Genomic DNA, 120,367 nt, shown 5'->3' with positions numbered 1-120,367 from the left:
AATTTGTTTTGAAGTGATACATTGTCACTGTATTCAGAAATATTTGTAAAACAATTGTTACTTTTTGAGAAAAATGTATATTTTATGATTGTATGTAATTTGTGTTTTTGTTACCTGTTCTTTCTGCATGCATTTAATCCTAAAATTTCTTGAAATATCCAGGGAGGGAAACCCCATCCCGTTTAGGATTCAGCGTTGAGCCGTAGTGGACACAAGGTCAACAACTGTCCATCATCAAGGTCAGAATCTTGCACTTGTTTTGCAGCCCCTTACGTCTGTGACGTATTTTGCTTTTGATATCAATGATCCTGTTGAATCATTGTGCCAGGGGAGATCCCACAAGTCACACATGCATGGCTCATTCTGGTGTAACATCACCTTGCACTGGCGGCGGATCTGAAAGGTCGTGACCTGCTGAGATGGATTCATAGACTCCTGTTGTAATACCGCAGACCTCCGGAGCATCTCTGTCTGGTGTGTTCGCCAGGACTCACATGCGTCAGAGGTTTATAACCTTTAAAGGTACCGTATTTTCATAATGTACTCCGCTTTGTTTCACATCAGCTGTATTGTTAAGACATCACCTAAAATGTAAAGACATTTCTGTCCGGCTGTAGGAGGGAGGTGAATGGTACATTTTGCTTAATACTATGTTGGCCTACTGTATCTTGGTAACCACTGTTTCACACCACACTCTGTGCTGTGCTGTACGGAGCTCCTGCAGCTTCCTCCACAACCAATTCACACTTCTGAAGTGAAAAATAGAAATGACAACCCGCCGTCACACTCCTTAGCTGTTGTTCCTCTGACGTTCCCTCTGTCGTGCACATTATTCTGATATATAAGGAACATTTATTCAGTTTTACACTCCATGGTGTGAGGAGCACTTATTTACATTTCCCTTTTCCTTCCTGTCAGAAATGCAATAATGTAAATTTATTCACTATCTGTTCATGAGCCCTTATTGATTCTTTCCAAATGAGAGTGAAGAGAGAGGACAGACTGACAGAGAGGCAGTGTAAGTTTATTTGTATCAGACTGTTCAACAAAAAGGACATGAAAAGCCACAAAAATAGGATTTAACTAATAAAAATACAACTAAGAAACACAGAGAAAGGAGTGTTGAAGGCAGAGTTCCATCATGAAAAGTCATGAAATATTACTATCACATTTTCCAGGCCTGGAGAAGTCATGGAATTAGTAAAAATCATTATCAAAGTTCATGTAGCTCATGTAATCTTGCGTGGATAACTCTCCACGTTTAATAACATAATAGCAGATTTATTTTCTGTAGCTGTTGATGTAAAATAGCTCTAAACATTTTATTTACCATCACGACGTTCTTCATTTTCCCCGCACGATATCCCTGAGGGTACGCCAGCTGTCTGAAATTATGTTTGAAGACAGTCAGAAACTGTCATGTTATAAAAACACCGGGCAAGTTTAGCCAGAAACAAATGCTATGGGTCCTTGAAAAGTTTTCTAATTTTGTAAATGAAAATATTTGAGAATCCCGTGAAGGTGAACAAAATAAACCTCGGCCAGTATGTCGTCATCACGTAACGTGCACCTGAATGACACGTTTTGTCATAGCTATCACGTAATGATCTTAGTGCTCCAGCTGAAAGAAAGACTTCTGATATGAAGTAAATATGTATAAAAGTGATGTATTGATGTTGCTTTATGTGCTATAGAAACTCACTTCTGTGTACAAAATAAGATTATTTATACACAGGTGGTGACATTATTGCATTTACTGAAAAATGGACTTTCACTCAAAAGAGGTTGACTCATTTTGACAAAAAGAAATGAAAATACTGATAAATGAAATCAGATGAAATGTTTTTGGCAGTTAAGGCCTCACTAATTCCAATTTAAGACTAATAAATGAGTTTTTAAGGCCTGGTATTTATTGAATTCAAGACTTTTTAAGGACCTGCAGACATCCTGTGTTAGAATCCATTTTATAACTAAGATACAGTTTTTGTACCCTGAATATCAAGTTATAACCCCCCCCCCCCCAATATTATCTGCATTTGGTGTTTTTCTGATCCTGAATGTGAACTGCCCTGACCTCAAAGTCAGTTGGTCAAAAACGCTGGTGCCAACACGTCAGTGATCCTGGTGCGATACTGACAGCACACCTCATCCCTCTGTGCCTGGGCCTGCCAGCAGAGAACAGATCTGTTGCTAAGGCTGCCAGACACTAACAACCCCGCACGCTATCTGTCGCCAAGTCAGCTGACAGATGATGAGGATCAGGAAGACCTGAGCCTCATATCGGTCCCGCCAAATTCTCAGAACTCATTTCAGACAGGTTTCAATTTCCTCCCATCTGCCTTTCTTCTATCTTGTCTCGTGTGTGATGTGTGCGTAGAAGTGAAAGCTGTAAAAGAAGCGGTGGACAATTCATCCCATAAAATATGAGACCCTGAAACTAAAGCAGCTAAATGGAATTCAGCCATCATTTATGTGAGTACTTCTCCTGCTGTGACGTCAAAATGTCCTCTGGCCAACTGAAGCTTATTTAGAGACATCAGCCCAGTTTCCAGGACAAAAATGCAGGCATTGCACATTTCTGCAAACCAGAGATATGTTAAATTTATACCTTTCATAAGTGTCACATCAACGTTTCGAAAGTGGTGCAGTTCCGATTACGTGTATATGTTTATCATCAGGAGGAGGAGGAGGAGGAGGAGGAGGAGGAGGAGGGCGTGATTGATGGCATGAGGCTGAAGTGAGACTGCTGACGTGCAGCGGATCACTGTTTGGGAGCAGTTACATTTCTGGCCGTGTGTGGGTGACAAAAACAGGTATTTTTAATGATATGTCGGGACATTTCCAGACATGATTGTGTCAACCAAACTGTGTATGTCAAGTCAAAACATTATCTTTTCTAACCCCATCCAAGTGCTTTTTGTGCACACCCCGACCAAAGTGCTTGTCACAACATTAAATTGAAAAGTGAAACGTAAAGTTTATACATATCCGCTAAATGTGGAACATACAAATTTAAAGGTGTACTACGCAGGATTTTCGGTTACTGTTTATAAAACACGCTCAGCAGGGAAGATGATCATGCCGTGTGTCTTTTGGATGCTCGCTGCAGTCGGTCTGGCACCAGGGCTCTGCCTTTTTATAAAGCCGCAACCTCACCTGGGCGCTGTGGGGGTACACGCCCCGAAAATGTCCCGTACACGGAAAATATAGGCGAGGTCAGAGTCTCTGCAGGATTATACACCACCACACACATGTAGTGGGTGATGATAGAGAGGGATTAACTTCTGTATGAGCCCAGTCCTTTTTTTTTTAATAGTATATCTTTAACACATGAAACATGCAAATGTATCATATCCATGGTTTGCAGAAATATACAAAGCCAATGTTTTTTCTGGCCACTGGGTTTGGACAAATTAGTTTTGTTGCATTTCAGTTTCTAAGTTTTGGTCAGTAAGATGGCTAGTTAGTCTAACTAGCTGTAACCGAGGCGGCTTATGACCTTCAAAGATTATGCTATACACCGTTCACATGCATTTAAACCTTTGAAAGCCGAGCGAATTGGTTTGATTTCTTTTTTAAAACATGGCTGAATGGGCACAGAGCAACTTGGTAAGAGATGTCCTACAATTTGTAATAAATTAGGAAAAAGTGACAAGGAAGTGACCTGAAAATGAGTTTTAACAAAGAAGGAGAGACATCATTAGAAGTTAATAATGATTTTAAAAATTGGGGGGAAAAAATCTAAAAAGTATATATATTTATTATTATTATTATTATTATTATTATTATTGTTATTATTATTATTATTAACTATTTTAACTATAAATGTGTTTATTTTTGTTGTTTTATTTTTAAGCATATACTGTAGCAGCCACTGACGCATCACAGGCATTTTGTTTACGCAGGCAGAAGTTCAAGTTTAATTTCCATGCAGAATTATTGCGGTTTTCCTTGATTTATTTATCCAAAAAAACAAGCAAACACAGGAACAAAGAAATCATGTCTCCCTTTGCCTCTCGTGCTCCAGTAAAAAAACATTTTGCCCACCCAGGTGCCTGCTGGTCCTACTTGCCTACGTATCTTTATAACCATGGGTGCTGCATATTTCCCACTTCACTACAAAACAAAAACTAAAGATGCTAGAACAAAACAACAATAACAATAATTAAACTCAACAAATAACTAGCAAACTAGCAAAAACTTTAATAATGTAAACAGCTAGAATAATCAAAAAACACATACTGACAAATAGCTCTAAGGGTTACTTTTTAAAACCTTTTTTTCTTTTTTCTGAATTCCTTTTCTTGTAACTTGTAAATTCCAACTTTGTTTTTGAAAGAAATCAAGACAATTTTCTAAGATTTCAAAGGGTCAAGAGGAAATTAACTTTGTCCCACTGTAGCTATAGTTTTTTTTTTTCCAAAATGTTTTACTGTTTTTATCAAATTGTAGCAGCTGATGTAGAGCCTGAAAGCCAGGTCGATAACTGTTTTACCCATCATCCCTTTTAACAATAAAATGGCCAGTTAAGAGCAATTGTTGACTTTTTCAAAAAGTCAGTATATCAACAGAGAATTCAGAACCACGTTTCATCTAAACCTTTAGTGTGAGTATTGATTACACTTTGATTTTAATTTGTGAAATATAACAAATATGACGTTCTTCGATCGTCCCTTGAAATCTGTTGATGTGTTTTGGTTTGTAAGTTTTGTTTTTTAACGATGACACTTCCTCTTCTCGCCCGTATCGTATTTCCTTCACTGCAAAATCCACCCCTCACTCATTGGCATCCCCTCTTCCCTCCACGATCACACAGTAAACACCGTGTCTTTCAGCCGTCCACTTGCCCCGCTGCCCTCTGGCATCAGAGTACGCAGTACAGTAATGGACAGATAATACTAGCTCTCATAATCAAGCTCCTTATCATAAAAACGGGGCGTAAAACTGTCCTGGTTTTTACAGTCAACAAGTTAATTTGTTGTCTAACAGGTGCTTATTAACTGCGGTGGGAGGAGGAGGAGGAGGAGGAGGGGGGCGCCCTGTGAACAGACTGGCTCTGTCCTTGCACTTCATGGTGGTCCATCTGCCACGCAGGCCTGACAGGCTGACTGACTCTCTCTCTCTCCGCGGCTCCAAAGTCATCTCCATATCCGTCTGTTTTATCGGCCTGTCAGATGATAAGTGTGTCCGTCATCTGTCCGCTCGTCTCACGGCCTGTCACAGTGATTCTGCTCTGTGTTAAAGTTCCTATATAAACATGTTTCTGTCCCAAAGCCTGAGCTGGAGCCTGGGAGCGCTGGTGACGGATGAGTTGCAGGCCGCAAAAGCAGAGAGCGGTGGTTTTTATGGGCGTTTTTTGCTCTGGAAAAATCTCAGTTAGTTAAATCTCAACCTCGAACCTTGGATTATTTTTTTTAAAAATTCGTTTTTATCAAGTCTATAAGCCACTTTACTTATCCTTATCAAAAGGCTTTCCCATAATTTCTCATTTAAGGTGTTTGTTTCAGTTTGGTCGTATCTAATTCTTAACCAGTAAGTTACATTGTACCCTTTTTTTCCAACATTACATTTAATGATAATAAACTTATTTATAGATCATCTTTTAAAAACAAAGGTGCAAAGTGCTTTACAACAAAAACAACAATGTACACTACTCTATTTCAGATAAAATTCACCCATTGTTTTTTTTCTTAGTTTTTTATTTACAGATTTTAATTATATATTGTTCTTGCAATGGACAATTGGTCATGCTTGCATGGTTATTCAAGCACTAACAGTGTATTTTGATTTTACAATTTTATGTGTAAAGCACTTTGTAAAATTGGTTTTATTATTATTATGATTATTATTATTGGTATTGACTCCTGACCGTGACTTAATTATCTTCTCATACATAAGACATATGGTAAAAATAATTTTTAAAAAACTGAGTGGTGAGTTGGCATATTAAAGGCTACTTTAGCATGAAAACGCAGATTATAATTTATTTATTTATTTATTTATATTTATTATTGTGCTTCAGTGCATATAATTATACCAAAACAAAACATGAAAACCTAGGAAATGCACTAATGCAACATTATGTTAAAAAAAACAAAAAAAGAGAGATGTGTCATTCAAATAACTAAAATTTCTGTTCCCTGTGAGTGCAGCTGAGGAGGTCATTTCTAAAAGTTATGTAAAGTTCAGTTGATTAAAGGGTGTGTGTCTTTTTTTATCACCACCTATTAAACTCACAACAAGATTCTGGTATTGAACTAACCTAGGTCCTCTGTAGGTGAGGTAATCCCTCACTCACTCACTCACTCACTCGCTTACTTACAGTCACTCACTTGTTCATTTTTACAAGGTGCTATGTTCTCGTAGGCTCTTTTTAACCTTTTTTAACGATGTCTCTGTGCTATTCATGTATCTCAGTCATAGACTGTATATAAAGATGTATCTTTATATACAGTCTATGGTCTTGGACTGTGGCAGTGAGCCAGCATGAACAAAACCAGGGCCCTGAAACTGAAGCAGCTGAATGGAATTCAGCCATAATGAATTTTATTAACTACACTTCAATTGATAATTAATTTTATTTTTTTATATAGAAGGGCCTCTTACTGTTGCAGCTTGCTTGCTGACTTGAGTCTGAGAGAGTTTGATCGGAGGAGGGAAAGGTTAGTCCAGCTGACAGGTGACCTTCACTAAAGTCATGCTGTGTTCAACCATGGATGTATTACAGAGACGTTGGTAACGACGCTGAAGATAGCTTTCGATTCGTCGGCTTTTTGCACCTTGTCTCAACTTCAAATAGTGAAACCTTTATTTTTGAAAATGCAAAAAAAGTGCATTTCCCTGTATTTTTCACAAATACAATAAAAGTTTTACAAATCTGAAATCGTGTTTTTAATCATCTTTAGCCTCTCTGGGATAATCTAGTGCAGATTTGACCGGTTTAAATATAGTGGGTTTTGAGCTGCACCTGGTTCAGTGTGGTCTACGTGTGAAAATTGCTATGAAATCTCCCTTTCCTGCATTTTTCATAAATAGATTACGGTTTTACAAATGTAAAAGTGGGTTCCAAAAATACTGAGGCTTGCTGAGTATGAGCTGCCCAAAGCCGAGACTCGCTGATTTAACGATGCACATGGCCCGTCCTTACTAACTCTCCCTGAACTGCTGAATGAGTGGCTACAAATCAGAAGCTAACTTCAGCGTCGTGGTTGTTGGCAGGTCTGTGTGAGGGATACTAACAGATGACTTGACGAGATTACGCTGCCTCTGTTAACCACACTCACCTGAAATACGGCTGTCCAGGTAAGCTGGACGGTCACTACCTGACTGTTTAATTTTATCCTAGCTAGTAAGCTAAACTAGTTAGCCGGACTAAGTTAGCCATATCAGTCAGTAGCGGTTCCGGGGTGGTATGGCTAAATTAGTCAGACCAACATGAGCTAAACACTCACCCCGATAGTTACTGTTTAGGTGAGTGTTTAGCTCGTTTTACGACTCGTCTAAAATGATGCAGGCTAGTTTTGCTAGTTAGCCACACTAACCCATAATATAACTGTGCGGTTTTAAAAAGGGCTATGACTGTCCAATAATATATGCTAGCTCATAAGTTAACGCTAGCTTGTTAGCCAGTCAACAGTCAAGGCTAGTCTTATGACCTGTCCACAGTACTGGTGGCTTTTATGTTTGATATTTCGCCACACCAGCCTATAATATAACTATATGAATAAGTACTGGCTACATTCATGATTATCCTAATTATGTATATATATATATACAGGGTTCCCACTGTCATGGAAAACCTGGAAAAGTCATGGAATTTCACAATAACATTTTACAGGCCTGGAAAAGTCATGGAACTAGTAAAATCATTTGAAGTTTTGGCAAAATGGAAATTTGTTGTAAATTGAATCATATCAGTTTAACATGACTTTATCTTTTTGTGACATGTCACAAGTCAATATGCACCGACACGTGACAATGTTTTGGTTATGTTGGGATGTTTGTGATGGCCCACCAGGCATGTCAAATCATTTCTGAAGGACCGCTGGCTTTAGATGAGGGGCATGCAACTTTAAACAGCTGTATTTAGTATTTATTTTATTGCCAATATTTCGAAAAAAACATACCCTCCAAACCAGCGGGCCTGAAGATGTGGAATGTATGTTTTCTTTTAAAACTTTCTCCTTTTTAAAACATTTTGGCTATTTTTTTTATAGAAAACTATTTTTTAAATGGAGATTTTTTTCTTTTCTATTTTTCCCCAAATTTTTAAAAAAGCCATGTTGTTTTTTAAATGGCTAAAATGTCACCTTTTATCACAGTCACATATTGTAGAAACAGAAATGATTGTTTCAAATTTCAGACGTCGTTGAACACATGTTGAGGGATGCTGACATGTTGGATCAGAGTTTGAATTTTATGTTTTAGGAAAACTGGGCTAGTGAGCCAAGAAGAAAAACTATGTGGGGTCCTCGAAAAGTAATGGAAAAGTTTTGAAATTTTGTCCATGACAAGGTGTGGGAACCCTGTAAAAAGAAGCTAAGTGCTAACCTATGATATCCTAGTAATGTACCAGCTAGTGAGTTAATGCTAGCTAGTTAGCCAGGATAGCCTTACCAGCCTGTAAGTGTCTATTTTTAGTATTTAGTCTTATGACCCATTCAAAATCATGCTAGCTGCTAGGTTTGCTCATTAGCCATACTTGGCAATAATGTTACTGTCTCGATAAGTCCTGGCTAAATAAAACAAAAGAGGTGAAGTATTTAGCCTGACTTTTGACCTTCCGGGGTTAATTTAATTTATCTCTATTTTGTCATGAAGCTTAAATTCAATTATATATATGAAAATACTGTATTTCAAATGGATAAAAATACATAGTTTTTAATTAAAGAATAATATTAGTTTTGACTCCAGGGGTCCTCTCAGAGTAGTGTTTATTTAGCTGACACCAATCTGCCTGACAGGCAGACAGATATTAACCCCTGTTGGCCTGTCGTTGAGCTGCAGGGGGCCCCCGGCTCAGACTCTGTGGAACCCAAAGGTCATCAGCGGATCTGGCCCCTGATTTCACTACATGACCCATGCTGCTGGCCTGACGCAAAGTGCGATACATGCTCGGGAGATGAGTGTTGTAGTAATACTCAGTTCTGTGATTTACATGAGTTTTTAACTTTCATGACGTAATTTAACCTGAATTGTCAATCAAGGGCATCTTTGACAAAATAAACAACAGAGATGTTGTTAGTATTAGTCTTTGAGATTATTATTGTCTCATACTAAGCAGTCATTGTTGTGGTGTTTTTTTCGCTTCTCTTCTTAAAGATTCAGTCATGGCTGCTGACTGTGAGGTTCCTCGATCTTCTCTGATGATGCAACTTGAAGTTAAAAAAAGGCTGAGTGTCCTGAACGTCACAGGACATTTCCAAGGAAAGATCCATACAATACCAGGTATTTCATAACATCAAATTCAAAATCTAAAAGTAAACTGGGAATACGTTGATTAATTAAATGAACTAGAATAATCTATGTTTTTCATTCTGTAGATTAAAGGTCCAGGGTGTGCTTTATATGCTTTATACAATGTGTAATCACCCGAAAATAAGAATCAGCAGGCTTTTGTTAACTTAAAATGAGCTGTTAATATCTACATTTGGAGCGGGTCCTTGTTCATGGAGTACACCATGTTGAAATAGCATGTTGCCTGGAATAGACATACCAAATACTAGTTCTAGAAAGGGCCATTTGCATTTTCCCGTTAGCCATCATAGTTAGCAGCCACCCACAACAAGCCAAACAGCATCAGAAAAACAGTTTTTTAACATGAAACTGCTTTATTCATTGTTTTTAGCTGCTAAAAATCATCGGGTTCATTTCATTCGGTTTTTATTCTGCCAATAAATCTTACACACCGCTCATTTAATATTCTAACATATTCCCTCTTTTGGTTTATAAATAGAAGTTAACATGTAGAAGTCGTGCCATAACAACCCAGAGACATTTTCACAGTTTGGGAATGCGTTGTAAAATCTGAGTTTCTATTTCCCTTGCCTCAGAGTACCTTTTAATTCTGTAACCCTGAAAGTTGAAAATTTCAGAGAAGCCTACAGTTATGTTGCCACAGTTCAAGCTGGAGAATATTTAATTTAATATTTATTAAAGTCTTCTGAAATACTGCGATCTTTGTGAAAGTTCTTTTATAAAGACCAGATCTCTGAGTTATGGGATGGTTGACATTGTGTTAATGGTAATGCTTACAGCCAGGGTTCCACTTTAGTGATTTTATAGACGTCACATAATTAAGAAACTGAAAGCAGCCCGACACAGAGCTACTTTCTTCATTCAATGCTTTGTCTGACTGAGTCGTATTTAAGTGAGGTAATTGTGTATCTACCTCAGAATAATGTTATGACACTCTTTTCGTCCCTCACAGGAACTCCGACTTGGCTAAGCTGATGTCACTCGTTTTTGCACATCAAAGGATCACTATGGCAGTTTTAAGGTAAGTGTAAAGTTGTAAATTCACAGTTTAATTTGTACCACATAGAAGCTAGACTCTCAATTTACTTCCAAGAATCTGTTCAATCTTTTTTACAAGACTTGCCACTTAGTTATTTACATGTTAGTGTAGGGGCCGTTCAAGTCTATAAAATGTGAACGTGTTAACAAACTCTTTCCTAATCTCAGCTCTTTAAAGCTTCTCGAGTTTGGGACTTAGACAGGATCTTATGCAGGTTCCTTTGCTGGTGTTAGTGTCACTTAGGTCTATAAAACGTTAACTGTTTATAAACTCGCTTCTATTTTCGGCTGTTTTAAATGGGTTTTTTTTTTTTGCTGTACGTGCTCTGTAAAGCTAGTAGCATGATTAGTAATAGAGATTCTGCATGGGGTGGCACGGCTGTGTGTCATTGTGTAATTTTAGTTCAACAATAAAAAAATGCAACTGCTGTCAGAGGAATTTACAGGCTGTTGTTGTCAGTGATTGCATGTGCCTCATGCCTTTTTTAAGCTGGTTTTATGAGGTCATATGTTCTCTGGATCCTTGGCCAAATGCTGATAGCTGGTCATAACTTCTCTGAAGTCTGGGTTAGCCACAAGGGCACCAAGTTCTATACTGCAGATGACAAGGATTTTTTTGTGGTGATTTAGATTAAGAGACTGTGGGTTTGTCTCTGTGTCTTTCTGGCTGTAGGTATATGCATTTGCTTGGATCAGACAGTAGTGTGTAATTCAACCATGATATGAGAGAAGCGAAGCTTAAAGCAGCCTCAGGACATAAAAATCTGCAGTGATATCTGTACGCTCTTTAATGACATAGCAAGAAACCTCAGAATATTCTCGGCATGGGATTAAAGGTGAATTTTAGAGTCTGTTTACACCTGCTATTAACATGCCTCTTGAATGATCCGATCTAGGGAGATACAGAGAAAATCAAATATCACAAAATGTTCGACCAAATACCTCAAACAAACGATATGATATCCAAAATCTAATACTGTATAGCAATATGTCTCATTTCATGATATTAATATAATTTTGACCTATTGCCCAGCCCTCATCCGATCGTAGGGACAGCCTTTTAAATCTACTGTAATGATTCTTCTGTTTGACAAAAAAAAGAATAATTTAAACAAATACAATTATTTTAAAGAGCGTCAACCCAAAACCAGATAAAAACCAGTGTAAGTTAGTGTTTGTCACTGGTGCTAGCTGGTGTGCCTGTTCAAGTGTGCACACAATAAAAGCAGCTTGCTGAAATCGATACCGTCTTCTCATGCAATGACCATAACCACATTTGACCTTCAGTGTGTATGTAAGTGTGTCACATGTGTTCGTGAATGAATTTGCGAGCTTCGGCTTGTCACATACTGTTGCCCGCTCAGTTCTCAACATAGAGGTCTCAGTCTAATGAGGCTAAAGGTAGAATATTAGAATGGCTTTAATTAACAGACTAAGCCTGCTTAATGGCTTCACACATGTCAGCTTAAATCCGCTGCAAAATAAACATTCCCGTCTTCATGGGAATGCTCCGCTCCAGAGTGGCATTCTCAGCTGCACCCGCAGCATTTTCTGGAAAACTGATCGCCTGGAAAGGGAGTTGCTCTTACTTAACACAGTCTTACTTTGGCATTTGGCAAATGGTATGGATTGTTATGGTTGTCTTTGTTGCACTGAATTATTGTGTCACAAAATATAATGGTGATACTGATACAGAGAGATTGTGATACCATTACATTTTTCATCCAGAGAGATTAGCACAGAGGACAAACCATTTCCCTGTTCCCTTTATCCCCGTAAAACTAGAAACACTCTAAATACCTCTTAATTTTCTGATAATGACTGCATGCATGGTAAGATATACTGTGCAGCTTTCGAATCCACGCATACCAGTTTGGTGACACATTGTAAGCTGCAGCACAGACACACATACAAAGTACAGCCCTCTGAAGTCTGCCATGATTACTTGCCAAAATATATATAAAATTTTTTTTTTTTTTCATAAAGACATATACAATATTTCATTTATTTAAATTTGATCATGTATTTGCAGACAACAGAGCCATCATCTCCCGTCATATAAAACCCGCAGCTCTTGCTAGTAGGGCTGTACATTCCTATTTTTAGTATGTGTCAGCAGTGACAGAGAGGATGGTTGGGTGTTTTGTAGCAGACGCAAGTATTTTCTTGCATGGACATAAATCGTTTAAAAATTTGATTTCTTCAAAAGATTATTTTTTCAGTAACTTCTAGAGTTAAGTATGTCAACTGAAAACACAAAATAACAAAAGTTACATATGCACCAAGATATGATAGCAACCAAATGGCATTGTAGGTTTCTGCACGCTATATGATATGTAGTATGATAACATGATGTGTTGAAACTTGACAATTCTGTTGTTATTATGTGGTTAGGTTTAAGCAAGAAAAAAAAATTACAGATAACAATTAATTAATAATTACTGAGTAATAAATATTTTCTGTCATGATTTAAGTGCAAGAGCGTTAAAGAACAGCCACTTGTTTGCACGCTTAACTTCAGGTAGATCTGTATCTGTCAGACCTGGCTCTGAGCAGTGTGAAGCTGAGACTGGCACACGTTGTCGTCGGTTTGTTCTTTTCAAGGCCTCTTGCTGCCACTCTCAATCATCAAAATGACGTTTCATCACTCGGCTTATCAACCACAGCTGGCCACACTGAATTTGACGGATCACTTCTCAACATGTTCTCAGCTCACACGACTACACTAATGTTACCCGGTGAGGCAGCGTTGGTGAATTGTGGGAAATGCAGTTTGACAGCTCACTTTTAGAGTAGTAAGAAGGCTTTACTGATATTCAGATTGACTACAAATACCATAATTATTAGAACTAGACTGTTTTTACATTGGCGGCACATAGACAGAAACACGGAAGGACTCATTCAGACACGTTCTTTCACAGGAGTGTCACTGTGATCATTTTTGAAGGTTGGATTAGTGGCAGAAATGTCTTATGTGTGTATGTAGGCACAAGCTTTCCATTCCCGAAATTGCTGCAGCTACATATTTTTCATTTCAAAGAAGACGGTGATGTAAAGAAGGGAACTGGTTAACTAAGAGGCGCCCTTTCAGAAAATTTGGGGAGCTAACTCTTTTATTGTGGATGTGGAATTTGACGGTTTTGAAAGATTGCAGGAAATGAAACAGTTTAATTGTAATTCACTTCTGTTACTGTTACTGCCATGCTCAACACTGACTCATCCAGAAGTCCACCATTATAGAAACCACTTCATGCATTGCTACAGTGGTATCTGCTTTCTCACAGAGCCAAAAATAAGTTGGGGGATTGTTATGTAGAGTTGTCACATGAATATATGCGCGTGCTTGCAAACACGCAATGCGTAGCGAGAGTTTCCTGGTGGTTGTCAGTAAGGAATCTGTCAGATGTTTTGAATTTTGCTGTTCATCATTGAAGCAGACACTGTGAGGATGGAGAGAATGCCTCCACTCTTGGTTGATTAGGAAAGCGCCCTTTAAATTCAGGTCCTTGTGCACTGCTGGGAGAGAGGCAGCATGCTTTTGATTGCACTTGGACGAGCTTTGAGCTGATTTAACATGTTCCTCCGTAGAAGACCCTACTCTGAAATACGCAGCACTTAGATTTGAGATAGTCTGTAAACTTGTATTCAGACAGAATACAAAACTTTTTGTCTTATCATATGTGCTCAGATTTGACTGCTGGACCGTTTGTGCCGTTTATTCACCCCAGTCTGCAAATGTATTAACAGATGTTAGCTGTAAGATAGCTGTAACATATGCACCAATCCTGTGTTTGGAGCAGGGTTGGAAATAAACTTTTTTGTGCTGCTGTGGCAGGTGGATCCATAATCTACCAGCCACTCAAGAGATTGCCATGGTTTTTTGCACATTTAACCAACATTTGGCTGGTGGCTGGTGCTGATTTTCAACCCTGGTGTGGAGCATAGACTAGAAATAATGGACGTAGCTACCGTGACATCACCCACTGGTTTGTGGACTGCTGGAGTTCAGCATTTCGGCCATTTCCATCCTGGAATTTTGGTGCCAGAAGTGATCATATTTGGACGAGAGGTTGGAGCTATGGAAAAGTGAGGGGGGGGTCTGACTTAAAGACTGTAGCAACACCTTGTAAACAGCTGGTCCCTCAAGTGGCCCTGCCCTTAAATGTGAGTAAGTTTTGGCCTCAAAAAAAGGAAATTCAGTTCTTTTTCCCTCTCTCATCACAGAACATTTATGAAGTAGATTCACAAAGTCCTTGGATATTTCTAAATGTCGCGAGTACACCGCATGAACACTCGAGCTATGTGATCTAAGGCCACTTGTCACAGTGTTTGGTTCACACTTTCAACAGCTTTACACCACTTTGCTTGGTTAAAGCAAAGTAGGCAAATGTGTTTGTGTTTTGTAAAAAAAATAGATGTATATAATCAATCACTCCTTGCAATTAATTATCTTTTTAAGTTAATCATCTGTCAAATTGCTTAAAATCCTGAGCCAAACTGTCTTTTTAAAACAAATATCTAGTTTCAAAGATGTTTTTTTTTTTTTGAGACAGTGTTTTGGTTTCTGGGAATAGACAGGGCAGCTCACATTCTCAGACTGATCCTTTGGACACAGTCTGTGTTTCCAGTCACAATATTAATCCCCCTGCCAAATGATGATTTCCTATCCAACAATGAATAAATAATTTAAAAATCCAACCTGGCAACACCAAGCTAGACCCTGTCTCTTCCTTTTGAGGTTTGGTGTATTCTTCAATGATTGCTGATGTGCTCTCACTCAGTACTATTCTTCCCCTGATGGTGATTTATTACCAAACACGCCCCACCTTTTGGCTCACAGACTGGAACCGCAGACTGCCAGACCATTACAAAATGTGAATAATCTGACACGCTGTTCCAGGGGCTGGAGACCGGACCCCTCCAATGATTCAGCAGCTAAATTGATCCCGACACCTACTGAGTGACTGATTGCATTCCCAGATCCCCAGTGCATCCCTTCATTGGCCAGACTATGCGATGGTGCGTGCGTCTGTGGGTGTGTGTTTGTGTGACACTGTAGAGGTGATAATCAGTTGTGGCAGGAGGGACTTTCTTGTCCCTGTTGTTGTGCCGCGTGGAGCTGCCCCGGGCAGGGACTCCCAGTTGGTCCCTTTCAACTCACCCCCCTTCTGCCGTCCCCTGAGCCCACCTCTTCTGTTATTCCCTCTTAAACTTCACTCAGTCAAGCTCCTGATTTTCTTTGAAGAGGCTCTGATCTGATTTCCCCATCTCTGGACACTTGAGAGATGAAGGGAAAAGCTTGTAAGTTTACATTGCATAGTGTATAGGGAAAGAGAGTTGGAGAGAAGGGGCTAAAGAGCGCTTTGCTGCCTTTGCTGCTGTCGATCAGGAGTAGCTGTGTGGTAGAGCCCCTGCTGAAGTTCTCAGCAGCCACTGTTCTTCCTGCTGGCCTTTCTGTCATCTGTCCATGCACTAAGGGGAGAGAAAAACAGAGCAGGCTGGAGAGGGTTGACTCATCAGGATTTGCTGTCTTTGGACTGAGCTAGTTATTTTTGAGGGGGGTGGGGTGGGGGGGGTTAGGAGGCTAAGGGGGTTAAAGCTGCAGGTGGTGCTAGGGAGTTTGTTTTGCCATGCAGCAAGCTGGGAATCGGACAAGTAGCACTGAGAGTGTCCAGAGAGGCCATACAAAAATGCTGGGAAAAGGACAAAGTGGTGGATACCCCCCCGAGACAACCAGCGAACTCTTGCAGAGGTAAGAGAAAGTTACGACCACTGCAAACTTAGAAGGTGTGTACAGTATAAGCACATGGCTGGTGCTCACATGGCTGTATGAAAAATTCATTAGTTCCACAGGGATTTGGGTGGTGGCATTCATGAGTACACTGTAAAGTAGCTGTGCTGGTGGGAAGTAGTTCTCGAAGATAAATTATGTATGTGCTGGAATGTTCGCTCACAACAAATCTCCTGCTGTGCGTCTGGTGTGAATTATATGACTATAAAACTATAATTCAAAACTAAGTATACATACATTTTCTATGGACTATAATTTATTTTGTTATAAATTAAATGTACAGGTGTTTGTGAATAAGCAAAACCTGATTTGAGTACTCCTCCATTCAGGCGAGAGACAATTATTGCAGTGATTTCTTAAAATACTCGAAGTGTACTAAATCTTTGCAACTAACAGATGTTGCACAATTAAGAAGTTGAAGTACTTGAAAATTGTGAGTAGGTTTTAACAAACAGAAAATATCAAAATAGGCTATAAATCATGGTCGTCGCTTTACAAATAAGATTTGCAGCAGTTTGCAAACTTGAATATTATCCCACCTTTTTATCACTATTGTAACAAATGTGTCAATTAAGAGAAATAAAAAGTTATTCCCATGACTATATTTTAAAAGCTCTATAAATACAAAAATGTTGCATTTACAGATTTTTTTGAACATAAGGATTTGACAGTGTTTGTGTATTAAATTGAATTAAATGCTTGCTGCTATCTTATCTATCTTAAAATCTACTTATAAGGGAAGAAATGATATTTTCTCAATACACGTACATAAATGTATCTTTATAGCTTAGTTAAACACAGGAAACCCTATAAAAGAATGTGATTATCAGTACAAACCTTTTTGTTAGTTAAATTAAAATGATTATACATGATAAGTTTGACACTGCTTATTGCATAAATTAAACCACTAAATTTATGCAGAACATACCGTATCTTGTCTTTAAGACTTTTAGAATTTGGTGAACATTTCAAACGTGTTGATTTGAACTTGGTAAATTACGACGTAATGTCTCTAAAACAAAAATGCATCTGTTGAAGTCATTTAAGTCAGGCCTCTTTGCTGTGAAAACATGTCAAGGTCCTAAATTCAGTCTGTCAGCTTTGCTGTGAAGCGGTATCTCAGCACTGGCTGACGTTCTCGCAGCTCATCCGCAATCCATGAAAAAAATGTGCTGTGCAGCTTTGTGCATTAAGTCAGGACTGAATAGCTCTTTTTGAAAAAGAAAAAAAGTTGTCATCCACATTAGCATACAGTGATGGGGACAAGCATGTTTTTGCCTCAAAGATTGAATATCACATTGTCAGCATTTAAGGCAGTTTAGTCCCTTAAAGCCTTACTGCGTGGTATAGTCACTATGGTGGACGCAGATACTACTGGAATTGGATTTAGCAGCCAGATATTTGTCATGGAACCAGGAGTAATGATGAATAAGAGCAGATTGTGAGTGTGTATATTATGTGAATGTGATGTTATGGCAACATTTAACTAGATTACTTGCTAAGCTACAAAGTAAAAGTATACAGCGGCCCATACATGGTTTTTCAGTCTGCTGCTTATTTTAGATCATCAACTAATTAAGGATGTCCTGCCGCACGTGATATCCAGCTGGGTTTTCTACAATTTTGTGTTATCCAGTCAGATATATTTTTGTGAAATGGTCTGTTAACACAGAACTCCGTAGAATTATACACACAGGTTAAATGTTAATGGTTTTATAATAGCAGATGCTGTCTGTTTCCATTCCACATTGTGCTGTTCCACTATTGCATACACCGCAATTAATACAGCAACACTCAATTTAATTGATTAGCTTTTGTTTGCAAATACTGAAGAATTCTACCAATATAGTTAAATAAAATCAAGTTAGTTTTATTTATATAAACCAATATCACAAATTTCATATTTGCATGAAGATTTTGCCAATACATATTAGTCATTAATCAGATTGGATAATCTCAAATTCCAGAATTAAAAGATTACAATTGTAGCAAGGCTTAATGTAAACAAAGCACAAAAGTTAATGATCTTACTATGTAAAAAATTGTACATGCCAAATATTAAGCTCACTTTAACAACGGTTCCTGGCCCATCCCGCACTTTCAAACAAAACTCCCCCAAAACTTTTGAAAATGGGTGACACACTTCGTCTCTGATAATCAAAGACAGATCGCCAAACTTGGACAATCAAAGGAACGAGTGCTGGAGGTAGAAAAAGGCAATTATAGAAAACTAACAAAAAATCAAAAACAAAATGAACTGAAGGTTGTAACAATGCATAAAGAAATGCATAAATTATCTTTTCTTTAAGTCTTTATTTGTTTCAGTGTAATTATACAAACAGTGTCATTATCTATATTTATGCAACCTCAAGAGGTTTGTGAAAAAAAGCACGCTTTTATAATAGTTAGAATACACACTTAACATTGCGTTTTAAAAAAAAAAATAAATTTAAATTAACTTTTCAATCCTTTTTCAAATGCCGAATTACCCAGGTGAAAATGCAGGTTATATAAAGCCAGGTTAAAAAATAAAACCCAAATGTGACTTATTAAACTGAAATGATCTTAAAAAAGGCAATCTATGTATCTTTCATATAGAATGATGCATTGGCCGTTGCTTGAGCATGTCTGTATAAAAGCTTTGCTGGCTTTCTGGGACCGAGCATGAAACACTGTGTGATGTCTGCGGTTGATACCAGACAAAAAGCACAAACATACATAGTTGTGTTGTCACAAGTCAATCCACTGGCCTTAAAATGTTGCTCCCGTGAAAGCAAGATCTAAAAACCAGTCAGCGACAAATGGTACGATGAATAATGATGGGACTGAAAGATCTGAGTGACAAGAGTTATAGTCTTGTTTTCTTTTGGTTTGGTGATGAGTACTCTGTGATGATTTGCAGGCAAAGAGATTAGGTATTGTCTCATCATTTTCACATTAGCACTCATCCCTTCCCTGTTTTTCCTATTTCACTTTCCTCATCTTACCGCCCTGTCCCACCTGCTGGCTCTATATCACTCTGGCAGCATGTCACAGAGGGGAAAGTTGTCTAAACAAATTGTACCTTGTACCACAGTCCCTGCAGCTCTTCATTTAGCACATTGACGTGTGAAAATGCCACAGGAAAGGTAAATCCCTCTCAGTTGTGCTTTTCTGTCATTTATTTTGCTTTATTGGGGGTCACACTTTGTGTTTATGGGGTTGAGCTTTTTCTCGTGCCGCGGCTACATTTCAGGGCACAACCTGAAAGTACCAAATGTTATATTGCTGCTCCGACGTTCAAGATGGTAAAAAGAGCCGTTTTCTGTCAAGCCCTTTAAAAAATACTTCAGATGTGTTGCCTTTCATTTTTGTGGCTAGTTGTAAAAACTGCTAGACACTCCTGTGTTGTAGACCAATTTCAACAGCATTAGAACAGATGGTAAAGCCCGTACAAAAAAAAGAAAAAGAACATTTCTAAATTTTTAACCCCACCTCTCTTATTTATTTTTAAATCCATTCTAATCTACATACCCACAGCTGATTGAAAACAGTGGTGGCATTGTCACTGAATTCATGCTAAAAAGTCATTTTTTTGTGCAGTTATTTTGTTCTACAATCATAATATTTGTCAGCTGAATCTTGTACCTTTAGGTTTGTTATCATCAAAGAGATTTTTTTCTGCGTGGAGCAGGTGGTGTGGTTTTACGTGGGTTTGTTCATTGTTGTTTTGTTGTTCTGTAATTGATCTGTGATCTATCCATCTGGCCATCTATCTCTGATCTGTCTGACTCACTGTGTATGTGGTAATTTATTACAAAATATAAGAACAAATCCTTACAGGTAACCTCACTGGTGAAGTGGAAGTTTCAGTCTTATCCCACTGAAAGTAATTAACAAGAGCTAATTGGGTGAGCTTTCCCACACCTCATGTGGGTCTGCCCAAATGGCTGTCTGGACTTAGATGTGGTGACTGATTGGGGAGCTGGCTTTACAGCTCTGTGACATTGCGGGACTCCTTTGAAATCCATGGAAGTTGTTTGAACAAGGCTAATCAAAATGCTAAGCAAATGCAATATATCGGTTGTTCACAGACACTTACAACAGCAAGATTTTTTATGAGAACTGGGTTGAAAAATCATTAGGTGGATGTTTTTGATATTAACAATGTCTTGACTGCCCCATGGACTACATGCTCTCTTCTTCAGCAACAGTTGTTATCAGTACAGTTAACCGCAGAAACAGCTGATTGGTTTAGTCATGGCCTTACTTGCAGGTGCGAAAAGTTGTCTTTCCCTTTCCCTATGGATTTGTATATTTATTGTGTCACCTCCTGTAGTCTACTACCATCTCCCTCCCCCATCACCAGCAACTTAAGCATGTGTTCATTGCTGTGTTGACACGTGGCAGCAACTGTGGCTAATCTTGATGTTAAATGGCTGACAGTTGCATGGCACCGGGCAAGGACCTCTGAGACCTCATAGTTACCAGGGCCGTGCTGGCGTCCTCTCTTGTGGTGACATAAATCAAGTCCAGGTGCAAGCTTTAATGATACCATCCATGATTTCAGCCTAAATCACAGCTTGAGAAGAAGAATGTCCCATTCCCTCCAATTAAGACAGAGTGAACTTGTGGCATGAACATGAACCTCTCTGTCTTTAAAAGTCACAGTGAAGAAAGCTTAACAGTGTAACGCAGCTCTCTAACACGCTGTAGTGGTATATTTGCAGAGGGTTGCACTTCTGATTTTGATGATATCTCGCTCTTGTATCTATTGTACTTAATTTGTTCCATACCATGATTCAATTGTCAAAACTAATAATTGCATTTTTGCATACAGTATGTAGTATGTTTCTAAAAAAACCAAAAAACACCATCATACCCAAGATTTGTGAAGATACCCCTCATATGGTGAGAGAAAAAAGGTTAACTTTTAAATAGATATCCTGGTTACTGCAGCTTTAAAGGTTTTTTAGGCAATATTCAGAGCATTAATAATATATAATATGGCAGCAAACAACTTTTTGCTTTGTAAAGAATAGTTACAGTGCAGGAGTACAGGTGTCAGACCAGAATGAAATCACGCTGCCTCTGTGTGTTGTAATCTGACATCTTTGTGGGCTGTTGTGGTAAACTGGCCCGGTTGTATGTACAGTACATGTTAATGCATATGTGCATCCCACCGTCTATCTCATTGCCACTTTGCTCTGCAATCATACAATTGCTGCTAGCCATACACTTTAATGATAACTAGACGGCGGACCTAAAATGGCGCATATTTATTGGAGTTGCTTGCCTGTTGCATACACTGGAGAAGTTTTATAACTTAAGTACGCAGGCCGCTGATTATGCCCAGTAGTGTTCTCCCAGCTCGCCCCACCGGCAAGTTTTCGTCATAGACTGTCTTTACAGATTTTTAAATTGCTTTTCCCAGCTCCGGGAAAGTTTTTGCAAATATAAAACCTCCATGCCTCAAAAAATTTAGAATAGAAAGATTCACAATTGACCTTGTTTGCAGTTGGAGGTGTCCTGCCAATAGTTTTATTGACATCTCTTTTATAATGGTAGTTTACAGGAAAATGCTTTTTGGGTGGTAGGGGATTTTTTTGCTGCAATTCCACAAGTGGCCCCTGGGAAAAATTTGCTGCAAGGGGGAGCAGCTTTCCTGGTGGCCTGCTGATAGTGCCCACCCTCCGTCTCCTCCTGGTTAACACTCGCACAGTACAGTTACCATTGTTAAGTGCCATTTGTGGAGTTAACACCATTAGCAGCTAGCTGCTAGCTCAACCACCTCTATGTGGAGAACCGAGTCCCAGCAACTACACTCTGAATTTAGCCCTTTTAAAGTTGCTGTTACTCTTCTGTTTGGATTGCCTGGTTGGTTTTTGGTTGTTTTGCTATATTAATGCATACATCAAATAACAGTTGGAAGTTATTTTTTTTTACTGTCATACCAACCAACCATGTACATTTATCACCAAATATTAACAAGTACCCTAGATTTTTGTTTGTGGTGCTTATCCTGCAGCATACAGTATTAATATGTCCTTGTGGAAAAGGGTTTACAGGCGTTGAGTTGGTAGACTTAGCAGGGCTAAATGTCTGGAACAATGGGAGTGGACGGTGCTCAGGAGGCTTAAACGTCTTTATACACTCTAGTATCAACATTAAAAGATGGCAGTGAGGAAAGTGTGTTGTCAAATATTTCCATGGGTATATATTTACCAGTGAGATTTGCACATAACTTGGACAGGCTGGTGTGGGATGAAACAAGTTAATCCTGAAATCATCACAGTTTTGTGGTTTCATTTGTTGCCACAAATGAAGCTGTAATGTGACTGAAGGGGCAGATGGTCTTCTGATGTGATGCAGGAAAAATGTCACCCTGTACAATATTAATTAAATGAGAAGCCTTGATGTAATGTTTGTAATGTCTATCAGGAAACAAATTAATATTAGCAAGATTATAAGGAGATACAGTTACACTTCAGAATAATACAGTTTTGTCAGTATCGATTGCTTTATTATCTTTCCGTGTGAGCTTTACTTTGGCACTAAGGTCATCTGTCAGTGGAGGTGTGATATTTTCAGGTTATGAGCGTGAACATGTTTTCTTTCTATCTGCTTCTAAACTAAAAAGGGACAGTTACAGCTATGAGGACAAAGACTCAACTGTGACGTTGTGACTTGCTGGAACACCAAGCGAGAGTTGACCTTAGCTCAAACTACAGTAGACAGTCAATCAAGTCCTCAGGGATCAGCTCTTCATCACTACCTTCACAGTCCTTAATGCTTAAATATATGAGCTGGCAGAGTTTAAAGGTCTCGTTGTAAGCACAGTCTAAATTTAAATGGTTGTTCATATGAAACTAATGAAGTGCATGGCCCCTCAGGGAATACTGGGTGCAGGCAGCAAGACTCTTAAAATAAGACAAAGAGGACTAATTATTTTATGGGCAAGTTAGCGGAGATATGGTGTGTTTTTACAGAAGGCTCTCCTGTTGATCTAGTCTCAAGCAGTTATTCCTAACCTGGAACTTCCTTTTCCTGCTTCTTTTTATTTTATATTTATTTGTAAAGAGGGTCTTTTTTTATATAGGTAAATCCTATTTCCTTACCTCAAACTAAACACAACAGATCTGTTGCAGTGCAATTATAAAAATGAATGTATACAAATTTAAAGAAAGTGAAGGGCTTTTTGGTGGTTCAGCACAAGGAAGGAGTCTGTTAACTACTGTATGTAGAGGAAAACACTGGCTTTCTCAAAAGTGTTCATCTGAGTTTGTGCCTGTTCTGTTGTTCAGGTACTGTAGGTGCTAGGTAGTGTATGTGGGCTGAGGTGCGGGGGCACTGTGCTTGAATACAGCGTAAATTATTATTTGGTCCTATGAGTCATAAGTGAGTCAGACACTGTTTTAAGATATTGTCAATACTGCCATTGCTGTGCTGTTGTTTTACGTGAGTAGGAGGCCTCTGCTCCCTGCTGTCAATCACATGCTTTTGGTATTTGTTCAAGAGATAGTAAAGGGAGGAGTGAGGATAAAATGGTGCTGCTGCTTAGCTTAGCTTAGCACATATAGTTACTTTTTTTAAACTTCAGATAGTGTGCAAAAGCTAGTATTGACATTATTTGTCACTTTCCAAATCTAACCATCATAAAGAAGTTGCTATACAGCAAATGGTTGCATATAGTTGCTTCATTACTGTCTAAGCTGAGTGCCCAATGTTGACTTTTTTACGTTACGTACATGCCAAAAACACGGGACCTTGCTGAGATGACAGTGTTGAATGCTATAAAGAGCACAAGAGCAACCCACTACTTGAGCCTGGAGTCTACGTCACTGTTCAGAGCTAGTTGTTTTTCAAGCAGGGAAGTTTTCTGCTTACAAGGCGCTCTGCACCAGCTGGTGGGGCTGGTCAGTGTGGTCAGTGCCGTGCACAGACATTCTGTGGGGCTGGTGCTCAAAGGGAAAACGGGCACCCCTTCCACAAATATTTTTGTGCGCACAAAACATCTATGTATCTGCTCTCACCAGAGGGACTTTTGAGGCCTAAGATAAAGTACATTTGTGCACAGTAATGAGCAGGGGTAATGCCTGTCTAGCATACTTATTGGGTGTCTCATGATCTACACTATATGCACCTAGTGGTTGCTACACATACACATTCACTTTCTACATTTATCATTCATTTATAACAGGCAACAACAAAGAAAATAATGCTACATTGTGCACCCTTTAGTGGTCTGTAAAATACAGTGACATTCAAAATCAACAAATCTTTACACAGCATGTAAAACGTTGTTCTCTGAATAATAAATAATAAACCTAATATACCCTCCAAACTACAAAGTAAGCCCATGCTCTGTTACAATAATCAAGCTGAGGCTCATTTTTTTCTCCTCCTATTTCTGTTTTTACATATTCATGTACTAGTTAGCTTCTAAAAAAATATTTGAATACTCTAAAAGAACAGACACCTGCAGCAGCTGCAGCTTCACACTCTTCCTCTCCTCCTCTACGCTCTTTGCGCACGGCATGTTCGTGCTGTACTAGCACATTACGGTAGTCTAATTTTGTTTAAACATAATTTTGCTTCAGTATAGGAACCTTGGTGTAGGAGATATAAAAAATATTTCTGTTTTAGTTTTGGTGAGTAAAGATATTTGGAGATAGGAAAGCAATTGATATCCGTACCCACTCGAATCAGGCAGTTGGTGATCTGGTCAGAGACCAAAAGGTCAGGAGCCTGAGAACCACCTGGGGTCTGTCTGTGCACAGGCCTTAGTGTGTTCACAAATTTCGTTCCCACAGGGGGGTTGTATGGGCATGTGCAGATGACAAAATGAAAGTCACTTGGCTCTGCTTGAACCCCCATACCTACATGGATGTGGAAAGTATAATTTAGGCTTTAGCGCCTTAAATCTGCAGACTGACAGATAAACTAGAATTTAGATGCCTTTTTAATAGCTCTCGTCATGCAGCAGTATATAATGCTATGAAAAGAGCCTTTACAGCAAAAATGTTTTCTTAGTTTGATTGTGGAGGAATAAAATTAATGATCTTATATCATCCTGTGTTGAAGTTAACAGAAATGTAGACTCAGCCTGACATTCAAAAGACTTTTAACTTGAACTTTAACAGCAATGACTCGTGACTACACTTGGACTTGAGCCTGTTGGCTTGAATACTCAATATGTTACCCCGAGGCCAAAGATTTAAAAGTGTCATTTAAAAAGTTTGCCACAAATTAATTCATTTCCCTTCATTTTCTTTTTACGCCAATCATTTCCGGCAAGTAGAAACTTTGTTCCACAGATGATCAAGTTTGTTTGTACCGATCTTACAGCGTCCAATCAAGTTGTGTTTGAGAACCACGAAGAACTCATGTTTTTGTAATAAATGTCAGTTGGTAAAAATTATACCAAACATAATTTCATTCATGTACAAAAACTATGTGTCCACAACAACTTCCAACAAGCTTGTTTTTTTAACAAATACATTTAAATATAAAAAAAACATTTAATGGCTTTTGTAAATTTAATACATTATTACTCTGTTGTTAAAATGGCGTTGCATTCAATAGAGAGCATTATGACTTTTTTTAGGACTCAGAGTTTAAGATTTTGGACTTGAGTGCAGAGACTTTGTCCCACACTCCGGGAGAGAATATGTTTCAGTCATGTGTCAATCTCTAGGTGTGTATTTGAAAGGCAGTCGATGATTGGCCAGTTTGACCCGGAAGCCAATAAGATGCTATTTGATAAAAGACAGTTTGGGAAAGACTATTATTATAGATAATAGGTCAGTATTTTTGTTATTATACTGTGTTCAGACCTTAAAGAATTATACAGCATGTCTTTGTTTTGTTTTGTTTTGTTTTTTTTTTTATATTTATGTTGCACCAACCCACCAGAACAAATTCCTCGTATTGTGTTAACTATACCTGGCAATAAATCTTTTTCTGATTCTGATTCTGATTCTGAATGTCAGCCATCAGTGCAAGGTCATGACTCATTACACACAGCTCACTGAACTGCCCTTACAAGTTTGGAGAATGTACAGAAAGCCTTTTGGCCTCCAGGTTTAACAGTAGGAGAGTAGGGGTGTCTCAGTGACACATGCAGCCACTCTGCTCCGCTCCGTTAGGCCGGCACCAACAGCTGAGGCCAGGAGAGATTGTAGCACGTGTGCTCACCCCAAAGGCATTTTGCTTTTGTCCTCACGGTGACAGGGCCAGAACACAGGAAATCAAATTCACGGTAATCTGACACACAAAGGTGCAGCACGCTCTCACACACACACACACACACACACACACACACACACACACACACACATACACACACACACACACACACAGCACACATAAAATGACAGACTGACTGAGTTGTCTGAAAGATTTGTTTCCATCCATTTAAGCTCTGTACAAACATTAAGTTTTAAAGTTTACATAGACAATCCACAGTAGTGAGTAATTAATGGCTCACATTCCTACTGCTAGTTTGGGTTTGGGGCACATCTTACAAAAGTTTGGGGGACACCTTACAAAAAAGAAGTGTGTGTCCATATTGTGACTGTCTTCTGACCCCAGGATCGTTTCCATATGTAATTTGTGGGTTTGCCAACACTGTCTATTCCTTCATGCTTCCATGAATCATCCGCTCTGAGGGAACAGAGCGTCACTTTTAAACAAATCATTGAAACTATTTTTTAACAAAAGAGATTTTACAAACAGAATCTTGTCTCAAAATGATCTAACCGCAAAACTAGCTGTTACGAAAGTAGAGAGGGGTTTGGAAATGGACAGCTACTTGACGCCAGACAGCGAGACTTGTGTCTACTGGCTGCTCTGATGCTCTAAACTGTGGTTCTGAATTACTAAGATGACCAGAAGACACACTTTTATATTCTCTGACTGTGTGGAAATCTGTTTTCACATCACAGATGATGAACAAAGGAATTAAAACATGGGTTTTACAGGTAAAACGTGAGACTAATGTCAGTGTATGTAGGAGGTTTAATGTGGGGCAGCTGTTCTGCAGGTGGACTGCACTTACTAACTAGATAGGGAAGTGAATAATAATATTTTTCATATTTATAGGTATGGCATATCTCAGAAAAAAAACATCAGTAATAATGCTGAGTGTTTATAAAAACAAAATAACTAGATTAGAAAAGACATAAACCAGTAAACAAACAGCACACCAAAGACAATGCATTTTGTTTGTGGGTTTATTTTTATGTTTAATCGTGTTGGTGCTTTGTATGCATTGTGTCCGCTCTTACAAAAAATACTACAAAACTGATATTATTAATTTGTATAGAATTACCACAAAAAAACTATTAGTAGTCTGTGTTTTTTTGGAACACATATAGCAATAGTATTGCAATTGCAGTTATAATATAGTGTTTGTCTAATACCACTAAAGTGTTTCCTGTAGTATTTCTATGGTTTTCTGGGCATGATAGGAAATTATTATAGTTATACTATTAAGATTTTTATGGAATCACTATAGTGTCCATTTTTTTTTCAACACTATATAGAAAATTACCATAGCAATACTATAAAGTTGATGATAGTAGAATTATAGTAATATCAAAGTGTTTATATGTTATCACTTTTATTGTTTTACCACTCTTAACCCAGATTGAGGTCAGCAACACATTATTTTAAAGCATTTAGGAAACACTGTAATATTACCGTAAATATTTAATATTTCAGAAACACCAAAAAAAAGCGACTGTACTGTACATCATCATCATCATAGTATTACTGTGGGTATTTTCTGTAATGCATTTAAAAACACAATAACTAAAACACTGTAATATACTATAGTGATGCTGTTTAAAATAAAATAAAAATACTAGATACAGATCTAGATACATAGAAATACTGAAATGTTATTGGGCTACTAAAGCTAATTTAACAACACTTTATATTAAAAAAAAACTATTGTTCTATCATAACTGGTGAAAATGTTTTGTAACGGTGCGTTTGCTGCGTGTGTATTGCCTAGTGTATGTCTGTGGTGTGTGTGCATACTAGTGTGTGTTTGTGGGCACATATGCTCATAGAGGCAACACACTGTAAACTAATCTGGCACAAACTATTACTAACAATGAATTTGTATTAGCACATGGTAATAATCTCTGTAAAAACAGTCCCGTCTCATCTCGGTAAAGACAGGGCTCAAGAATTTATGGCATGACTGGAGACAGACGGACCGAAAACAGATACAAGACACATGACGCCAGGAGTAGATTCAGTTGCTTATAATTTAAGGATTTACTTTAATTTTGTGCTTAAGAACGGAAATTGGTTGGTTACATAAATCAAAAAGAATTAGAGCTTGAATTCTGTCACTGTCAGGGTGAGATGAGCGAGAGTGGCCCCAACGCCATCGGCAGGGCTGGCTATGTATAGGTCCCTAATAGCAGAGATGCCAGGCTCAGTCTCTCGGCCCTGAAGAGAGGGAATAGCAGGCAGGCAGAAGGGAAGCGCGGGGTGATAATTACCTCACTGTAATTGTTCATAATCACTAGATAAATGATCAGTTAGTGAAATATGATACATCTATCCTGACATCAATAGTTAGGGAGTGGCAGTGCTTTAGACCATGGAGATGTTTATGTGTTTGTTAGGCCACAAAGCTTTTAATTATCTCCCCATAGGGAAAAAGTCAGCTGGTTAATATGATGTCAAGCCAAACTCATAACTTTGTCAAGTGTTAAGATGTTTGATGTTGTGACAGTATGAAGCACTGTGTGCTAAGAACTTGGACGCAATTCCGTGACAAGGCAGCGAGCCTCCCACTCACGCTGAATTATGTGTGTGTATCATGCATCTGTTAGTTGCATGATACACACCCAGGAGTGCGACAAAGGAAATCTTCCTTCAGGTTGTGGGTTGTTTTTGGCCTTAGGTATGCAAGTCATGTGTTTGTTGTAGGCTGGCTTTTAAATCAAAGGAATATGTGACCCAAGGGTGAAGGTGATAAAACACTGGTATTTGACCGGAGTAGTATAATTTGGCCACAGGGTTAACAGTTTTATCCCCAGCAATTTGGCAACTTCTTAAAAGACAGTTTTGGCAATCTCATAAAGGTCACCAAGCCATATTTTTATCGATCCACTATCAAATCACTGTAATAGATAGACTCTGAAATATTTAACAATTCAATGAAATGTTATCTAAGCCCCTTTCAACCAGGTCCATTTCATCCATCCAAATTTGGGATTTTTAATGTCATTATATGGATACTTGTTCCACCACCTGGAGATTATTTTTTTTGTACCCACAGTTAGATTTGTTTTGCAATAGACAGCCAAGGCATCCAAACATGTCAGAAATCAACACCGACAGTAGACAGATATGATACAAGGCTCCAATATTTAATAAACCAATAAAATACAATAAATAAATGTTGCTTCTGGAACATCTGTGCAATGTTGCTACGACTTGTTCATCTGAGCGATGGCTGCCTAAACAAAGCTGATCTTGTACCCTTAGTTTTCTTACACAGTCAATGAATATTACATACATTGAAATGCATGGTTATTGGCCAGTTTAGTTGTTATATATCAGCATATCACATATTGGCAGAAAATCCAATAATGTGCATCCCAACTTTTGGCACGGTTTCTGGTAGTCTACCATTTTGCCATTTTCAGTCTGCAAAATTCAATGTGAAGAATGCAACATTGGACTCAGTAGAGTCTGGCATTTTTAGAAGTAGGTATGTGAGGAACGGGTGTCTCACATGCGCACACACGCACTGTGTACTCAGGAGTTCATACAGAGAAAGAGACAGAAACTTGGACAGATTGTTTTATTATTTTAGTATTTTTTTAAACTTTTATTACTTTACAGTTTTATTGATATTTGAATTAATTTGACACAGAATTTGATTTGGATTTTAGGTTATCTATCAATTTAGCTGATGTCTGACTGAGGTTTTCCATTAAGTACAATTGTTACTATTAAAAGTAGTTTTCATTATATAAGAATCTCCTCACTGTTTTCAGTATCTGTCTTACATGTGCAAAGCATTGGCAAACTGATTTGTTTGTTGTTTGGGTCTTAAAGCAACATTTGCAGGCTCTAAAACAAGCTTTTACGTGTTACGTCTTGCTTGTTTGACAGAGATTTGTGGGTTTGAGGCCGGCAGTTTTCCACAAGAACATAAATGTTGTTTTCAATCGAAGGGAGGCCTTTACCAGGGTTAATCCAATTCTGATCTAACTAACCACTTCTGTGTTTTCACCAAATTTTTACACTCTATGTATGAGACTCTCATAAACATGTAAAAGGCTCATCAGCTCTGTTCACCCTTCTCTAAGCTTTTGACCATATGTGGCAATGAGCGGCAGCTTGAAAAAGCCCTGTAATTTGGAGTGGTATTAATATAGAGTTTGAAATGTGATAGGGTTAGCTTTTTGACCCATTCCGATTTGTTTTTTACTACTTCAGAGGCGAAAGGGAAAGCCGAGTTGAGGCAGTAGATGGACGAGACCACTCTGTCTAATACATTCAGAAAAATGCTCTCCGGGGGGCACCAGATGAGCAGTGTATGTTATCAGAGATGCCATGTTCCCCGACGCACCCTCCCCACTGTCGTTAATCATTTATCAGCAGGTGTATTTGGAATACATAGTTCTTAACATTCAATCCGGTCAGAGGGTATTACGACAGTGATAACAGTATTACTTTTTGGAACTACCCTAGCACGTTATATTTGAAATAAAACAGTTGCTATGTTTAAATGCTAATGTCCCACTACTAATCCTTATATGACAATATTCTGAATTTGATGGGGGTTATGTAAACAGAACATTCTGTTTAGATCTGTTTAGTGGTTTTTTGTGGGTTATGTGGGTATTATTCTGGTAGCGCTATTTGGGCATGTATACAGCGCATTCGGAAAATGCGTCTCAGTTGGAGTTTTTACTGCCATTTGTGATGTATTACGTTTACTTATGGTCAGCTCTGTGTTTTGTTATGGATGTGTTGTACACAAACCCAGTTGCCAACAGTTTTTGAACACTCCAAAAAGTCCACCATCAGTGAAAAAATCCTATTTTAGTGCAAAAAAAAAAAAATCAATATTATTGTTGGAATATTGTTGTTGTTTTAGAATAAGAGTAAAAGCAGCCTATTTTGTGCATGTTAATGCACTCAGTGTTAAGGGTTAGTGTGTTACTTTCAGCCTTATGGATAATTGTGGGTGCTCACATATTGAAACATATTAGGTGAGCAGTGAGGGACTCGTAGCCCCAATTTAAGGACAATCCAGGAGGATAGTAATCAGAAAGATATAGCGGTTGGGTATAACTACTTAAATTTACTCAAGTACTTAAGTACAAACTTGGTGTACTTTTACTCAGAGTATTTTAATGAAATACATATGAATATAAAATACAGCTGAAACAATTACTTGATCAATAAGGAAATTATTTGTCAACCATTTTTCATTCAAAAACATTTCATGGTTCCAGCTTCATAATTATGAGGTTTTGCAGCTTATTATCTAGTAATTATTGTTATTAATTTGTAAATATTATAATTTAAATATTTCTGCATCAGTACTTTTAGTTTTATTACTTAAAAACATTTTTGTACCTTCATACTTTAACTGAGGTAACATTTTCAAAGCAGGCCTTTAAACTAAAAAAAAGAGTATTTTTAGATTGATTATTTATGCTTTTGCTTACTTGCAGTTAAATATGGACCCTTTTGTTCATAACTGTTCAGCTGTTGGACTGTGACCTTTGAGACTTTTGCTGACTAAGATGGGGCTAATTGCTAAGGTTGCACCAGTCCAGTGTTATAAAGACCCTGCCAGTTATTTATTTAGGTTAACATTCTACAAGTCAATCTAACATCTTTTGCAGTCAAAGTTATTACATATTACTGCTGAACTCATTTTTCATCCCATTGTTTTTCACATTCTTTTTGCACGCTGAAAACAGTGAGAATGCATGAGAAATTGAGCTCACCTTTTCATGCAGTGTGATGACATTTTTGGGGACTTTTCTGGCTTGAGTAATTTAAGTTATTACCACAGGTAAAATGTTGATGCTGTTAACAGTGTCTGTCAGTTGCTGTGATGAGTGGAGGTTTATGCAGCAGTTTGTGTCTCCTGGGTCCCTGTATAGAGTGCAAGTTTTGCAATAAAGGAGCTCTATTTTGCTGAAACACTGCAACTAAAGTTACACATTAACCTCACCGCTCTTCCCTAAAGCTATTTCGCACTTTAGAATAGATTTTACACCAGTGGGATCCTCAAAACTTTGGAACAGATTTACATTCAGGGATTAGATTTAAATGGGTTGAGCTGGATGGCGATAGGAAGAGTGACTCTCATGAGACCACACTGCCACCAGTGAGAACCACTCAATCTGTCACCAAGCCCACTTTGTATTATCTTTCGTGTAATCAAAAACCATGGAACCACGCCAAGCGCTCTGCACCATAAGTGTAAATGAATTAATGGCAGTCATTTACCAATATGTTTTCCAAAATCAAAACCGGGGTAATTTTTACAATGCATCCCCTCTGACAGTAGTTAAGGATCTTTGGGTGTCATTTCATCGACTGCTTTCACATCATAGAAATATTCCAGGGTATTTCTATTATTTGGGATATGGGAAAAGGAAATTAGAGAATGTTTTTACGTACTGTTCAATAATATAGTTATAGCTCGCGGTTACACAGAGTTGGTGAGAGATCCCTATAAAACCCACCTCAGTTGAGACTAAGACTGGTATATTTAAAACACATTCACAGTAATATTCTATAGCTTACCTGTAGTGATATATGACTCTGTGACTTAAACATTTTTATGTTTCTCTTTTGGGTTGAAGCATTTATAAGATGGCTCCACGAGAAAGCAGGCTCTGTAGTGGGAAGGCAAAGAGTATATTAATACTCTATTTTTATTCTACAGATGGCTCGCTGCTCTCTCCGGCTGTTTTTAGATGTGGATAATTACCTATTTAGATGTTCACATATCTAGCTGAAATCTTTTATACCGTTAAACCTGACTAAGGACACTGAACATCACATGATGCGCTTGCATTATATATTGTAATCATCCGCAGATTATTTCAGTGCTTTAACTTTTGATATCTTACACTTAATACACTTATGGGTGACTGTTTCAAACTAACAAACATCTGTCAGGTTGGGAATGATGTATATGTATAATGTAGAAAGCTGCTACTATTGCGGGAAATGTGTTCTGTCGTCAGTGCTGCTGCTTTATAACTAAAGTTGAGGAATTTGGCGGACAACTCGCAGCTGCATTTTTCCTGTGTGGCCCTCTATCATATGCTACCTCCCTAAACTGGCACTCATTTATGAGTGGTGATGGTGATGAGGACGGCACATTCATAAGCTTTACCGCCCACATTTAAACCACCAGTGTGTGGATCTCTTATGCTCAAACTTGTTACTCCAGTCTTCAGGCTACATCATCAAATGTATTTATTCATTTTGTTAACATAAAACATGTGCAATGATTCTACAAATGCAGTTTTAAGTGATTCAGCACAGAAACTGCACTTGGTCTTGGTTGGCTGTCAGAAACACCAGCCTAAATTCAATATTTTAGGTAAGATAAAACCCAAACCTGCCTGAGTTGACCAGTAACGTTTCTGGCAGTGAACACATGGTTTCTTTTTAAACCGTGTAGCATCACCAGATTTTTCAGTTCCAGGTGCGTTATCTGGGAGGTTTTGTCCCTCCCTGAAGCATAAATCTACCTTTAGTCTGTTGCAAGAATCTCATCTGTGATGAAGCTCAACCTCAAATCGAAGTGCCGCTGAGTGTTTCAAAGTGTGGCGCAGCAGGAGAGGGGGCATAATTTAGTATATTTTGGGTGTAGTGAGTCATAGTTTGTGGGTCTAGCGTGAGTCACTGCACTGTCTGTCAGCACAAACATTTACTCTGGAAACTAGGACAGGTCATGTATCATCATTGTGTTGATATAACAAGTTTGGAACTTAAAGTAAATCACTTTTTTTTTAGCATTGATTAAGCTCTTAAGCTTTATTAGTAATGTTGTAATAGTTCTTTCAGTTCATTGGTCATGTAGGTTAATGACACAAGAGTGAGTGAAAGCAAAATAATCCTCTTTATTTGTCATTATACTTGACTCACCGCTTTTATGCAACTCTGTCTCTTTCAGTCACACATTGTTCTTTTTCTACAATTATCACCTTTTTCTTTCATTTTCTCTTCCCACACACGAACATTTGTGTACTCATACATATAGTCACGCACACTGGGTTTGATGACAGCGTAGAGGTGAGATCACACCTATTCTTTGGCCCAACCCATGTTGGAAAAGTTTACAGAATGTAATTGCATATTTGCATTTGTTTTGCTTTGCTTTTGGTTTGAGATTTTAGTGGACAGACATTCAAAACAAATATGTCAGTCCATCCACCAACTTCAATCAGGCATGATGGACTTGTCATAAGCTCACCCACTGTAGTCTATATCCTGGACAAGTATATTAGAAACTTTGTATGGAAACAGCATCAAACAGGACTGCAAGGCCCTGTAAAGAGTGCTTTGTTTAGCTGAAGATACTGTAGGCGCTGCTCTACCCTGCCGAAACTAAGTTCACACCAGGTGCTGCAAAATAAGGCCAGGAGAATCATTAAAGATCCAAACCGTCCGGATAACTCCCTTTTCTCCCTCTTGAGATCGGGAAGAACGTGCCAGTCACCTCCACAGATCAAGCATCACTGCCACCGACTGCCACTTCACCAATAAACATATATTACATTTCCTATTCTTTTAAAATTATTTTAACTCACAACTTGAAGGAATTGGTTGGATTACATTCACTGGAATTGGACTTTTTTATTTTTAAATGTGTCAGACAAAATTAATGAATTAAATTTATCTTTGATTATGTTCAGGAGGTAGTCTTTTTAATTTGTGTCACACTAGTTTGGTAGCATTTGTCCCACCAAACCACAGAAAAATAGATAAAACCATGCTTATCATGAACATGGACATAGTTTGTGGCTCTACCTGAAATAGGAGTTTAATGAGATAATTCCTTTATACCGTCAAGACAAAGTCATTTTCTTAAACTCCCCGTTTCCAACATTGGCTCGTTGTGCTAGCTCCAGGTCAGAAACAGTGTTTCGTCAACCTCTATTCCTGGCTTCTGCTATCAGTCTCACTACCACCGCTATCAGGTAGTATCCGAGATAGATGAAGACATGTCTCCTGTGTGTGTCTGTCTGAGGCAAGCCTCCAGAAATGGAGCAAGGCTATGAAGCCAGTTTGATGAAATGGCCAAATTTTAGAATTGCAGCTTTCTGGGCCCATCTTGTAATGCCATGGCGCACAAAGGACCGTTTCCCAGAGACTTACATTGTTTTAAAGATGACTGTAAGTCAGCCGATAATTTTTTTTGGAGGTCCATCAACTTTCCAGTATGAACACGTAGTCCCTCTTTACATCATGTCCAAAAAGTAGTAAAATTCACAAACTTGACAGAGCGGTTGGATGATGGGGTTAAAGGAAATGCTAGTGCTCTTGCTGTATTCGCCCCAAGAAGATCCAGATAATTTATATCCATAAGTCAAACTTCTTTTTTTTTTTAACTTCATGCACCACTTAGCAACTTTCATAGCAATAAACAGAGCCCTGCCTCTAATGCTGTATCCAGTTCTCTTTATACAGCCGTGGTCTGGGGAGGCACGAAGAAGCCGAGAGGGTGAAACAGAAAAAGCTTTGAAGAGGAAGACAGAGACTGAGAGAGGTGCAGACTCGTATACAGACAGAAAGAGAAAATGATAGAGCGGTCCGGTCATGCCTGGCTGTTTGAGGAACAGATTACAAATCAGGCATGCTAATGGGCCCCCTAAAATACCCAGTGTGATGAAGGAAGTGGGCTAGAAGGTCTCTGTTTGTCAGCACAAGGTTAAAACCCACACCAAAGACTGATTAATCTCCTACGTGATCAATTGCACCTCAGGGAGTTGGAAGGGCATTTTAAGATAACCCTTATAAAGCTGTAATTCACTGCTAAAATGAATCTATATTACTGCCTTCCACATTTCCCTGAACTGTTTTAGATTAAAAAAAATAAATAGATAGAAAAACCTGGCACATTTTCATTCAAGATTTTCATGTGTGGGTCTGGAACAGCTCAGATACAGCTGTCAATGACTCATCAATGTGAAGATAGCGGAGGCAGTAACCTTCCTGCCTCTCTGCCGTTTGTGGATTTGCATTTCCCCTGTTGCAGATAGTATACTGAAGATAAAACTCTCTATCTCAGACGGGCTCAGCATATTGTCTTGCAATGTTGCTCATATAATAGCAAGAACAAAAATGTGAAATCCCACCGTGTCATTTTTCTTCAGATCTGACATGCTTGCCTCTTCCCCCCGCAGCTCTGGTTTCCCCAGTCTCAGAGGCTATGTGGAAACTACTCGTTAATTTTTAGCTGAGATTTGAATTGTCTGTGCATAACACAAAAGCAAGTTCTTGATACTGTATATTTACAGCCATAAAATGATTAAACAAAAGAAGAATAGTCTTTTCTATTTTCTGTTTTATGACTGTGTATTATTTCAATGACCAGGCTCCACAGAGAAATCCCTTGATGGTCATTACTCCAGGGCATAGCCAACCCATTCTGTTCACTGGCTTTGAGGGGGATTTCTCACTTACACTGGGGTTTTGCGGGAAGACTTTCTCTTTTTCCCCTCTCCCCCGTTTTGTTTACTCCTCATTTTGCTGGTTCTGCAGAGCAGCTGTTGGAAAAGTTGCTGAGTTCACTTGCTTTCATTGTTTGGGTAATTTGTACTAATGGCTATTTGAGCAGCCTGTGATGCCAGCAGCTTCCTGGGATGAGACATGTTGAGCCATATGGCCGCAGCACCCTCCCCGTCACTGTCAGACCTGTGTTGTGTCCGCTGTGTGCGTGTACGTGTGTGTGTGTGTGTGTGCGTGTACATGTGTGCGTGTGTGTGTGTGTGTGTGCGTGCATAAGGGATTGGCTGTTTTCCCCAAAATGTTTCACCCATCTGTTGTCTTCACTTTAAAGGCATTGCTTTGCCTTGTGGTGTGCCTATTGATTTATCATGCTTACATGATAGCATGAGACTGTATTTCAGCATGTCAAGACATTCGAGACAACCGTGTTAATCCATTTTCATTGTTAATTAAAGATCACTGAGCTATACTCAACACTGTTTGGGGGAAACCATTTTAACTGAATAGTTGTCAGTATCGGAATTGTAGAAGAAACAAACATTGGACATGCATAAGAAAGAAATACAACAGATTTTCAAGTTTTAGCCATTTATTTATACTATAATCCTCATGACCTCTCAGATTTTTAACTATTTATCTTAATTTGTCAAACATTCGACTTAGTTATTGGACTCAACAATAGGCCATACTGTCATTTCCCTTTCTTTGTCTTCCTTAAGACCTGTTTGCATGGTGCCTATGTAACCAAGAAACATACATAAAAATAGTAGAGAAAGTCTACTATATCTGTGATTTTCAAAGTAGATGTTCTGTGCTGATCCCTCTACATATTTTGTTGAGTTCCCCTAATAACTTCATGCAGACTAAACACTAGTTTGTAGCGATATATAGTGTATATAAAAAGCAATTTGTACAAAAACAGTTTGTTTTTGTTTTCTTGTAAAATGCATTTGCACTCTCTGCTAAATAGCTTAAAATTAGTGTTTTGACTGTAGCCATCTTCTGTACTGTTTTTTCTTCATCTCTTACAAATGTTTTTTATTTATTTACTTATTTATTTTGAATACAGACTGGACCTTATTCTTTAATGGAGAAAGCTCCACACTGAATTCCTCTTTCTGATGCTTTCAATCTATTTGCTAGTGGTGTAAAAAAAGAATTGCAAGGGGATGCTACAGGTCTTAGACTGTGGCTTTTGTAATTCTTGAACAACTTTTTTGACTGTATGTTTGCATTTGTTATGCATTTTTGTCCTTGAGAAGGCTCTCTTATTTGGTGAATAGGACAATGAGTGAACAGTAAAGCCTTCACTGATTGATGTTGCAGGACTTTTATTTGCACATCTTTTCTTTCCTCAACAGTTTCTTGAAACACAAGTCTTCTCTTGGCAATCGTGTTCAACCACCTGTTCCAGTGGTGCCTAGCTGAAACTTTTTGTACAAAACTTTAATCTTGATTTGCTTGGAAAATGCGCAGTTTTATTATTTCTCCATGAATACGCAATATTATAAAACTAGGTCAGGAAATCCTTAGGCCAGCATTAATTACTGTGCAAGTGCAATGAAGTAGTTTTAAAGATTGATGGGAGGTGAGAAAGGAGTTGAATTGCCATTGGCCAGGAAGTCAGTGAGTGGTGCAACACAACTGGGTTTGAGTGGTATTTGTAAGCCCGACGGCAGTGACAGATGGTAAAATGCACTGCTTGCTTTGGACAGAGATGGAGGAGAGTGAGAGTGAGGTAAGAAAGGAGAGAGAGGATGGTATGAAGGGAAGGAAGGAAGGAGAGAGGGAGGGGTTGTCGGTCTCATCGCTACGTCACCTTGTACACTAATATAGCTCCGATGTTGCTGACCGCTGTCGGGGAAGACTCTCGTTCGGCGCTCCGTACTGTACCCTGCAGCTGCTCAGGACTCAAACAAATCTGTAGCCTGTGGAAAATGTATTAAGTCCATTTTATATGTTTATATTTGGAACTGCAGAATTTCATAAAGCTTAATTACAGACTTTTATTGTGTCACAGGACGGCACAGCAGCCGCTAGTGAAAAAGAAATTTACTGTCTACACCCGGGCAGCAGCTATAAATAACAATTTCAGAGCAGCAGGAAAAAATGGCTGGTCAGGCTCAGTTGTCAAAGCCAACACAATCCCTCCCCCACTCCTCATATTACTTCACCTCTGAGTCTTGTGACGCTTCCTGTGCTAAACCCCCACCTGGCAAATATTTCTGTAATCCCTAAACAACATTAACATGCTGAAGAAATTCTTTACCTGAGGAATCTCCATGCTCCTGCAATTCTCCCTCCCCGGTAGTTCCCTCTCCCCAATCTTTCTCACTGACTGCAGGATTAAGGGACGTTCTTTTGTCAAACCTGTGGCTACTGTGACAGGAGCTATAGCTGCCATAAGTTTAGACTTTCCCTTCACCCTGTGCGGTCGCCATCCTTCTCTCTGCCGGCTGCGACTTTGACAAGCCAGATGGATCTCTGATGTCACTCTGTCCAAAGTCCAAGAAAGCTGTTCAGCGGCACAGTCACCTGGCCCCCCGGCTCTCAGCACCCAGTTTGACACTCAATGTCAGCGGATCCCAGGTAACTGCAGGGCTTTTCTTAGCTCTTGTCAGCACTCTCGCATCAAAAGTGACCACAGAACATCTGATAGGCCAGAAAAGAGGGACAAGTGTTGATAATCTGTCAGAAACAGTGGTGTTGGAATTTATGGTTTACATTTGAAAGCATTGCTGGTTTACTTTTAGAAAAGTGCATGGCAAGCACATTATTTAGTCCAGGTTAGAAAACAATAAATTGTGTGTTTTACACTGTTATAAAACTTTCCTTTTGAGTCTTGTTTCTTTTAAATTTTTAGAGGTTTGTCATCAAGCTCCCAGTGATGTTTTACTTATGACCAAATGCTCCAAACAGTTGTCACTCCAAAGTCCTAACGTTGGTGCGATGTCAGCAGGGCGCTAATGACTAATTGCACATTTCCTGCTCAGGGACATATTTTTTTGGAATGCTTTTAGTTTCACAGTTGGGAGGCAGCTGTCAAGTCAGGGGGCTCCTTTGACCTGTATGTTTCTCTGTGACCCCAATATCCCGTGATACGCTGCCCTAATGGTTGAAACAAGATCACCTACAGCTACCATGTGTGTGTGTGAGAGAGAAGTGCAGAAAAATGTTTCTCCCACACAGCCTCTCAGGGTTTAGTTGCATGTCTCTGGGACTAATATGTGTTTGTGTGTGACTCAGTCAGTGACTTAATGTCAGGCATGTGAACTTACTGGTTTATTTGACAGTTGGAGGCCAAGCCTGGGTACATGCGATTTCAGTTACCTCACAAGCCTCAGTTTATCTTTTGATATGGCTTCATAAAACCCCATGACTGATGCGGAGCATAAATCTGACCATTTTACAAGCATCATCAAAGAAACATGGTATGAATCAAAGTGATGCTTTCCTCATGGTGGTCATGAGGGGGCCAGACCCTTCGTCTCTGTGGCCAATATACTTCACCCATTGCTAGGGGCGCCATAAATCAGGAACCACCCCCACTTGCAACTGTGCCAAATGCGGAGCAAGCTGACCCTGCTTCCTCACCCATACCTCGCCCCATGAAACCATCTCATGGCATGATGGTGGCTATGTATTGACTATGCAGTCCGCGGCTACATGTCTGATTTGTTGAAAAGTTAAATTAAGGCTCTGGAATGTCAGTAACTGTTTATGCCATATTGGGAAGAGTAACGGTTGCATGGTCTCCTCTCGGTTTGTGTCCTTAGGTCCGTGTGCATTTGTTTGCATGTCTCTCTCTCACATTTTGCAACTTGTGTGCATATTTTTCTTCTGCAGCGAGCACTGTTTATATGTGTGTGTGTGTGTGTGTGTGTGTGTGTGTGTGTGTGTAAGGAAATGTAAGAAAATAATATCCTAAGCACTTTCATACTGTTTCAAAAGTGACGTACCAAAGTAAGATTACATCATGAATCAGAGTATGAAAATCACAGCCTGTAAATGTGAGCATTGTGACTCCCATTCCCGCAGGCTGGATACGCTGACTGCTGACTGCTGATCAAAATAAGTAGAGTGCCCTCATATGGCAGGCTGATAAATTCCTGTCACACCTCCAGGGGCCCCTTATGGCAATATGTGGCACCACCTAGTGGGCCACAGAAAAACTGTTCTGTGAGATGCCTGTGCCTTGAGTGTTTGTGTTTTTTTACCCTTCTTATAATCATGACCTCTGTCCTATCCTACCACACAGTGGCAGAAAATACATTAAAAGTAAATATTTAAAAAAATAAGTGCAGATGTTGTAGCTTTGTAGAGTGGAGGAAGAGTTGAAAGGGTTTAAGTAAAAACCAGTGACTTCTCTGCATCTGATTTCTGGCTTTCAGTTCTCTGTTTCCAGCTGCAGTTTTGGATCAAAAACTCCTTGACCCGGCGTCCACCAACACCTACTTACATTTACAGTTGCTTATCATTTCAACTCCAAAAGCTTAAAAAAAAACTGTTCGCAAGTTCAACCAAAAAACCTAACAGCACAAACTAAAAGATATCACAAGGCAAGGTAAAGCATTTTTCTGTCTGTAGCACATTTCACACCCAAAGGCAACCCAAAGTGCTTTATAGATTGCACAGGTAAAATCACAAGAAACAAATATTATAAAGAACAGGATAAATCAATGGAAAGACAAACAGACAAAAGCACAGAGAAAAACAATAAAACTGCACTGTGCAGTAGCATATAGTATTATTTACTGCACTTCTCTGTTGGATCTCAGCTCCAGTGAGATACTGCTCTCAATTTCAGAAATGTACTCTTAAAAATATATCATGGCATACATAATGATGTAGTAATTAGAATCATGCATTGTTCAGAAAAGGTCATGCATCTGAGTTGTTTTAACATCAGTATTAGTATTGAACAGACAGTGAGGATATGCCTGTGGGTAGGGCTGTGCAATTAGTCAAATTTTGATTTCAATTTCAGTTTTGCATCCCGACAATTACAAAAACAATGTAATCGAGAAAAAAAATATATTTTCCACATTCCGTTTTGCAGGTGTACCCTTATTTTGTCTTGTGCCCTGAATGCCACCTGCATGCACATTTTTGCCCCCCTTCCCTCAGCCTAAGCTCAACACTTGCAGCCAATATTACCAGCGAGGCGAGTTTTATCTGCGTGAGGAAAGATGTTTAGTGAGCAAATTAGGCAGAACAAATTCCGTTGTGTGGGAACACTTTGGATACGAGGCATCCGACATGGAGCAAAGAAGAATAAAATGCAAGATCTGCTACGTGGTTGTGTCTGCACCACATGGCAACATGTGAAATCTTTTTAATCATCTTAAGGTTAAACACAAAGTGGCCTATGACCAAATAATAAAAAATAAAAGAAGAAAAGGACAAACCCATCGACATCCACTGCAACACAGTCATCAGTTAAGGACACAAAGGCAGCTCAGTAGTGATTAAATTAAGAGATTAAAAGAAGCTCAATGGGAAAAGTATTAAAGGAAATTAAAGTTCAACTGTTTATAGAAGTTTTTATGTTCAATAATGCAACATGGTGACAAAGTCAATGAGTAATCGTGGTAAATAATCGTGATTTCAATATTGACCAAAATAATTGTGATTTTGATTTTTGCCATAATCGATCAGCCCTACCTGTGGGTATTTAAAAATACCTTAGTGAGAGCCTATCTGTATGGCAGCATAAAACCTGATTGTTGTTATCGATGTAACCCTTCCCCTCTTTCAGTGTTTAAATTGGGCAAATCAATAATATTATTAATACATTCAAAATATGCAGGTGGTATCCCCTTTGATTATCATACAGTACGTATTGTACCGGCTCAGTATAAAAAGCGGCTTGTCCTCTCTTTGCCGTCTGGGCGTGATGCTAACAGATGGAGTGACTGTAAATCTGTCAGCATGATACGTCACTTGGAGTTGAATGCTTGTGTGATTAGGTAAAGCGCTCATTTACAGCTGCTAAAAATCTACAGATGGAGTTCTGCAGAAGAAGGCAGAAACAAAATAATTTACAGAGCAGATTAATTTGTCAGCTTACATGTATTTTGGCTGCAACAGACAGTGACAAACTATATTTAGTATTTAGATGTTGTTTTCCCAACAGAAGTAAATGTCTTAAAACGAATTTTAAAAAAATCAAGAAACAGATAATGAAAGGAAAAAAGTATTTTAAAAGTTTTTTTTTAATTTTATTGTCATCTTTACACTTGAGAAGTGATACAACATAAGAGTGAAATTCTAAAAGCACCTTTCTAAAATGATCTAAAAAAAAGAGAGAAAGGGAAATGAATTAGAAATTTAACAAGTTAATTTTTTTTAAGGTAGTTTTTATTATATTTAATTGGAAATGTTTTGCTGAAAATCTATTTAACAACATAAGAAGTAGGAAATCCTTTCAATGTAAAAAAAAAAAGAAGAAAAAAAGACATGATTTATTTAATGTGCTGAAATTATTCAGGCAATGAATTTATTTGGGCAATGGATGAAAGGACGAGAATGATGCAAAAATAAGGTTTAGGAGGGCATCTCTTCTGGTTGCAGTGTGTTTTATTCTTGCCGTGCTCTTGGCAGCATCCTAATAAGAAAGCTGAAATTAGGGATGTATTATTCACAATGAATTTAATGTTTCTTTTGATTCTTTCTTAATGTGAATCATATGATATTTTAAATATTTTCCCTGTTTAAGTATACATAGTCCTTTGAACATAAGAATAATTTATAATGTGTTGTTAACTCATTCATATTGAAGAGTCAAAAGTTGGCTTTGTGTTTGCACTAATTGTAATTATTTATTCTAAAATTATGCTTAAAACTACATTATTTGTTTGAGGGTATTTGCATAATTTGTGGTATATAACACAATACATTTTTTTTATTTTGTTAAAAGTTCAAAAGAAGAATAACTAATACATTTAACGGAGGGCAGCTTCTTAATAAAAAAATTACAAGCACAGCGACATCTGACCCGCTCATATGTATTTGATAGCGATATCTAACATAGCTTGTCAGTAAAATAGATTCAAACCATTCATGTTTTACAAGTTCATACATTTTACATGAACTTTTTTCTGTAGTTGTTTGAACGTATGAAGTGCATTGCCAGAATATCTTAATGAATTTGTGCCAGTCATCTTTAAAGTGTTACATTTTTCCCTTAGCAATAGCAAATAGCATTTTTAACAAATTACAGAAGGGGCCAAAATTTCCACAGAGATACAAAATCCTCATCTTGAAGCCTTTTGTTATTAAGCTGCTCTGTGTCTGTTGATCACCAGGCAAAATGAGGAAAAAGTGAAAATCTCTGCCAGGGAAGAGTTCGCCAAAACCATTTGTGCTCACAAACTAAATGGGCTATATCTGTGAGTGGCATATTGTTTGGTGTTTTTTCCAAAGAATATGCTATTTATACAGTTTTGAGAGGAGATTTAATGCATCACATGTTACGAGAAAAGATAAATGTAGCAATCGGTCAGTAGAAATCAGACATTTTACTGTTTTCTTCTACTTTGCACTTGACTTTACATGAAGCGTCACGTAGGTCTCACAGCAGCCGCCGTAGAAGCAGCAGCTTCAGTTTTGCACAGCATTACCCCCCAAGGCCTCCTGTATAAATACTTTCCTGTGTTTTGGTCTACCCCCTTCCTCACACACACATGCTGACCACTTGTGACTTCTCATCACATTGCATCTCCCCTGCCTGTTCAGTGGTCAGTAACACAGGGAAGCACCGTCAATCACATAGAGTGAAGACCACTAGCTGTGATGTTATGCTAATGTACATGTGCTAGCATTAGTCGTCATGTTAGAGGGTCGAGACATACGTCAGTCTCAGCTGCTGGGCAGAGGTCAGGCTGCAGAGAGGCAGTGCACAGTTTAGTGTCAGAGGTGTAACTTGGACCTCCGCTGCCTGTCTTTTCAAGGTTGGTGTGTTTCTGCGAAACAAAATAGCTTTTTAGTATTGTAGCGTGTTGTATGCGGTGGTAAGTCTTGTCAGCTGTACTGTGTCCGGTATTCGCGTAGAGGCAGGATTTACAGCCTTCTAAGGAGCTGCGGTGTGTTTGGACATTGTGAAAACATTTTGTTGGACGCTTTTTTGGACTCAGCGGAGGGCTACAGGGTCGCTGGACTGAACTTGAATCCTTCCTCTAATTTGTTGCTTCCTCCAATGAGGCTCTGTGGACTGATTGGGCCCATGTGGCGTTTTGTTATGACTACGGAGCTGTGTTTGATCTTTGTGAAAGTGCGTGTGTGGGTTTTTTTAACGCTGCAAGGGCACTGTGATTTAGACCAGTGGTGCTCAGCCTCTTTCGTGTCAAGGACCACTAGATTTGAACACATCCAGTCACGGACCCCCATTTGATAAGATTTTGCTTCAAAGACCTCTATTTGAAAACATTTTGGTTGTTAGATAGGCTTAAGACCAGAATTTCATAGTTGTCAACCATAGCTGTGGTGATAACAGTGGAGGAAGTGAAACTTTTAATCAGAATAGTGACTCTTACTCACATTTGGCTCACTTCTACTGCAAATTATATAGTGACATTTTTTTAAGTGACCCCCTGGGGTCCTTGGACCCCTGGCTGAGAACCACTGACTGAGTCTTTCAAAGTGCAGTTTTCTTAAGGAGTCATAACTTACATTGCTTTTTTCAGGCCACTGGGCATACATTTGTCAAAATGTTGACCTTTCACGTTAGTTAAACTATTTTGCAATGTTTATGCATATTTATTTGGAAGTTGACTGTTTTGATGTTTCCTAAAAGCTTTCAATACGTGATAGAAAACCATCGTTTATCAATATCTATTGATGTTGATGTCAGCTGTTTATCATTTGCATTTAGACTGAATCAAATCCTAGATGATTCCTTTTTTGCAAACTTAATGACGCAGCAGTGGGTTACGTCTGTACTAAATGTTAATTGTTGCAAGTAAAGGTTCATATTTAGTTGTTAGCTTTAGTCTGTTAATTGTCGGTATTTGACGACCTGGGAATGAGACTCAGTTATCACCTGTCTTTCTCCAAGGTTACATACAGCATCTTTAATTGTCTTGTGAAAAATGTTAATACTTACAAGATGTAAACATTCTTTACTGAAACTGTCTAGTTTCATCAATAAGTTTTATATCACAAGTATTTTGTTGTTTAAATTCGAGCATTAATGAAGAAGGCACTATCACATTTTCTTGTCAGGTATTGTGCCCAAGGCTTGGTGCTGGATGAAGAAGCTTAGGCTCAGAAAGGAACACACAGGAGTTAAAAGTCATTTTAATTATCACTGCATTTTCTTGATGATATATGATCATTTGCTTAAACTGAAAATTGAATTCGAGGTGTTTTCACATCACACAGCTAATTTTCGAGTTCCAATGCAGAAGCGTATACATTATCACTTAAAAGCAGTGTAAACATTTTAACATCTCACTGTTTCTGTGGTACAGTTGTAGATACTTGTTGAAGTCTGGACAGGCAGAATTAGCAAAAACAGAAGTGGCACAGCAGAACCAGAGTGGGTAAAATAATCTAAGACAAATCAGAAAGAATAGAATTTAATTCTGGTCAAATGGGCACGTGTACATTGGTTGTTTGAAACTTAGAAAGATATATCTAAAGATAATTTGACTTGACTTTATACCTACATTGTTTCTCTCTCTCAGCCTCACTAGCTGCAGGTTAAAGCATTGTGAGCCGTGAATTTACTCTGAGCACTGCAGATGAATTACAAATGACAGTTTACACATTCACTAGAATATTGAATGTTTTTTTTTTTTTTTAGATTTAACCCCTTCTTTATGCTTTGACTACTTCATAACTTTTAAATGGTGCAACAAAAAAGAAATACCTTGAGGTGTGTAAATTTAGGATTTTAAATGACCACATGAAGCTATTCTTGAGACTGAGCTAATAAGCTCTGCTATGACATGGCTTTGACTGTGAGAGGCTGTTTTCGCCTGTCAAAGGTTCAGCACGGCAACAGTAACATTTAAAGAACAGGGGGATCATATTTGAAAATTAGAAGACAGAGACATCAAAACATAACAGGGCAACTAAAAAAAGACTCTGCACATTACTCTGGTAATTCTTCATAAAGTTGTGAGATATTTGCAAGAGTTTTCTCTTTGTGATGCAGCAGTACAAGTGTGCGTGCAGAGTTGAAAATAATGGAAACCTGCACACAAATAGACCTAGATCCAGTCTCTGATTTACTGAATTGGATATTTTCCACTAAGAGTTTCTAAAAACAAATATGTTTTTGTGTGCACCTTTTCGTGTATTTTAAATGAAGTGTCTGTGAAATGTTTCTTTTCCTCAAAACTGACTTTAGCACAAATCACAGATTTCATTCTTCAAAATTCACTTTTCTCTGTTTCTGAACGCTTAATGGCATCCATGGTCCCCCAGCATACAATAACTCAGCAGATATTCTTAAAGATAAGCCGTCTGGGTTGTTCAACAATTGACATGTCAGTAATGACATTTTTGTGTTCCTAATTGAAATGTATGGTAAAAGAGTAGACGACATATACTAAGTGATATGTGGCTACTCTTTTCTGTGCAGAGACTAAATTTTGATTTAGCAGATTTTTAGTCTGTTTGAAGAAGAGTCAGTTTTGGCCAATTTTCAGTTCACTTTATCAATTTGTCATTTACCACAAAGACAACAAATATATGTTATTCATTCATAGTTATACATAATTCATTTTTTGTGTTACTTACTATAAACATTAGAGGTTCTACATATATTATTTTCTAAGTCTCTCTGGTGCTCTCTGATGACAGATATTCTAACAGCGCATTTTAACTGCCATTCTTTATTTTATAATAAATGGATATAGTTAATATAGTGAGATGTATACAACAAAACGTTAATATGTTACTTCAAGGTCTGTAGTAGGGACATGTCCAGCTGGTGTGGCCATGCAGTCTGTTGCAAAATAAGCTCAATAAGTCACAGTTAGACACAGTGGTACCAACTTTATTCATGATTTCATTAGCAAGGCCCTCCGTCTCGCCATCCACTTTGACACTCGTATTCCCTGTCTTCATCACAAGATTGGTCTGAAGTGTCGAGCACTCTGTGCCAGTAGCCCAAGAGTCCATATTAGTCTATTAAGGACACCGTGTGTCAGGATGGCAGAGGGTAACTCTAGTATTTATAGCTTTGAGTCATAAGCTGGAATGGTGTAAGTGTATCTCTCCATCACCATGCTTGCTCACTTAAGAGTGTGTACAATCGCCAGTGAAACTTGGGACCGTCAATTGTCCGAAGTGTGTCAATTACCATAAATACACGTGTAAGACCTTGGATTGTGCTATGCAGCCTGTCGCTCAAGTTGCCCAAACTCTGAATATGTGGCTTTGTTGTTCAGCCTCTGAGGTTGCCACTTGGATTTGAATAAAGGTGTGTTTTGTAATTTTGTTATTGTGTGTATCGCAATTACATAAAACATAAACCGTGCAAGACACACATTGTTTTTTAAGTTGATAAATCGAATTTGGCGGCAGTTTTGCTTTGGGCTAGTTTTTAGTCTAAAACAGCATTGGAAAGTCTAATAATATTGGCTAATAATAACCATATTGCTTTAAAAAGTAATTGTATTTTCATTTTTCTTATTTTTGTCCAGCAAAAATCCGATTATTCATGTTATTTGAAGTTGAGTGTGTCAGACATTTGCCAGGTCTTGGAAATCAGGTAGTGAGCAGCCTGTATTTCCTGTTCCTGTCAGAGATGATCAGATACATATGGTGGTAAGCCATAATGTGTGTTGTGGATATGGAATCCATTATCAGTTATTTTAAAATGAATGTAGGATTTTGGTTCCATTAAGGTTTTAGAATTGCTCTTATATGCTGTTATTATTTGCAAAACATTACACCACATTGTAAAGCTGAGTGATAGAATTTACTTAAACTGAACAACCTTAAAACCCACGAATACATACAATACCTTAATATTATGTCTCAAGTCAGTTACGGCCTTTAGGTTTTGCACTCATCAAAACCTACATTATTTCCTTGGGTTTTCATTTTCAATCTCAGGGGTGTGATTTCAGGACCAAAATGTCCACAGTAGGACCGTTAATAGCTCAGTATAGCTTAAAGTATGAGTGATGGTTGTGATATGATGACTTTATGATGTGGCAACGTAATCACAACATCTACATAAGCCAGTATGAAGACAGACCTGGAGGTGATAATCCTCCACAAGATTCAGTTGCATAAATTCATATTTCAAAATGTCTCTTGAACTTTTTAATATTTGAACCACAACCTGTGTCATAATCCATCTCTACGCTTGTGCAGTACAAACTTTTAAGAAGAATCTATGCAAACACGATCACATATAACCATATTTCTGTGCATCCGTGTCTCTGTGGTGCAAAACTTCATGGCTAACAAATCTTGCTCTAGAACCACTTGGGATTTCACCACGTCTAATCTGACTGGTCTGTCACCTTTTAGCAGTGTTGGTAGGAGCAGTTTGCAGATAGGCCAGTGTGGTGCTTAACATAGATAATGTGATGAATAGTTGAGTAGACTAAGTTTAGACAGCATGTGAGAGCATTTATCAGAAAAGAACAGGCCAGTCACACAGGGTCACCGCACCGGTGGGTGATGTGGTTCTAAGTGGTTCTATTAGCGGCTAGTGCTGTAGGAAGCTGGTGTACATACCAGTATAGCGGGAGGAAAATAAGCGCTTGAGCAGCTAACTTCTTGATATTTGAGCCATGCTCTAAACAGCTGTTGCTCTTTTACTTCAAATACTCCCTTTATTCAAGAAACGTTAATTATGCTCTACCATGTGGTCTGTAGCCGATGTGCTGTGACCTCTCTTTAGGTGAAATCCATGATTTTCCATATGTTGTTTGCAATTCATTGGAATTATGTTTGAGCCACAGAAGATGGCAGAACTTCTAGATTTGATCAGTGTCATGTGCTAACAGCTGCCTCGCTGACTGAATGAAAATGTCCTCGACTTTTCTGGGTATCCTTTTTGAAGATATGTTTGTTATAGTGATAACATTGCACACTAAAGGTAGGAAGAGCTGTTTTATATTTCTTCAACATTTAAGTTATTTACCACTAACTAACATTCGCATTGCCTCAAATGTGATAGCTCTGGTTTGAACAGACTATAGAGAACCAGAAAGATAGCAAGAGCAACAAGACTGAGTAGATTAGCAGATTCAGCGAGTCTGTTCATTGTAAATAGTGACACAACCTAGTTGGTCCAAGGAGGCTACTGTCAACTTAATTCTATAGTCTCAAAGGAATATTTCAAAATACAAAAGGATCATTTTTATATCAATGACTTACCGGTGTTAAGATGAATTTGTAAAGAAACATTTTTCTTGCATGCCTTCAAGGTGTATGAAGAATCCAAAAACAGTGGAAATTATAGATATAGTTTTGATGATGTTTCTCCAATTCATCAAGAATTCTCTCTGTTTTGGATTTGTACACTGTTATCCAACAAACAGGCTGAGGGAGACTGATGGAGACTACAAAAAACAAACAGAATTAAAATATATAAAATATTTATTCTGCAAGCATGGCAAGTTTTAGTAATGAACATTCACTCTACTTAGCAGCTAATATACATAACCATCTTTCCTTGCTACTTTCGACAGCCATACAACTAAAGAAAACATTTGCTTAACAAAAACAAACACATTGTTAGGTTAGGGAACAACACCAGCTGTGTAATCCCTCTTGGCGCTGATTATTTCCTTCAATTTGTCCTAAACACAGCAGCACTGACAACAAGCTGATGACTGTGTCCAACTGCCTGTCCATCTGGTGGTTGATCACTTGAAAGATTTGCCTTGTTAACAGATGCTAACTTTGTGGAAGCTGAAACTTTCTGACTATAAGCCAATATCTCTTTGTAATGCCAGTGATGTTTTTTTTCTGTAGTTCTATGACTAATGAAAGTAGCTATAGTAAGGCAGCTGCTGATGGTTGCTAGCTAGCATAGTCTTATAGGAATGCCTAATGTTTTTCAACTTTTTAAAGTGGTCATAATTTTTCAGTTTTGCAACAGTATACAGTATCTGCATAAAGCATAAACACTCACCCCAGCCAAAACATCATGACATTAGCAGTCAGTAATGGTATTGGAAAGGTGTGATGAAAACAGTGTGAACTTAACTGAAGCAGAACACTGTTTTCTTTGTTTGATATTTGGATAAAATGTTTCCTCTTTTAAAGGAAACATTTGAGATTTACATATTATTCACAATTATGACCATGTATTGCTCCTCTGTGCCAGGTTTATCACCTAGTAATTGAAAACTAAAGCCCAGTCCCAATCACCCTCCACTACTTCTCTTTGTAGACATTATGAAGTCTGTTTATCTATTTCATGCTTAAAATGACACTAACTCTTTTTCTGCAATTAAACCACCCATACTTCCATACCTTATTCAAACATCAGTTATCTTGAAAAACAAAATGTCTTAAACATGAATTTCTAGGGATGCCCCAATCTGATCTCAAACATCAGATCGGGGTCAGGATTGGGAATATTTAGTTTATGATGTGATCTGATCCTTTGTTTTGTGTCAGCTGTCACACAGGTGTTTGATTTTTGTGCATAGCAACATAGAGCACACCCTAAGTCATCTATCCGCTACTCAGCTGTCTTCATTAGTCCCGTCTGTTAAGCTCCGTTTGTGTAAGAGCAGTGGCTGAGCCCCGCCCGCCACAAAAGACCACACACCTTAACCAAAAACACAATGACACTCAGCTATAGTGTACGTTGTTTCTCCGCCCTGCTCTGAGGAGAAACAGACAACGGTGCTGAGTACAACCTCACTCACTATTCGCCCCTTCATCTGCCCAAAAGATGTAGAGGTGAGGAAAAATAGCTCAAGGGGAATACAGTTCATTCAGGTAACTCAGGCTGTACCGAAGAAACAAACAGACGCACTCCCAAGACAGGTCAAAAAGATTAAAGGGACGGTTCTTCTTTTTCTTCGTTATTTGGGGAAATAAATAAATGATAATAATGATAATAACAGGCAAAGGCTATACACTGGATTGATTTTAATAACTTCTAGGACTACTTAAAGAGTGCACTGTGTAGCTGTACTATCTAGGATATTGAGTATTGGAATTTAGATTTGCTATAGGCAGATACTTAATATTAAATGATTCAGACTGGGATCATGGGCAAAAAAACCTGATAAGGACATCCCTACTAATTTCTGAGTTCCAAAATAAACATGCATCACTTCTTATACCATAATACCTCTGTTCTTGCTGGCATAATCTCTGCATTCATGTTCTTCCAGTTAACATTGGCTGGATTCATGCATCTGCATGGGGTATATCAAACTTGAGTTGCAAGAGTTGTGAGACTTGATTTTCCCTTTAAGATTCCTGAGTTTTTTGTTGTTTTTTTCCTCCATAGCATCAGTGTGGTGCCTTTGGACAGTGGCGATAAGAAGAGCCATCAGATAGGGGGCCAGCTACCAGGTGGTGTGCAGGTGGGGCCTCAGCCACAGAACCAGCAGCTCCTTCTGACCCCAGCCAGCCTCCAGCTCGCTCAGCTCCAGGCCCAGCTCACCCTCCAACGCCTGAAACTGGCTCAGGGGGGAAACACAGCCTCTGCCGCCACTGTTCTCAATCAGGTTCTTTCCAATGTCGCCATGTCCCAACCCCTGTTCAATCATCTCCGGACTTCAACAATGGTTGGGAACCCTCAGGGTTCCTTCCCCACAGGGGTGCTGGGTTTTTCCTCTTCAAATTCAGCCTTGGGGGCTTTGGTGGGCACAGGATTCAACCAAAACCCAGGGAATGTGAGACTGAACCATCCCGGTGGAGGGGGGACAGTGGGCCAACAAGCTGCGGAGTACGGTCAAAAATCAACTTACCCTTCTGATACTGACAGGCGTGTTCAGTACAACTTAGCTGGGGGGACATCTGAGGCATCAGCCACTGCTGGTGATGGACAGTACACAGTGATTAACACTCAGGCAAAAAACATGAACAATGTTGGTTTTCAGAGAGATTTCTTTGGACATGATATGCTGGGGCAACAAGCTGGGTTTACTGTCAGCGAGCAGAACATGAATGTTTATAACTCCAAGGAGCAATGGAAAGGTCCTGCTAACATGAGTCACACTGGAAAGGTTGATATGGCTTCTAATGCTGCTAATGTGTGGACAGCAGCTGGGCAGCCAATTCGGTCCAGAACTGAACTGTATAACCCCGAAGAGCCGACCCCTGACCCCAAGTTCAATCCCAGTGGTGGGGTTTCCTCTTTTGCTTCGAGTGGCACGCAGGGATTTGGGGGTTACCAGCCCCTGCATGCAAGTGAGGAAACCCTATCTTCAGGTACCAGGACTCTTCAGCCTTACCAAGTCAATGATTACCACGCTGTCACGCCCACTCAACTGCCACACCAGTGTAGCATCTGTGACAAGAAGGTCTATAACCTCAAGGTGAGTAAAGTCAAAATGTGAATTCTAATATGTAAATCTGAGGATCTGCTTGTTTTGTAAACGTAACAGTAGCTATAGACGACTGAAAACTAAATGGAATGATTCACCTGCAAGTTTTTTCAGCTCACACCTTCATTTTAAATAAAAAAATGGAAAATTGAACAAGCAGGCAATACAAACCCGATATAGTTCTATTGTAAATAAAATAAGATGTCATGTAATGCTATTAAGCTTTCCCAACCTCGCATATGTGTTATATGAGAGGGACAGAAATACGTATTTTTCCTCTTACCTGTGCTATAGAGTGCCCTGGGGATGACTTTTTTTCTGTAGGCCAGCCATAAAGCTAATGTTGTCCAGGTTCCCTCTTCAAGAAGCCTATGGGATTTTTCCACTGGATTTTGGATCATTGGAGAAAATAAGCTCTGTGGTAAACAAATACTTATAATACTTAAGTGTTTTGTTTAGCAAGATAATTTTCACAAATGAACCCCACTGTCAGGGTTTCTGAAGCCTTAACACAATTGCCAGGAGTAAGAAGCTATTAATAGGCTAGAACAAATTACACTATGATCGCTTCACCACCGATACAAGGCTGTAAAGCTGTGTTCGGGGCGGCTTGGCGTGATGCCTTTCTGTGGTCTCATTTAGCTACTTGTAAGCAATCGCCTTTTTTAAGACACATAAAAGCTTTAAATTTCACAAGTGGGGTAATTACTGACATACTTTTTTCCATAGAACAAAACATGGAAGTCTTTTCAGCTTGTGTTAACCACAGACCCTATTTAAGGCTTCTAACCAAAAAACACATTCAAAAAACCCACTGACTTTGTGAGGGGGGAACCGAAAGTGCGGAAATGCTAATGGATTTCCAGGTTTTAGAACCCATTACTGGGGTTCTCTATTTATTAGTGTAGATAGTTTTGGTATGAGGTGCTGAGTGCTGGAGAAATCAACAGGAGAGATGTCTGTCTTCTCTCCAGTATAATGAAACAAGACGGCGTTTGGATTGTGCTGCTCAAAGCGGCAAAAAAAAAGAGCAGGTGGAGCTCTCCATAACTTCTTCTTTGCTTCCGCAGCAGTTTGTCACTCATTGGGTGGATAATTGATCTGTTGATCTGTTCACAGTTGATCAGATCACATCAATGGATGACAGCAGCAGCTGTTTGTTAATGAAAGTGAAGTTTTAGACCCAGCAGAATGAACGGTTAAGTTTCACTTGCGATGCGCCTGATATTCTGCCGTGCCATCCTGCTCCAAGTGAGTTATTAATAACAACCATATATTTATATCCCAAAAGTGCTCCTAATGAACATTCCAGCTTAAAAAATCTGTTTGTGCTGGCAGATGTGTTTGTTGTGGCGACCCGCCACAATTAAATGAATGTGTTGGAAACCCTGAGCTCCTACGTGAAACTGCTTACAACAAGGTCTGTGGATCATCTTGAGTGACTGGGTCATGATTTCTGGAAAGAGACATTGCTTTTGAATTTATCAAAAGTATTTGTTGGCGCTTTGAGCACCACAAGCCAAGTGCATTCAGTTCTGTTATATTGAGAAAAGTCAGACATCACCACAGCTGATATTTTCATCACTCTGCAGCTCACACTAAAACTATATAAAAAATAAATAGCACTACAGGCGAGAGGAAAAATATGTATATTTGATTTTCGGGTTAACAGTCCCTTAATGTCCTCACTTTGGATAAGAAAATAGGTATTTTGGCTTAAAAGTAGCTGATAGCTAAATGTTTTGATCTGAGGTGCAGCCACTTACGAAGTAATCCAAGATGTTGTCTCTTTAATTGCTCCCAGCCATGAGCTTATTCAAGGGGTATGTAAGGCCGATCATTGCAGGGCGAGCGGTGAGATCCCAATGTGTCCAAACTGTCTGAGACTATGTTTGGATGATGTTTGTGTATGTGTGTGTTTTTAGGACTGGGACCAGCACGTGAAGGGAAAACTACACCTGCAGAACCGAACCTTGTACACAAACGAAAGGTGAGTTACTCACAACTCTAAAATAAATTGGACAAAGTTGAAAGTAGGTTGTCCGTTTATTACTGATTGACATTTCAAGATGATCACAAAGCTGGTGGCTTCACACTGTTTGTTATTATTACTGTTTTGTTGTTATAATAATCAGTAAAAACGTTTGCTTATTTATTATTCTTGACTATGGTTTGTCAGTTTGCCCTCTCACTTACAAACTGCGTTATATGAATTTGTTTTTCAGATTCAGCATTTTATTGCTCAGTTCAGATAACAGAGTGTTGAAAGCAATTTATTTGGCTTTTCCTCGCTCTGTATACAGCTGTCTCAGTGTTTCTATGAATATGAGCTCTGTCACAAGATATGAGTGAGCAAGGCAGGGGAGAGGCAGCTAAAATCAGCCTTCTCTGATTGTTGCAGCTCCGCAGTGGTATCAGCTGGAGCTGTTCACTACGCTGTCGGTAGGCCTTCTGATGGAAGTCTGAACCCCGGAGGAACTAACTCCATGGTCTACTCTGCTGCAAGTCAAGGTAGGATAACACGTTTGTCACCTCAAGTGCCTCTGTGTGCTCTGTGTGCTCTGTGTGCTCTGTGTGCTCTGTGTGCGTGTTAGAGCAACGTTTTTCGGATCACTGCAATATGTGAACAGAGTGATAGATGGGGGTCAGGGAGTATTTTTAGAGTTAAGTGAGGGCGCGAGGCAATATCTTTTTTAATTTGACACAGTGTATTTTGATACATTAATGTGTGCTGTTTGAATATCCAGAATTTGGCGCACCACAACACTAAGGTGAATTTTCAGTTGTTTCTGACGTTTGGTGAACAAATTAAGAAACCAAACCCACAAAGCTGATGACACGGAAACAGAATAAGTACCTGTTCTCTAACACATTGATTGTATCTGCCGAGCCTGTATCTATATTCCTTTCTGTGTCCCATGATTACTTTAAGGCAAACCTGTAGGTTGCTGCAGACAGCCTTGAGTCTTGTGTCTTACCCTTTAAGCAGCCTTAAAAATGAGATAATGAGTCAGTGAGCTGGTTTCTGGTAGATATGTAACTTTTGTTGTTTCTTCCTCTTTCAATTAAATATTCAGTGTTTAGAAAGGTTGGTGAGCAATAGCTGTAAATCACAGGTTATCTGCAGGTCCTTAAAATTGTATAATATCTCAACCTCTATTTCATAAATATGAAACCTTTAAAGTAATTGAATAGTCTTCAATTTGAATTTGTGAGATCTTTATCACCAAAAACATTTTTATCTTATTTCATTCATCCATCTTTTTCTTTTTCTTTTTTTGTCAAAATGAGTCAAGGCCTTCTAAGTGAAGGTCCACATTTCTGATGTTACAAATCTTTAAGGCTACCACAAGACCTAACACTGTATTTTCAGTTCAAACTTGTGAATCAGTTTGCAGAATGTAGATGACCTCAACTCATCCTAATAACCATGTTGCCACATGAAACCTACCTGTGCACAAAACAGCATACTGAGTACTTATCTTTATCACTACTTGCAAATGCTTGAATAAGAAAATAATCATTTGTCCAAAACTGAATCTTAAATTGTCCTATATTATCTTAAAGGTCTTAAAAAGAATTACATTTAGTTTTTTTTGTTTTTTTATATTTGTAGATTCCCTGAATGAGAAGGAAAAAGGAAAAGCTCCTGAGCTACCCGCTCAGGAGCTGTTGTAGTGAGCCAGCACAGGGCCATTGTTGAGAAATCAAGCCATATCGTTATAATTACTGCATTTTCAGCTAATTATAAGTTAAAAAAAATCTTTACTTTAGAATTCAAATGAAAAAAACATTGCTTGTATTTATACTTGTATTTATAATTTAAAACTGTCTGTTGTAAACACTAAAATACTGCCCAAAAAAGTGTAGTATACTGACATCACAGTGGAGTATCACCATACTTGCAAGATGTTATTAGCACTGAGGCATGCTTTGAGTCCCATTACTCCAGCCTAGTGTTTTCAAATTCAGTTATTATACAACAAAGAAACGAATAAAAGACGAAGAAAAACACATTTGAATGATACACTCATACACATATGATAACCATATTTGTTACATTGAGCCTTGAGGTCAACAAATGCAACTTAATCCCACACTTCGAGCTATTATGCACAACAGTGTTGGAAGAAGTATTCAGATCCTTTACTTAAGTAAAAGTTAAAGTACTTAAGTAAAAGTACTAATACTGCCCTGTGAAAATACTCTGTTATAAGTAAGTCTTGCATTGAAAATGTTGCTTAAGTAAAAGTAAGTAAGTATAATCAGGAACATGTACTTAAAGTATTTTTTTAAGATTATTTTTGGGGCATTTTCCCTTTATTCATAGGTCAGTTGAAGAGAGACAGGAAAGGTGGGAGAGAGAGGGGGGAATGACATGCAGCAAAGGGCCGCAGGCTGGACTCGAACCTGGGCTGCTGCAGAAGCCTTAGGCATATGGGGCGCGCACTCTAAAAAAAAATTAAAAAACCCAAAAAGCTTAATATTATTATTATAAAATTATTAGAAAAAACACCCTAAAACTCAAAATCTTTCAAAGAAAAGAACAGACTGAAATGTTTGGCAAAATAGTTGGTATTTAATTTTCTGTGAATCAACTGATTTGTTAATCAGTTGCAGCTTTACTTGTATAAACTGTTTGGTAATAATATAACATATAATAATATAACATAATCTGTAAAGTATCAAAAGTATCAAAAGGTGTCAGATAGATGTAGTGAAGTACCAAGTACAATATTCCTTCTGAACTATAGTGGAGAGGTATAAAGAAGCATAAAAAGAAAATACTGAAGTTAAGTAGATGAACCTCAGATTAATACTTAAGTACATCACTTGTGTGAGTGTACTTAGTTTTATTCCACCATTGGTATGCAGACCATTTTAAATTTAAATTTCAAATTGTTTCCACAGATGTGTCCTCAGGAGCCACTCCATCATACTTACCAGCTGCAGCTATGAAGACTTATCCCACGTCAGACACGGGATTTGCCTCACAGACAGAGTCAAAGGTCAGACAAATGCATGGGTTTTCTCTCAGGACTTTCAGCCCTCTGCGTACAAATCAGAATTTGTGACAGACTATAAGGAATTTTAATGATAAGGAACAGCTGTCATCCTTGACCATGAATCTGGCTACACTTTGATGTATATGTTATTTCATGGTGATTTATTAATATTTGAATATCATCTACGACTGCTTTGATAACAGACTCAGAGGGCACTGGTCAGTTTCCTTTTGTGTTCTCTTCTGCAGAGAGCGTCAGATGTATGATATGCTATAATATTCTTTGCTAGTATTTATCTTATATACTGCATTTCCTCCATGTATCCTTTAAGAATTTGTATCTCTACCGCAGCAAAAAGTGTATAAGGTGCATAATGAATGGACCCAGATCCTCTTGTTGACAGCTGCTGGGGCCCAACAGCAGGCTTTGTCTCGGCTTGACAACTCTTTTCCACTCAACTGGATAGCCGGGCAAACTGTGTCATTAAAATGTTGGCTAGAAACTGCTTGTTAAGATTTTTCACATATCCTAATTTTACAACATAATGATTATCCAGCCACTGAATGCAATTTAAGTGATAAAATGGGGATAAATAACAAAATGGCTTATTGTGGAAGATGTTGTTAAGGGGTTTTCTGGATTCTTAAATGTGTTATGTGCAAAATTATCAGCAATTTTATAGTTAATAATGTGAACTGATTCATCAGGTCAATTTAAGGATGATTTCCAGACATTTTAAAATAAGTTGCAAAAGAACTGCATCCTAATGTAAACATTTGTTAAAACAGGGCACAGATTAACAGTGTCTTGAATTATCTGCCATTCAGAATAGACACAGTTTTATGTTAACCACAGCAGCTGTCCACACAAGCTCCGCAGAGGCCCACTCTCCGACTACATCACACACACGTTCTGCAACTGCAGAGCTACCTTAAGTGTTTATTTGCACTTCAAAAAATATTAGTTTTACTCCTGTAGCCTTCATGTAATCACTGTGAATATAACTTTTGTGGACACTGATGGAGGATTTGAATGAGCTGCTGAAGTGCTGCTGCGATGATGCCTGCATGCGTGACATGCTCAAAAGAATGAGATGAAAATGAGCGGTACACCAACAGCAATTTACAGGCACGTTACAAATAAGTCCAGAGAGTTTTGTCCACATTGCATAGATGGAAGCTTATATAACAACTACTTAAACTATTCATTTTTATGAATTTCTATTTCATTGCGAGGCCACACAATCTGTAAACATGCTCAAGTGTTGGCTCTTGACTGCAGTTAAAAACAGCAGCTGCTGATAGGCATCAATCACGCGGGCAAGTCTCCTGAATGGCACAGTGCAGATCATGAGCGAGGTGAAAATTAGAACCCGCAAACCTGTGGAAAGCCATCTGCGGTGCCCAGCACACAGCTTTCAACAGTCAGCGGGCATTAGCGCGCACACAATGCAGGAGCACATTCCTGCACACAGATACACACTGCTCGCACTGTGAAGATCTGTGCGATGTATACATTATGTATTTTGGCTGCAGTTTTCTTAACTTCTTGAAACATACCACTTGTAGTGCTCAATAACGTAGTTTTTCTGAAAATTTAATTATGCTGTAAAATGTGAGACAATTTGCACTTAAGCTGATCAAAAAATGTAATAAAATCCAGTAATGTAATACGTTAGCCAGTAATGTGATAAAATGTCCTGTCTGAAATTGTGATAACATTTTTACTGATAATGTTATACCTTTCAGTTTGGACTTTTTTTAAAACTGATGATGTAATAATTTTCGCAGATAGTTTTTTCTTGGTAAGGTTATGTGTGTAAGTCAAGTCAATTATATTTATGAAGCCCATTATCACAAATCACAGTTTGCCTCAGAGGGCTTTACAGCAGACAACATCCCTCTGCAACAACTTTCTGCAACAATTAAGTTCAGGAAAAAATTAAGTTACGTCCAAAAAATACATCAGCTCTTTAATGAAGTTACAGTGTGTCACATTAGCACTTAAAAAACGTAGGATGCCTTTTTTAATGTTGCATGACTCATATTTAATTTTAATTATTATTTAAGATAATAGCAATACTATTAATAGTAGTATTAGTAATATAGTAATAATATGAGTTATTGTATTGAATACAATAAAGGTTCTGTGAATCAATTTATTAACATTTTTACGGATATTTCAGCCTGATGTATTTGATGTCTGTGGACATTTGGGGATTTTCACAGAAATGCTCAAATGAATAATAAATAAATATTATACACACTTATACAGATAAAATAGGAAACTGAAAAAGGGGGAAAATAAGCTCAATGGCATGGTAAAAAAAAAGAAAAAGTCTAGTGAAGAGTAATTTTTAAATACACAGGAGGGTTTTGGCCTTGTAAAGAACTGAGTTTAAGATCTGAGAATGGTAATAGTTGTATGGTCGACGTGGTCTGTTAGATTCTGGAGCCACATTCTTTCAATTTCATCCCTTTTCTTTAAAACTGATTTTTCTAATCCAACAAACACGCGTGACTCTGCTGATGTGTATCAGCCATTTGCCCCTTTCTTTATTGTCAGCAGAGCCATTTTAACAGGAGCCGGAAGTCAGTGATGTGAAAGTCAAATTCTTCATCGGTTGGTTATTGACAAAGGTTCGATTGTATCAGTGTGAAAATATTTATGGGCTGTGCTACATGAGCTAATGTTGGTCGCCATAAACACACACCTGTCTAAGTAGAACAGGTGGGGTTTTACTGGTTTAAAGCTGTGTGCGGAATAGAGAGCACTCACACAACCACACGCAATGTGAACCTTTTTTCATTGTATGAGATGTTTTGTGTTTATTTCTACATAAATTCGAGATAAGTAAATACATTTCAATCATATTGTTTATGTGATCAGAATATAGAGCATAATGTTTACGGAGAAGCTCAAGCACGTGCATTAACACATACATAGTGCATACCACATGCATTCTGGCGCATACACAGCAGTCCTTAGAGTCCTAAATTGGGACTGCAGTTTTCCAGCAGCCCAGTTTGAAGTAGCACAGTAGCTTCAAGTGATAAGAGAACTCAAACGGAGATAAACACTGGATTACAGCTAACTGCTGTTAGGAGTGCAGACCTTAAGACCCCCGGGTCACACCCCCAGGCTGCGGTGTAATGTTTCAGACTGGTGAGAGACTGGTAAAGCAATCTGAGGGATTGGCGTGTGAGCGTCCTGCCTAGGAACGTGGGGAGAAACTGTGAAACCAGACTGGCTATCTCCCCAAAACCTCTAACATGGATCTCGCTTTGTAAAAATAAACAGACACGTCCTTAGGAGAGATTCCTGCTAATGTCAGTCAGTGCAGCGTCAGTGAAAACAGGAAAGCAGCACTGTGTGAAATGGTTGTTATCCTTTACACCATTTGGCTCCAGATGAGTCGGTCTATAGTGCTTAGTGTTTCAGCAGAGGAACATAAGGCTGAACACACTGTAGCAGCAGGTAATGGCGTTACTTCTGTTAATAAGTGCAGATTTCAGGGGGGACGCGGTGGACATGTCCCTCTCTGTAATTAAAGCATGTGTATTTGCTCCCCAAATAAAAACATGAAAGTAGCAGAAGACTTTTTTAAAGGAAAATTTAAGACATTTGCACCATAAATCAATGCAAAGAAAGCATGAAATGGTGCATAAAAATGTGAAAGAATACAGGAAAAAAAAGGAATTAAATTTTTTTGCCAGAGGACCTCCTCAACCCAATATTTTACATATGTCTTCCAAAATGTTGAGTGTAGTGTAAGATGAAAATTGGCTGATCACTTTTAGTTAAGATTTAAGGAAAAATAAAATTAATGGAAAAATTACTGCATTTTTCCTTCTTCTTTATACTTAGTTCAGATGGATAAGTAAAAAGTAAAGTTTAGATGTCTGATAAAGCCAAATTGGTGTCAGCACGACTGCAAAGTGCACAGCATTCTCTCTTGACAATTTTATTTAAGAAGGGGCAGTGCACATTAATTAACATGAGTACTTGGGTCTACCATGTACATATGCCAGATTTATCCTTACAGGTTAATTTTCATCGTGTTTTTTTTTTTATCCTGTTTATGCAGTTTAAGATTAAAGGGACAGTGCACATTATTAAACATTTTTGTAAGTGTGCCTGTTTAGCCAACCTGGTTCATTTTTGACTGTAGTCCTTGGGCAGGTGTAATGACAACAACAAAAACAAATGAAGTACATAATAACAGGAACAGCAATACTTCTCATATAACAGAGCACAGACTTTTGTTTCTTAGAATCAAGAAAATAGTGACTGCTAGTGGTTATCCTGTTTTGTGTGGGTGATTTAAAACCTCAAAATGTGACACTGTTAAGATAAGGGGTTGTTTTTTTTTTATGTACATTTGATGTGTGTAAAACAGACCACCGCGTCCTCTGTGAAAGTGATCTGGCAGTGTGTGTAGTGCCTCCTTGTGAGTAGGCAATGGGACGGCATAACTTTGCACGCCTGCTTTGCGGTTGACAGAAAGAGCTACCGTTTAAAGCCTGAGCCAACCTTGACAGTGATATCGATGCTGCGGTCAAACTGTCTGAGCTTTCAGACACAGACGACATCTTACAGGTCAGACATTAGTGAGTGCAGCGAGCGAGTCTCTTGTTCTCTCTAATATTCCAGGGACATAAACAGCCTATTTATGGATCTGTTTATTGAGCCCAACCTGCACTGACCTTTTTGTGTTCTGATGGTGTCACGAAGCTGTTAATAGAATTATCACTCTTATCATCTGAAGCTGTTGATTTCAGCTTGCTGGCCAAAAACCATTAAATTGCGGCATAGAAATTCAATAATCTGACTCACCTAGATAATGTTTTTGTTTCGGCTTTGTACAAAAGTTGTCATTAGCCAAAAGTACCCTTCTAAATGAAAGTATGAGTCTACAGTTCATTATGTAACTGCAATCACGTGTTTTTTATGGACCATTTGTGATTAGTGCTACATGTATTTTGTTTATACAGACACACATATCTCTGATTATGTTTTAAAATGTACAGTAAAAGGACTTTGAGACTGTAAAAATGTCCTCCTATGTGTTATACATTCTACACTTCAGGGCTATCAGACCTAGTGTGAAGTGTATGTTGTCGTTGGGTTTTCCTTGAACAAATTCCCTGTAAAAACAGAGACCCTGGCCGCCAGTCTGAGGTGAAATTAGGACCCCGGTCTGTCCCGCACATGGAACTGTCTGTCAGGTCTCTCAGCCAGAGAAGCAGGAAGAGGAGGAGGGGCGCAGTAAAACTTGCAGTTGCAGCACAATGGCTGCAGAAATAAGACTCCGAGATATGACGAGCTGAATTTACAACCACTTTCCGCAATGATGTTGCGGTGTCAAACGGTATTTCCACTTGCTAGTTGGATGATGATAAAGACAGACGGATCAAATCAGTCAGTAGTACTGGCCTGTGCAATTTAAAGTTATTTATGTATGCTGGTGCTAGTCTTCCTCTACACACGCCACTGAATAACAGCATCCAGAGTTTCTATTATATTGGAGCTTGTTCTTTAGATTATCTGTGTTACCATCTTATCCGTCTGTTCTTTAAATTCTGCTGTGGACAGAGACAAAGGTTGACAAACTTTGTAGTTGGTTGTGAATCAATAGAGTGAAAAATGCAGATAAAGACATAGATGTGAGGATAAATAGTTTAGCAGAGATTTGGAAAAGATGGTAACCTCGAGTTTGGAATTTGTTGTGTCGCCATCTTGTTTTTTGGAGCCAGAAGTGATCATGTTTGGACAAGAGGCTGAGCTGTGGAGGAGCGAGGGGTGGATCTGACTTACAGACTGTGGGGACGCCTCACAGACAGCCTGTCACTCAAAGTGACCACACCTCTAATTATGCGTATCATTAAGCCTCAATAAAATGTGCAGTGTGAGTTGTATAAAAACTTATTCCCTGTACAGTTTTCATGAATGTTTACATTAACTTTAGAGACTCAAACTGCTTTTTGTTGCAGGCTGTAAACATGTTTATCTCTGCTGTACAGTTTGGCGTTTTAAAATGGCACACTGTTTTGGAGCCAGCCTCAAGTGGCCATTAGAGGAACTGCAGTTTTTGGCACTTTGCATTGGCTTAATTCTTTAGTCTCAGATGTTACCACTTGGCTCAAACATGTTTGACTCAGTCTCTCCAATGTTTCTTCTAACGTTAGTCTTCTGTAGTCAGACCTCCACACTTAGTTTTGGCAGTCTCCCAGTGCTGGAGAGCTGACATTTTATGTAGGGAAAACAATGTTAAACAAATATTTATCTTAACAGAGTATTTCTACATACTTTAAAACATATCTGCTGGGAACCTTAAATTAAAAGAGCTATGCAGGTCGCTATACTTGGCATCCTATGAGGGATTTGCATCAAGTGTGTGAAATGTCTGAAGCCAGTCAGCTGACAAGGTCTCTAAATCCAAACAAGAAAACTTTCATTATCACTGCTGCACTACTGCCAGGCAACTATTAATAGATGGAATGAGGTGGGTTGAATCAAGGAGGGAAAATGACATGACATCCCGTGTGATAGTGTTACATTGATGTTACACAGACTGGTTTCCTATAGTATGACTGACTCTGATGTGCCACACAGATTGTTAAAGTAAAAAGTATATCTTTTTTGCTGCAGAGCCCACAGTTTGCTGAGAAGATCAATATTAATTTATTCTCTATTTCATCTCCTCACATCTAATTAATAGTTAAGCTGCGTCAAAAATAAAACTCCCCAGCTGTAATAGTTATATCTTGGATATTTACCTATGTAGAAACAGAAAACGAAGTGGTTAGAGCAGTTATCCTATGCATTGCAACTGGAGTCTTTGACCACCAAAACGTTCAGTGCACAAAGGATCTCTGAAGTGTAAAGGTTTGCGCACTAAGGTTAACAACTGACAAAAAAACAGATGACTAGCCCAGTATATACTGTTGTTGGTGATAAAGGTGGTCCCATCAGTGCTCCTTCAGAAGTTCTGTTTTTCACCTCTCACTTCCACTACCTTTCTTTGTTTACGTCCATGGCCTAAACACACACGCAGAATGAAAAGCTGGAGAGTGTGAAGAGATAATCTCTAAATTTTCAAAAAGTGAACTGGATTAGAATGAAAAACTCCACCTTCAGTGTCATTGTAAGCAGGATGAAGTTATTTAGTTTCTGGTTTGGTGGAAGTTTGAATGTTTAAATACTGATAAAACCGTAGGAAGGTTTTGGACTTACCTCAACAACAGTCGTTTTCAGATGTTCAATAGAATTTTGCCTACAGTGTGTGTTTCATTTAAGACAATATTCACATGTTAATTGTTTTGATTATTTGCAGCCATTTCCACCCAGAAAGCCCACAGTTGGGCGAGTCGTTCACATCTGCAATCTCCCTGAAGGCAGCTGCACAGAGAATGATGTCATCAACCTGGGACTGCCCTTTGGCAAGGTCACCAACTACATCCTCATGCGCTCTACCCACCAGGTACAAGAACATTATCTCTGTTGATTATTTATTATTCATAGAAATCCATTAATGTTAGCACAGATATCCATTCTGAAAGATGTTGGTCCTGTGAATATATTCACTTTGAAAAAAATGTGCCAAAATGCAAATTACGAAATAATCTGTGAGCATTTTATGACTATCAACAGCTTTTCTTCTGCTGCACCTGTTATGTGATATCATGTACTTTGTCATAACTTACTGGCTGTTTAACTACCAGTACACGACAGGTCAGCTTCCCAGGTTTCAGCTATCAGAACTGAACTGCAGCATTAATATCCCCCCTATCAAATTTAAAGCATTCATACTAAAATCGTGGTGTTGGTTACAGGGACCAAAGGGACTGTTCTGCTGATTTATGATAGTAATGAAATGTGGCACCTTGAGATGATAATTTTCAAAGATTTGCTTGCATCCAGTCTGACATCTGAGATGTGAAACACATTTGTGCTTATGTCCTACAAGAAAAACCATATAACTGTCAGAAATGTTTACAGCCACGTTCTGTTCTCCCATCAGGCATTTCTGGAGATGGCCTATGTTGAAGCAGCTCAGGCCATGGTTCAATACTACCAGCTTACTCCAGCTATGATTAACAATCAGAAACTTCTCATACGGATGTCAAAGAGATACAAGGAGCTGCAACTCAAGGTAAGACTGAAGAACAAAGTAAACAGCACGGTAGAGATGTCATTTGCCAGTTATTAAACAAGAGTTTCTCTTCTCTATAGAAACCAGGTAAAGATGTCCAATCAATCATCCAAGATATCGCCTCTCAGCGGGAAAGGGATGAGATGCAAGAACTTGAACAGTAAGGCAACTTTTCGTTCTACTGTCAGTAGAAAAATGCTTGTTTTTGTGTAGCTGAGTTCTTTCAGTCATTAGCCAAGGAAAATAAAATGGAAATTTAGTGAGGTGAAAATGTCATTGATAATAACTGAAGTTGAGTCATTGTGGTATTTCGTTTTTATTGACTCACAAAATACAAACAGTAAAACAAAAGTGCAAAATTCTGACAGTTAATTAACAAACAAGCGAGCATCCATTATACATATCTAAACCAACTCTTAACTAAATGCAGTCACATCACAAAGATTGTTATTTTTCTTCAGTTTTCACTGTAATTTCATCTTACAGCACAGGTAACATGCAGTGTTAATACTGTAGGACGGCACTGACAGAAAAAGAAAACCATTATTTGTTTAAATCTGAAAAAGTGGAAATAAATACATTAATATAATAAATTAAATAAATAAAATTGTTCATGGATTTTTTATGTTTTCACCCTGTGATATTCTGACTTTTTAAAATTTATGTAAAGAATTATTTTTACCATTATATGAATCTCTGGTGAGCTTGCATCTTAAATTTGCAAGTTTGATTTGATCTGAATATATATATATATATATGGGAAGAACTGAGAAAATTCAGAGAAGAGCTGTTAAACTAATTCCAGGTCTGAGAGAGATGTCAGATGAAGGAGAGGTTGAGAAAATTACATTAACCAACTCTAGCATAAAGGAAACACAGAGGTGGCATTATTGGGATCTATGAGCTTGTTCACTGAATATATGACATTTCGGCTGAGCCTGTCCTCCTCTTTTGGAATAATAAATATGAGTTAAGAGGAAAATCCTACAAATGATTTCTAATAAGATGTTACTGGAACTAGCTTGCAGAGGATGTTGTGCAGGCTCCTTCAGTCAACCCTCTTAAAAATAAATTAGATACAAAATGTATTTTTTTTTTAATTTAATGTGTGTGTATTTGTGTAATTGTTGTTATTTTGTGGTATTTTTTGTTGTTGTATGGTTTGTTTGATATAGTTGGAGAGTCTGCGGTGGAGGATTTACATCCTATTCTATAAAATGTTGCATTCAAATTTCAATAAATAAATTTCATTAAATTAAGTACTTTTCCTGTAGCACCCATGCTTCAGATTATTCTATTGCTTTATGATTTAATTATTGTATAGGTCTAAAACCGACCTCCTCCAGTTTAACCATTTGTATTTCATTAATTCTTTTTTGAGTTGTCCAGTTATTATGATTTTTTTGTGACCATACATAATGGGAGAAAGCTCTTTTTCATTCTTTTAGTCAGTCCGTGTGTTATTTCTGATCTCAAAATTTACAACACAAACTGCAGCTTTAAAGGATTTCTTCATGTAACCTATCCGTCATCTCCCCCCACAGCTACATGCCAGAGAGAGCACGCTCACGCAGCCCTATCAGCCGCTCTCTGAGTCCTCATTCTCACAGCCCCAGTTTTACATCCTGCAGCTCAGCCCACAGCCCCCAGGGGGCACTGTGCAGGGGTCCAGAGAGAGGCAACAATGGCCTGGGCCCCCGCCGGGGCTCCTGGGATTGGTCATCACACTTAAGAAGGGGTGAGGATGAAAGGGAGAGGGATGACCTGTGGAGGAATGGGGGTAGCACGGATGACGATCGGCCTAATGGACGGGCAGCCGAGCGTCGGAAGGCTTACCAGAAACCAATAGATCATATCAGCTCGAGATCAGCAGATGAACGAGGAGGAGGAGGAGGGGGAGGAGGAGGTGAAGGGATGAGGGGCAACAGAGACTGGCACCTACGGGGCAGCCCTCAAGGCATGTGCTACAACTCTTACAGGAACATGGAGGACGACTTCTACATGAGGGAACAATTGTTCAAGTCAGACAAGCCGCCCAGACCTCCATACCAAAGGCACGACACAAAGTTAAAGAGGAGAGATGGAGGTGACTACCAAAGCAGATTGAGGCACTCTGAGTTTGAGATAACCGAGGAGCCACTTCGCAGGACACTTGATGACAAGAGGCAGGGTTCACCAGGCAGGGGCAGGAGCAAAAGGACAAGCAGGAGGCACACCAGTGCGGAAAAATATGAGAAAGAAAATACAACAGAAAATACTGTGAGTAAAGACATATATTAATTATTGATGTTGACCAAGTGATTTTAATGGCTCATCCTTCTAACTGCTCTTATTTCTTTTTTTTTTCAGGATTGCCACTCAAAAGAAAAATCTGTTTCACCTCAGCAAAGCAATGTTCAAAAAGAGGAAACTGAATGTAGTAAAGAAAAAGACACTGTAAGTGAGCACATAGATCTTTATTACACATTCACAACCTTTAGATGCTTATTGGAGCCCACAGGTTAATAGGGGTGTAAATCACCAGTTTCATAATGATTCGAGGCCTGCGATCTATTAAACAATAGAGTGGTGAAGGGATGATGTATTTTTGTAGGCCAACTAGGAAGTAAGCATCGCACTGGTTCCTTTGTCAAAAACCTTATGGGATTTTTTAATGGGATTTTCGGTTACCACCAAAAATAAGCTCTCTGACGAACACAAGTTCATGAGATTCACACGTTTTGTTCAGCATGATAATCTGCACAGATGAACACCACTTTTGTGTGTTTTGAAGCATAAATGAAATTGGCAGAAGCAAAACGCTGTTGTTAGGCTATACATGAACTACATCGTGGTTGCACGACTTAAACGTCACCGCTACAAACACTGTAAAAACATGTTAAAACAGAATCAAAAAATATTATAAACAGATAAATCTACAAGTTCAAGCACGACTCTGTAAAGCTGTGAAGGCAGATAAGTGGGTTTAATGAGTTTCTGTGTCCGGTGTGATGACGTCGAACGTCCCAGACAAACACTGTAGTCCCATTTAGCCACTTGTTAGCAACCGCCTTTTTTAAGACGAGTAAAACCTTAAAAGTTCAAGAATTGGGTTTAAGCGGACTTATTTTGTGTTGCAGAACAAAATGTATAAATACCTTTAGCCTGTGTTAACCAGAGACTTTATTTAAGTCATTTTACTAAAAACCCACTAAAAAACCCATAAACTTTAAGACGAGGGAACTGGAAGTGCTAAAAGGCTAACGGACTTCCGCATTTAAGGACTCACTACTTTAATACTCTATCATCTGCCCATTTAACACAATATGTTACAGAAGAAGCTGCCACCCCTTTAATTTTGCTTTTGTCCGTAAAAGATAAAAACAACATAAATGATTATAAATTTAACAGGTTGAGCGCAGTAAACATCAGTAAGCATCTCCTGACAGAAAAGCACGGCAGAATTTCAGACTGCATGCACGCATTTTTAGTCAAACATTGTTGAACAGAGAAGCTTTCGTTAATGTTGCCATGTTACTGGAACAAGAAGTTAGCAGAGTGAGAAACCCGTCCAGGCAGGTACAACGTTGTTAATCCCATAATGTCATAATTTACATATGACGTACGTTGTCTGTTCACACCTGATTTATTCTTGAGTGAACAGCACTATCTTAATTTCCTTTATCTTGACTGCTTGCCATCGTCTGCCTGATGCTGTTTGACGGTGACACAGAATTTCAACATAAAGGTGTATGTTGATAAACATTGTAAAGCTGCAGGTTGCTATAGTTGACGTACTGAAAGCTCTTTTCTTGTTCCATTTTCAAAGGCAAAGGAGTGGGAAAGTGGCGATAACACTGATGAAGACTGTTGGTATCCTAAGAACATGGAGGAACTGGTCACGGTAGATGAAGTGGGAGGAGAAGATGATTCCATAATTGAGCCCGACCTTCCTGAGCTGGAAGAATATGCGTCCTGCCCCAAAGAGTCTGCAGAGGAAGAAGCGACAGAGGAGAATGTACTACCACCTAGCTCCTCCTCCTTTTCGGAGGTGCAGGGGACATCCAGCAAAAAGTCTAACCAGGAAAAATTATGTGAAGATGCCGAAGACCCAACAGAAACATCTGTAAATGAGAAACCAGGGAATATTTTATCTGTAACTAGTCCTGAAGAGCAGACACTCAGTCCAGTTACACCTGAGCTGCCAGTCACTAACCTTAGTGACTTCCCCAGTGAGGAGTTCAAGGCTGCACTGGAGGAGGCGTGTATAGAGGATAAAGTAACAAAACGTGGGCCATCAGAGGAGCGAATAGAAAATCACATCCATGTATCAGAAGACAGCAAGAGCCTGGAAGCAGGACACGTCACAGAGACAATCAGTGACGAGGTTCAACAAAAGGATGGGATTCTCAAAAAAGGTACCTTTCAGAAGTGAAGCGTTATCAGCAGAACGTGTGAGAAGCAGTGTTCAGTTACATAGTTTCATAGTCTGTGTCACTAGGATGGATTTGTCAATCGATCCATAGATTGACAAATAAATAAATAAATTCCATTAACTATTATGTTAAACTATTATTCATTTAAAAAGAAATGTTTTTTATTCCAAAATTGTATTCTAAGGTTCAAAACCTTAAATGAGTTTAAGAGTTTCACACAAGCAGCAAAATGTGCAGCAAAATGGTCCGTAGTTGACACACTAGGCTTTAGTTGTTATTATTACAGCTATAAAATAGAAACATTGCTTGCAGAACTGATCGTTGCAAGCAGCTATGTATTTTTTTCCTCAAGGAAATAGTGTCAGATACTTATTTTTTTTTACAAACCTGTCCTGTAATGTCCTAAACTTTTGTCAAAAAAATATAAATGTTAAGTAAAAGTCAATGCATTGTAGTGGCCTAGTGGCAAAAAAGTGCACAGTATACTGTAATCTCTTTCATATCATGCCCCCAAGAGGCACAACTTGTAATGTTTAGTGCAGTCTGCCTTTTCTTATAATTTATTTGCCTTTTACAGAGATCGAGGCCCTGTCGCCACCTCGTGAGCAAGACAAGGCTGTCAGTGAACACAGCATCCCTTTGGGTAAGCATAAGAAGTTTTACTATCACTCTGACTCTAACTTGAGTGTTTTGAAATACACTGAAAATCTGAACGATACACACTATATGTCAGATCCTCTATGATTTAATTTATTCTGTCAGCAAATATCGGGCTATTTAGAAAAAGTTTCAACTGTAGGAATAACAATGATAAGTATCAGATTTCTCTGGCTGAATTAAACTCAGTCCCAAATGTCCTGGAGCGGGTCTATATTTATTTGTTGTCACAGAGACAAGTTCATTGAGTCTTGAGCTTGTGGTTTTAGTCCTGAAGATAAAGTGTTATTATGCACACCATTAATAAGTGCACTGACAACCTGTTGCATTAACACTGTAATTGACTGGAATTGCTTGGCCACTTGCTGACCTATTTCTGTGAGCAGGTTGTGAAACGCACCCCTGAGAGATGAGTATTTATATTATCATTAGAGCTAGAATGACACGGCCGAGCACATGGCCAGTGGTGAGCCTGCTGCATGGACACTTACATAAGCGCTGGTGCAGTGCAGCAACAATAGACCACAGCACAGGCACGTGAGCGTGGTTATTTCTGTTGTATGATGCCCCGAGAATCTATGTGTGTGTGTGTATGTGTGTGTCCAGAGCAAACTGTGTCCATTGATAGCACGGCTGAGACAAATTTACCCCTGATGAGTCATTTGGTTGTTGTTGTTGCTATTTTGTTGGTTTAACTGTCATAGCTGTGTCATTGAAACCTACCTTGGAACTCACCTGAACACCTGTGTTTTTTTTTTTTTTTGAAGGACTAAAATAACATGCAAAGTCATATAAGAGAAGAGTGTTCCTCTTTTCTCCCTCTTTAGTTTATTCAGCAAAGTAGAGAATGAAATTATGGTGTATTTATGGAAACTTTTCATGTGCAGTAGGGGTGTTGCGATATTATGGCATCTTCAATAACTATGTGTATTTAAAAATGAGATATTGATATCATATAAATAATATCGTCATGTGTAAATAATGCCCTAAACAGCAACCTAACTCATTTATGTTTCTTAATGTTCTTGCTTTTTCTATCTTTGCCAACGCCATCTGGTTGCCTTTTCACTATCCATCAGTAGGGATGGGGAAAACAGCCTAGTAACACAATATTTTGCGGCAGCAATATTGTATTAATAAATTAGATTATAAAGATACTGAAAAGTTCTAACAGTCTCTCCACCTCCCTACACTGATATTTTATTTTATTTTTTTTTAAAGATGTTTTTTGGGGCCTTTTTGCCTTTAATTGATAGGACAGCACAAGTGTGAAGGGGGGAGAGAGAGAGCGGGCGACATGTAGCAAAGGGCCGAGGCCGGAATCAAACCTGCGGCCGCTGCGGCAAGAACATGCCTTCTATCCACTGAGCCACCAGGCACCCCCTACACTTATATTTTAAATTTAATTCATTTGCCAAAAAAAAGAGAGAAAACACACAATAAACAAAAATGTAAAAAAAAAAAAAGTAAGTAAAATTATATATATATATATATATATATATATATATATATATATATATATTCTGTAGGTAATAATATTGTTATCATGAATTCTTTCAGATGCAATAATCTAGTGAAAATCGGATGTCATGCCATTTATAAGTAGTATAGGGTTGCAGCAGTATACCAGTTTCAAGGCATACCGTGGTATTGAAATGGACAATTATCACCATGACACCATGTACATTTGCTTATCTATGGTGTTAAAAAAGGGCAAAAAGGCACACTTTTTACACATATTTCCTTAAAGAAAAGGCTTAAAGTTTAAATTTTTATAAAATGTTTATTCAACCCCTAAAAAACCCTCCATTTTCATTCCTTTATGGTTCATTGTAACTGCTAATTATTAAATTATTAAATATTATTTGATAATTGTGTAATAGTGTGCACCATGAAACGGTGACATTTTCTGAAACAATAATCGCACCATGAGAAGCTCTTACCCCGCTAAGCAGTTTGCTAACTTTAAAACGTATGACTTCAGCCACTTGCCGTCAGTGTGTGAGATTCCTTACTTAACAGAGTTCAGTTTAAATTACATTTAATTCATGAGTGACATAAAACTCTTTTAAAGTCAATTAAAAAATTTTAGAAGTAGCATATATGTTTTGTCGTTGTTATTATTGTTTTTCTGCATTCTAATAGCATTCATTTAAAAAAATATGTTATTGAGAAGAATAAATGAAATTAGCCCTGTGAAGTTGTGGTTGGATAAAGAAGAGAGTTCATGTTAATTATTTAGCCTGTCAGTGACAGAAGCATAATTTAGTTTCTCTGTATCAATTTGAATAAATGACAATGCCAAACAAAAAAAAAAGCAACTAAATAAGGAAAATAAAAGAAACAGGATAATTTTTACTTCCAAAATCGGGACGCAGTGGGGAAAAAAAATCATTTAAAACTAAGAAGACAACGTATTTGCAACTAGTTTGCGTTATTGCATCAAGTACCACACTGTAAATACTCGCTCTGTGAAGCCTCATCTGTCAGGCCTTGATTTCCAAGATGGATTTCCAGTGGTCTTATTTCAGATTGTCTCTGTCTGACAGGAGTGGAGTTCATCGTGCCGAGGACCGGCTTCTACTGTAAACTCTGCGGACTGTTCTATAACAGTGAGGAGACGGCAAAGACCACTCACTGCCGCAGCACCGTACACTACAGGAACCTGCAGGTACACACTACACGCTGACACACTGCTCCTTCAGGTGATGATGGGGAAAAGCATTCCTTCGTCCCTGAATCATACGGGCGTGCTTCCCCTCGCTGAGGTGGCGATGTGCATCTGACAGTAAATGTGCTGCACTGTACTGAGGCCACTGCTGGTGTGGTCCGTAGTCAGTGTGGTCTGGTAGCAAAATTCACAAGATTACACCACCTGTTGCTGAGTTGGTGACTTATCGCTTCACATACGCTCAGCACATGTGTGTTATAACGTTCTGCGCCTTTCTCCTTATGTTCCTTTTATTTCGGAGGAGACATTTTATTTTAAATGTTAAATTAAACTGTGTTTTCTAAGCAGGGCTGCAGACAGTTAATGTACTAATAAACTCATAGTAGTAGTTTTGATAGTTGATTAACTATTTAAATTTATTATCAAGGGAAAAAACTAAAATTAGTTGAATCCAGTTTCTCAGATTTGAAGAATTATAAGATATTAAGTGTAATGTTTGTTCTCTGTACCATTTGTTGGACAAAACAGTACAAATTTAAGACTTTCTACTGACATTTTATAGATTAAACAGTTAATTGGATAAATAATCCACAGATTATTCATAACAAAAATACACAAATGCAGTCAGTCAGAAACCAGCGCGCGCACACATTACATTTAAACTTGCGACTGTATCAGGTTCCTGATTATTGCCCACTCAGCACTGAGCCGTCTTGCATGTCTCTCGTCCCTGGCAGCACAGCTGAGGCGAGCAGGAGGAGCTGAGATTCAAACATTTGATGGATTACATACCAAGAGAGAAAAAAAAAGCTGTTTTACACAGTTGTGCTGTCTGTCAGAGCTGTCTCTGTGTGCGTTTGTGTACTGGTGTTTAATAGCTTCAGATTCACTTTTGTCCTCTTTTTTCTAAACTTTCAACTTCTGTTTTACTGTACTCACCGATCTGCGTATTTCACGGTAACTTCACAGTACAGTGTATATTATGATGTCTACTGAACATGTCTGCGCGGTATTCTGGTTTTGTTTTCTGACTTGTATTTTAATTTTTTTTCGTTTGTTCGCAATAAAATCTAGATCTGAGTCTACACATATTTGATTATCATTTTTACATTATTATCAAATCAGTTCGGTCTCAGTGTAAAATCCAACACAGCATCAGCTGTAGCTTTTCACACAAGTCTTTAACTGCAGTACAAAAAGAAGAAATTTTTAAAAAAGAAGATATTTGAGTCCAGCTAAATGGATGCCTCTTACCAACATGGCTCTCTGGTGGCTGGTAATAGTTGGTAATAGCTGATTTTAAATTCATATACCCATTGTCTTAATTTTTCAAAGATACTGCTTTTATGTCCTGGCCTTTCTTCGAAAAGAAATATTTAATCTGTCAGCAGAAAAGAAGTGTAGAAAAATATAGCCAGATCATTCACAATGTATCATTTGTATATATATATATATATAAATGTTTAGTTTTTCTTTTCTTCCACTCGTCCACAGAAGTACCTGTCCCAGCTGGCGGAGGACAGTCTGTCGGGCGTATTTGCCGACCCCTCAGCTGCACAGTGACATCAGCTTGACCTCACATCTTGTGCCGCAAACAGCAAAGGAAGGATTAATGTATGTGTGCTGTTGGTGTGCGACTTATGACAACTGCAGCATGGATAATGTGACACATGAAAGCGAGAGTATGTGGAGAAATGCACTGCGTTTTGATATTTTGGGAGAAGGATGTTTGGATGTCTTGAAAGGCACTGACAGTCCGAGCCACAGACGCTCTCAATGTTGTACATACTCGAGGTGTAATGTATAGTTAAGCTACAATATTTAATTGCTCGGTTTATCAGTTTTCTTACAGTTTATTTCATTGGATTGTGTGTGATAAAATGCATTTGTTATTTTTTTGCAATGTAAATGTATTTGCAATGATTACTAAGAAGGCACATTTTTACACTTTGGGCTTACGTCAGCCTATTATCTGAGTTTAAATCAATTTTAACCTTGGTGATACATTTACATCTGCAAAATGACTTGAAATATGTGCCAAGGAATGTTTTTACTCAGTGAAAGAAAACTGAGACAAATTCTCAGGTTTGTTGTAATTGTTTTAAAGATTTTACATTGAATTTTAATTTATTTGTGGGGCTTTCAAGGCTCTTGCTGTTTCAAGTGAAAAATGTAAAAATCATGTGGATTGATAATAATGCCACTGCAAAATATATTTATTTTCTGAAGTTTTATGTTCTGAAGTTGTTGGATTGAATTAATAAGATAATCATAATTGCTGACATATGTAATGCCTTAAATACTGAAGAACTTAAACTGGACCATGTGTTTAATTTATCAAAGTTAAACATGCAATGTTTCATGTGACAGTGATTTATTCGGAGGGATTATCAAGCCACACTCTGTTTTTGTAAACTGTGAATACCACTGATCCTGTGACATCAGTGGTAGTGTTGTTTTCTTGACAAACTTTTCATATGATTTGCAAAAAAACGTGAATAAACATTTAAATTTGTTTCAACTGGTATTTTTCCCCCCAAAATGAACGTTGTAGCTAATAATATATGCTTTGTGGTATAATGATAATACAGTCATGACACATAAGGTACAATATACCACTGGCTCCCCACCTGGGGGCACCGACCCCTACCAGGGTCACCAAAGCCTTGGGTGGGGTCTTGAGACCTTCTTTATTTTATGGTTTATATTATGGTTTATACCAAAAATTAAAATAAAATAGAAATGCAGGAAACCTATCTCAGCACTTCATTAATTTCCGTGAGGAAAACGGGATGGAATTATTATTTTTAAAGTTTATGTTATTCAAAATGAAAAAATATTTAAAACTTTTAAAAAAAAAAAGTGTTTCAGTAAAACACTGAAAAAATCAAAGAGCTAACAAACCACAGCAACAACAAAAAAACAGAGAATTGCATCAAAAATACCATGAAAACTCATCTCTGATGTATTATTTACAGTGAATAATCTGCTCAAAGTGTATCCAATTCACTGGTTTTACACAAACTTCCTGCAGTTATTGCATTCTCTATTTGGGTTAATTTAACAGTTTGTCAGCTGTCCTGTGCCGTTATTGATATATATGGAAAATAATATGAAATGGCCATAAAATATGTCACATGGTCTGGGTTCATCAGTTTACTCAACGATCAAACATGCGATCCTGAAGGAGAAAGGTTGGGAACTGCTGCACTACACTATTCATCCATCCCTTTCTGCAGCACTTTGAGGGGGAGTGTTGTAAAAGAGCTCCCCCAAGTGTTGAGGCAAAAACACATCTGCTAAAGCTAAATGTGTAAATCCAAATAGACAGCAATAAAATGCAACTAAATCAAAGAGTCCAAATAGATGTGTAAAAAAAAGTTTGGATATTCTTGCTTTTTTGGACATTTAATATCGATCCTGTCAATACAATAATTACATTTTATCAAATGTACATTTTCTGTATGTATAATCTGTAATTTCCACGGTAGGTTTATAACTTGATTAAGTGAACTGTAACCTGCTGGCCTGAAGAAAAAGACACATAATATTTTCAACAGTTAAATATCATCATCATCATCATCATCACCATCACCACTAATAAACCGGAATATGATAATCTCCCAAAATAGACAGAGCTGTGCTGCAGCCCCACAGATAGGGGGCAGCACTTGATAAACCACAGACGCCACACAGAACATGCCAGAAAAAAATCCCGTGGTGCATTTTCATTGGTCCTTTGTTTAAAAACCCCACACACCCTCAGCCAATCAGAGGCGGAGAACACGGACGTACGCGCCTGCGTTGCTGGGTAGATAAAACAAAAACAACACGGTTGGTGTCAGAGTTTGAAGCTTGGACGCATCAGACGGTCAGTGATTAAATTCACCGTGAGTTATTTAATCGTCAAAGTAATGAAGATATAAATGCGTGTTTTGCATGTCGGTGTTATTGAGGTTTTAACGGTTTTATCGCTTTTGGCTTAAATGTGTGCACCGGGACAGTTAACGTTAGATATAATCTCAACGTCTGAGCTTCGACAAATGATAAACGTCGAGTCACTGATAAATACGATTGGATAAATAATGCGTACAATGTAAATTTAGATGCCGTGTAATTGTTTTTATCGTTGTATTGTGTGCAGTTAGGTACTCTGGAGTTTGGTCTGTTGACGCAGCGCAATATTTTGAAGCTAACGCGACGCTAGCCATTGTTTGTCAACAGTGACTTTGAATGAATAGGGGGAGGGGAGGCTGTTGCGTTGCAGCATGTCTGGGCATGTTATTAGCAATTGTCTGCATAAAAACAATCACTAAATCATTTTTATAATTGCAGGTATTATTCGACTGTTTTTGCACGCTGCTCTGCTGCAGAATCTTTTTACTATTGTAAAACATGGCAACTGACTGCGAGGCCTGGCTGAACGCTAACCCCGTCGGTAAGTGTGATTTAAATGCCTCAGTCACCCCCCTGTGTGTTATGTGGGGCACTGGGACTTTTTCATACGGAAGTGGTTGATTGCTTGTGAGCTTGCACTGCCTGCAGGATCAGTGATGTTGCATTTGGCATTGATGTCATTGTGCTGCATATCCTACATTTTGTGGGTGACTGCAGATAGAAATTGACTGTTAAGTAATCCTGACATAATGCATCTTTGTTTTCAGTTTATTGTGTTTGCACGTGGCTCCTGCTGACATAAGTACAGCTAAGAAAAATGCATCTTAAAGCTCTTGTCTCCCAGATCTGTTTTGCACATAAAAGCAGCTTACTTATATTTTGTCATTTATGACCAAAGCTATGAAACATTTTACTAACTGACTTAATATTTTCAAAAGAAAGCGAAAACACATAGCCCTGACTTTCTAAAAGTGACTTTATTTTTACACTTCAGACTGCAGCAATTCTTTAAAAATGTTTTATCTTACTTGATTTTTTATTATTTATGGTGTTATGTTATGATTTAAAGCAAATATGTTTTGATAAAAGTTTTTAAATTGCCTTTTATGTTGAATTGCCTTGCTTGCGTGTTTTATGTCCATTCTTTCTTACAATCCCCTTATTGTTAATCATATTGTGCTGCATTTCTTATACAAAGTATGCTATTTAAATAAAATGTATTGACATTGTCATTAGTGCAACACATTTTTTCTCTTGAAATCCCACAGAGGCTGAGGACTTGAGTGACTCCTTTGCATCTGGAGAGGAAGACAACGCAGGATCGGTTGTCAACAAAAACCTGAAAAATGAGATTAATGGCAATTGGCTGTCCTCGTCAAGCAACAGCATCCATGAAGCACGTCTTAAGGCAAAGGCCAAGCGCAGGCTCAGAAAGAACTCCTCCAGGGACTCCGGCAGGGGGGACTCTCTCAGCGATAACGGGGATGTGGTCAGGGGATCCTCAGTGGCACCCACCAGCCCCAAGAGCAAGCTGCTGGACAGAAAGTCCCGACTGGGCAAGGGCAGAGGTCTGCCAAAGAAAGGTAAGAAGATTTAGCATTATAATAAATGAAAATGTTAGTCTAATTTTTTATAAAACAGTATGATAATCTTAAGTTATCGTGCAACATTGTGATACCAGAGAGATCAGTTGTCCCAGTGTCACTAGTTTTTAAGGGATAACCTTTTGCTGGTCATGACCACAGGCGAGTGAAAGTTAATCAAAGAGCCGCCGGTGTTTCAGTGCTACAAAGAGAAGGCCTTCATGACTGGATGTGTGACCTACTTGTCATCACCTGTTGGTCCTCCATCTAGAAGCCATAAACTCATTAGCGTGTTAACAAATGGCCAGGTGATATTTAGCTGGTCACATCCATTTAAAAGCAACCTTTTCTTTTCCCACCATCTGCTCAGTCAAGCTCGTCTGTAAATTTACATCAGGGGCTTAATAATAATCTCGGCATCGGTTGTGTTTAGGGAACTGAAACTTGCTGTGATATTCTGTCAGTTCATTTGGATGTGACCTGAATATTTCACCTTTTGGTGAGATTGTTAAGTTACTTTAATAAGGTTTTTGAAGCATTTGTTTTCCCTACATATGAGGTTTGTTATCCGTTTTTGTGTTGCTGAAGGGCACAGTCATAGTCATAGATATATACTTACTTACAATGGTTGACTCTACTGATATCAGCATTAGCAGGGTTCCCTCAGTCCTGGAAAACCTGGAGAATCATGAAAATGTATTTGTATGTATGAAAATGTATTTTGAAACTTTGTCCATTAACCCTTTGAGGTCTAGAGCAACATTACTTTTCTTGTTCTGCTTTCAGACACATTTCATAATCAGTGAAAACTGTGAACCCTGACCAAATTTGTGCGATTTCTTTAAAAAAAAACATGGGGGAAAAAGGCAATCAGCAACTTGGCAAGAAATGATCCACAATGGAAGAAATTTGTGGATTTGGAAAATTATTACTAAAAGCTGGGAATATTTTTTAAGCACTAATAACCAATGATAACTCCACTGACCGACCTTATCCCTTCCACTAAATGTGTTTTCTATTTGACACTAACACATCTTAAATGTACAAGTAGATCATAATTTAGTAAGTGTCAGCATCTTGTAATAGTCCAGCTGTCTCCGACTGTGAGTCCTCACTCGGTGCTGCAAGCATGCAATGGTACGAAATGTCCCAGCAGCCTGCAGTACAGTTGCTCAGTCACTTTGCTCTTCCCATGGGCAGTGGAACTAGAACAACTGTAGTTTCTCTTGGCACAATGTCTGTCCGTTTTTCTGGTTGCATAACAGAGCTTTCACGCCAGTGGAGCCCTGTTATTTGAGCCCCTAGCTCTCCAGCGTTAAAACTTAATGTGTTGCAGTTTTGAAAGACAAACGCAGTGGATGTGCCGAGAGCGAACTGCCGTCCACCATGTCGTAATGCTAGTGGAACACTTTTGCGCAACTAATGTAGGCTGCGCTAAATATAGTTCATATGCCACATTCAGGGTGGGACTAATGGAGGTTTTAGAGCATATCACAAAAGCTGCTCGGTGTTGGGCCTCTTAAACTTATCTTCAATCTGTTAGTGGTGACCTCAGACTCAACAGATGTTTGTTTGTGTAACATGTACAAAGGCGTCACCTCCCTGGACACAAGGATTATATCACAGCATGTTAAAAAATGTAGCCTGGGTATTAGTACAGATTACACAACAACAGCTTGAAGGTGGAAGATGGTTTAAGGTAGAAGGTAGTCATTTTTTTAAACAAAGTTTTTAAAAGATGAAATTACATTTGTCCTTGATCCTGCTACATCTTTGGAGTTAAAGGATGAGTTCATTAAAATAAGATGTCATCCGGTTGCTTGATGATGTTGCTGCTGGTGGCATCATGCAATTCCTGCAGTGCATTTTTTTGAAATTATGAAATAAATATTAACCTGAGAGTTGCCCTTTAACATGCTGAATCGACCAAAAATGCATGAAGCAAAGGCAGAGTAGTGCCAGCGGTGCAGGACACACCGCAAAAACTAGGGTGCGAGATGCTCACCTAGTGCCCGACCATCAGCTGACCAGCTTGTCCGTGTCAGGGCCTTACTCACACACACAGGCTGTCAGACCAGTGGGCGGTCCTTCAATGTGGACCAGGACACTTAAGTGTACTCACGGCTCAAAGAATGCGACCATATGTGTCCCAGACCACCTCAGCATGTGGTCTGAGCGATCAGCTCTCAAGACGCATTGGGTGCATTCACACCTGTACTTAAAGCTTTCCACTTGTGATCTGATTACCTGTGACGCATGTTAATATGTTAATACCAGGTGGCTCAGTTTAAAATTAAAGGCCTGCCGGTGGACTGTCAAAATGTCAAAACTTTTCTTGACTGTATTTTCCTTTGATCTTAAAATGAAAAGCTCACACACATTTGAAAACAATCGGGTCGAATAATGTTTGGAGGTCAGGACAGCTAAATAACCAGCGGGGGTACCCACCCTCTCACAGCATGGAGGTGGTCCGGTTCCTTGTGAGCAGATTCTGAAAATTTGTCTGGAACTAGCACGGTACAGTGTGTGTTTGACCCTAAGTTGCTCATAACATTTAACCTGACAAATGTTACAAAAACACAAGTTTGAAAATGTTCCCCTGCTGCAGATCAGCACCTTCTTTCTGTTTCCACGACCCAGTATTTTGAGACATGACATCATGCTGTGTAACCCTCAACTCCCACTTTCTTATTATGTCTGCTTAGAAAAGGCTTTGAGGGGTTATATCAGGAGTTGTATTTCAGGGACATGACGTTCAGAGACACGAATATTCCCAAAAGTTGCAACTTATTTTCTTTTCCATAGTAACTGTGAACTGGAAACTCGTGTTACAGGTAATCCAGACATGTGTACCACTAAATCTTTTGAAAATGACACTGCTGGTGGTCTTGCTTTTTTGCCATGCTGGTTTAAAATGGTGTCAGATGTCATGTCTAACATTGTGGCTGACCTTTGTCTGCAGGTGGTGCTGGAGGAAAAGGTGTGTGGGGCCGATCTGGTGAAGTTTATGAGCCAGAGGAGGTCGATCAGAAAGACCCCAACTATGACGAAGCTCAGGTACAGACTGTGGTGTTGATAGTGAATATCTTAATTATATTTAGCGTTCCCGCAGATCCTTAAAAGTCTTTTTTTAAGGCCTAAAGGCATTAAAATGTATAAAATCGATCTTTTAAAAGTCTCAGAAATGCTACGACTTAGGAAGGACATTATGAATCAGTTTTCTCAAATAAATATCAAAATAATTGGCAATATCTTTTTTAAAAATAATTTACACAATGTCCCATTGCTTTTATGTCACGCAGTTAAGGAAAGAAGAAACTTTTTTTTTTTTTCAATCGATATTTGAAGTAGATTGTATGACTTTTTATTCTGACACGTTACAATAAAACTTTTGGTGAAACTGTCCCTAACCCTTAGTCATTCATGTCTGTTCATGTTTTTTTTTTAAGTAAAGTAAATTTTGAATGGCATTAAAATCGTCTTTAAAAGTGTTAAATCTGACTTGCTTTAATCTGCAGGATCCCTGTATATAAGTAATGTTTAGAACAGCATGATCATTTCTAAGATCTAATACAATCCAATGAACTGCCCTTATGGCAGCTCATCTGTGTAATCGCCCAAACACTAGACCTGGAATATGATTGTGTGTTTTGACAGGAAAATTGTGTGTATGAGACTGTGGTCCCCCCGCTGGAAGAGAGGGACTTTGAGAAGACAGTCACCCCCATCGTGCAAGAGTACTTTGAACACGGAGATACAAATGAAGTAGCAGTAAGTGTGCAGGAAGCATCCTGTCAGCAAACGTGTAACGGAAGCAGAAATCTACACGGGGGAAAAAATAATAAAAATCGAAAAACTTGAACAGAAACGCTAATAATCGTCTCTCTCCACATCCAGGAGCTGCTCGCAGAACTGAACCTGGGACCAATGCGGAGTGAGGTACCCTCGCTGGCTGTGTCGCTGGCCCTGGAGGCCAAAGCCAGCCACCGGGAGCTCACCTCCAGGCTGCTGGCTGACCTGTGTGGGCCGGTGCTGTCCCGCAGCGACATGGAAAACTCCTTTGACAAACTGCTTCAAGAGCTGCCCGATCTGGTCCTGGATACACCCGGAGCCCCGCAGGTGAGTCTCCTGTGTGTCTGGAGTCTGTTTACACCTGTGGATTCATTTGCAACGTGTTGATTTTTGTTGTGAATTCAGAATATTTTAAACTTTTAAATCCAAATTAAAATACTGAAAGAACTGTTAGAGGTTATGGGTCAGCTCCTCTGTTTGACAATTTTCCTTATTAAACAGAAACAATAAAGCACTCCCTTGGCGCTACAGTGAATACACTGTATTTTTTTTTCTCATTCATGTTTCAGGATATTTTAATTTTTTATTACCAGGACATTTTAGTCCAGTGTGTAAGATGAAGGGGGATTTGGTGGCATCTAGTGATGAGGATTGCAGAGTTGCAACCTGGTGAAACATTTCCTGGCTAGAATTCCCTCAGCGTTCATTGCTCAGGAGGTTTAACCCATGTGCCAAATTATCTGCAGAGATCTCTTCCTCTCCAAAACAAACAGACCCGGTAATCAGTTTTATGTCACAATCAGTGTATCTCTGATGCTATTTGGCATTCTGAAATGGGCAGCACACACTGACCACTTGCTAATTTGAGCTCACCTGTTTTTCCTCCGATAACTTAAGATCCAGACGTTCAGGAGGGTTTTAACGGGAGCCGAATTAATAGGCAGAGATGGCCTCCTCTCCAAAACAATCACACGTGGTAATTTAAACCAGTAAAAACACTGACATTACTGTAAAAACACAAATCAGTGGTATTCCAACACTGCATGTTGCGCTTGGGCTTCTAACTATGGCGGCTGATGCAAAAATGCAAATGGCCTGTTATAGAGCCAGTGCTCAGTGTGTCCGTTCTTGGCTACGGTGCAACATGGCCATCTCCATAAACGAGGACGTGCTTGCAATGCAAATATAAAGGGCTCGTTCTAAAGTAATGAAAACACAACAATTCTTACTTTAAGACAGTTACACACTAAAGAAAACATACTTATTATGTCTTTTTCTGCCAATATACCCCCTAAATCCTGTACACTGGACCTTTAACAAACCGATGAGGGGAACTGGCCTTTTTGTTTTTCTTGTTTAGCATAGAAGGGACTACAACTGCATTTTGTTTTGCAGCCCTGTTTTGTTTCTTGACAATAAGTTAAACTTGAGCGTGACCTCTGTCAGTCTGACTGCAGTAAACGCACAAAGTATGTTTTCTGCTTGAGGTGGTGTGTTTGAGTTTGTATACAGTCTGTGGTGCAGCAGAGGGGAACAACACTGTGGGCTGATGTGTTTCTGTGTGTGGGAGAGCTAGCGTGTGTGTGTGTGTGTGTGTGTGTGTGTGTGTGTGTGTGTGTGTGTGTGTGTGTGTGTGTGTGTGTGTGTGTGTGTGTGTGTGTGTATGTGTGTGTGTGTGTGTGTGTGTGTTTGAGCTCTTTCCTTTTCAGCCTGCACAGACATGAGATCTCTGTCTATTGTCTGTGCTCGCAAAATGCAAGCTCAGCAAAGGACGCTCAAAGGGTTATTGGTCGTCCTCCCCCCACACCCCTCCTGTTGCTGTCTCAGTGGGGCTCACTGGTCATTTCTGTCCCACTCTCACAGTTCTCTGAGGGTTTTAAAGGGACATTATGACTCTGCCCTGCCCCCCCACCTCCTTCTCTTTACCCCTTTCACTCTCTCTTTCTCAGTTTCTCTCTTGCTCTCAGACACACACACACACACATCACACACTCCTCTCTTTCTTCTCATGTTGCCTGACAGTCTAGCCACAGCCACGGCTCAAATGAGAGGGAGCTGCCTCTTGTCTGAACAGGAACAATGATCAGTGGTGAGCACAAGCTTTGTGGAGGCCAGAAGAGCAAAGCCAGCTCTTTCGTTTTCCCTAAATCATGTGTCCCAACTACTGTAAACAAACACACGCACACGTGCCCCTGAGGCCTCCGCCAGGCCTCTTTCATGTCAGTGGTGTTTGTGTTTGGCGTTAGAACTGAAGCATGTTGCAATTGTGATCTAATGATGTGTAACAGTATCATTAGTTTCACTTCAAAATCTACTTGGATTTTTTAAAGCAGCGGATTAAGTTAAATCTAATGTACTCTCACGCTGTTTCTGTGTACTTTGGCAAGAGGACACTGTTCCTTTAAGTAATGAATTTAAAAGAAAACATTGATTTTTAAATATGACTTGACCTACTTATATTCAACAAGGTTACCTGCTTTATGACGAATCAACAGAATAAAAGGTTCAGCAGTCACCCTGCTACTGAACTGTGCCATGTTTAGCATGGAGCAACACAATTTGTTTTGGTTTGTTTACATTTTCCCCCCTTTTTTTCCTTTATTTTCCAGTTGGTGGGCCAATTCATTGCACGCGCTGTTAGCGACCAAATATTGTCCCAGGGCTACATTGAGGGCTACAAAGGCAGAGTTGACTGTCAGTACACAAGGTATGTGACTGTTGGCCAAGCTCTGCTGGTGTCATGACTCTGGTTACCTGCTTTTTGCTGCTATTACAAAAATCCTTAGAGATAATGTCAGAGGCTTAAGTGTTTGTATGTGAGATTATAGTGGAACCATAAAGATAAGAGGGTATGAAGCCATAATGTCATATAGAGTCTGTTCATATTTAGTAGTTACTATTCAAGCATAAAAAGTGGTCACTTCAGGAAGAAAGGTAAATCTGAACTTTTCTTTAAGCTGTGTGTCAGTGCATGTGAACAAGAGCAGACGGGTGTTAAAGGCAAAGAACACAGATCTTGTGAGGAGGAGTGTCAGTATCGGGCCAGATCAACATATTTTGTGATTAATAATAATAATAATTCATTGTATTTATCGGCACCTTTCTGGAAACTCAAGGTCACCTCACATTCAATGATAAAACAAACACACAACAATAAAATTGATGTTAATAAAAACAATAAATGAAACGGCGCAGTGTGGTCAGAGGGAATTTGTGATTGATTGATCGTAATTGGTTATTTTAAGCATGTGCCCTGCGTGATCCTTTGTTAATGTCCGTGTCATAAATGGAGAGCACAATTTGCAGCACATATTTAGGTTTAATTGTAATGCTGCTGTCTCAATAAGTAGAAACTAATCTTTATTTTTATGTTCAACTTAAGCTGCTACACCAGTTTAAGTGAAATTGAAATGTTTGTCATTTCATTTTTAGTGTATTAGTTTTACTATCATGCTGTAATGAGCGGAATTGTGACTGATGTTTACTTGTGATCAGAAATGTTAAAGTTAAGCAATAACACTGGAACTGTTATAGTCCTCATCTACAGTGTTCTGTACTTTTATTACAATGCGGCATTAAGGGGATCTGAGAGCATTTTCTGAGGACACGTTTTAGTTTGTTTACTTTATTTTGTTGAAAGAACAAAGTTAGTGGAATTGAGAGCTATTTCTAAAGACATTTTAGGTTGTGTACTTGATTATTTTATGCTACACTAAGTAGAATATGAAAGAGGCATATGAAAATATATTTTAGGTTTTTTTAAAACTTTTTTTTTTTTTTTAAAGTAAAATGAAAAAAAAAAACACAGGGAACTGTTTGGATGCAGAGATTTCTTTTTGGATTGCATTGCAGAGCTATTAAATTGTAATAACTGAAGTACTTGCTTGAAGTACGCATTGTGTAGCTGTATTATCCAGGTAAGTACCATAGACTGTATAAAGATAAATACAAGTATCGGATCAGGACTCTGTATCGGCTGATACTCAATATTACGTAATTGAGATCAGGGGAAAAAAGTCTTGATCAGGACTTCCCAACTTGTAAGTATTACATCAGTTATAGGAATCAAATCCTGCTGTGTTTTCAGTAAAATTTTCATTAAGTACTGCAGTGTCACTGACAAAGGTTTCTCAAACATGAAAAGCAGCTTTTGGTGCAGAGGCTCAGTATCAAACCCACAGCACCCACAGAACAGGTGTAACAAACAGGTGAAACAGCGGGGGTTTGCATATTAGAGGAGAAGCAGTTTGATCACTTTCAGGTTGGAGAGGTGGGACAGTAATGAGTGCGGGGATGAAAGAGAGCTACTGTGTGACATCTTTACCACACAAACCTTGCCTGTTTTTAATCCTCCAGAGCGTCATTAGACCGGGCAGCGGTGCTGCTGAAGATGAATATGGGTGGCCTACGCATTGACAACCAGTGGGGGACAGGCGGAGGACAGAGACCTGTCATACAGCTCATCAAAGAGGTAGGTTACATAACGCAGACACCAGGACCAGACCTTCTCCTTTAGGTCTTATCGTCATCTTGTGTTCTAAAGCTTTATCTGGTTCCATAAATTCACCACTATTAAGAAGACAAAAAAATGACATATTGATGGCTGGGAAATAAACAGTATACTGGTGAAAACAAACGCTCCGTGATCTTTGTTTATTTCAAAGAAACTCTGACCTGAGCATCATCATTTCTGTGTAAACACTGCTCTAACTTGTATCAATATAGCACCCCGTTATAAAACAGTTCTTAAATCTTTTTCTTAAATACTGAAGAACTAAATTAACATTTTTATCGGTGAAGATGTATACCTAGCTCACGATTTTTTGAGTCTTTGAGAGGGGGATTTCAAAGAATATTGGGTGTGATACCACACAAGCCCAAAAGTCCCTACAATTAAGACTTAATGGAACTCTTTCTACAACTTTTTGCAGTAATTTTGAAAAAGCTGGAGGTTAATTATTCATATCCTTTTCTCTATCCGGTCAGATGAACCTGCTGTTGAAGGAGTACATACTATCTGGAGACACCAAGGAGGCTGAGAGGTGCCTGAGAGATCTGGAGGTTCCCCATTTCCACCATGAGTTTGTCTATGAGGTAAACACTGCAGCATAACAGCCAAAAAACTCAGCCTTTCTTTAATCCGGATGGACATCAGTTTTTCTTGTTCTGCATTCAAGCTTTTGAAAACTGAGCAAAAAGGTTTAATTCTCTTCAAAAATATGAGAAAAAGCAATGAGAGATTGGGTCAAAGCATCACACATCAGGTGCTTCAAAGGCCAAACGTGTACATGTCAGGACACTCATTATGTGAAACTTCTTACCTCGGCTTAAAGTAGTCATTTTTTTTATTCCTAATCCCCGTTGAGTGCAGATGTATGTTTTGTGCTGCAGTGAGGTGCTTGTCGGTATTAGCATCGGTTTTGAGCTCTGATACGAGGCTGTGAATATTTCCCTTTCCCTCAGGCGATAGTTATGGTGTTGGAGTCCAAAGGAGACAAAACACTGAAAATGGTTCTGCAGCTTCTGAAGTCGCTCTCCGGCTCCTCCGTCATCACTGTGGACCAAATGAGAAGGGTAAAGTGCCACCTGGTGTTTGAGTCTTGCACTGCACATCATTTTTTCACCCTGCAGCAGCTCATTTGTTTGCAAACCGTAGAACAGGAGTGTCCAAACTCCTGTGAACCAGAGCCAGATTAGATGCCTGCCTCTCATGTCATACGGGTTATTTAAAAAAAAAAATCACATACAAATGACACAAACACAACAGTTTTGTCTTGAAGTGCAAAAATATTCAACTCTCCACCACTCCTGGAAGCTCTTGTCGTTGACTTCGTACTGCTTTGCCGTGGCCATGTCTGCTGCGTTGTAGGAAATATCTGCTGAATTTGCTTGTTTATTGTATGTTTATGAAAAGTTCCTACTTGGTGCATGTCTCCAAACTGTGTGATAGTCCTACCATCTTGAGGTGAAAGAAAATAAATGCAAAGTGATCTTTCTTGATTAACCAATATTGTGTTATTCATATAGCATATTTTGAAATGCAAGAGCCATTTAAAATCGGTGCGTGGGCCACAGTCCAGGCCGGACTTTGGACTGCCTTAAAAGATGCTGTTTTATATATAATGTCTTTTTTTCGTCCATAGGGCTATGAAAGGGTTTATATGGACATTGCTGAAATCAACATCGATGTCCCTCGTGCATACTTCATCCTGGAGCAATACGTTGATAAGAGCTTCAGTATGGGAATCATTGATGTTAAGATAAGAGATCTTTGTCCTTGTCGGTAAGTGCACGCTCCTTACACTCACCTTTGAAGGGAGATGAGTTTTTGGTTTTGTTTTTTTTAATTTTTTAAATGACTGTTAATACGCTCTCTCTCTTATCAGAGGCCGGAAGAGATTTGTCAGCGAGGGAGACGGTGGTGTCGTCAAACTTGAAAGTTACTGAAGAGCCCTTTTTATGTGCCAGATTTCCCGAAGAGGATAAATCTACTTTTTTACTTGCATATTTTTCAAAATAGTCGGGTACAATTTTTCCCTTCTAACAGTCAAAAGAATGTACATTTCTGAAATTGAGGTGGGGTGAAAAAAACAACAAATGCACTTTTGACTGAAACTGAAGTAGATCACTTTCTCCAAGGTGTTTTAATATAAACATTTACATAAGCTAACCCTTAAAGTGCCACACCTCGCAGTGTCAGTCATTCCATGTTGTTATGTACAGTATTTTCTTGGTTTCACTGCCACTCCTTCTGTGTTTTGTAGAAAGCAGTGTTTGTACAGAGATGACTGGTTTGTGTCAAAAGCTTTATAAAGGGGTAAACAAAAAAATAAAGAAAGGGGAGTGTGTTGGTTAAATGCAATACTTGCTCCCTAACTAGCTGCTGTTTCTATGCTGTGCTTGACTTGTTTTTCTTCTTTTACCCTTTAAATTACACAAAGATGTCATTATTGAAGGTATCAAGACATAAGTACAGTGAACAAAACAAATACCAGTTGGGCAACTTCACAAAATGGTGAAATGTTTATTTTTATATCTGGGGAATACTGGTGTGTGAAATGTACCATGTATTGCTCCTTGTTTGTTCATTAAATCTCTATTAAATAATCAAAGACTGCCTTTTGTGAATGTCACAATATCAAGAAACTACTATATGTTGCAACTTGTCTCTTTGATCTAATTCATAAATTGCTCTGTCCTGTATTTACTCAACAAGGATGCTGTTAGCTGACATTGAATTCATTAATGTCAAATTACAGATGCAATGATGCAAATAAAAAGTCATGCGTTTAAATACACAGGTCTTAATAGTAAACCACAATGGAAAATTGGCCTGCAAAGACGTTATCCTTTCCAATGCAGTAAATCATTTTGACAATGACTAGTAAACAGTAGGACTTTTAAAAGGAGAGGGTGTGTCCAGGTGACTCCCTCCTCATCTGCTCCACAAAGCCGAACATCAGTAACACATTTATATTGTACTTGACTGTCCACGTAAACTACAGTGCGGGATAACTCTGGGTTGGTGCCATCCATCTGAAAGAACTTGTTTGAGCATTCCTGCTGTTACGAGTCCATTTGATGTCTACTGCAACTGCTCCTTCATTGCCAGTTCCTGCTGCTTGACGGCCTCTTGAGCCTCCATCTGCATCTTCTCCAGTTTCTCTAGGGTGACTGATTTGAGTGGGAGCAGCTTTGGCTTACACAGAACCATGGTAGGGACATCTTCCATGGAAAGTTGCCCTGTGGATATATTGCCAAAACAGGAGGGGGAAAAAAGCCCACTCAACTTCAACATAAACTCTCAAATCACATAAACTAGTCTTGGCTTAAATGCAAAGATAATAAGACTTGGCTGGATTGTTGCTATTTTTCACAGAAGTGTTTCGCACATTAGCAGTGAGAAATGTTCTACCTACTCACAAACTTTTATAATAAAATGCTGCAACTGTAAGAGAACAGGTCTGCAGTTAAAAATGTGTCCTTCTAGCAGCCTGCAATGCCCAGGATTTTTAAAAGGGAGTCTAATGTCAAATATTCAGACTTTTATACCTGTAGGTTCTTAATTGTGACTCACAACACCTTTGCTTGCCAATGATATACTGTTGCACTGATTTTTACAAATCACTCACTGCATGAAGAATCCAGACATTTCACACATCTGCTGCTCTGCCTGTAAATAGCTTGTAGCAATTAAAAAGCATTTAACACCCCAGAACACAATTTTATCCTGCAATGGCACTGACACAGTTAATATAAATGTTTGTACAGCAACAATGCCCATGGTGTTGTGCTGTAAAAGAGACTGCACAGAGCACAGAGCACCCACTGACTAATTTTGCAAGCTTTTGCACATTTCTAAACAGTTCACATGTTGTATTGAGCTCCACAAACAGCCTTTTGTTTGGAACTACTGCTGTTCAAATAGCTATCTGCTGTGGTACAAACCTTGTTTAGGCAGGACTTCTCTGAATATTGACTTGACTTCTGGCATTGTGTCTTCTGAGTGCTTTCTGTAAGGTAAACATATTAGTTTATTACATTTGTCTTATCGACATAGATTCACGAAACCAAGGTATAACGAGCAGTTTAATATCTGTAAATACAAGCATGTCTGCTCAAAAAGAGAAACCAAAAAAAAGTGACACTGTGGGGTCATCAAGATAGCCGCTAATATTATTCGGTATTTCTTGGTTGATAATTGATAGCGATCTGACTCATTACTCCCTTACAAGAAAGCAAATAAGATAAAGATAAGATAAAGTAAATAGAGAGATTAAATTGAGGGAAGACTGGGGTACAAGCTTGGTATAACTCTTAGAAACCTAAACATATTGGTTTGATTTCTTAAAAAACAAACAAACATGACAACAGGCAACCTAACAAGACATGGCAACATTACATGCAATGTATGGGACATTTCTTGCCAAGTTGGTCATTGCCTCTTAACCGCACGTTTTCATAAGAATCAAAACCAATTTGCTTAGTTTTCAAAGACCAAAAAAGCTTGTGAAAGGCATTTGTATGCAGTATAAGAAAATTAATGTCGTATAATGTGTATTCACATGCACATGAACCTCATATTAACGGTATAATAAAACGCACAATAGTGAGTTTATTTTCACAACTTGGTTTGCAGCCGGGTGAAATCATTTAGCTACATATCAAGCGGTATATTTCGATAAGAGCACAATCAGTTTGACAATACAAGACAGATAACACGAAACCATCCTTAACGAAAACAATCATAATAATGCATCAGTGCCTTTGTGGCGTATTTGTAAAATTTAGCTATTTCACTATGTTATTCGTTCCCGTTTCAGCATGATTTTGATGTAACGTTAGTTGGTTATTAATGTCCGGTTATGTTAGCGTTGGATCTGTTGGTTCATTTAAAGATTGGGAGTAAATCCGGGCCCCTTATGTCATAGCATTATAGCCAACGGTTAGCTCAAAAGCTAGCTAGCTTTAGCACGTAACAACCAAGGCACATGTCAGACTAAAATGACACATTTTTTTGGCAAATGCAATGTCTTTCCATTGTGTTTTGCGGACACGTTACATTAAAAACAGTGATTATAAAATTGGGTTGTTGATAATCCTACCTTTAGCACCAGGAAGGGATTGGGGATTACAGCGGTTGTCAAGCCAACGCTTCCTCAAGAATCACGTGACGTTCTTCTTCGCTTTATTTATAATACATCCATGTCTCAGGCACATAGCTTCATTGACATCTACAGGCCGCTATCAGAACAACACAACCCAAAACATCACCATGGTGACTGTCTTTTTACACTGTTAGTTTGTTTAATTAACAGTTTTACACAGTTTTTGTAGTGACGCGTTTTATGGCGTGAATGTAGTTAGACATATACGACAAAAACAGTCAGAACCCTGTCAGGAATCACATTTACAGTACAATTAATTTGCTGCCATTGTAGTCTCCTTGTGGAGTTTTAATTAGCACGTTTAGTGATAACAGATAACATTAGATATCACTTTAATGATAGAAATAATTCTATAATTTATCTTACGTGTCAGGACATCAAATGTTTTACAAAAATACAAAAAACATTTCATCAAACAACAAACACTGCAACAGACAGTACAAAAAATGCAGTGCAACATATTACTCATTACGTATCACATTATCACAGTGTTTGACTCTGTTACACTGACTCTAATAATGTATAAAATGTACATATTTTAAATTGCATATTACTTTCAGTTATTGTATCACACTATCATTCATCCATGAAAAGTAGAAGCATTTAATTAATTAAGTAGCCTACTGTTCTTATGTATAATTGTGAGGAACTTGTCCTTTACCTCCATCAAATGTTACTTTCTACTGCATTGCATTTGAGGAGAAAATATTGTTCTCTCCTATAAATTTCTTTGACAGCTGCAACTAGTTATATTACAGAATTACATTGCCTTTAAAAAACATGTCATCCTCTCATAATTTGCCCCAGCTCCACAAGCTGAAACACGAACATGCTATCATTATAATGCATTAATAATAACAGTAGAACTATATAATACTTAACAATATAAACCCCTGAAAAGTTTTGCATATGTGAGTTCTTGCTGCAAATACTGATGCACTTTTATTTAAAGTCCCTCTCTACTAAAATTGTGTTTGGCTTATAGTTACTTTACAGTGATGTTTGAGCTCCACTGTGCAGAGTGATTGATGTGAGGAGTTTGACACTAAAGGCTTATGTTTTTAGGAAACGTTCTCTAAGCTTATCTTGAATCTATGTTTAAGGTGTGTACATAGCACAGGCATGATTTTATGAAATGACAGTTAATTCGGAAGCCAGTTGTGGTGAAATATTAAATTTATCCAAGTGTGATGAGGAAACACCCAAGACACATATACTGATAATAGAGTTTTCAGTGAGACAGGAGAGACGTCTCACAGATGATGTAATTTAACATTGTTCCAGTACAGAGTATTAGACTGATGTGTTGCACAGGGAGTTTATAGTTGCTAATTTACAACTCTTGCCCCTAGTTGGGCTTTTATATGTAGCTTAATATAAAATACAGTTTCAAACATAAGAAAACCACAATACACTAAAAACATGGAGGGCACAATAAAATACATATATACCACAATACACATACAACAATTGCACAGTGCATACAAACATCACAAGCACACTGCAATACATAGATTAACAATGTACATTATAAACATACCACAGGCCTACATATTTTAAAATATGCATACCACAATACACCAATGTACTTACCAATACCCCTTAGAATTTTCAAATGAAAAATATTTGCATATTTATATATTTTTGATTTTCAGTAACGGATGGACAACCTGGATAAAAGATTTTTTTTATCAAGTAGCCCAACTGAAATTTCTATGGGGAAATCAGAGAAAACATGAATACTCTACTTGCTTTGCTAGGGGGACACTTTTGCAAAATGACAGGGGGCCAAGGGCCAGTCGCAGGAGCCCTATACATGTCTCTACAGTTGTAGAATATTTAAGTATATTTTAGTAATTTTCTTTGTAGCTGGCAAATTTAATCAACTTATCCTTTAACTCCAAAAATATAGCAGGGTGAAGGACATATTGTAATTTCATATTTTAAACTTTGTTTAAAAAATGACTAATAAATCTACCTTGTACCTTGTATATTTCTTTAGGATGCATCTGGGATTTTAGGACATTTCTAGGATTTCAGGGCATTTCTAGGATTTTAGGACATCAGGGGTTTAGCTTGGGCCTCTGTGGGGGTCTCCACTGGCACTTTTTTGATAAACAACCTCTATTTTGATGCTGTGGTATGCACTCTGGCACCTTATGTAACCATTACTAACACTATGAAAGTATGAATCACTTATTTTTTTTTTTTTTGAATTTGAAAATGATTGGTGGGCCACCTGGCATCCTATCGGGGCCAGATTTGGCACACGGGCTGTAGGTTGAGTATCATAGCTGTAGGAGGTCCTTAAATATATTATGTTTTAAATCTACGACTTTAACTTGATGCACTGGAATAATATTATTAATCTTAGTCTCGGTATTTTTACAGTGACACAAATACAAGCGCTTTACTGGTGTCAGATATATGTTAATGAGGCAAATGTTTATCCAGGAATATTTGATTGTATTTCAAAGTCTCGTGATAGCATTGGTTAGGCGTGCGAATGACGCAGTTTGGTGGCAGGGGAGGGAGGGGAGCAGAGCAGCAGTGTAGGAAAAGAGGAGGAAGCAGCAAGGATGGCGGAGTCACACCTCTGAAGGTAAAACAGTTATATTATCACATTAACAGTGGACGTTTTACCCACACGGGACGGTTTCACACCACCCAGGGCACAATACACTCGTCCGCCTCTTGTTGCGGCCTGTGTAACGTAAAAGTGTCATTTTGCGGTGGTGAGTACGAACGCACTCTTTTGTTCAGCTCTGGAATGGCCGCTGTTTTTCACAGTGTTTTCTTTTTTTCCTCGGCTAATATTCAACACAGGAACGGGGCTTATGTGCTGTGTTACTTTTAGTTCGCACCCTGTGTGCCTTAAGCGGCCGCTCTGCTGAGATATAAACTGCCTTCACCGGCTGTGCTCTTCGGGTGTCTGCTGCCCGATGGCGCTCAGCTGGCTGCAGCAGAGATTTCCCCCCTCTCTCGGTCGGACTCACGGCGGACGGGTCGGTCCGACAGCCGCTCCGCTCGGGCCTACACACAGTTAGCTCCGCTAAACATAAAGCTAACTGCTGGTTGTGAGTACTTATAAGTGATCCGACATCCATTGAAAGCGTATAAACAGTCGTTTGTGTTATTTCTTACTGACTGCGCTCTTGTTTGACTCTGAATAGCGCTCGCTAAAATACTGCGAGCTGGCGGGCTAACTTGCTCGCTAGCTGACGTTAGCAAGTTAGCATAACTGACGTTTGCTTTGACGTTAGCTGCTCTTATTTCCTGCCTTGTTGTCAGTCGTTTTACTCGGCGTATCCAGTGTGTTTTCCTGTCGTTGAAGATTAGTCGCTTCGTATGTATTTTCTTTCATTCACTTTCAAGGCTGGTCTAGCTTACATTACACATTTTGAGCCTCGCGACAGTAAGTTAGCAACTCGGTGTTGGTGTAACAGTCAGCGTAGCCTTAGCATAACTGTGTTACTGTTAGCGTCAAGGTAATATTGTCAAACCAATAATGAAAACAGTGGTACCAAGCCTGCCCTGTTTTCTCTAGGTGTCCATATTATGTAAATTAATTAATCTCGACTTGACTTCCCGACCTGCTACCGCTTTGTCGGTAATCTGTTTCCACGGATTTGTCATTGGCACACGTAGCCATCAAGCTAGCTGCGTCCTGTGGAGTTGTAGCAATGTTAGCTGATAGCTGCCACCTCACCTCTGGTTTTCCATTTCCCCCTTAATTTTTACACAGATAAACCATTTTCACAGACAGGCCAGGTTATTCTAGGTTTGTTATTTCTTTATCTGCAGTAGTAGCACACTGTCAGGCAATAATATCGCAGAAGCTGTGTTTTATATATTTCCTGAAGCCGAGTCTGTAGTGCGTTTTGTAAAATCATAGCACTCTAGTTTGTTACATATGTCTCACACACATATTTTATTGTATTCTCTGAATGGCAGACATCAATGCTTTTCTTATTCAATTAAAAAGGCGCTGTAATGGCCAAACAAAAGCACAACAATAGCAGTGAGTTCTGCTCAGGCCTAAATGCACTAGCATTTCCAGATGGACCCAAGATATCCTTAATGGAAACTTCATTTGTCTCTATGTGGGTTGCAAGTGCCATGAAGTCCAAGTGTGTATCAGCACTTTATGATGGTGTTTTATTAGTGTTGATGGACATGCATTAGCTTCCCTCCTAAGCTGTATATTAGTTGATTCTCATTTTTATCTACTAAACGAGTTGTATTAATTTAATGGAACTAGGGTTGCAGCGATATTCTGGTTTTAAGGTATACTGTGATGTGAAAGTTGACAATTAAAATAAAGTGTGCAATTTGTTATTAACTGTATTGAAAAACATGCAGTTAGATAGAAATTTTCACCCTTGTATTGGTTACTCTCACAAGGGGGACTTTTTACACATACTTCCATTTTAAAAAATAGTTTCAAGTCTAATATAAGACGATAAAGCATTTGTTCAACAAAAACTAAACCCTTTGTTTCATTCCATTCTGTAATACTGTGAAACTGCAATATTTTCTGAGATGTTTATCTTTCTGTAAAAATCTCATACCATTGCAACCTTGAATGGAACTCACTACATGTTTGCAAGTTTTTTCCTCGCTGGATCACTTGTCTGTTGAATTGACATTATCAATGATTTTGGCCAATGTACATCAATAAGGCATCTTTTGTGATTCTGCTGTTTTGAGCAAATCTAATGGGTTGTTTACATCACTGTAAATTCTTTACCTTTTGCCTAGACTGTTCAATTTATCCATTCATTACATTCATGCACAACAAGTGGGTGTTAACTTAAACTTCTCAGGGATGGGAAAGTAACTAAGCATTGTGAACCCCCGGTTCTGTAGTGTCGCTATTACTATAGATCTTAAACCAGTGGCTCCCGCCTGGTCCAGCAATGGGGTCCAGATTTTTCCTTAGTCATTAGCTCAAGGTCCATACATTATAAGATTTATATATTATTTTATATTACAGAGCACAAAGAAAGAAAACACTGCAAGAATAAACAGAAACAGCAATTCAAAATAAATCTTTGTGTTTTAAAATTCACTTAGAAATAAGATGGTTTTTTTTGTTTTTTTTTACAAATCTGACATGTTCGCAAGTCACTCGCGCTCCATTCAGAATGACCTTTAGTTTGCGACCCTCCAGTTGGTAAACGCTATATTAAACTACTGTGGTGTTTTACAGAAACCTCTGCATGTGTTTCAAAGATTTAAGTAAGAGTATGTCTGCCTTGGTTTGGGTAATATTTTAGTTCACATGACCTGGCCAAACAATGACCAAGAGTTCCTGCATGGGCTTCTAAGCTCGATTTCCTTACTAAAAAATGCAATATTGATATAATAGGCATAACTATCTTTACAAATAGTGAAAAGTAACTTGGAAGTGAACTTGCTTAATTGGATGTTAAACTTTTCTTCTGTTTTTTGTTTCGTCTTTTATTAGGTTGAAGCAGAAGTCTTTAGATGCAGAGATAAATCCATAACATTTACATGCAGCTTGTTATAAACTGTATGATGTACCAGGGCAGGGACTTGGAAAGTACAACCATAAAAGGTAGTTGCTTGCACAGTTTGGTTTAGATGGCCCCAGCAGTTGGGCCGGTCTGGTTATTCTCATTTTATGTTAATAATTATTTTGCACACGGGCATGCCCATGACAGCCAGTGTTAGACGTTCACTCTCTTATTAACGATGGTCTGTAAGAGCGGCAGATTCTTTTTTTTTATTTACAGAACACACTGACGAGCATTCTGTCATGTTAGGGGTGCTGCTATTGACCTAACATTTCTTTTACCCAAAAGGTCATATGACCTGTTGTTGTGGGGACTTCATGCTTTGAAGGCCACTTCTAAAGATTATGCTCAGCAGTGCTAACCTTTTCACTTAGCTCTGATCCTGAGCCAAACCTGCCTCTCTTTTTGCCATGACTTAGCCAGTACTATAGTGCGAGAGAGCTTTACACAGAGGAACAACAGCAACAGAGACCAAACAGACTTGCCGCCAGAGACATGCTGGCGTAGTTTGTCATGTTAAGATCCAAAGAGTTAAGAGTTTTGTCTAGATGTCTCTGAGATGTATACATTCAACGTGATTGTTGTGTTACAGACTTTATAGATGATGGCTTAATGGCTGAATGCATGTTTAGGTGGGGCTGCAGGCTTACAGTAATGTCAACACCCGCTGGGCCATGTTTGTTTAGTAGGAGTAAGTTGGTGTGAGGCTATGCTTGGTACATTCAACAAATTTGCTTGGACTGGCACATCGTGGTACTGACAACCCACCAAACCTGTTGAAGTGTTTATTTTTATTTTCATGAACAAGTAGGGATATTATCAAGGTATTAAGGGTCCTTTTTTATTTTGTGTGTGTGTGTTTGTGTGTGTGTTTTTCTTTCTGTATTATGCAGCTTACACCCTTAGCCTACAGCATTTCCAACTTAAAATAAGTTTAAATGATAATTTGTCAAAAACATATTAGTAACATTTCATACACTTTTATCCACCCAACATATTTAGCAGTGTCAAATCAGTTTAATATAGATGCCACCTAAAAAACACAAACAAAAACATTGTAACATTTGCATAGTAGCACCATCATTTAATGCATGAGGCTTAAGAGGCACACAGTAAAATGTGTGGTTAATCATTTAGTACACACATCAAATTGCTACCTTTGTAACTTGGAATCTTTATTTAAAGTTGGTGATTTTAAAAATCCCATATTTCTTCCATTTGTCCGGTTGGTTGAAATATCTATATTGGAAATACAGGACTTTATTATTTTTCTTATAATAATCACTGTTCATTTGACTTTATGTGACCAGTAAAGGCAGCTTATTGTCATTTTCTAACAGTAGAAGCAGACTCTGATCTATGTTCATCACATAAAGACCACTTGGCTCTAAATTGTGTTGATCAGTGTCCTCTTTTATTAGGAAATGTAACAACTTTTGGATGCTTGAGGTCAAAAAAATGGTGAAAATTATTTTTGAACAGAACCAGAATCAGTTTTATTTCTGTCTGTGAATTGGCAGAAAACAAAAAGGATGAGGCGTAGGAACTGTTTATTATTGAGTGACAAATATTAAGACCAGAAACTTGATCAGTTGAAATTCAAAATGTTGATAGTGTTAATGAAGTGTGAAAAAGAAACTGTAAATGTCAACAAAATTTTCTTTTTCTTTTTCTTTTACCTAACAGAAAATCTTCGAGGGGATTAAAAAAACCTTGATGACCTCTGCAGCCTGAATGAACCTAACCGAAGGTCCTGGGATTGTATGCAGTTCAAACACTTAAGCATGTGGCCCATGGGTGCCACAGTCCAGCTACTTCAAAGGATTTTTTCTCACATGGCATTTTAACAAAGGAACAAAGTATCAAAAGTAACCAAAAAACCTTTGGATCACAAAGCCTTTATTTCAAGGATAATCATAGATGTGTGGGCTTGCACAGGGATGTTTTCTTTAAAAGCCTCCTTGGCTATCTGTGTCTCCTTTTTCCCCCAATAAGTAACCTGACAAGAGAGACTCCCATGAGCAACTCTGCAGGAGGCTCGATAACGTCGACATGAGTAGTACTTTAGGAAAAGAAAAAGATTCGAAAGAAAAGGACCCCAAAGGTGGTCCAGCGGGGAAAGAAAGGGAAAAGGAGGCCAAGGCTCTAGCTGGCTTAGTCAAGGATGGTGGCAAAGAATCGAAGACCAAAGGGAAAGATGCCAAAGAAGGAAAGAAGGACACCAGCAGCTCAACACCGGGTGTTGCCTTCTCTGTTGACAATACGATAAAGCGGCCAAACCCGGCACCAGGTACACGCAAGAAGTCCAGCAATGCCGAGGTGATCAAAGAGCTCAACAAGTGCCGGGAGGAGAACTCGATGCGATTGGACCTATCGAAACGGTCCATTCACATGCTGCCCACCTCCATAAAGGAGCTAACGCAGCTGGCTGAACTCTACTTATACAGCAACAAGCTGCAGAGCCTGCCGGCTGAGGTGGGTTGCCTATCAGGCCTGGTCACTTTGGCACTGAGCGAGAACTCCCTGACCAGTTTGCCTGACTCCCTGGACTCCCTCAAGAAGCTTCGAATGCTTGACCTCCGGCACAACAAGCTGAGAGAGATACCGGCTGTTGTCTACCGGCTGACGTCTCTGACCACGCTGTACCTGCGCTTCAACCGCATCACAACAGTGGAGAAAGACATCCGAAACCTATCCAAGCTCACTATGCTCAGCATTCGTGAGAACAAGATTAAACAGCTGCCTGCAGAGATAGGTGAGCAAAGCTTATGTGTAAATACTGGACAAATTCCTCCAAATTAGGCTCGGCAACAAGCCAGACTTTTGCCTTGTGGCTGCTAGAAATCAAATAATTGTGGGAGACAGTCAACTACATTTAGGCTTATAGCATTAAGCTAGCTTTAATTTCAAGCTAGAGTACAAGTCATTTTTTATAATGTGTTTTGCAAATCTTATTCAGTCTTGTTCTTGGTGCTCTTGGTCCTAGCACTAATGGCCAAGTACACAACCCTTCAGGGTTCCCACAGTGATTGCAACCCTGGAAAGTCATGGAATTTCACAATCACATTTTCCAGGTGTGGAAAATCACTGGAAATTTTTTTTTGGAAAAGTCGTGGAAATCTTTGGTAATAAAATTAATTGTTACAGTAATCTCGTGGACGCAGTTTAGGAAGTAATCTAATCAGATTTAGGTTTTTGGATTGGATTTAATCTAAACAATAGAGAAAAAGGATTCTGAAATTGGATTCGATTTTATAACCCATTCTTGGTTTTGATCTGGATCAAACTTTCAGTAAATGTTGTTCAGAACTTTTTAGTAAGATTAAGGTTAAGGTTACCTTTGATCCCCCCAAAAAAGAATTATCCTGATCCCAGCAGAAGATGGACAAAAAACATTATGCTGTAAAACTTTTTGAATTGGTCAAATATACATACTTATATTTATATTTTGCACTTGATTTGTCTAACTTTTACAGTGATATAGTTGATAAAGTAGATATAAGGCTACTGATTAAGTCTTTCAGTACAGAAAAGTAAGAAAAAGAGAGGGAACATGAACATGAAAAACGGTATGTGATGGTAAATAAACAAGAAAATGCAGAAAAAAATATGATTGATTTTTAAAAAGTAATGGAAACATTTTGAGATTTTGTCCATGAAAATGTGTTCTTGAGATATTACTGTTTAAAATTTTTAGGTGATGAATCTAAATGTCTAATTGTAAAGTCATGTGCATTCTTGGTGACCTTGCAAATTTGTTTAATCTCTGTGACTTTATCACAAACTTTGCTATTTAAAACAGGTAAAATCTCAGTTCATTGTAGAGCTGTACTCAGTGTATTGATTCACTAAGCCCCTCCTTGTCTCTCTGTATGTGTTTATTATGAGACTACTGCTGTGGTAGCGAAGCTTTGTTTTTTGGACAGAGTCTCGCTCACAGTGACAGGGCAAACTGTTAGCATCACACAGCTAATGTTACCCAATGCTTATTAACAGGTTAAATTGCAAAGTCAAGCCATTACGGCGTAAGATATTAACCGCTGCAGCAGGTTTTCTGCCCAAGTGGCAAAATATGACATTAGGGACGATATAATTCTCTGCTGTCAGACAGGGTGAGCAGGAGAGCTGTTGATGTCCCCCTCCATCACAAATTGGACCTGATTCTGTTGGAAACACTGAATCATCAAAGACACTGAATCCATGACAGCATCACAACTATTTTTTGCAACTTTCACTTGCCCCTGCAATTTCATCACAAAGAAATGCATACATGCATCGCAACTTTGTTAGGAAAGCACTGTGAAATTCGGCATTTAAGGCTGTAACAATCCCCAGAACAGCCCATGAAATACTGGAGGGACTGATAAAGAGAGAGTTTGGCAATAAAACTTAATAGGTTTTTCTAAGGTAAGCAGAAATGCTATTCAGATTTTCTGAGGAGAGAATGAGGAAAATAAATGAATATCTTCAGTACAGCAGAGGGTGGGTAACTGAAGGTGCTTTCATCTTAAATTAGCTGAATATCTGAATTTGGTGTGCCTCTTTCTGCAGGGGAGCTATGCAACCTCATAACTCTGGATGTTGCCCACAACCAGTTGGAACACCTACCGAAGGAGATTGGGAACTGCACACAGATAACCAACCTTGACTTGCAGCACAATGAGCTCTTGGACCTCCCAGAGACTATAGGTAATTTAAGCTTTCTTTTGGACTCAGAAGCAGACTTATTGTCTGTGGCTCAACTAGATTTGATAAATGTTGCACATTACAATACATTTTTCTTCTGTCCCTGTAGGCAACCTAGCAAGCATAAATCGCTTAGGTCTACGATACAATAGATTGTCAGCCATCCCCAGATCGTTAGCCAGATGTCGAGAACTGGAGGAGCTAAACCTCGAAAACAACAACATTTCGGTGTTGCCGGAGGTAAGTGGAACCAAAAATATCAGGTCATTTAAATTGTTACATAATAACAAATTATGATAATAATCATCACCCACAGTCTTAATTTATTTTATACTAACATCAGCTATTTACTGTAATGCTCTTGAAAATGCAAAAGCAAATTGACAAACAACAAATTCATATTAGTAGAAGTAGAACCCTCTATACCTGTGCTCTAAAATGTATACTCTGTCTGAGGTTTACCAGTAGATCCAGAGTGATAAATAATAGACAATAGTGATAGAGTCCTGTCCTGATGTTTTCTGTCATGTCTGTCGCTGTGCTTGACCAGGGCTTGCTGTCAAGCTTGGTCAACCTGACCAGTCTAACACTGGCGAGGAACTGCTTCCAGTCATACCCTGTGGGTGGACCATCCCAGTTCTCTACCATCTACTCCCTTAACATGGAGCACAACCGCATCAACAAGATCCCCTTTGGTATCTTCTCCAGGGCCAGAGTGTTAAGCAAGCTTAACATGAAGGTATATATGCATGTTTGTCTGTGAAATAAGTGATATGAATTCTTAGGTCTGCTGTTTTTGAAATAGCCCTCTTAATTGATTTGCTTGATATTCAAATTTTTGCCAGTCAGGTGTGATTGCAACGTCAACAGATAATCTAAGTCTGTGATTGATAAACCTTTTTCAAAGCAGACATTTGGACTAATCATAATTTTCCTTATAAGTTTAACGATGGCTCTGTTCTATTCAAGTGTCCCAGTAAGCAGTCACAGTGAGCCAGTATGCAATATACAAGTACCCTGAGACCAAAGCAGCTAAATGGAATTCAGCTGTCATTATTTTTTTAATACCTGTAAATTTCCTGCTGTGACATGTCAAAATATCTTCAGTGAAAAAGACCTGTGGGAACATGTGAGACTGAATTGGACCTTCTTATCATACCTGAGCTATGCTGTGTCAGAAACAAAAATTATGCACTCTCAGAGGTAATATAAAAGTTTTACATTTTAGAAACATCACAAGTAGTAAAGAATGTAAATCGAGTTAAGTCCGCTGTCTTCATTGTTTTGTAGGTCTTCAGTATTGTGCGCTGTTGGCTTGGCTACATTTAAAATACAACAGAGCTGGTTAGACGGTTATATTTGTACACTTAAAACATATCAAGGTCCAGTGATTCATTCAAAGATGCTAAATTGTGCGTACTTCTTGGAGTGTCCATTCATGAAGGTGGGGTGTGTTGTCAAAGCCAGATGAAGTCGTCCTGAAATAAATGACTGCATTTGCAATGTGTGTTAACTGTCAGTGTTGCCACTTTGATTTAACACCTTCAACACAGTAGAGTGGAAGTGCATTTAAAAAAAAACATCTATTTGCTCATGTCAATCTCAACTGTTGTTCAGAACTAAAGCTGTCTGAACAGCACCTCTGTCAAAGTTTGCACAGGTATTACAAACATTCAATTTGTCACAATTTGTCTCCACTGAAAACATTTTTTCCTGGTGCCAGGTAACACAGCTGGCATAGTACACTTCGACTCAGCCTCTTGAACAGCACTGTCTTTGTGTTGACCCTCTGAATTGTCACTTATTTTGCTAATAAAGGTATCCTATTGTCTTTGTCAGGACAACCAGTTAACTTCTCTGCCATTGGACTTTGGCACGTGGACCAGCATGGTCGAGCTCAACCTGGCCACCAATCAGCTGACAAAGATCCCAGAGGACGTCTGTGGTTTAGTCTCTCTTGAGGTGAGTTTTGCATCCACACATAGTAGAAAGTGTAGTACTCAGTGAGTTAACTGATGAAGTAGAATGGTACAGAAGTGTTGGAGCTATTATATCCAGGCATTACAACCCTTGAGCAAATCCATGAGACTAATGTGTAACAAACATGGATAGCCTTTAGGGATTGCAATGAGTACTCGTTTGGACGTCAGCCTTGGTTCATCATATAAAGTAATTGCCAATCAACTTCACACATGAACATGACTTACTTCTGTGGGAGTCAGAGCTCCACACTGGGGAACAGTTGGTGGAGTCCATCTGCACACATGGACACAATAACAGAGCTAACTGTTAGCATCACACAGCTAACTTAATCTAATGGTTATTAACAGGACAGATTTAAGGTGTTTTGGTGTCAGTGGGAGTTTGTTGGAGCCATTAAAGGGCTCAGTGTGAGATGTTAGCCTCTGCTGTTTTAGCTCTTGCTAACTGAGAGAGCAGCATGGAGACAGTTCTTCAATAGTGTGTCGAAGCCTGGTTGTGCAATAAATCAATTTCAAATTGCACCCGTTTACATTCCTATCATACGTTACATTTTTTTGTGAGTACTCAAGTGCTCTAAAATAATTTATAGAGTACTTGAGTACTGAATATGGAAGTCATTTTAAAAAAATCCTATAAAATGAACCTAAAACGCCTGTCCAAGACGGACAAATCACTATAAGTGCATTTGTCATTGAGTTACATAAGAGTAAACACACTAAAATAAAACGTTTTCTATCCGCCCCTAATGTTATTTCTAGGAAAAAGATGCTGCAGATGACTGTAACTGGCAGGTATTAGCTGGTACTCACTGTGGGACCATAGTATAATCCAAGCTGAAAGTTCATAACAATACTACAGAAAATTACTATTTTACACAGGTTTTTCTAAGAGTATGTCAAGGAGTTTCCAAAAAGGGACATTTTGGAGACTCCAAAAGGACCCTTGGTAACCATGGTCACATGTTTTGGTTAAAAAGGATGCCATTTTTGAATGCTTCAATGTGCAGTCATAAGTTTGGGCTTCACTGAGTAATACTGATGGTGTTTCTACTGAAACACCATCAGTATTACTCATTCGGAGTAACAGCAGCATAAACACCTTATAAAGTATTTTTGGTAACTTTGTGCACAAACATTTTGCATAAAAAATAGTAAAAACAAGAGCTGTAGAGGAAAAGAACTTTATGTCAGTTTATACCGGCAGACTGACCAGTGAAACAAACAGGGAAAGGGGATTTACAAAATGTGTTCAAACTACATCTTATTTATGTCAAAATATACAGTAATATGTGCATGATATAAGCAATAACGTCCCAAGACACACGCTGAAGCAAATGGGTACTTACGGTGGGCGATATAGCGAATATACTCGATGTATTGCGGCTTGTTCCTCGTGCGATGTATAAAATGGACTTTGTCATGACCATCGGGTATAAAATGTGTCATTTTTATGAGCCACTGGCGTTTTGTTTCTCTTGCTCTCTCCTGCAGCTCTCTGCCTCACTCAGACATACAGACAGACAGATAAAGCAGGGCTTTTGCAGGACTCCAGTCACATTTTGGAGCACAACTGTGAAATACTATTAATATATGTGCAAATACTATTAATATATTATCTCAACAGCTAGTAGTTTGTTTCCAGCTTACAGTGAACTTAATGAGTGGTAGTTGGGGTAGTGTGAGCAGGTGAGGTGTGTTCATCTGCAGAGCTCGAATCGCTACGATTCAGTCACATTTTGCGACCATGGAGCACCAGTGCGACTTGCAAATATTGTTGCCAGCTTACAGGGAGTGAATCCTCAGGGTTAAAGATGCTGCGGTGTCGGTTTAACTGTCTGCTAACGCTTACAACACACTGTTGAGTGGAGGCTTCAAGCCCACAGCAAAAACATGGACATTTTTGGACTGAGACAAACCAGGTCCTTCAAAATAAAATCACCATGGGTCCATTTTTATTTTAGTTATAACAATTTGTTTTAAAATTGCATTATAAAAGTACCTTGTATAACTTTTTTATATTCTTATTCATTATATGTTATTATAACAGCAGTGCATTCAACTTAATTATTTGTCAGTAGCTACTTTAGCTTTATTTTACTTTATTTAACATTATTGTAACTGCAGTTCATTCAATATTTTTATTTTAGTAGTTAAGGTTAGTTTTAAGGACATTTAGAAATATTGTGTATAAAATGTATTATTGTATTAAAATATTGCGATATTGATTTTAAGCCATGTCGCCCAGCCCTACATTGCATGCATGCATCTGAAGATATTACAGAAAATACAGCAAAAATATTGTACATTTACCGGACAGTCTAAAATGATGCTCCGGGCTTCCCTGGATATTTGTTGGTGTTAAAATGTGCTTGGACTAAATATTTTACTGGATTCGATCTTCTGGACCTCTGGGAGTGTATCAAAACTGTTTTTGTTGGAATATTACTGATTTATGGATAATCCTAAACCATTATAGGTGAGTTCTGCTTTTTCTGACAAGTTATGTTTGTTTGTTTTTCTGATATACAAAGTTATAGAACCTGCTGTGGTGGTTGTATCTTGAAATGGTCAAAATTAATCAAAGCACAAGTATCGGCTTTGAATGACTGCTCTGTTTATAGCACAATGTAATCTTACTGTGTTTACAGCCCGCGGGTGGGCCCCCTTGCCCATCCCTAATAGCCATAGGGTTTTACATAGCAGCTCTTACTCATGTTATGAAATTTCGGGTTAGGTTAAAAAGCACAACTACTGCACAGACGTATTTCCTCAGAACTAAAGAAACCTTTAAGTTTTGAAAATGGGGCTCTGAAAATATGTTTAACACACCTGTTTTTATAATGTTTTAGTTATTGTTAAACACAAATAGAAGTGGAGCAGTTCAGTTTGAGTAGTAGTTTTACCTGAGTCAAAATTTTCCAATTTCTTCATGGATTGTTTGATATCATTTGAAAAAGATGCAATAATTCAATGTTAGGAAACATTGCATTATTATATGTCATGATGTAACTCTGGACCTGAAACTCTGCTGCTGTCTTCGCAGGTGTTAATATTGTCCAATAATCTGCTCAAGAAGTTACCACATGGTATTGGGAATTTGAGAAAACTACGGGAACTCGACTTAGAGGAAAACAAGTTGGAATCTCTACCTAACGAAATTGCTTATCTTAAAGATTTACAGGTAAGGTAAACAGCAATGTGTTTCTCTCCATAATACTTTCGGCTTTGTCTATATTTCTTTTTTTTACAGTATCTTGTGATTTCTGATTTGTATCTGTTGCTATGGGAAACAACAATTATTATAATTACAGGGACACGTTCCATAATGTTTTTATCCTTCTTTTAGTTCACACTGCCTAAATCCTAGCTGCTTCGACTTGCTTTTAAAGGCATTTAGTAAGGCTTATTTTTAGCTCATTGCTAAGGAGATCTGTAAGTGAACTTGAAAAAATTGGCAACTTCACTTGTAGTATCTTACAGTGCAGCAGATAGCGAGGCATGCCTCTGATTTTCTTGCTCAAACAACAGACTAGTAATGAGAACCAGGAACTCACGAGAACCTGAATCAGACAGCAAAACCACAGTTGGGTATCAACAATACTCAGTCCTGAATTAGTGGCTTAAAAGCTGCTGAAACCGATGTAGTGTCATTACAGCAAACATAAAAAACGACTAAGAGCCCAATCCCTGGATATATACAAATAATTGAAGTTTTAAGGATCAGATGCTGTCTACCCTGTTACATGATGATCCACAGTTTTTTCTCTGTGAGGACTATGGTGTTGGATATAAAATGGTTTGATTCTAATTACATTATGCGATTGGTTCATACATTTCTTGTTCCTGCAAATCTTTAGAGCACATTGTAAACTCTGTCTTACTCTCTCTCATCAGAAATTGGTGTTGACAAATAATCAGCTGACCACGTTACCCAGAGGCATCGGCCATCTCACCAACCTGACTCACCTTGGTTTGGGGGAGAACCTGCTTCAGCACCTCCCAGAGGAGATTGGTAAGCAGTTCCCTCAAACCCTCAACTATGTAGATCAGTAACATGCAAGTTAATGTGTTCAGGGCTTGAAAAATGTTACTCTTGCTTGTCGAAGGGCAGTGTTCTCAGTGATGGTAAGGTACCAGAGCTCAACCTGGGATGCGTCATTGTGGGTGAACTGGACTCAGTGTGTCTAAAACACAAGTGGGAATGAAAGTTCTTACTATGTCTCTGACTAATCCACAATCTTGGAATTTGGTACATTATGCTCTCAAAACTGACTGCAGGAATTACTGTTGTAAACACCATCACCAGTATAGATTAATTTTGTTTTAAAGGGAACTTTATGTACTTGGTGTTTTGCCTCGCCAGGTTTGCGTGTTTTTGGCGCTGTGTCTGCATTTTTCTCAGCTTCCTCTTGGATGCACGCTGCCCATGGTTTGACACCTTGTCACTGCGAGGTGTGTTCCTAAAGACTAGTTTCCTTGACATTAAAATGCAAGTGTAGACTAGTTGACCAGTCTAAAAATAAGAAAACACTCAAAAAGATTCAAAATTGTAAACAAATGAATTTATATAGGTTAAACATTTTCCAAAAAACATATTGTGTACATGGCTTATTACTCCTGGTTAGTCTCATGCTGATACAAACCCCTCCATTTACAACTGGGTATCTTATCCAGAGGTATTGTGCCACCAGCTAGCGAAGTTAGCAACATAGCTGTTCCATCAGTGTGTGAATGTGTATGAAAGGTCAAAAACTGAGTAGCAGGCGGCATCTTGCACAGTAGCCTCGGCCACCAGTGTATGACTGTGTGTGAATGGGTGAATGTCACTCGTGGTGAGAAAGCGCTTAGAGTGGTCAAAATGACTAGAAAAGCGCTATCAAAAAAAAAATGCCATACTAGTGCAGGCCTGTTTACCTTTTTATAAAGTCCCAACCTCACCTGCATACTGTGCCGAGGAACATCTGGAACACAACAAAATAAGAAGAACATAAGAAAATGCAGGCAGAGGGCAGAGTCTCTGTGGATACGGACACCACCTCTTGCTGCTAATGGCTAATAAATTATGACTGTGAGTCTATACAATAAAAAAACAATTTAGTATTCTGTAGTGACAGTGTAGAATTAGGGATGCACAATATTGGATTGTTTTTTTGCTGATATCCGATATGATGACGTAAAACTTATTTTGCCGATAATTGATACTGATATAGCGACTTTTTCCCCACCTAATTTTAGTGATCGTCCGGTCTCTTTTGTAGTGAAATTTCTCATTACACTTATCGTGATGGCCCACCAGCAGAATGATAAATGCACAAACACACACACACACACACACACACATATATATAAATATATATATATATATATATAGTATATAGTGTGTGTATGTATGTGTGTGTGTGTGTATGTGTGTGTGTGTGTGTGTGTGTGCGTGTGCAGATATTGTTGTGCATCCCTATGTAAAGCTGTAAAATGAATGACCTGCACATTGTGTGTCCATATACACACAATTAGTTTTTTTAGTAAAGGCACAAGTTTGCCAACCTCTAATATTTGCCATCATCGATTTTAATGTGGGCTATCAACAATATCTGAAGAGTAGGTGCCGCTGTTTAAAAAATACCTTTTACAAAAATGAGATGCAGCTTTTCTTAAGTTTAAGTGTACCATTGTTTCCTTGAAAAAAAACTAAACATAACCATCAGGATTTAGAGCTTAACAGTATGTCCCACCTCTGACCCTTCCTCCCAGTGATTGGTCCAGCATTACCAGGCTGGTGACTGCTGGGGTTAGGAGTTAAGCCAGAGATTAAAATAGTTGGAGGAAGAAACCAAAGGTGGGTGTATTTTTAGAGTATTCAGGCTGGACCCAGAATTGAATTATACCCATGGCTTCAAGTTGTTTAGATTTCCATTTAAAACAACCTCCTCTCGATTAGGGCTGCACCTAACGATCATTTTTTTTAGCAATTAATCTATAGATTTTTTTTTTCGATTAATCTATTGATTATTTTTTTATTGATCAAACTATTATTTTTTTATTACTCAATTAATATACCAACGAATTTACTGAAAATACCATTTTAAAACTTGTCATACACTGCATTATTCCCCAACAAAAAATAGCCCAGTCTTAACTGGTAATCTGTGTTTTACAGTCTGATGTAAAGTCTATCCAAAATAAAATGAATGCAAGAGCTTGTGCCACTCAAGTAAAAGAAATGTAGTGCAATCTACATTTAACAATCCAACAGCAAAACAATGTAAAATTCAAGCCACTTAACAAAACTGGTACTCTTTGTTACAGTAACAAACCTTAAATCTAGCAGTCCAACAAACATCTTACAGTAAAATGAATGCAATTTGAATAACACTATAACTTTTTACTAACAGTAAAAATACAAATAATAATAACAAATAATTATAACTAGTACATTCTTTCTGCTTCAAAATAGTCCAGCCTTAACTGGTCCTTAAGGCAAACTGCTGCCTGCTGATATGAGTGCTGTTTTTTAATTTTTATAAGCACATATTCCACTCATTTATGAAGTTATACAAGCTCCTGCACAGCTGACAACCCCATCCTGTAAATGTTTCAAAATAAAATGCATTGTATCGGCAGCTGATGGCATTCTGTCCACAGAGACACAGTCAGATAGCTTTTGTGTTGAAAGAGAAGCAAGGAAGTTGAGGTAAAACAAACATCTTTGTATTTCCTCCTCTCTGTGACAGAGAGAGACTTTAAACTGCAGTATAAAGTGGTACAGAGTCAGCAAACGGCGAGCCACCGTTTCTCTAGATGTGCTGCAGCTAACACGCAGCTCAGACACGCCTGACAAGCGCTGCTCGGGCGAGCAGTGAACACGCTCTAAGGTGATACATGATCGCCGAAACAAAAAACAACGCTGTGTGAAACGGTCGCCCCAGCCCTGCCCTTGATACATTTTTAGTATGACAGTAAAACATGTATGATAATCACGGTGCAAAGAAGTGTTACAGCAGTTAAGTATTGTTTGAGCTGAAATGATTAGTTGTTGTGAATTAATCACAAATCGTCTCTGATAATTTATTGACCATTGCATTCATTCTCTAAGTAAAAATAGCAACATTTTCGAGAATTTGCCGCTTTCCTTTGTGATACTGTACATGGCAGAAAGTTGTAGGGGTGGTGAAAAAAAATCAATACAGTGTAGTATCGCAATATGTTGCTTGGCAATATTGAAGGACATCAAATGGTGATTTTTAAAAAATTATATAATTTATTCATATTGCAAATACACAGCCTCAGATCCTCAGGTGGGGCCCTTCTGGTCGTTCTGAAGTTGAGGCTATGCCTTTGCCGTCAAGGTCCGTCGGCTTTAGAACGACCTGTCTGATGACATAAGGCTGGCAAAATCTGTGAATTTGTTAAAATCACATTTTAAAACCCATTTTTAGGGACTTTTTATTTAGTTTTTATTTAACTTATTTTTTTTGTATTTTACTTATTTCATTTCCTTTTATTTGTGGTTTTATTGCTTTTGTTGTTTTCGGTCTATGTATTTGTATTATCTTATTTTGACATTTTGCGTCCCGTGTCTTGCGTTATTAGCGTGGGTTTCTCGGGGTTCTCCGGCTTCCTTCCACATTTTAAAGACACACAGTTTAAATGGCGATTGGCTGTAGGCAGGAATGTGAGCGTGAGTGGTTGTCTCTCTCTGTGTGTCAGCCCTGCAGCAGCTGGGATAGGCTCCAGCCCCCCCTCACCCTTTACAGGATAAGCGCTTACAGCCAGTGAATAAAATGATGAAAATTTGTTATTATTATTACAAATTAAAGTTTTGTTAGCCTGCCAGAAAAATATTTCATACGTACTGTAACTTCAACGTTTATGTTTACAATATTTTGCTTATTTCAGAAAATCATATTCATTGACGGAGGCTGTTGATTTTAGACCCTGTTTCGTCAGATGGCAGCAGCAGCTGCAGTAAACGCCTCGACTAACGGAGCTCGTGTGTCCGCAGGTACACTGGAGAACTTGGAGGAGCTGTACCTCAATGACAACCCCAACCTGCACAGCCTCCCGTTCGAGCTGGCCCTCTGCAGCAAGCTGTCCATCATGAGCATCGAGAACTGTCCCCTCAGCCACCTGCCACCGCAGATTGTCGCGGGAGGCCCCTCCTTCATCATCCAGTTCCTCAAGATGCAGGGACCATACCGTGCCATGGTCTGAGCCGAGAGCAGCTCAATCCCAGTCCGAATTAACTCCAAACCCTCCACTTGCTCTGCACCCTCTCGCCTGCCCGCCCCCATTACGTGTATCATACACTGTAAAGAAAACAGACTCGCCACAATCAGTGTCGGGGGCAAATACGAGGAGGAAGAAAATGTTTTCTTTCACCATCCTTGGGCAGGAACACGGCGAAGCGTTGGAGACTTGACCTCTGTGTTACCCCAGAGTTTATCACGGTCATTTTAGGATCCCAGCCACTACCGCTCATGTTTCATTCCGAAATCATCCAAGAGGAAAAATATTTCCATCTTTTTGCCAAAACTGAAGATATATAGAGTTATATATATTGAGTAACTGTGAGCTAAGTGGCAAGTCTTTTAACCATATAAACCGTGCTCCCATTGCCAATGTATTTACAGTAATTACAAGCATCTATTATGTGAGCAAGGATACAATTGTATGCAAAAACAAACAAAAAAAGTCTTTGGAACTTCACATTTACTGCTGCTGCCGTAATGTTAACTTTGTCATCTTGTTATATTTTCTTTTGATATTCACTTTTTTTTTTAACATCACCTTCACTCAAGATAACTTATGTTAACTGCTTCTTGACCACAGAGAACAAAGGTCTAATGATGGTGTGTTGATAATTTCTTTTTTATGTTTATTTTTAAAAACTGTGCCTATGTTTAGAGTGATCCAGTGGTTCATTCCTAAACACAATTGTCCATGAGAATACAAAGATATAAATTATTTCAATAATTCTTTTTTTATTACTGCTGTTTTTACTTTAGTTTTTCCTTTTTTTAGTGTTCCTTTTGCTGTTGCATTAATCTGTTAAAGCAAGTGATATCAGTTGTAAAATAGGGTGATTGGAGATCTTTTTAACAAATAGCAGCAGTAGTTGTTAAACATTAAGCTAGTAATGTATACATATGAGAAATAACAATCATACACGCTTGAAAACAAAAAAAGCAAGTTGGACTTTTCTCCAAAACGGGCGGTGCTGTGACCCCCGTCTATATTGCTTTTGTGTGACAAAAAGGTATTGAAAAAAGTCAAACCTTCACAGGTGATGGGATAAATGATGAGATGTTTTTATATATGTATACAACAAATCCTGGTTGTTGCCTTGAGTGCAATTTTTAGTTTTGTTTACTGGTTTGATATTATCTTCAGTGTTGGGCTGCATAGCTGTCATTCAATTGATCATTGACCAACATATCAAGCATTTTTTAAAAAGACGTTATCTGGAGCAAGTGGTGAATGTCTCAGAGCTTTGACAAAGGTTTGATAATAAAACATTGACAGGTAACACTTCCTTTTGTTAATATTCTTAATTTTTCTGTAGTTTTTTTTTTGTTTGTTTTCGACAGGGTCTCGTAAGAATCTTAATAACATGATGGAAAATGTTCCCTTGACTCAGATTCATAATTTAATTATATATATATATATATATATATATATATATATATATATATATATATAATTAATTATATCCTCTTCTTCTATATCTTCTTTTGTCCCACACTGTCCCAGCAATGCTGCTGCTCTTATGCACTTTTTAAAAAAAGACATTGGCATCCTCTATATTAAGAAAAAACACACAGTAGCCTCTCATCGGTGATTTTGAATGGGGGCATTTTGTTTCATAAAGTATTTTATCTGTTAAACAAACTGTTTATCGTGTGAATTTGTATCAGTTAAATATAAATGTTGAGTTTAGCGGGCTCAGAATATACTAGTAACTTTCTTTGGGGAAGTTTTATCCTGTCAATCTCATGAGGAACTTGCTCTCTCGAACTGTTGAAGGGTCTGTGTGGCTATGAGATTTTTTTTAAGATTCCCATATCCTGCTTTCTCCATTGCAAGCGAAACAGCTTATTGCGGTTCAGATCAGCGTTGTTTATTTTAAATCAATTTACATTGAGTGTTTGCTTTTTTCTAAATGATGAAATGTGTGTTCAGTTAGTATTATTTCAAGTGACTGTACATTAAAAATCCCAGAAAGAGGTCATCAAACCAAACACTTTTTTTTTTTCTTTTTGAAAATGTGTTGCATCCCAGCTCTATATTCAATCATGATTCTGTTTGGTATTGAAATGTGTGGGTCTACTTTTTTTGCAGCAGCTTGGTGTGTTTTAGTGGGCTGTGGTTCTGTCTCCTCGGCGGAGAGGCTTGAGTGACGAGAGCGCCACAGCTCACCTCGGGGTGGGGGCCGGGTCGGGGAATGACGTACCGCTGCTTCTAATTTACCAGCAGAACCTGTTGCTGCTTTTTCGTGGACTGAAACATATGCTGTACAAGATGGGGTGGGGTGGGGGGTGTGTGGAGGGGAGGAGGCGGGAAACGATCCACTCCTGACACTGATACAGACTTCACTCGAAAAAACCTGACGAGGGACAAATCCGCTGACCTTTTCGATTTGGCGTCAGGCCCTGCGGTTTTCTCACAGATCAAATCGTTTGGACACAACGATGAGACAACACAACAAGGTGCATATTTGAGCTTAACGCAGTTACAGTACAAGACTGTCAGAAAAAGACAAAAAAAAAAATTGTAAAAAGGGCTTTCTGTGTTCACGCTCAACAACACACCGGAGGCATTGCATTCCTGGGTTTTCTATAAAAGCTTTGGAAGTTTCTTTTTTTGTGTATTTACTTTTAGCTGTAAACAATTGTGTGAAAAATGCCTTCAACAAGTACTCAAAAGTGAGATGTGCATTAGGTATGCAGCGAGAGTGCTGTGACCCATTTTTACATTCAGTCTCTTTGTTTTTACTTTTTTCATGTGCCATTTTTGCAAAGGTTGAGGATGCAGAGGGTGATGGGACAGGGACTGAACTGGGCTAATCGACCGGAGAGCATTTATCAGATCCTGGAATGTAGTTAGAACGTGCTGTGGAGGAGATGGAGATCACCAACTGGCACGTTCGGTTAGCGGTGTGTTGGATCAAAATGATGACGACGTATTGCATACTGGTGCATCCAAAATAATTGGAGTATAATTGGTGTTTATTTTTCTATCGTCTGTGACTTTAGGCTGTGGACAGCATCGCAGAATCAGAGTCATTTCCGCTCCTTTTGCTTTTTATTCTGGATCATGTCTTTTACTTGCCTGGTTATTTTGTACAGGAAACAAGCATGTTGAACACATCTTTGACATGATTTGTCTGGGTCAGAATTGGGCGTTTTTGCATAGAGGACATGGATTTAGTGGCTATTTGGTGTATCTGCAAATGCTCCCTTTTTGTATATTGCAAAGGGTATCGAAGCATTGTGTGGCAATGCTTATCCTACTTAATCTACATTGACAAGCAGCCTTAATGGTCTTTTTTATGTGTTTGTTTGGCTATTCCTTGTGTCTATGGCCACTGACTGTACTTGATGACAAGCAACTGATCGTTACAATGTAAATTTGGGTCTAGTTTCTTTCGGTCTTATTTTTCCTTTTACTCTGTACAGTAATCTGACGTTACGGTCGACTCAGTATTACGAAAACCGTAATGTGATGAGAGTTTTACAAAAAAAAAGACAAAAGTGCAATGGAAGATAATGCCATTATGCTATCAAGTGGATGTGCATTAGCTTGCGTCTCACTTGTCTTAGGCATTAAAGGGGAATTCCACCAAAAAGGACTTGGAATTTTTATTTTGCAAAGGCAGAGCTTTTGCAGTAGAAAGTTGTTGACATTGTTTTTCTCGCATGTAGTGTCAGGATTGAGTAAAAAGAGTGCAAGATCAGGGGAAATAAAATTAGGTGACATCAGATATTTTAATAGACATACTTTTTGTTTTTAACCATGTTTAAATAAAAAATCTGCAGTTTTCAGAGAAGGCATGATTTTTTTTTGATATTTTGATGTCGAAGGAACACTTCATCTGGAGAGCACATAACTACAGAAATGTCCTTTTTTTTTGTAAACCAAGTCACTTTTGGTGGAAAGGTCCCTTTAATGTAAAGCCGCCAGCTCTTTCTCTTACCTGAATCCCACCTGCACACACCCACAACAACTACCCACTCACAAACACACCTGCTATAGTATCTCCATACATTTACTTGACTGCCTTATGCGCACCAAGCAAAACCTTTATGACCTGTTTGATTTAATCAACAAAGACAGATAATCACCTTTTCCTCTTTTCTTTATTTGTCAGTAAAGGGATCTGGGTCCACGGATTGAACAGATGTTGAAAAGTTTTTGGGTCAGTTGTCTCTTGACTGGATGAGCAGATGCAGACATGACTACCTCTATGTGAGTCTCCATGGCTAACCACAGTGACCAAGATCCAGTCTGAGGTGTTTCTACCTGTGTATATATAAAGCCGCGTGTTGGCAGCAGGAACTTGGATTTGGACTAGCAATTCAACCACAATTTGTTTTACTAAGCATCCTTCTGTTGTTCTTTTTGGGTTATATGCCTTTACTAAGTATTATTTGGCAAATGAAAAAGATGAAACATTTTGTGTGCTTGGTTGTAAATGACAAACTTTAATCAATGCCGCCCCATTGTAAGACAGTTTTCCTGAAACCAACTAGTTGCAGAGTGCGTCTTTGCAAATGAGTGAAAATGACCATGTTTGGTGATGTTCTGTATGTACATACATCTTTTTAACTGTAATAAACCGATAAATATTTACAAAGTTATGATGTGCTGCGTGTCTATATTATATATATTATATATAATATGGCGTTTGTTGGCCATTTTTTCGACATGCTAAATTATGACGTTAAAATACTCCCCTCTGGACCACTGCAACTCACTCTTTTATGGAATCAGCTCCAACTCCATCAAAAGACTCCAGCTAGTCCAGAACACAGCTGCCCGACTCCTGCACCAAATCTTGACACCACCTCCTCTCCTTCAAAGCCCTTCACCTTCTGACCAACCCTGACAGTCCCTCAGATCCGCTGCTGCAAAACTCCTCACCACCCATAAATCTATCATACGCACTTTTGGGGACAGAGCCTTCTACAGGGCTGCTCCCAGGCTCTGGGACTCCCTCCCCCAAGAGATCTGTGACTCTGAGTACCTCGCCACCTTTCAGTCCTGCCTCAAACCTGCCTCAAACCTGTGCCTCAAAAATGTCAAAATTTGACATCCCAAAAACAGCTTAAAACACCTCAAAACGTTGTAAAATAGCATACTGAGACACGCCATAGCATTGACAGTTTAAAAAAAGGCCAAAAACTACATAATGACGGACATTGCAAAAATGACCAAAAAAGCAAGGTTATAGTATGGCAAAAATGTCAAAATTTGACATGTCCCAAAAACAGCTGAAAAATCACCAAAACAGCATAAAATAGCGTGCTGAGACACGCCATAGCATTGAAAGTTCCAAAAAAGGCCAAAAACACAGTAAGATGGCATTTTGAAAAACTGAGGAAAAAAGCAAGGCTATAGTATGGCAAAAATGTCAAAATTTGACGTATTCCAAAAACAGCTTAAAACACCTCAAAACAGCATAAAATAGCGTGCTGAGACACACCATAGCATTGAAAGTTCCAAAAAACGCCAAAAAATCAGTAATATAGCATGTCGAAAAACTGACCAAAAAAGCAAGGCTATAGTATGGCAAAAATGTCAAAATTTGACATGTCCCAAAAACAGCTGAAAACACCTCAAAACTGCATAAAATAGCGTGCTAAGACACGCCATAGCATTGAAAGTTCCAAAAAAGGCCAAAAACACAGTAATATAGCATGTTGAAAAAATGAGAAAAAAAGCAAGGCTATAGTATGGCAAAAATGTCAAAATTTGACGTATTCCAAAAACAGCTTAAAACACCTCAAAACAGCATAAAATAGCGTGCTGAGACACGCCATAGCATTGAAAGTTCCAAAAAACGCCAAAAACACAGTAATATAGCATGTCGAAAAATGAGAAAAAAGCAAGGCTATAGTATGGCAAAAATGTCAAAATTTGACGTATTCCAAAAACAGCTTAAAACACCTCAAAACAGCATAAAATAGCGTGCTGAGACACGCCATAGTATTGAAAGTTAAAAAAAACCGCCAAAAACACAGTAATATAGCATGTTGAAAAACTGAGAAAAAAAGCAAGGCTATAGTATGGCAAAAATGTCAAAATTTGACATGTCCCAAAAACAGCTGAAAACACCTCAAAACAGCATAAAATAGCGTGCTGAGACACGCCATAGCATTGAAAGTTCCAAACAATGCCAAAAACACAGTAATATAGCATGTTGAAAAATGAGAAAAAGCAAGGCTATAGTATGGCAAAATGTCAAAATTTGACATGTCCCAAAAACAGCTGAAAACACCTCAAAACAGCATAAAATAGTGTGCTAAGACACGCCATAGCATTGAAAGTTCCAAAAAACGCCAAAAACACAGTAATATAGCATGTTGAAAAAATGAGAAAAAAAGCAAGGCTATAGTATGGCAAAAATGTCAAAATTTGACGTATTCCAAAAACAGCTTAAAACACCTCAAAACAGCATAAAATAGCGTGCTGAGACACGCCATAGCATTGAAAGTTCCAAAAAACGCCAAAAACACAGTAATATAGCATGTCGAAAAATGAGAAAAAAGCAAGGCTATAGTATGGCAAAATGTCAA

The 120,367-nt window shown here is 38.6% G+C and overlaps 3 protein-coding genes and 1 long non-coding RNA gene across 11 annotated transcripts; 3 read left to right on the top strand and 1 right to left on the bottom strand.

Moving 5' to 3' along the window:
- The first annotated feature begins 7,164 nt into the window (after nt 1-7,164).
- Nucleotides 7,165-76,939, top strand: rbm20 (RNA binding motif protein 20). Of its 5 annotated transcripts, XM_088075686.1 has the most exons (16): nt 7,165-7,302; nt 9,322-9,447; nt 10,430-10,498; nt 52,479-53,511; nt 55,446-55,510; nt 55,922-56,031; nt 58,432-58,529; nt 65,863-66,009; nt 66,550-66,681; nt 66,762-66,841; nt 68,226-68,940; nt 69,031-69,117; nt 70,490-71,078; nt 71,674-71,739; nt 74,303-74,424; nt 75,919-76,939. In XM_088075686.1, exons 3-16 carry the CDS (start codon nt 10,452-10,454, stop codon nt 75,985-75,987), a joined length of 3,360 nt encoding a protein of 1,119 aa, XP_087931812.1. In that variant the 5' UTR covers nt 7,165-7,302; nt 9,322-9,447; nt 10,430-10,451; the 3' UTR covers nt 75,988-76,939. The 5 variants fall into 5 exon arrangements, with proteins under 5 accessions (XP_087931812.1, XP_042341837.2, XP_042341838.2 ...); XM_042485903.2 differs by lacking the exons at nt 7,165-7,302; nt 9,322-9,447; nt 10,430-10,498 and adding an exon at nt 16,146-16,267; XM_042485904.2 differs by lacking the exons at nt 7,165-7,302; nt 9,322-9,447; nt 10,430-10,498 and adding an exon at nt 39,591-39,622.
- Nucleotides 76,940-78,169: 1,230 nt separating this feature from the next.
- Nucleotides 78,170-90,584, top strand: pdcd4b (programmed cell death 4b). Of its 2 annotated transcripts, none has more exons than XM_088075685.1 (12): nt 78,170-78,295; nt 78,760-78,862; nt 79,590-79,904; nt 82,867-82,961; nt 83,562-83,675; nt 83,802-84,023; nt 86,306-86,403; nt 88,053-88,167; nt 88,683-88,790; nt 89,160-89,270; nt 89,840-89,979; nt 90,083-90,584. In XM_088075685.1, exons 2-12 carry the CDS (start codon nt 78,820-78,822, stop codon nt 90,141-90,143), a joined length of 1,422 nt encoding a protein of 473 aa, XP_087931811.1. In that variant the 5' UTR covers nt 78,170-78,295; nt 78,760-78,819; the 3' UTR covers nt 90,144-90,584. The 2 variants fall into 2 exon arrangements, with proteins under 2 accessions (XP_087931811.1, XP_042341715.1); XM_042485781.2 differs by having other exon boundaries at nt 78,186-78,314.
- A 101-nt stretch (nt 90,585-90,685) lies between these two features.
- LOC148189937 (uncharacterized) lies at nt 90,686-93,400 on the bottom strand. The gene is made up of 3 exons (XR_015776219.1): nt 93,302-93,400; nt 92,145-92,209; nt 90,686-91,439 (listed from the first exon to the last, which is right to left on the bottom strand). It is a non-coding gene; the product is annotated as an uncharacterized LOC148189937 (long non-coding RNA).
- A 2,416-nt stretch (nt 93,401-95,816) lies between these two features.
- Nucleotides 95,817-118,429, top strand: shoc2 (SHOC2 leucine rich repeat scaffold protein). 3 transcript variants are annotated; one of them, XM_088075682.1, is made up of 9 exons: nt 95,817-95,966; nt 100,591-101,659; nt 103,456-103,593; nt 103,700-103,830; nt 104,141-104,329; nt 105,430-105,552; nt 108,616-108,753; nt 109,467-109,584; nt 113,575-118,429. In XM_088075682.1, the coding sequence occupies exons 2-9, from the start codon at nt 100,957-100,959 to the stop codon at nt 113,781-113,783; spliced, it is 1,749 nt and encodes a 582-aa protein (XP_087931808.1). In that variant the 5' UTR covers nt 95,817-95,966; nt 100,591-100,956; the 3' UTR covers nt 113,784-118,429. The 3 variants fall into 3 exon arrangements, with proteins under 3 accessions (XP_087931808.1, XP_087931809.1, XP_087931810.1); XM_088075683.1 differs by having other exon boundaries at nt 95,960-96,099; XM_088075684.1 differs by lacking the exon at nt 95,817-95,966 and adding an exon at nt 96,302-96,441.
- Nucleotides 118,430-120,367: the final 1,938 nt, after the last annotated feature.

This window comes from Plectropomus leopardus, chromosome 3 (genome assembly GCF_026936395.1).
Source record: "Plectropomus leopardus strain MGB_pleo_1.0 chromosome 3, ASM2693639v1, whole genome shotgun sequence".
NCBI classification, from domain to species: domain Eukaryota; kingdom Metazoa; phylum Chordata; class Actinopteri; order Perciformes; family Serranidae; genus Plectropomus; species Plectropomus leopardus.
The sequence above is the reverse complement of the archived record's forward strand: the minus strand, read 5'-3'. Positions and strand labels throughout refer to the sequence as shown.

Coding starts and splice junctions, on each gene's coding strand:
- rbm20 (XM_042485903.2), top strand. CDS start 16,146: ATGCAGCAAGCTGGGAATCGGACAAGTAGCACTGAGAGTGTCCAGAGA. Junction 56,032..58,431: donor CTACTCTGCTGCAAGTCAAG/GTAGGATAACAC, acceptor TTGTTTCCACAG/ATGTGTCCTCAGGAGCCACT. Junction 66,682..66,761: donor ACAAGGAGCTGCAACTCAAG/GTAAGACTGAAG, acceptor TCTTCTCTATAG/AAACCAGGTAAAGATGTCCA.
- pdcd4b (XM_088075685.1), top strand. CDS start 78,820: ATGGCAACTGACTGCGAGGCCTGGCTGAACGCTAACCCCGTCG. Junction 78,863..79,589: donor GCTGAACGCTAACCCCGTCG/GTAAGTGTGATT, acceptor GAAATCCCACAG/AGGCTGAGGACTTGAGTGAC. Junction 89,980..90,082: donor AGAGATCTTTGTCCTTGTCG/GTAAGTGCACGC, acceptor CTCTCTTATCAG/AGGCCGGAAGAGATTTGTCA.
- shoc2 (XM_088075682.1), top strand. CDS start 100,957: ATGAGTAGTACTTTAGGAAAAGAAAAAGATTCGAAAGAAAAGGACCCC. Junction 108,754..109,466: donor CTTATCTTAAAGATTTACAG/GTAAGGTAAACA, acceptor CTCTCTCATCAG/AAATTGGTGTTGACAAATAA. Junction 109,585..113,574: donor GCACCTCCCAGAGGAGATTG/GTAAGCAGTTCC, acceptor GTGTGTCCGCAG/GTACACTGGAGAACTTGGAG.